Source organism: Mytilus californianus, unplaced genomic scaffold (assembly GCF_021869535.1).
Source record: "Mytilus californianus isolate M0D057914Y unplaced genomic scaffold, xbMytCali1.0.p SCAF_3, whole genome shotgun sequence".
NCBI lineage: Eukaryota > Metazoa > Mollusca > Bivalvia > Mytilida > Mytilidae > Mytilus > Mytilus californianus.
Window position 1 is genome coordinate 5,000,645 of NW_026262679.1, and position 144,179 is coordinate 5,144,823.

A 144,179-nucleotide genomic window follows, 5' to 3' on the forward strand; every position below is an offset into this window, starting at 1 on the left:
TTGGATTGTGATCAAATTTTTTACATAAGATAGGTTTCTGACACAAAATAAATGTGGTCAAAGATCTTAAAAATTTGAAATCTTTTAATGGGACATTTAATTTACCTAGTATTGTCTGATATCTAAAATCTAAGAACATGGTTAGATTCAGCATATAAAAAACACCAAAAATTTAATTTTAGTTGAAATCAAACAAAGTTTAATTTTGGACCCTTCAAACCTTAATATGGACTAATTTGAAAACAAGGCCCAAAATAAAAAAATCTAAATGCACAATAAGATTCAGCATATCATAGAGCAGCAATAATTCAGTTTTTGATGAAATCAAACAAAGTTTAATTTTTGACCCTTTGGACCTCAATGTAGACCAATTTAAAAATGGAACCAAATATATAAAACATTAATACAAGGTTAGAACCCCCAAAAATTAAAGACTTAATTTAATCCCATTAAAATTGATTAAAAGATTGTATTTATTTTCAACTGAAGATTTCTTGCTACTGCGTAATACTGTGCTATTGCACAATTGTTATATATAATAATTTACACACCCTGTTTGGTGTGTATCTCCTGCCATATCAGTATTTGTTGCTTTTATATATAAATCAGAAATAATCAATGTGAAAATGGAAAATTTTGGGAAAAAAAACCCCAAAAATTATAACATTCCCCCCCCAAAAAAAAATGTATAATTTCAGAGAGTTCCATAAACTTTAACAGCTGTTATTGTCTGGAAACTAGAAAAATGCTTATTTTTGGCCCCTTTTTTCTAAACGTTTAGGGCAATTACCCCCAAACTCAATCCAAGCCTTCCCTTTGTGGTATAGAACCTTGTAGTACAATTTCAGAGAGATCCATACACTTAAACACAAGTTATTGTCTGGAAACTAGAAACATGCTTGTTTTTGGCCCCTTGTTTTGCCCCTTATTCCTGAACGTTTAGGGCAATTACTCCCAAACTCAATCCAAGCCTTCCCTTTGTGGTACAATTTCAGAGAGATCCATACACTTGCGCACAAGTTATTGTCCGGAAACAACAATAAACTGCTTCGCTGACACAGAATAAATGTAGTCAAAGAACTTGAAATTGGTTGTATGATTTGAATTTATATTCAATTGAAGATTTCTTGCTGTTGTGCAATACACTGTGCTGTTGCGCAATACTTAGTAAATCTGTTTTCAGACTATATACCAAGAATTAGCAAAATAAATTGTGACCCGCAATTTTTTTCTTTGGAAAATTTACTATTTCTTAAATCTTGAGGAAAAAAAAATATTCCCCCCCCCCTCCAAAAAAAAAATATTTGAAGAGAATTTTCTTTTGAGGAAAAGAAATTGCCCCCCTCCCCTCCTTTTCCAAAAAAATTAATTTTTGAAGAAATTTTCTTTTTGTAAAATGTGGTACAAATTAAGAGACATCCATACACTTAAACACAAGTTATTGTCTGAAAACTAGAAAAATGCTTGTTTTAGACCCTTTTAGACCCCTAATTCCTGAACGGTTTGGGCAATCACCCCCAAAATGAATCCCAACCTTCTACTTGTGGTATTGAACCTTGTGGTACAATTTCAGAGCAATCAAAATACTTATACAGAAGTTATTGTCCTGAAACTAGAAATATGCTTGTTTTGGCCCCTTTTTGGCCCCTAATTCCTAAACGGTTGGGACCATCACCCCCAAAAACAATCCCAACCTTCCTTTTGTGGTATTGAACCTTTCATTTGATTTCATAGAGATCCATACACTTAAACTTAAGTTATTGTCCAGAACCCAAATGTCTTCGGACGACGCTGACGCCGACGACTAAGACGACGTGATACCAATATACGACTGCCAAAATTTTTTGCGGTCGTATAAAATTCTTGTTTTTGGCCCCTTATTCCTAAACTGTTGGTACCATAACCCCCAAAATCAATCCCAACCTTCCTTTTGTGGTATTGAAATTTCTGGTAAAATTTCATAGAGATCCATTCACTTAAACTCAAGTTATTGTCCGGAAACCAAATGTGTCTTCGGACAGCGACATAGACGACATGATAGCATTATATGAACGCAAATTTTTTGCAGTCGTATAAAAAGATATTAGTTACATGGTTAAGAATTCCGAGTCGAGGTCGAGTGAACCCTGTCTGACAGACATGTAGACTTTTCTTATCCTATTACTCATAAGAAGTGAGTATTGAACAAGACAAATAACTAAGCTTTTTTTTTCAACAGCCACTGAACCAAGAAAATGAGGTCAAGGACAATGGACATTTGAGAGGGAAACTTCGTAATGTAAAGTTTCTGCATGAAGCATTCAGGTCTGTTACCTTCTGAAATATAAAGCTATATACAAATAGTTTTCGTCGATGACGGACTGGAATCCCCGTCTCGCATTCTGTGACTTTCCTTGCAAGCAAGACAAAAACTTAATGTTGACCAATGAACCATGATACAAGGTAAAGGTTAGATAAACCTTGTCAAACAGACATGTACACTATACAGTCATTCCTTACTCCAATAAAATGCTCCGCTGGGGCGCAGCTTGATACGACCGCAGAGGTCGAACCCTGAACAGTTGGGGCAAGTATGGACACAACATTCAAGCTTGATACAGCACTGAATTTGGATTGTAATTAAATATTTGACACAGCATAGGTTTCTCACACAGAATGAAAGTGGTCCAAGAACTTAAAAATTTTTAATTTACCTATTCAAACCATATCATTATTATTTGCTTTTATATATAAATCAGAAATAACCAATTTAAAATGGAAAATTTTAAAGAAAAAAAAGGAAACCCCCCCTCCCCCCCCCCAATTTTTTGAACCCCCTTATGATTCATCACCCCCAAACTCAATCCCAGCTTTCCCTTTGTGGTATGGTACCTTGAAGTACAATTTCAGAGAGATCCATACACTTGAACACAAGTTATTGTCTGGAAACTAGAAAAATGCTTGTTTTTTGGCCCCTTTTTGGCCCCAAATTCCTAAACTTTTAGGGCAATTACCCCCAAACTCAAACCCAGCTTTCCCTTTGTGATATGGAACCTTGCAGTACAATTCCATAAAGATCCATACACTTACAAGTTATTGTCCTGAAACTAGAAAAATGCTTGTTTTTTTGCCCTTTTATGGCCCCCAATTACTAAAATTTTGAGGGAATTACCCCCAAAATCAATCCCAGCCTTCCCTTTGTGGTATGGTACCTTGCAGAACAATTTCAGAGAGATCCATACATTTGAACACAAGTTATTGTCTGGAAACTAGAAAAATGATTATTTTTGGTCCCTTTTTGGCCCCTTATTCCTAAACATTTTGGGCAATTACCCCCAAAATCAATTCCAGCTTTCCCTTTGTGATATGGAACCTTGTAGTACAATTTCATAAAGATCCATACACTTACACACAACTTATTGTCTGGAAACTAGAAAAATGCTTATTTTTGGCCCCTTATTCCTAAAACTTTTTGGGCAATTACCCCCAAAATCAATTCCAGCATTCCCTTTGTGATATGGAACCTTGTGGTACAATGTCAGAGAGATCCATACACTTATACACAAGTTATTGTCATGAAACTAGAAAAATGCGTTTTTTGCCCCTTTTTGGCCCCTAATTCCTAAAATTTGGAGGCAATTACCCCCAAAATCAATCCCAGCATTCCCTTTGTGATATGGAACCTTGTGGTATAATGTCAGAGAGATCCATACACTTACACACAAGTTATGTCTGGAAGTTACAAAAATGCTTATTTTTGGCCCCTTTTTGGCCCCTAATTCCTTAACTGTAGGTACCATAAGCCCCAAAATCAATCCCCACCTTCCTTTTGTGGTATTGAACCTTATGGTTAAATTTCATTGAGATCCATTCACTTAAACTAAAGTTAGAGTGCGAAAACTAATGTGTCTTCGGACGACAAGGACGACGTCATACCAATATACGACCACAAAAATTTTTTTGCGGTCGTATAAAAACCTATTGCTTAAAGTATCTGAGAAACAGACCAATGAACCATGAAAAAGATATCAATGTCAGATTAACCCTGCTCAACAGACGTATACACCTTACAAGCTTTCCATACCCCTTAAATAAAGTACTGCTTAAAGTAACTGAGAAAAGGACCTAATCACAAAAACCTTACCTTATTAATCACTTTTTAATGAAATGAGGTCAAGGTCAGGTGATACATGTCTGATGTACATGTATACTGCCTGACTTACATGTAAACCTTGATTCCTGATTATCCTATTTTCTCATAAGCAAGAAAGTCACTTGACTAAAAACTATAGCGTTGTTTACAATTAGTTGCTGAACCATGAGAATGAGATCAAGGACAAAACATCAAAACATAAGGCATCTTTATACAAAGTATGAAGGAATAAAACCAGTAATTCATAACCACATGGTTTTCTATGTTGAATTCTGCAATTTCAAGCAGTCATTACTATTTCGTCTCAAGTCTAAATAAAGTGACAGTCAACTATACCTTATCCTGACTTGTGCATGATAAATTGATAATACCTTTAATTGAATTTAAGATCGCACTGGTTCTCAAAAGTTTAGAAGTACAAAAGCAGATTCTTCTAATCTGAGCAATGCGAAAAATATGCTCTCCTATTTCAGTTTTATACATGTTTTTTATTATTTAAAGGAAACTTTCAACAAGGGTTCTACAGTGATCCCAAGTCTATATAGGCTTTCAATTGATACCAAAATTAGCAAAATATTATACCTTTTTACAAAGTTACAGCTATGCATAGGAACTATTTTGTGTAAAATGTGTACTACTTTCTAAGATATTCTTTCTGGCCTAGCCCAAATTAGTGTTTCTCTACCTGAAGCTTCCAGGTCTTCTACCTTCTGAAATTCAAAGCTAAACACAAGTACATAACACAGAATTAGACTGTTGTTGCAGGTAATGCAAAAACTAGTTTTCAGACCTGTGAAAAAGAACTATACAGTTAGAAGATAAATTATTTTAATTATTAAATATATATTGTCTACAATTCTGTAACCATTTTATGATATTTACAAACAAGTTACATACAATGTTGTCACATTCTCTCTGACTGAACAAACAACAACAAAAATCACATACCTAACATAATACTGATAATATGACAATCTTCATAAACTAAATAAAACGTATGAACAGAACAATGTTCTTTTGTAAGTTTAGCTAGCAATCTTCAAGTTTTAACTGCCAAAAAAAATCTGTATATCTGACAATTATAATACCCCTTGTTTATCTAAAAACTGTAAAAACATAAGGCTTATAAATGTAAGATAAAACTTTCACAATTACCAAGAATGCCTATCATCATGATGCTTTTGTCCATAAATGGTAAAACATCTAAAGAGGCAAGACTGTTAACATAAGTTTAAATCTGATAAACAGTTTTTCAAAGATTCAGGCTGGGAGAATATGACAAAGAAATAAATTGAATAAATATGACTTTGAAGCTACTTAATTTTTCAATGACAGTAAAAACCAAAAGATGTGTAGTTATATAAAGAATTCAAAATTTGCTGATGAAATTCTTGAAAAAATTATTAAGAATTGTGTTCTTAATTTATATTTGTCTTTTTTTCAGTTGCACAACCTGACAAAGACCAAATCATTAAACCATCAACTTTTATATATATTTAATGATAACGATGCAAATAATTTAAATTGCCAAACTGCTACTTTTAAAAAATTAAAAACACATTAAAAGAAAAGAGTATTCAATATTGAAATTTATAAAAAGAAATAAATAAGGAAAAAGTTCAGATTTGGCACATAAAACAGACTACACAGAAAAATGTGCTTACATTGATGAAGGCACAGCAATAAAACATATCACAGATTAAGAATGTATAAAAATATGTAACATCAAAAAATAAATACCATAAATTATACAGATACACTGGCATAACAAGGAGGACAACATAAAATGTAAAGTTTTAAAATTCTGAATGCATCCATTCTAAGATTTGTATATGAAATGCAATAAGATCTATTTATAATATTTGTCAACATTTGTTTGATACAATGTTGTTGGTACTAATGTTAAAACAAATATCAATTCAGTCTAAAGTCAAATTATGACTGAAATGAAACTGTCAGCACTGTCTTATATTAAAGGCACAAATTTTAAATACACATGTATTATGATAAAATTGAAAGAAAAAAACACTTACTTCAGATATAAATGAATTATTACTTAACTTTGTTTAGATACCAAAAAAAATTTGTTGTTTTACAATAAATACAAAATACCCTACTCTGTAAATATAAGGTCGACTATCAAATATTCACTTTACGATTGAATCAACATGGAAAACAAAGATTTATTTGTTTCATTTCCAGTCATAGTTTCCCAATATTTAAATAAAAGGGGTAACATTGACTATTTAAGGACAACTGTGGTCTCATTTACCAAAACTATGTTTTCAGACTTAAATGAAATTACTTTAGATAAGAACTTTTAAGAACTTTACTGAAAAATTCTATTAACTGTTGACACAAAGATATGTCTTGCCTGTTTGTGATTTTGATAATATTAGGCAAATCAAATGTTGAAATTCAACACTTTAACATGTAAACTATGCAAAAGTTTCAAAATCAATGAACCATAACTGAGGGGGCAGGGTCATATTATCTTCATGGAAATGAGATTTGCTAATGCCTATACAACTATATATCAAATATAATTGGCTTACCAATAGTATTTCCCTTAAACAGACCTATTTACAAACTTAAACATGTAAAATATGCATGACTGAGGAGGAATTATTTCCTTGGAAATGAGATGTGCAAATGCTTATACAACTGTTACATCTCAAATATTATTGACCTTCAATTAGCGGTTTCTTATCACAAACTTTAACAAAATGTTGACACTACCTTTGCTGGAAACAGCAGGTCTAAGTCTAGCATTTACAACTTCATTGAGGAGATACTAAAAAATGCTGAAAGTGTTGTCCAACCTGCATAGTGTACACAAAGGTACAAAAATTTGTGAAAGAAAGCTTTTTCTGTAATGATTCATAATACCCAAAACCTGATCACTTGCAAAGATAAAATGAAAAATGTCAATTCAAAAATAAAATAAAACTAATGCTCAACATTTTAAACTTCTGAAGTAATGACAAAACTCTGACCAATAATTATAGGTGAAATGTCTGCAACAAAATTCAATATGAAAATATATCTTATAAATAGAAATGACAAAAATAAAGATTTGTGTATCAATATCACATAGTTTACCCTATCACAGAAAATTCAGAAAATATGGACGGAATAATTGGTCTGATTGCACACTTTTTGTCCAGACTGTCAGGACAAGTGCCTACCTACTTACACTGTTTAGACAATGTGCTGAATTTGACATGCAGATGAAGCCCTTAGTGATTTCTTAACCTTCAATAAATATACCTTACAGTACTAATATCAATTCTGTATCTTGTTGTAATATTTGTAACATATTCTTTTTTTCTTTGTTTACAATTATTCCTTCTATTAAACTTGTAATTTATAGTGCTTCCCTATAAAAATAATTTTTGTAAGGGTCAATGCCATAGTTCAGCAAATTGTCTAACTTTTTCTCTGCACCCAGAAATACACTTAAATATCAACAATATATCAGAGAGTCTGTTCTGGATAGGTAACTGGGTCTGATGCAGGCATGCCATATATATACATAGGTGTAATGGCTTTAACAGTTTGTATTCTGTCAGCTGAGTACCGTAGCGTGGTTCTCTCTCAGTTCTATTTGACGTATGCGGAGATTATTAGATGCTCCTCTAATACGTTGTGATTTGGTAGACCTGAGAGAGGCAGAATTCTGGCCTTCTGATATAGATTGTTGAGATCCTATACGACTTATGTTACTTCCAGGGGTGGCTGATCCAGGATGTCCAAGATCAGGTCTCTGTACTACGGGGGCAGGGGCCGAGACCACTGATAGACCCGGCGGACCATTATTGGGTGCGACTCTTGGTAGGTCTGAAAGCAAAGAACAGACATATTACAAAATTATCATTATATTTTATCACAGACTGACATTTAACAAGACTTCTAGTGAAGATGCAAATTATACTTTTAATGGAAAAAAGTTTTATTGCTTGATATAATTAAATAAAACATTAACATACAAACATCTCTGAAATTACAGGCAAAATATGAAACAGCATTACAAACTTTCAACCATCATAATTTATACTTGAATAAATACATTTAAATCAATGAAGGATTTTATTATTGATAGCCATCATACATATACATATAGTGCAACAACAATATATATATAAATATAAATTGTAAATCCTGAAGCTAAATAAAACTTCTTACAACCTTTATATTAGGTCTTTTTTTCCCCCTTTTAATAAGTAGAAAATTGTTATTATGAGAATTAAATCGGTCAATATTGAATTATAACTGTAGAAATATATACAGCTCCAAGATGGAACTCATAAAAAAGAAGACATTGTCCTTATCACTGGATAGCAAGAAATTTCAAAAATAGAAAAATTCTTTTTCCTAGTTGTAAGTAAATGATTGTAAGTAAACTAATACTCTATAAAACATTTAGGATACAATGTAAATACATCTAGTTTAGCACAGGGCTTCCAAAATTATTTTTAGCCAGCCGGACATTTCATATATTATCCCGATTTTAATCCCTTAAGACTAAATAAATAAAAGGCAATTATGGTAATCAGTTGCCGAGTTGGCCTTCCCAATGATTAACATTAACAAAAAACGATATTAAACTTTCTTTGATTCAAATTCGAAGTTCTGACGTAAACTGTTAAATTGGAAGTGCATCATTCGTAGTGTGCAACATCAGCGTACTTATATTATCTGCTTAGACTCTTCATTTGTGCAAAATAATGTTGTCTAAAACTCTACTTTCGTTTTTAAATCTAAACCGGATGTTATCTTGACAATGGTAAAACATGGACCAGCGACGGATACGTAAATTCCGTGTACGTTTGCAAAGCATGAATGAGTGTAAGTAGCTCTTTCTACGTTATTTCTTCAAGAAAATATTCGAAATAAACGTGAGATAAAGGTATCAATGACAATTTAAGCATTTTTTGGAGAAATTAGGATGCATAATTAAATTTCACACCTGCGCACATGCGCACACGTGTACTAGTTCAAACAGATACATGTCTCTGGTTCAAACAACGTAGTTATGACGATTTTTCATTTTCACCTTTTTAATTTTTTCATCAAATCATATTTGTAAACGTATTTCTGATAATTTAAATCTTTTTGACTAAATTAATTAGATGCAAACCGCTGAAATGTAAGAAAATAACTTTGAATAGACCGATCAATGTCCGGTTCAAAATAGTTTACCTGTCACCTGAACAGGTAATTTCAGCTGTTCGACAACTAATTAGCCTTGATTAAAATGAGAAGGTTTTAAAGTAGGGGTTGTTTTGATAGTACTTAATGATCATGTCACTTTTATTACCGGAAATGTGTGGCTGTTAAAGGCAAAAGGTTGGGTAAAAAAAATCGCGAATTATGTTAAAATGACCGTCTCTTAAGCCTTGAAAACTAAAAAATAGATGTCCGTTTCATGCTTTGCCCAGCCGGACTTTTACCGGACTTTATACAAATGTCCGGAATATATGACCGTTTTGGAAGCCTTGGTTTAGCACAATAATAGCATATTAAAGAGCATTCAAACAAACCAATAGCAGTTAAAGGATTAATATATTATTGTATAGGTTATCGTTAGGCAGTGCAACGACAACCCACACATCCACCATGACATAATGAAAAGAGGAAGGATGCTGTGAAATTAACCGGGCAGGAATTTTGTGTACTTACTTACGCTCGGTAACTCCAAGGGTTTTGATGTGTTATTATCTGTGGCATGCCAAAAACTAATTAGAATTGACTAAATACATTCTAAGTACAACTAACATAATCTATCAGCTTATATGTTGCTCTTTTCAAAAAGCATGAATGGTCAGGAAGTTACCTTATAAATTTCATATGGGAATATCATTTAATATCAACCACTTTATAGGTACAGAAAAACAAGTAGAAAACTAATCATTTATTTGAAGTTATCAATCAAATTATTTTCCTTTTTTGTCTCTTCTTTCAAGAATCTTTCTGTCTTCTTCTATGATTAAACAAAAATTACTTCATCCTAGCTTTGATTAATTTAGAAAAATTTACATTTTAGCAGAATCCTTTTATTCATGCAGTTCTTGGACATACTGTAAGGAAGTTTGCTCTATCAGTGACAGCATAAATAAAAGCAAAATATAAACATATATGAACATCTAACAAGAGAGCGAACATCTAAGGAATGGTGTATGGGGGACTCTAAGCCATAACAAACACATACCTAAATGATACTGCCAAAGTGGGTAGTTTGAGTTGTGTGCAATGTAACGCCAACCTAACAGTGAAATTGGTGGATTTAATAATAAATAATCACATCAAAAGAGAGATAAATATTACAATAACCCTTTTTTTCCTTATCAAATAGTTGGCAGACAGACAAGCCCTGGCCATCCGTAAAACTGAAAATGGGATAGAGAAAGATTTACAACATCTATAGACAGATCAAAGCTTAATTCACTGCTTTTATAAAATGCATTCAGTTATTAACTTATTCATATTTACTTTCAAGTTATAACAAATAAGGTATTATTTAGAATTAACATAATCTTATTCACCATAACACGTCCATTATGAAAAGAAAATTTCCGAAAAATTCAACTAGTTTATATACTATGTATGTGATGCACAGAAGAAAACTCTAGTGCAATGCACAGAACATTAGTAACAATCTCGTGAATACACAAAAGAAATTACTGTGTGACTAAATTGGATATAAAAGTTTGATTTTAATATTTGTTTGTGAGCCACACAGGATTGTTAACTTTTTGGATGACAGGTGAACAAGTTAAAAACCACAATAATTCTGTCTAAATAATACCTTATTTACATTAGAAAAGTATTCAACAATGGTCATGATTGACTTGAATTTGATGTTGCATCACTGATTTAGCTAGGAAAACAAGAAAAAACACATTAAACTGAATGACATTTTTATATAAAGTTGTGTTCATGGCTAAAACACCACAGAAATGATCTCATTAAATTATATTTAATTCTAATCTGTAACATGCAGAGTAAATCCCTCACTAAACAATTTAAAAATCTTGGCTGCAGTTTCTGCATCTAAACAGCAAAGCACCAGAAAAGATAAGTTTCTCATCTACAATCTAAATAAATCTCCAACCCTATCAGTGATCCTACCGTTTTATATGCACCCACTGTTATCCATAAGGAATATGCAAGATGACAAAAGATATTTGTTAATTTCTTATTCTATAACTATTTGTTTAAAAAAATTCTAATGGGCAAAGATAAAAGTTTATTTTTAATTTCTTAGTAATAAGATTATCACCTCCGACATATTTTGCTGAAAATAGCATGCAAGTTAACTGTAAGCCTTTTTGTACATGCTGTTATTCTCCACATCATCAATTATTTAGATGCTCTATCAGAGAAATATTTTGTTCATTAAATAGCATGTCATTGACTTAGCAATAGACAGACAGCCTCTGATAGAACAAGATTTCATCATGCTTTTTATTTTACACAACAATAAAACTCAACACACGTGGGACATACGATGAACGACAGATGGCTGATCGAACAGGATTTTCTGCCACCACAAAAAATCCTACAACTTAAAAATATTGAAGAATATCAGAGTGAATAACTTAAGTAGTTATCAATACTCATTATCTGTAAATCCTAATTATTACTTCTTAGTTTGATCAATATTCATACTTTTAAATACATTTACATTTTGTTTTTGGTACTGGACTTGAATTTCTTTTTCTAAACATGTTTATTGATTAGTTTTGATTTCCTAAAGTAAATACCTTTCCATATTCATTTGCTTAACACAAATGAAGATAGTAAATCTACTGTGTATTTAAACAGTAGAAACAACCCAATCCTATTGCATAATACATGTATATACCATTTACAGATTAAAAACAACTAATAATTAGGACTCTTTGTGAGCAATTCAGTACTTAAATTTCAAACTTCAAGAATCTGTCATCACTTATAATAAAACTCTGGTGACACCATCAATTTGTGTGTAACTTTATCCACCTTTAATTGTGTGTAATTTTATCCACCTAAATTTGTGTGAAATTGTGTCCACCTAAAGTTGTGTGTAATTTTATCCACCTAAATTTGTGCGTAATTTAATCCACCTTAAATTGTGTGTAAATTCATCCACCAATAGTGGAGTGTAATTTTATACACCTAAAGTTGTGTGTAATTTCATCAACCTATAACTGTGGGATTCCTCACCTCCATCTTTCCTCTGGCCCTGGGCACTTAATGTCCGTTTACTGTTTGGCGTTGCTACATCTGATCTCCAGTCAGAAGCGTAGCCATTCCTGGCCAATATTCTGTTTCTCTCAGCTTCTGTGTCTAAAAGGTGTGATAAATTGCTTCTGAACTCAGATTCTTGGATAACAAGGGCACCCGAGTTTGACCTTGGATTTCCTCCTAAAGGTTTCTTCACAAACTTATTTCTCTGAAATGTGCAGTAAAGAATTCTCAGTCAAAAAACTTGCTTTGTTTATATAAACTGTAGTATTATTTACCAATTTTAAGACATTACTTAATCTATAAACTAGATAACAATTTGTTGTTTTAAAACACACTGTGCCTAGATAAAGAAGTAGTAACTATGGGTTGAAATGAAGGCAGGGCTTTACAGTCAGTCAAGGTCGTTAAACACTCCCACAGTAGTAAAGTAGGGCTCAAAAAAGTAAAATTCAAATTATTTTGAATGGATTTTAAGTTTTCATTATTTTAAAAAAATGTCTTCCAGTAATATAATACAGATTAAAAACAACTTCTGCAATAATTGATTTTCATGTCTTGTGATCTCACCTGATATGATGGTACTGTCTTCTCATTCAGGTTACTTAGACTTCCTGCCTTGCCCTGCCACGTGGAAACTCGTCCAGAATTGTAGTTAGGCTGATTGATAGATGATATAGAATTATTGTCATTATTAGTGAGGGTATGCATGGAATTGGTAAGTGCAGATGATAAAGAATGATCGTGATGATGGTGGTTGTGTTGCCGGCGTGTTAAATCCGCTTCACGACCACTCTGAAAACAAAACAAAACTCCTCCCAGTTATGTTAATAAAAGTATAACCTGCCACCGTAAATATACCAAGCGTGCTCCAGCTTAAACATTTTAGTGCTTAAAGTGAAGAAAACAAGACAGAAACAAAAAGAAACAAAATCACAAATCCTGTTAAAATTGAAATCACACTTAATTCTTATCAAACAGAAAAAAGAAAACCATCAGCAGTTTTAAAACTTTTGATTATTTGAAGACATTCAAAATTTAAATGAAAACTTACTGTCTTGAGTCTAACAAATGAAAATTGTAAAAAAGTATACAAATTCAATGCCACAAAGCTTTTGTTAGAAAAAGGTTATTAAAAAAATGCAGAAAAACAAAACTTTATAAATTTACTATTTTTTTCCTCTATTTAGTTCCTTTGGTCATGCGGTAAATCTAAAATCATTCAACAAAAAATCATAGTTTATTGAACAAACTTAACAACTAGCTAAATATAAGCATTCAAAAACTGATGGCACATAATGTCTCCATCTTTGAAAAAAAAAGAGTTTCAGCAAAAACTCTATTAAAATTATATACTATCTCTGATGCTTGAATCTATTAGTAAGTACTTTATCTGTGTGAATATACAAATAAAAAAGAGACAGAAATCATGCAACGAAATGAACACACCTAAACATAATCAAGCACCTATCACCAAGATCATTTTTACAACAGACATCACTGGTAACTCCATATATAACAAAATCAAGTGAAAATTACCAGCATGATGTCTCTGCACCACCAGCTACCAAGGTGTGAATCTAAACCTAAATAAATATATAGCCACCATGAAGGCTGTATAGAGGATAACATAAATAATACGCTTACCATGGATGTATAGAGAGTATCTACATCCTACGTAATATAATATGCTACAAAGCAATGGAAAAGTACCATAGCAAGGTTTGATACAAGCTGTGCATATATGTCTTACTTCCTTTTATCATACATAACTTTACTCTCTGTCAGAAAGTTTTGTGAAAGAGAAAAATATAAAACTTGAAACAAAATATCTGACATAACCATAATAACTTGTATCTTGTATTTATAGGATTTCAATGAGTTTCAAAAAGAGAACCATTTTTAAAATCAATTTAACAACCCTCATATAAAATTAAAAGACACTATGAACTTGACGCTCCATATGCACATTTTAAAAATTTATGATGATGCTAATCACCAAATATTAGAAATCTAGAAGAATGAACGTTAAATATGATAGAAGGAAGTAAATCGTATATTTATAGCAAAGTACTACCAGTAGATATAAAGTTCTACCAGTAGATATAGCCGTTTTGTCAGTAAGTATTTTGTGCAGGCAAACATAAACATTAGTGTAAAAAGTTAAATAGCAAAAAATAAAGTTGTAGCATACGTCAAGTGTAGAACAAAACTTTGTCACAAGCAAACTTAGCAACTCTATGTTTTAATAAGTATAGCAACATATATCTTAGAATCTAATCAGTGACCTAGTGTCCGAGTCCCAACCTCAGTACATTGTATTCAGTATTTTCTTCCTATAAACAGTGACTTTATATTTGAAATGGAGCTTACTTTTCTTCCAACAGGTCAGTTACCAAAATATATTTCTGTACAGAAAGATATGATTATGGGTTACAATACAGTCATTAACAAACAGCATTGAAATCAATATCTAGGTTTTGTATGTTAAAAACCACAAAATAATCTAAGAGTTGATGTGATTTATCACTAAGAGAAACACAGCAATGCAGATAGAAAGAGGTTGACGGGAATTTACATTGTACAACTTTACTTTTCCCCATCTATTTTGTCATGAAAAATGGCAACTGCTATCAATTCATAAGCTGTGTCAGAATTATAAATTTCCTAATAAGCCACCATCTTAACATTATTGCCACTTTAAAAAAAATAGTTTCAAAGTGAAGGTGCCGGAAGTGGTTGCTTGGAGAAACCACCACAATTGCTTCGAAATCAAAAAGTCTTCAAGATTATTATTTTCAAGCTTTGTCAAATTGGTCCACTGTTTATGTGAAGATTATCAAAAAGTCGACTGACAAAGATGGATACAATGTGAAGCTGAAAGCTCATGTGAACCTTTGGGTCAATCAAGTTAACAACAAATGATGAAACAAAAATAAAAGTACAAACGGCTGAATAACAAATATATAATGTTCAAAATTTAAAGTATAATTTAATAAACCCAAGGAAATTAATGTTCTTAAAAAAAGGGGGTAAACTATAATGAAGGTCACATTTGGTAAAAGTCATTAAAAAAGGAATAAGTAAGGATGGAAATGATTAGAAGGTAACATTATTTGACTATATAAGTTGGTTAATACAAGACAAAAAAATAGTAGTATTATCAGGTTCAAAGTTAAAACAACAATAAGCAGATGTTTATTTGCTGTGAAAATTTGAGCCTATCAAAACAAATGTTAAAGGTAAGATATTTCACATCAACTCAGCCAATCACAACACTGGTTACAAACCTCCAAATCAAACAGCTCTTCATTTTCAATATCATCTTGAGTGAAGGGCTGGTGTGTTAAAACAACCTTTCTATCATTGGTGCTATAAGATAGACGCACCTGTGGAAACTGTCTGTTGGGATCTTCCCTTGCATGAAAGAACACGCTGCTATCGTAATTTGTTCCATATCTATTATGACCTGATCTACTTGCATTCTTTTCAGTCTTAGTGATGTTTTCATTGGCTAAAGCATGGTTATGTCCAAAGTAGCGATCCAGTAACTTTTTGTAATACTGACGATCTTTTATTCTGATGGGGGCTCGTTGCCCAGCAAGGCATGATTCATTTTGCCGATTGGCACAAAGCCATCTGTGATTGTCCTGTGCAAGTGCAGAGAGAGAAAGCTGGTAAGGAAGTGATACATGCTGCGTGATATCATATATCTAATATAAACACTGAATCCTTCTTTTACAAGAATTTGATCAATAAATTCATCCTAACCTTTAACTGTTTTACTGTATGAATGATATGACTTTAAGCTAACTGACTCCCAAAATGATCAGCGTGTATATTAGACAAAGGACAAAATGGACAGAAAATTCTTCAGTTTTGCTCTGACAATCTGCTCAATAAACTTTAATTTGACAATAATTTTGTTGTTACAAGTCAGATACAAGAATACTGAAGTATTTTCCTCCACATTGTTACCCTAAAACATATGCGTTTTAGGAGAACAATGAAAGGCAATTATTAATGTGCAAAAATGAAAAGTGCAAATAGTAAAATTTAAATCTATTCTATCTCTGTATATATTTACAAACTAAAAAAGATACCAACTACTTTGAAAGAAAATCTATCTCTAAACTGTCTTCTAAGCTTGCTTAATTTTACCTAAAAATTAAATGATTGAATCAGAGATTATATCGGACCTTTGCTGTAAGCATTTGTTTTATTTTAGTTTTTCCAAGAAAAAATTCGTCATATAAAAAATTGTTTATATCATGTGCAATTGGATGAGTGACTCCTCCAGCCAAGTGCACAATTTCATTAAGCTGCTAATGACCAGGTGTTTCAACAACAGATGATTGTTGGGCTTACCTTTAGAAATGACATCAAACTCATTTCACCATATGGAGGCTAGACAGAAATACACCAATGCAATTTGTTTAACAAAATTTTTGTTATGTTTGTATGATTTTCATAGTAAAATTTAAGAAATAATGTTTCATTACATCCTAATGTTTCTTGAAAAACAAATTGATAAATAAAATGATTGATTTCATTGATAATGTAATAGTGAAGTATTAATGATTTTAGTAAGTGCATTTTATCAGGAAGTCAGTTAATACATGGAAACATGTAAAATTAGTAAAGGGCTACTACATGTAACTTCACAAATATTTTTAGTAAACTGGGAGGAATTCGGCTAATTGCTTAAAAATATCTTGTCAGAATTCTTACAAAGTAATAGCGAATACCTTATCTTTTCTTAACAACTGACAAAACATTTAAATACATAGTCAAAACAAATTACATCATTTACGACAATAAGAATACTTTTCATATGACCTAAATGTCTAAGGGATGGGCACAACATCAAATATTTTACCTGTGTCTGAGGTCTAGAATTTTTTGTACAGGCTACCTGTTAAATATCACCCCATTTAAATAAAAAAAAACTCTACATAACAATAACATATTTAAAACATGAACAAAAAAATGTGTGTTTTGCAAGTGAAATGAAATCAAAATGTAAAAAAAAAATCGTAAATCAACTTAAAATCTTTCTATGAAGATCTAACTGTCAACTAAAGAAATATCATTGTAATATTTGCCACAAAAACATGCAAAGGTTTAAATAGATTTTTGCTTTAATATGCATAAATAAATCAAACTGATAAAGCATTCAGATGTTTCTTGAAGTTCTTTTATTTGAACTCAAAGTATAGAAAATAATTTTTCAATTTCTAAATTCAAAGTTTTTTTATCAATCTAAGATTACCAAGTTTACATTTTTTTTCTATTATATTGCCTCAAGCACATTTTCTTCACTTATCATTTTTAATACCTCATAATTGTGACAAAATTACCAAAGAAGAAAGACCTTTAATACAGATTCTAGTACTCACTTTTTTCATTTGTAAAACCTATACACAAGTCAATTCTATTACAGAAATGTTGTAAAATAAATATCCCTAAGTCTTTTTCATTTAGTATTTATAGGGATAAAAATCTGTTCTTAAAACTAAAATACAACACATAATATTTTCATACACTTCACAATGAATTTCTCTAGCCAGGCTTTATTTAACAAAAGTTGATTGCATCTGTTAACTATGTAGCTGATTAATATGTTTTACAAGCCATCCAACAAATTGGCTATAAGTAATAAAATTTCTCTGGCTTATAAATCTACCAAGTGTGAAGATAAACAACATGGTTTATAAACCTACTGAAGGTAGAGATAAAGGTCATGACCAAGAGTAGGGGTAAAGGTCATGACTTATAAACCTACCAAGAGTAGTAAACCTATCAATGGTAGAGGTTAAGGTCATGACTAAGTATCCTCCAAAGGTTAGAGGTAAAGGTCATGACTTATAAACTTACCAAGGGTGGAGGTAAAGGTCTTGAATCTGTCTTCATTACTCCCATAGTTCCTGGTGTACAATGGAGGAGACGATACACATGTTCCACTATGCCCAGACCTCTGACTAGGTTATCACGTTGTAACAAACCACTGATTCTCTCCAGTTCTTCTTCCTCTAAGATGTCCATTGGTTTACTGGTATCCAATGGCTCATCATTAAATCGTCGGTCAGACTCACTACCTATGGTCTATAATAACAATCAAATTATTACCTTTTGTACAGTTTAACATCATAATTTGTTGGTGGAAACAACCTCATCTTTTCAAAAAGTAATTTTTATTGTGGTTATTCTTAAAAATATCAGTCATATCTTAAAAATATCAGTCATATCTTGTGTTTTTTATGATGTTGTTATTCAAATTTCTTCCATTAGATATTCTTTTTTTCTTCATATAAATAAAGATATGATAACAACCTAAATCTTTCTCCTGTCAACTTCATGTGTTACTAATATGTATATAGTATATAAAAAACTTTCGGTTTAAACATATAAAAATTTGTAAGGGTTCTGCGGCACCCACTGTCTCACCTACTTTTGCTGTTGTCTATGTTTTCAGTGTGATAGGGGAGGTACATAATAGATTTATTTTACAAAAATGGGGAAAAAATTATTAAAAATCCAATTTCAATTTTCCAAGTTCGTATTTGAGCTCAAAATGCTACTTAAACATGAGAAACATGACAATAGATAGCCTCAGGTTGAGGGAACATGCATCCATTTCGAAATAAGTATCATAAAGTTGACCTCTAAAAGTATGGAGAGCCATTAGAGCCAAATAACGGTGGTCTGGGTTATCCCGTCATATGACGGGCTCAGCATGGTAAGGGTTAATAAACAACAAAAATTAAAATCAACTTGAAAGTGTTTTTGAGCAAATCCGTATATCTGGAGGCCTTGATAACCCATTCCGACCTAAAATGAGACGAAAAAACATACAAATTGAGGCTAAAACTGGAAAAAAATCGATTTCTACCACCAATGGCCTTAACACTTACCATGCTGAATTGTTTTCAGAAAAAGTCTAATTTTCGTTTATTTGCAAAAATATGCAAATTATATGCAAATGAGCTTTACCCTGCTGCTGAAGCATATTGATTTCTTTAAATCTAAGGTAGGGGATCACGGGGCGGGGTGGTTGGGGTGAGGAGGTGGGTGTGGGTGGGCGTTAATTTGCCCCAAAGTTGGTCATCAGGTGCAAAAAGCGTCATTTTTGACGATTTTTCGTCCTATTACTTGACCCCAAAGACCGAGGGATGCTGATATAGGTATCCATCTGTAGTCTGCATGTACAGTGGACCCCAGTAAACACATTAACCCCAACAGTTCTTAGGTTGGAGTGAAACTGATCTGGGAACACCAGTCTAAAGAAGGTCATTTGGACAAAAAATACGGAATTTCACGATTTCTTCCGATTTTGGACTTCAACTGGACCTGAAACCGGAAGTAGTCGTTTCCTCTGCGTATTTCAAAAATAATTATGATCAGTAGATATATGTCTGCGGGTTTACACTATTTTTGAAAGTTTTAGGCCTCTGAACTTCCTGTGTAAGACACAGAAGGGAAGCCCACCCCTCCAGAAAAACCAGTTTTATCCAATTTCAATTTTCCAAGTTCGTATTTGAGCTCAAAATGCTACTTAAACATGAGAAACATGACAATAGATAGCCTCAGGTTGAGGGAACATGCATCCATTTCGAAATAAGTATCATAAAGTTGACCTCTAAAAGTATGGAGAGCCATTAGAGCCAAATAACGGTGGTCTGGGTCAACCCGTCATATGACGGGCTCAGCATGGTAAGGGTTAAGAAAGTTATTAAAATTTTTAAAACTTTAACCACAGAGTGAATGTAATGTTAACTGGCAGAAAAACTAAGTCCATTTTTAAGTAAAATACAGATAAACAGGATTTTTTTTTTACAAAATTTACTTCTGGATACTATCTTATGATCATAAACAACTTCTGTCCAAGTTTGGTGGAAATCCAGGATAGTTTTAAGAAAGTTATTAAAATTTTAAAAACTTTAACCACAGAGTGAATGTAATGTTAACTGGCAGAAAAACTAAGTCCATTTATAAGTAAAATACGGAAAAACAGGATTTTCTTTTTTACAAAGTTTACTTCTGGATACTATCTTATGATCATAAACAAGCTTCTGTCCAAGTTTGGTTCCAGGATAGTTTAAGAAAGTTATTAAAATTTCAAAAACTTTAATATTTGTGGTAGCCGCCAACCACGACGCCCACGGAATGTAGGAACGCTATGTCTCGCTTTTGCAACAAAAGTTGCAGGCTCGACAAAAATGTTATTGTTTCTTTTTTTGTATAAATCAGGTTCTGATCTAATAATACCTCAGAACAACTATTCCTGGAACCTGAGAGTCTCCGAGAGGGCATGGTGGTTCGCTTTAGTGACCTTCGTCTCCTACTGTTTGGACTTTCTGGTCTAATGGATGACTGACTTTTCTTTCCCTTCAACATAGATTCCAATTTTTCTTTTTTTCTGGCGATTTCATCTCGCTGTTGCCTGTAATTAATATCATACATATTCTTTACAAGTCTGTATAGGACGAAAGCTATATCAAACAAATTACCAGACACATACATCAGTGTTTTTCTCTCTGTGATCCTTTTTATGGTCTTGTTCATCTAAAAAGTTTTGCATCTATCTAGGCTGGAATTTAGACACATAGATAAAAAAAAAACATAACATATCATCAAATTATACTAGTAATTTTATATCTTGGTTCTTTAAATTTCAGTCATATTCAGCCTTTAATTCCTTGATGATTATTTTATAATCAAGAGTGCAAACACTGAAATGTCTGTCCTGCATTACTGATTCTGACTAAATTTTATGTTGAAAGTCTTTAATACAGGTACAACAGAAAACTGAAAATGAACTCTGATTTATGAAATAAGGTGAAGGTCAGTTAACCCTGTCAGTCAGACATGTAATAGGTGACCTACTGCTTAAAGTATTTGATAAATTCACTAAAACTGAACATGAATATGAGGTCAAGGTCAGATGATCCGTCAGACCAACATAAACACATAAGATTCATTACATATACCAAATATAGTTGACCTATTGCTTGAAGTATCTGAGAAAAGAACTTGATCACTTAAACTGATTTTAACCAATCAACCTTGAGGTCAGGGTCAAAAGAATTCTATAAGTCAGACATGTACATCTAACAATCATTTTAAACTTAAAATTGATCACTGATTCATCAAGTAAGGTCAAGGTCAGGTGAAACCTACCCAACTGACATTTAGATCTTGAAATGATTTCTGATGCACGAGTCCTCTTAGGATGGATAATATTTTGTTTAACTGCTTACTTTAAAATTATAAATATCAAAAATTCCAAATGTAAAGGTCCATTTCAATTTGCCTAAACATTGGAACATGTGACTTTTATTTGAATGTAATTACAAATAGATACCTGGCCATTTCACTCCTGGCTTTGAAAGCTGCAGTTTCTTGGAACAAAGTGCCACTACTATGGAAGAATTTCTCGTATTTCTCTGATCCTGAATTTGGAAATATCCTTCTGAAGTTTCCCATATGATTGTTCTCATATCTCTCTAAATACTCTTGGTATTGTGTCTGGGCCATTTCTAATTCTTCTCTGTAAAATCAAGCAGAAATTAGTAAGTAAAATACAACCTTATCAATGTAGACAATTTCTGTTATTTCATCGATTATAATATTTCCCTTCTTTTAATCATTCTGAACAGCTCTACAAAAGATTTAGTTTCATAGCCTTGTGATGTGGAAAAATATCAGTTACCAATGATGCTGCAGTACTTAATTATGAAAACAGTTTAATTATAAAATCGAACTTTTAATCAAAGTTCCTTGCATACTTACTTAGATTCCTTCTTTGTCCCTCTTCCCATTAATCTGTCTTTAATTCTCTTTTTCTCCTCTTCTATGCATTTTCTTCTATCACAAGCACCAAAATTGACTAAATTTAAAGAGTCCATGACTAAAGCACCTTTAATTTCTCTATCCAGTTCTGAATCTGTATTAAAACTGGGAGAGTGATTGACCTGCAATGCAGAAATCATTATTTGTTATCATATCATAATATAGGTTTAATTCACAAACAAAAATATTGAAATCTTCTTTCTAAATGATTTATACTAAAAATATACATAATTTGGGCCGTGCCAGAAATAGTTGAATGGGATTGAGGAAGAAGGGTGGTTAAAAGGCAATAAACTTTGATAGGTAGAGGTTGATTATGAACATTTTATTTTGTTTGTAAACATCTTCATTGTGTCCACGTCACAGGTGGGGATTGCCTATGACATGTTGAACATAACCACAGCAGTGATTGGAAACAAGGGGGGATACATTCCAAGTCTCTTAAATTCAAACTAAAGTACAAATCATACGAAGAACAAAAATTGTGCAAATCATTTCTTGTTCATCTACAAATTTTCATACACTATGCATTATCACTGTCTTTTTCCTAAATTATTCTCTTTCTACTTTTCCCATCCTCTAGCTGCACAACTCCAACTTATGATGAAGGACAACGTCATATTGTTGTGCTACATTTTTTCCCCCATCCCTCCTTTTTTTCTCCCCCCCCTCCCCCACCCATACTTTCACACGTCACAACCCAATTTTTTTCAAAAACTTAATATATGATATGCAAACTTAGTAATCCAATAATTTTCTGAGTATTTAAATCTAAAGCAATATACTTTTATATTATATACCTCTAAGACTTGGGGTCTAAGCTTCCTGTCCAGCAGTATGTCAAATCCTAAGATTTCAAAACATGCGCTGCCTTTGACATGATTAGGAAAGCATGTGCGGTAGTTGTGTTTGAGTATAGAATGAGCAGAAATTAATGTTTTTATCACAACATCGTCTATTTCTGTCCACATCTTATCAATGTCATAGCCTTTGTCCTTCAAAAATCTATTTATTGTACTAATTCTCCTGAAATGAATATAAGTAAGACATTTTAATCTTATAATATGATAAAAATCAATTTAAAGTTGTTTCATAACATTAATTCATAAAATGTTTAAAACTTCATATATGTACAGAAATAGGACATAGCGGTGTTCATATTGTCAAGCTCCATCCAATCTCAGAAATCTTAAAAGGATTTAACAAAGCAAAATGTATCAAACTTTTTCAGATTCATTGACAATATGATATGTGGTGATCTATTTTGATGTTTTCTCTGTTAAACTGTTGACTATATTTCTAGACTTGTTGCGATTTAGAGTTTGTGTTTAAGTAAATGCTCTAGTCAATTGTTGAAGGTCATATGATAGGATCTTGATATTAATTTTGTTTATCTTGTGTTTTTGGGTGTTTGCATCATTGACTTTTACCACATATCTCTTTTTATTCATACTAATCTTAAAAATTGGTCCATACATGTGAAACTAATACTTATATCCTATAATAATCTAAATGACACACTAACCTTTTACTTCCAGCCTCATCATCCCTCACAAAGTCCTCACTATGTTTATTTATGGCATAATTTGTTAAATGCATGAAAACATTATCCTGAAAGAAAAAAGTAACGTGAATAACAAATCACTAGTTGACAAACAAAATTTATATGTGAAGAATCAAACAATGCAGTCAATAGCACCTGATAACATCCTAAGTTTTATGGGTGTTCTTATTGCCCATGGTTCATAACTCAACAAGTTGTTTTGAAAATATGTGAGAATGTCTCTAAGAGTAATTGCCTACTGGTCTTGTCTTTCTGGGATTGTCTCTGTTGTGCAGTAAACAGATGTATTTTCAACATTTTAGTTTTTCCTTGTGACATAGTTGCTTCAATACACCTGTAGTTTTAATGGTTTCATAGAGGATGTTTAATGAATTCCCCATAAAGATCAATTTACTGTTATTTGAGAAATTATAGAGATGGTTATATTATTGCGAAAAATAGCAATGGGATAGGTTTCACAAAAATAAAAACATGCAACAATTTCTGAATTTACTCTACCCACTACAGGGATAAACATGTAAATTTGTTATTATCATCACTTCAAAATGTTTAAGGACATTGTTGTGACTGTGACTTTGTCTACATGTCCGTAATTACGCAGTACAGTGTTGACGTTGTTTTCCCTTATTTTGACGTTGTATGATAGTGACGTGAGAGGGGAGAGGGTTGTTGACGAATGAACAAGATAGCTAAAATAGTTTGAACTGTCGGAGTGTATGCCGTGTGTTTTGTATTTTATGTAACGTCTGTATAATACATGCAGTGTGAATAAATCGTGACTGTTATTTTCTACAAAGATGGTGTTTAGTTATAAATTATGAACGCTCGGAATTCTACGTTTACAACATTGGTGGCAGCGAAAAGAAACGGATCTACGCAGACAGATGATTTATTTCTTTATACAGACGGGATGCTTTTAAAGAGGGGAGGAAATATGAATTTTAACACTGAAGGTACCGTAAACAAATTTTTAGACCGTACGATTTTGACCAAATGTATACTGTACGACAGAAGGACGATACGGCACTGGAATACTTTACAGTTATGGAAATTAAAATTCACCATTTTAAAAGTGATATTGGAATTGTAACAGATTCGACCATAGAATGTTCAGAGAAGTATCTAGTCGGCAAAAGTGGACGGAAATGGATCAAACATTTTTGTTCGGTGTTAGCATCAAGGATAAAGTAATAATCTAAGGTGCAAATTGGAAAGAAAGCAAAATTGTCTCGTTCAAGTATAATTATTTGTTGTTTTATGTGTCTATAAATTATATTTGTCAGCATTTCATTTTAATATTTAATAACCATGAGCCTGTGTGACTTACCAGAGTTTGACGGTACTGAACTTTTTGAAGGTTTCTGGATGAAATTTTCTATTTTAGCTGATAGTTTTAATTGGTCACCTAGTGATATGGCTTTCTATTTGGTTACTTCACTGAGAGGTAAAGCATTAGAATATGTATCGTATTTACCACGTGGAGATCTTTATAATGGATCTGTTTTGTATTCTGCATTGAAATGTAGATTTGGTGATATTGAGACGGCTCAGATTCGTAGAATGAAATTGAGAAATATAACTATGTTTGAACGTGAAAGTGTTCAAGAGTACGTATGTAGAATTGAGATAAATGTTCGAAAATCGTTCCCTGGTGTGAACGATGATTTATTAGTGAAGCTGATTACTGAGTATGCTATGTATGGATACCCTGATGGTGATATTGGATATAGAGTTCTGACTAAAGAACCGTCAACAGTCAGTGAACTTATCAAAGAAATATTGTGGCAGGAACATTGCAGACAAAATTTAAAGTTAGTAGTAAAATCGCGTTGCACCGGCGACAGTGACTTTGAGAAACATTCTGAAATAGGCACTACGCGTAATATTAATTTCACAGAGTATGATATTATGACGAAGAAAGTTTCCACAATTACTGACTTTGATATAAATGACAATAGTTTATATAACCAGAAATTGGAAGAAGACAGATGCACTGTTGGTAAATTAAATGTACGAAATAATTCTGTGTATCCGAGTGAACAGTCTGTTTATTGCATTGTTGAGTCATATGAATTGAAATATGAAGACATTTGTGACGTTTTTGAGGCAACTGAAGTTGCAGTTGCAAAAGTTTCGGACGAAGAGATAGCTACCTTGGAATTTCCGTGCGTTGAACAGCAGGCAGTGATTACTGGTGGAACAGACGTTGTTAGCGTTAGAAAGTTTGAATTGAAATGTCAGGTACTTAGTGACATTGTTGAAGCAACTGAAGTAGAAGTTGCACAAGTTTTGGAGCTAGAGAAAACTAATTTGGAACGTCCGAACGTTGAACAGCAGACAGTAATCACTGGTGCAGTAGAGGCAGTTAACGTCCGAAAATGGTAACCCTTTGAACAAAGTGACATTCTGTTTGATACGTCTAACAGTATTGATGCGATCAAAAATAAAGTACCTAGAGTTTCAACATATACTGGATTATCGACACCAGTATATAGAAAGGACTTTCCATGTAAAGAACGTGTATGTAAAAATGAGATCACCCAATTCAGAGATAGCAACGTCTATGAAAACAGTTATAAACATGATGTATGCTCCAGTGGATCGTCTATGTTACCTGAGATGAACTGGAAAACACGAAAACGCAATTTGTCTTGATTTATCTTTTATTTCGAGGACGAAATATTCTTGAAAAGAGGGAGTAGTGTTGTGACTGTGACTTTGTCTACATGTCCGTAATTACGCAGTACAGTGTTGACGTTGTTTTCCCGTATTTTGACGTTGTATGATAGTGACGTGAGAGGGGAGAGGGTTGTTGACGAATGAACAAGATAGCTAAAATAGTTTGAACTGTCGGAGTGTATGCCGTGTGTTTTGTATTTTATGTAACGTCTGTATAATACATGCAGTGTGAATAAATCGTGACTGTTATTTTCTACAAAGATGGTGTTTAGTTATAAATTATGAACGCTCGGAATTCTACGTTTACAACAGACATGAATCACTATTATCATCAGTCCAAACATTAACACAGACAAGGGGTTTGTACATATTTTTTTTTTTCAAAATAAGTTTTTGCCATAGTGGCCATCCTGATTTACCAAGTTAAATATTTTGTTTAGTTTTTCAAGTGTACCTGATATATCTTTTCTATAAAAAGGGTATTCATAATGTTTATAGCTGAAAAGTATCTGAAAGTATTCCGGGACAATGTCAGTTTAAGGTACATTCATGGTATTATTTCGCAGTGAAATTAATTAAAACTAGACATCATTGAGATGGGAGCCATCTCTGTGGGCCCCGCTGTAAATAACATGTAGAGCGGATACAATTTGTTAGGGACAGACAGACGGACAGACAGACAGATGGACGAACCTTTGACCTAGGAAGTTGTACATACATTATGACGCACCCTGTAGTGTTGGTTAATATACATGTCAAGTATAAACTTTGAAATCATAACGGTTCTAAAGATATAGAGCAGACATGATCTGTACCAGAGGACATGGGGTTGTCAACTGAAACCAAAGTTTTTTAACTTGACCTTTGACCTAGGAAGATGTACAAACATTACGACACACCCTCTGGTGTTGGTTAATATACATGTCAAGTATAAAGTATGAAATTATAACGTTTCTCTAGATATAGAGCGGGCACAATTTGTTATGGACGGACAGACAGACAGACTGATCACTATAGGGCGTCCCGCCTAGTGGCGGGGCCCTAATAAAATCATAAAAAATATTTATCAGATTTGTTAGCAAATTTTAGAACATGCATTACCCAAAGCAATTTTTGTGATCTAATAGATGAACACAAAATACATACCTATGTGAATATCCCTTTAGGTGATGGTTATACTTAACTTCAGTTCAAATTTGTGAAATTTTGCCATTTTATTGAACTTACTGTAATTTTGTGGCTGATTGACACATGAAAAGTAAATATTTAAAACCAAAAATGCAATGTTTGATCAAAGAACATTGATTCAATATATAAACTGGAAATTGTACCTTTTTCTTTTAGGAAATGCTCCCTTATTACTGCCTCATTTCACAAGACTAGGATTGTCAGTTTTCCTACCTAAGGTCGTGGTTCTCTCCGGGCACTCCGGCTTCCACCACCAATAAAAACTGACAGCCACAAACCGCACAATAGTGTTGAAAGTGGTGTTAAACACCAATCAATAAATCAATCAATATTTTATCACCTATTTTTGGTGGGGTTCATGTTGCTCAGACTGTTAGTGTTTTGTAGACTATTGTTTTCTTCTCTTTTTAATATTTGTATTCATGACTAGTTTTATTACATATATTGATTCATGTATGTCTTCTAAATAAAGATTTATTTTATTTAGTGGACATGGAAAGTTGATCACCATACTTACTATATTATTATGACTTGGTTCTACATATTTGTTTGTAGCAAATCTAGCTAAACCATCGTTAAACAGAAAAATTCTAAATGGATCACATGAGGTCACTAGCACATACAGTCTGAAGTCAAACTTGAAATTGTCAATCAGAAATGGCTGCAAAAAAAAAATGTGATTTACTACATAAAAAAATAAAGATATGTAACATCATAATTCTCATCACTACAAATTAAAGTACAAAAACCCTGAATACAAATCTTTTATTCTTTGAAGACAAATTTCTGTTTCTCTACATATGTAAAAGTTAAAATTAGCACCATACAAATAATCAAGCAGTTAAATATACAAAGACATACATAATATAAATGAATATGATATAAAAATTTAATAACCACAATATAAACAATAATCGCTGAGGCAGCATTAAAGTATTATCAAACAATCAAACATGTAAACTTTTAATATATGTTGTATTTCCAAATGAATAGGGAATATGAAAATTTGATTCTTTTTATTAAACTATTTCTAAAAAAATTGATGTGATATCGATCAGCTTTAATCAACAAATGTTTTGTTTTAATTAATTCGTTTGGATTTAAACTTTATAGAAAGAACCACAATGTGTCTGAATGTATTCATATCTTATTCCTAGGACTCTGTATTTCTTTGAGATACATTACTAACCTTTGATATACTAACCTTTGGCATATACTGTTGACAAATCATGTCTATTCCTTTGATATACTAACCTTTGGCATATACTGTTGACAAATCATGTCTATGCCTTTGATATACTAACCTTTGGCATATACTGTTGACAAATCATGTCTATTCCTTTGATATACTAACCTTTGGCATATACTGTTGACAAATCATGCCTATTCCTTTGATATACTAACCTTTGGCATGTACTGTTGACAAATCATGTCTATTCCTTTGATATACTAACCTTTGGCATGTACTGTTGACAAATCATGTCTATTCCTTTGATATACTAACCTTTGGCATGTACTGTTGACAAATCATGTGCTCATGTGGTTTGATTTCTTTAGGATTTTTTGTCACCCAGATTCCTTTCCCTTGACAGCCAGTCTCAGGTTTCAGTATATATGTCTTATTTTTCTTCTGTCTTGTGTAAGCTTGGAAATCTCCATAGCTGTTGAAATAGGTAAAATTTATTTCAAATCAGTCCATATAAACAAATGCAATTCTAATTATTAAAACATTTTAATTCTATGAAAATCAAAATGAATGGAAAAAGATTAAAATTAAATTTTCATTTGTTTTATTACTTCAACTGTTTATTGCAGTAAAGGAAGTGCTGGATAGTTCAAATAAAATTGTATACTTTCTGTAGTCTGAATAAACAAGAGTGCACACGCTGAAATGTCTCGCCTTCTTTACTTATCATTGATATTATGTTGATAGTCCTAAATATAAAGCTTTATTACAACTGTCACATAAACTTAACATTAACCAAGTAAACTAAACATTGACCAATGAACCATGAAAATGAGGTCAAGGTCAGATGAACCATGCTAGGCAGGCATGTACAGCTAACAATTCTTCCATACAACAAATATAGTTGACCTATTGCTTATAGTTTAAGAAAAACAGACCAAAACACAAAAACTTAACACTGAGCAATGAACCTTGAAAATGAGGTCAAGGTCAAATAAAACCTGCGTGACTGCCAAATAGATCATAAAATATTTCCATACACCAAATATAGCTGAACTATTGCATATAGTATTAGAAAAAAAGACCAAAACTCAAAAAACTTAACTTTGACCACTGAACCATGAAAATGAGGTCAAGGTCAGTTGACACCTGCCCGCTAGACATGTACACCTTACAACCATTCCATACACCAAATATAGTAGACCTATGGCATACAGTATAAGAAAAACAGACCAAAACACAAAAACTTAACTATAACCACTGAACCATGAAAATGAGGTCGAGGTCAGATGACACCTGCCAGTTGGACATGTACACCTTACAGTCCTTCCATACACCGAATATACTAGACCTATTGCTTATAGTATCTGAGATATGGACTTGACCACCAAAACTTAACCTTGTTCACTGATCCATGAAATGAGGTCGAGGTCAAGTGAAAACTGTCTGACGGGCATGAGGACCTTGCAAGGTACACACATACCAAATATAGTTATCCTATTACTTATAATGAGAGAGAATCTAACATTTCAAAAAATCTTAACTTTTTTTTCAAGTAGTCACTGAACCTTGAAAATGAGGTCAAGGACATTGGACATGTGACTGGCGGAAACTTCGTAACATGAGGCATCCATATACAAAGTATGAAGCATCCAGACCTTCCACCTTCTAAAATATAAAGCTTTTAAGAAGTTAGCTAACGCCGCCGCCGCCGTAGCCGCCGGATCACTATCCCTATGTCGAGCTTTCTGCGACAAAAGTCGCAGGCTCGACAAAAATGTTTTCTAAATTATGTTTTCTCATCATTACTATCATTTTTTAATATACTTTTTCACCGACATTTTATTTATCTCCCTTTGGTCAAAGGACAATATGACAGTTACAAATTGTGTTCACCCTTTTAGAACACATGTTACTCTCAGTTTTTCTAATAGTTTCATCAGGTTGACACCTAATCCTCATCAGTACCACAATTTCTTATAAGTTAACCATCTGAAATTCTATCAAAAGTTAGTCAACCTGAACCAGGACCTGTAAGTCACCATTAAACATGCATGAAAATCAGTAAATTAAAAACAAGTACAATTCAAATAACAGTTTCTTAGTCTAAAAGCTGCTAAAATAGAATAAAAACAAAATAAGAAGTTTGATGAAAGCTATGGCATTACTTACTCTGCAGGTAAGCACCAAGTTTTAGGGAATATGTTATATTCTTTTGGGTACATCTTGAGCATTCTGTTTAAGTTTCTGGCTAACATGTCTTTCCTGCATATCTCACTCATTCCAGGAAAATGATTTATTTTCTGAAAAATAATAAGAAAAGTTAATGCAAGTCTTAATTCTTCCACTAAACATTTTCTATAAAACAGGCAGAAATATATTTCATCTTTCTCAAATCAAGAACAAAGGTATAAAATTTCTAAAAATAGGAGGTATGGTTAGAGATGTTTTTGTTTAGTTCACCGAAAGCTGCAAAATAACTAAGTGAGAAAGAATGAATGCCAAACTAGGTTCTTCAATAAAACATTGATATTGAGTCTAATGTCCAACCCAAATGGAAAGACAGATAACTCAATAAAATGGTGAATTTGCCAAATATTGTGACCATTTGACTCAAAGATGCTAAAGAATAATATAAAACCTTTTGTCAATTTTTTTTTAGTGCAGATAGATTTTTCATACTGTTTATTTTCATACAAGTTTTGTAAGTTAACATGCTTTCTTCTGATGAAAAGCAATAATATTGTTCATTTTTTTTCAGTATCTATGACAATTCCAATATGAACTAGTAGGACAATACAAATTATCTAATATTGACCATTTCACAGGATTGCTTGCCAGATAAATAATTAATGATTTGATTTTTTATTTTTTGGTGTTTTAACGCCACTTTTAAGCAACGCTTTTGGGCTATTTCGTGGCGGCCAGTTTTTATTGGTGGAGGAAGCGGGAGTGCATGGAGAAAACCACCGACCTTCGATAGGAAAACTGACAATCCTAGTCAATTAATATCGGGGTCGAGTGCACCTGCACGAGCGGGGTTCGAACTCACAACCTCAGTGTTGACTGGCTAGTGATTACAGTAGTAACTACTTAGACCACTCGGCCACTGAGGCCCCGCAAAATAATTAATGAAGAGGTACATTATTGAACAGAATGTTATACACTTTGATCCATCTAATACTGAAGGAGTCATAAAAATCATATAGGGTTGTAAAAGCGTTGATCATGTGCACATTTGCGGAACAAAATGCTCTTTTACACCCCAATAAAATTATAAAAAGAAGCATTCCATTCTTAATTGAATTTCCTTATTTGAACTTTGTAACAATTTAAAGACATATAGATTTAGGTGACATGCTTTCTCTGCTATTTACCTGTTAAATGTAGCAATGATTAAAGGGAGTCATGATTAAAACCTAACCTTACTTAGGATTAACTATTATATCTGATAAATATATAATTAATCGGTTAACATTAAATTTATCCATTAAAGTGATTCAATAACAATTTAAATTATTCTAATTGACCAATTCAGCCAGCCCTGAAGCAGAATAACACTATTATATAGGCAATTAACAATTCCTTACCCAATATAATGCATAAGCTGTAATGTTTAAGTCAAAATAAATTTGTTTGAAATTTAATATAAATATTGAAGGAAGCAAGATTATATTTTAAAGCCATATTCAAAATTGCAACATTATAAAATATTTGAAGAGCATTACAAAACTTGAAAATGATCTGCTATTAGGAAGGCACTCTATAAAAGTTCTTTTGCCGCGATATAGCCTTTTTGTGCTGATGCGGGGAGTTTTAGTTTTATGTAAAGTAAATGTCCTACGATTCTGTTTTATTTGTATGAAAGTTTGGTCTGTGACAAGAGTGGCTACCCATCTCATTCATACATATTTTTCACTAGAATATTACCTGATATTTTTTCATCTCCATAACTCTTTCCAGGGCCACAGAATAATCAGTCCAGTATAATGTCCATTCGTCATCATCAGATACTTCCTTGAATCCAAACCGCTTGGAGTTCTTTCGTACTGTAAACATAGACAAACATGGTGATCAACAAAAAATAAGACCAATGATAACAAGTCTTGTTTTCTTAATTTTGGTCAACCTATGTGCCACTCTTGTCCACTGTTGTTTCTATGGGTTTGTTTTGTCTATTCACAACTCAATTTATTAAGATCTTTGGTTGTATTTGTTAAATACTTCCTCATATTAGGTAGACTGAGAGTGATTTAGAGCTTCCCATACGGTTTGGACACTTGTCCAGCAGTTCAGACTATATAGTGACCTCTTAATGGTTTACTTTTACAAATTGTGACTTGGATGGAGAGTTGTCTCATTGGCACTCATACCACATCTTCTTATATCTATCTTAGATTTTTCCTGAACTTATGTATTTGGGTTGCAGTCTCATGAATATTATTTCCAATATGTATTTTCATTCATATCTGTTGTATCATGTAAAAAACTTTGCACTTGTACAATAAAATGCTCCGCTGGGCGCAGCTTGATACGACCGCAGAGGTCGAACCCCGAACAGTTGGGGCAAGTATGGACACAACATTCAAGCTTGATACAGCACTGAATTTGGATTGTGATTAAATATTTGACACAGCATAGGTTTCTGACACAGAATGAATGTGGTCTAAGAACTTAAATTTTTTTAATTTACCCATTCAAACCATATCATTATTATTTGCTTTTATATATAAATCAGAAATAAACAATTTAAAATGGAAAATTTTAAAGAAAAAAAAAGGAAAAAAAAGCCCTCCCCCAAATTTTTTGAACCCCCTTATGATTCATCACCCCCAAACTCAATCCCAGCCTTCCCTTTGTGGTATGGTACCTTGCAGTACAATTTCAGAGAGATCCATACACTTGAACACAAGTTATTGTCTGGAAACTAGAAAAATGCTTGTTTTTAGGCCCCTTTTTGGCCCCTAATTCCTAAAATTTTGAGGCAATTACCCCCAAAATCAATCACAGCCTTCCCTTTGTGGTATGGTACCTTGCAGTACAATTTCAGAGAGATCCATACACTTGAACACAAGTCATTGTGTGGAAACTAGAAAAATGTTTATTTTTGGCCCCTTTTTGGCGCTTTATTCCTTAACATTTTGGGCAATTACCCCCAAAATCAATTCCAGCTTTCCCTTTGTGATATGGAACCTTGTAGTACAATTTCAGAAAGATCCATACACTTACACACAAGTTATTATCATGAAACTAGAAAAATGCTTGTTTTTTGCCCCTTTTTTAGCCCCTAATTCCTAAAATTTTGAGGCAATTACCACCAAAATCAAGCCCAGCATTCCCTTTGTGATATGGAACCTTGTGGTTCAATGTCAGAGAGATCCATACACTAACACACAAGTTATGTCTGGAAGTTACAAAAATGCTTATTTTTGGCCCCTAATTCCTTAACTGTTGGTACCATAACCCCCAAAATCAATCCCCACCTTCCTTTTGTGGTATTGAACCTTATGGTATAATTTCATAGAGATCCATTCACTTAAACTAAAGTTACAGTGCGAAAACCAATGTGTCTTCGGACGACGACGACGCCAACGTCATACCAATATACGACCGCACAATTTTTTGCGGTCGTATAAAAAGGGCTTAGTAAAAGATATTGTCAGTAAGTTGACTACTGAAAACTGAAAATTGAACAATTATTATCTCTGCTTCTATGATTTAAATTCTGACAAGAAGTAACAATCTAATTAATCATAAAAACCTGTTTTAGTTAAAGTCTGACGATGGGTATATTATATTTTATTATTTCACCTGATCTTGTATTCTAAACCCCAAATTTAAGGATAGGCTTGGTCTAAATAATGATGTCAAAAAAGAAAATTTTGATATTTCAGGCAAAATTATGCACAATTTGTAAATTTTATATAAAATTTTTAATCATTTTTCCATATGTATATAATATAATTCCATGTACATCTTTAATAACTGACATTTTCAATTTTCACAATTCCCAAAGTTTTATCTTTCAAAAATCTTTGACATCATTGTAAGTTGACAATTTTGTTCACAATTTGGCAAAATGTTAACGTACTTACCGACATCATACTTGCAATTTGTGAGACAAATATAGTAGATTCTGAAATAAAACAAGATATATTACTTTAGTAACGTAAATAGGCTAATAAAAAATGTGGTGGCTTTGTTAGGATGTATCGATAATTGGAAAGAGTTATACAACCTGCAAATATCAGTCAAGGTAAGCTCCTTTGATTAACCCTTTCATCCCCGATAATGCCTTAAGGCATTGCCAGCCCATACCCACTTTGCCTCAAGGCATCGCTTCCCTTTTTGGTATTTTTAAAATGACTTTCGCAACGAAATGACAGGGCGTATAAACGAGAAAATTTAACCAGTCATGGGGCGTATTATGAAATTTGTTTCTATGATTTGTTTTGTTTTAAAAAAGGAAAAAACAGTTGAAACTTTGTTCAAGGTGGGGGAAATTAATGGCTTCCTCTGTTGAGCAAATGGGTTTAACAGCCGTTTATTTCAATGTGTTACTTTACAACAAGGGTTTTCTCCACTAAAAATTACAAATATTTTTTCCATGACCTCATTTGCATATCAATGCGGATATTTGAGGGGCATTTAATGGAATATTATTTCATTGAAAGTTGTTGTTTTCTGATTCGGATGCTCTAACCTTTTCGTTGCTTCATTATTTCTTCAAATTGTGCCTCCAAGCGACCACGGCAAACATTTTATTGTCCAAAAATGGGATTGCATGCATGTGTTTTGGTTTATTTCTATCTAATAAATAAATTGACCTTTAAAGACGGCTTTCAGTTGACTTATAAAAATTGGGATTCCATTTCTTACATCATATCATGTGAGATGTCATGTGCTAAAGGTAGAAGAAATTTGCACGTTTTTGCAGCTATGAACACTAAATATAATTTAAAGACTGAGAGAATTGTTCTCGGTGAATGGGACAAGGTATAGAATGCTTCTAACTGTATTTCTCCAAATAGATAAGACCGCACAAGTCTTTGAACTTGCATTCCCAAGTATGCAGATCACTAGGCCAGTCACAACAAGCTGATCAAAATAAATACACAAGCTAAAAAAATACATATATATATTTAATGTCCAGTCCTGTTACTTGGTTATATTTTGGAATAAAATGGAAAAGTAGTTGAAATTAAATTATAAAGATTGCGGTCATACTGAGACTACTATATATAAGACTACTATAGTAGTCTCAGCCATAGACAAGAATAATATTACAATTTTAATGTAAATGGAAAGTTTGTTTTAAATTTAAAAGTAAGACATAAAAAGGAAATAACTCATTAATATCTAATAAATATATCATAAAGCTTCAGGGAAAGCAATATTTTTTAAAAATTTATTTACCCCAAGAAAAACAATATATCCTAGCAGAGACCTATTATGTCTCTGGCCCTAGCTAATCTTGGCTATAAATCTTTACATTTAAACATTTTAAGAGTAATGTGACTACTATATAATTCTGAACTATAAAGTGACATATAATCATATTATTTGACACTTATAATACTAATTTATATGGTTTGAAAGTGAAAATAAGTTAATTTTTAAGTCTGTTTGTAAGATTATTTTAACAAATGTCCAATTCAGTTCCATGACTTACTCGCCTTATACTAAAAATTATACTCTGTAAATAACATTGCCATCCAACAACAGTCCTGATTAAGGACAGGCACTTTAACATGTAGCAGGGTTAAAATAGTTTTGAGGGTACTCAAGCCTTCCTCCATTTTTCTAATTTCTTTTTTAATTGACTACTGTTTTTACTAGTGATATTGCAAATGACTTATCATAGTAAAAATGCAATTACTGAAAAAACTGTTTAAATATCTATAAAGATCAAATAAGTAAGCTAACAGGAACATAACTTTATAAATCTGTTACATGAAGTAGTAAACTAACTATTAAGCCCCTTTATAATTTTTTACATTGTTACATTACATTGAAATATTTTGTTTAACAGTTAATAATACAAGGCACTTATCACATTTAATAAATACAATATCTAGGTAGCTTTGTGTATTTTCTATTCACCTGTGATAGGTTCTTTTTTAAATTAAATGGATATTGTTATTATATTTGACAAGTTAATAACATTTGATAAAGAACGGTAACATTGTTACACCAAAACAATATACTATTGATCTACTACAATCAAACAGTATTATCAGGTCTGCTATTTAAAGCATCACGGTCAATATCGTGAATTCCTTTTAACTGTAACAATGACGGCAACGATTGGGACATACACTGAAGGATGTAATAGCAATTAACGCTGAGCTTTGATATGTATCATAATAAAGTAAAATAAGAAATTTTAAATAATATTCATAATGAAAAACGCAGCAATGACCTTTCACAAATTAAGACCATATACTTTATCCCCTTTTAAATAGATTAAATAAATGCTTGAAAGCTTTCATTGTAGTTTACCGTTACTAAGTATATTAAACCAATCTATTTGAACATAGGCCATTGAAAAGTCAGTTTAAATCATTTTTTCGTATCTTACTTGTATTCTGTGAATAAATATAAAACAAAATGACCACATTCAGCTCAGATATCATAAGAAAACATAATAATAATTACTGGTTATTCTTTCATTCAACAAAATGTCCTGTTCAAGTTTAGTTCTTTCATGTTTTAGTCTTATGTTATGAAAATTAATTTTGTGGTTAATTATGGTATATTTCTCATTATATGTGGACCAAGAAGATATGAAAATTTAATTACAAAACCATTGAACTTCTGAACGTATGTAAGGAGACTCCTTTGATGTAGCATGCAACAGTGTGCTATGGGCAAATGAGTGCAGATTAAGACTGCCTTCCAAATTTGGTTGTATTTTTTTTCAATGGAATATTGCAACCATTAATATAAATCAACCTTGAGAAATTATTTCTAGCTCACTTATCATGAGACCTCCTAGTTCTCTTCAAGTAATTGTATGTTGATATTAAAATAATCGTTTCAAGTATAAAATGTCTAATGGATATGTTGATCAATGCAAACTAAATTACCATAAATAGATATCAGAATTACAATTTATTGAACAGTATTTATAGTGTCTACTCTCAGAATATGCTTCACAGCATATTATAGTTACCTTTATAGATTTGTGACATGTAAATGGAATGCTCTTATTCAACCTATCTCAATTTCCTTTTTCCCTTTGTGTATCACGTTAATTTCGTCCAAATAGATTTGTATTTTATATTTATTATGAAAGTTAAATAGTCATTTTGAATTTATGTGAATATAATATTTAAAGAATTTATGTCTTTCTAAAAACTGAAACTATCCATATTAACTTTGTACATGTTGAATGTGGCTTTCTTCAAATTTCTTTGATGAAAATTCGAAGAGTTTTAAAGACTTATCTTGTTTTTATTAGTGACCTTAGAAATAACATTAAACATGATGTATTTACAGTCATCCAAAGTACAATTAATAAGTGTGTGCTTGTTGAAAAAGTAAACAAATTTTACCCAACACTCTAAATAATTAGGTATTTAAAAGTTACTCTAGGGTGGCAGGTATAATATTTTAAATTTCTGCTTCTAGCATTCTTTAATACAATATTGTTTACTACGGTTGGGTGGTATTACTTACATCTGTGTTCTGGTATTATTTAGTTAAGGGCTTTTTTGTACAGATTTTTATTATTAATTCATCTATGCAACTTTTTGTTATTCCATTGAACAGAATTATAGGGGAGGGTGGTGAGGGCTTATAAAACTTTAAACCTGTCACATGATTGTCTGCCTGTCACATGATTGTCTGCCTGTCCCATGTCATCTTCAGTTTGTCAGTTGTTGTCTTCACCATTAATATATATATGCATCATCATCATATTTTTTTTGAAGAAATTTTATTTTGATGGCGGATGTTTGAGAATTTATGAAGCTAGACATATTGTATCCATATAAGACAATTCAAGTGATGAAAATTGTAATTTTTCTTCTAGCTGTCTGTTGGTTTTTGTTTTTATTAAGGTATTTGGGTTGCTGTCATATTGAGAAATATCCACACTGCTTCAGGTGTTTACACATTACTAGCACTATTGAAAGAAATATCAATAGTCTTGATTCCAACAAAGTTAATCACAAGCAAAACAATATACCAGTCAGCTTTTCATTCCTTCTTTTGAAAAAGTTTTCCATGCTATATTTGTTATTCAAGAGTAAGTTAAGGTATAACAACTATCTTAAATAAATCAAGGAAGACTGCAGACAGGACTGGTAACCGTAAATCTTCATAAAATTCTAGAGATGAAAAAAAAAGTCAGCAGAAAGGTACATGTAGGTTTCTGAGGCTATCACTTACTTCTTTCGTTTCTTTTTCTTTTTCACTTTTTTATCTAATTCTTTTTTTTCTTCTTCCAGTTTTTTATCTACCTCGGTTTCTGTGTCTGCTTGCGTACTAATTCCTGTGTCTACTGAAAAACAAAACATACTTAATCTTTATTTCTCCGCCTCAGTTTAATAGCAAACAAAGAACATTTGATTGAGTTTTATTTCTTTTACGTCCAGTGTCGAATATTGAAGCATATTCATGATGAGAACAGTTTAATAATTTAATCAAATTGGTAGGTTCTGTAAAGTTTCTTGACAAGTGAAGGTCAGGACATTTGGCTGTCACTAGAAAAACTGGGTAATTTCAACAGGGACTAATTATTCTTCCTGCAGGCCACCAAGGGACCCTAAGAATTGTTGTAAGAGTTCTATAACATGAATGACACTGGGCATCAGATTTAAAATTTAACAGACAAAGGTGTGTAGTTATACATCCTACACAGCCAAACTGACGACTACTATTAGAATGGTTCATTACTGTCAGAAAGAAGAAGTTCAGGAAACCATAGGTATATACTAGAGTCACCAATTATAAAAGCCTTCAACAAAATTTTTTGAAAAATGTGTATTTATATGAAACATATAGCAAAAAAAGAAAGGTGACAAATACTTTTGGCCATGCACTGTAGCGAAAACCAAAAAAAGAAGATCTGAAGGATGAAAGGTCTGTTAACTTTTACGCCTGAATACTGAATGATTTCCTATTGTTCAGTAGGCATGTATGTTGTATTACAGAAATATTGATTTGAAGGGGATGTGCCCATTCCAAAGGCATTTTAACCTAAGTATTGCAATAGAAAACAACATGTTTATTCCATGTTACAATGTACAATGAACAGATGATTACAATGCATTATTTATGACAGTAATTCCCCTCCCTCATATTATCCTCAATCTTATCCATGTTTAATTCTGTTGCACAACTACTTAGTGTATGCTATAAATTGTTGATAAGGATCCTAACAATGGTTATAAGGTCTACACCTGAATTGTCTTATACTAAATCAAATAAACATGCAAACTTCAGGTAAAATATTACTGTTGACATGCGATTACATACAACATCAGATATTTGATCAAAGAATTCAGTTAATAAATGACTCCTCTGCCAATAATTTGTTAAAAAGCATGACCAAGCATTTAATATTATATAAAATAAGTAATCCTGTAAGCTTAGTAGTTGTAATCCTTTCTATATACATCATATCATAAGTACGAATTACCTGCCATATATTTTGGGGTCTATAGGTGACAAATTCTAGTCTCACTGACATAGTTGGATTCAAATATGAAATACAGGGCAGGGGCAGGGGCAGATCAAGCCATTTATAAAAGGGGGGGTTCCTAACCCAGGATAAAGGGGGGGTTTCAACTTTATGTCCCCATTCAAATGCATTGATCGTCAAAAAAAAGGGGGGTTCCAACTATATGTCCCCATTCAAATGCATTGATCGTCAAAAATAAGGGGGGGGGGGAGGGTTCCAACCTCTTTCAACTTTTGATAAATTAAGCTTTATACAAAGAGCTACTGCCGCCAGATTAGCTAGCATGCCTTTGTCTCATTGTACAACATTTGTCACAGGAGAGACAACAATAATATCTGATGGCTTGTCTCACTGCACAACATTTGTCACAGGAGAAACAACAATATCTGATGGATTGTCTCATTGTACAACATTTTTCACAGGAGAGACAACAATATCTGATGGCTTGTCATTGTACAACATTTTTCACAGGAGAGACAACAATTATATCTGATGGCTTGTCTCATTGTACAATATTTGTCACAGGAGAGACAACAATATCTGATGGCTTGTCTCATAGTACAACATTTGTCACAGGAGAGACAACAATATCTGATGGCTTTCTGGCCATGCATAGTCTACTGTTTGAATCTTAAATGATTTTAATTAGTAATGTAGGTTGCACTTCTGTAAATATTGACCATGCAATTTCCCATAGGAATTCCTTTTACGGCTAAAAAAGCCCCACTTTTACTATGAAGTTTCCTAAAAAAATATATCCTAGAATGGGAAGTTCATATCATATGCACTACCATTTTTTTTTTTCAAAGGTCAAAACATAGAGCTGTGTGGCATATTTTCAACATGAATATGCCTCGAACTTCTAAGAATTTAAACTTATACTAAAATTCTGTACTACCCCTCCCTTCACTTTGGGTCTTTGTCAGAATTTAATTTGGACGCTATCCATGTGTATCTATACTGGTAACATTCCCAAGTAATGACCATATGAGATGAAACACAGAGATCATATCTGGGAACCAGGAGGTAAACAAAACAAAAGATCTATGTATATTATATATCTCCCCAAAAGAGGCGTGGTTTGTGAAACAGCTGTATACTGTAAATTCAGGAATTTTTGCAATGTTTTTCTAAATGCAAAAAAGCAACAGTATCAGTAATTGCATTAATAAGATTTCACAGTTTTGCAAGTTGTTAAGGATTGGCATTAAAAAATGAACCCATTACTATCTGACTCAAAAGTACTTGATAACATAACTATGTTTTTGTTAGCAAAACTTTAAAATAATAAAACATTTATCAATGATTTTCTTCTAAGGTCTTAACAATGTTAAAATATATGTTGCCAAAAAAGTTTATGATCTTCAATAAATGCATTTTATGGCAACATATAACTGAAGTTTTGTAGGAGTCCATTATGATTTCAAGGTGATTATTAATTCATCATTTCCCTATAAAAGTTTGGTAACAATTTTCCCTTTACAAGAATTTTCAGAATCTAGTTTGTTGTTGTTGTTGATTCTATCTTTATTTGCTATTTTCAGTAACAGTAGCCATGTTGGTTGACAGAAATGTTGAACATTTAACAACTAGAGGTTTAGTTCTAATTGATATATAGTTTTCAGGACAAAATCTTTTTTATTAGCAAATTGTGAGAAATGGACAGACGACAGATGGCAAATGACAAACATGAGCTAAAAATGTGGAAAATTAGGTCACTCAAGCCCCTTTCAGCATATTCTCTACCTGTACAAAAATTAATGAATGGCTTACCGATAGTCATGGTAATCATTAAATCCTAATTTGAACAAGCTTTCATTTTCACAAAACAACCACATTTACCCATTTTCAAACTCTCAAAACATAAATTGATAAGGTACTTTTCTACCACTTTGTGTATAAATTCATATCAATATTTAACAATATAGTATAATACTGCATACAAAGGGAACATTAGTTTATTCTATTATGTTAAACTGTCTTAAGTAAATACAACAGAAAGAAATCAATGGCAGATTATGATTAAAGTTTGTTTAATATTTCAATATGAAGCTGAACCAAGCATGATTAGTTTCATGTTGTATCTAAATTAAAATTCAATTCTAATTTCAATTTCAATTTTAATAAGACACAATAAAAGAATTATGATCACACAAACAAATATTGTGGATTTTTAATATAGTACCACTTGGTACAAGCTAGTAATGTGAACTAGAAACACAGTCAAGTTCTTTACAAAATTTAAGAGCCTTTCAAATTATTGCTACAAAGTGCAAAACAATTTCAGAATGATTACACTTAAAATCTTGAAATAAGTTTAAATGATAATTTTCAATGTTAGTGCAGTCATAATAAATTTGAGTGAGAAATCCAATAAATCTCCTACATTTAAAACTTGTCAAACAGGATATATGTGTGATGATTTCCCTTGTTCATTCATTATGGGACCATGTTATGTCAGCTTATTACGTAAAACACTTTTTGACCTAAATGAGCCAAATTTGTGTATAGATGACTTTCGAATTCGTGCACTTTCCCGTACATTTCCTAACAATGCTTATGTTATTACGTGTCGTCACAGTAAGAAGTACTAAGAATCGATTGTTCTATGACGTAATTTATGCTGATTGACATCAGGTCAACCGGTGTGACTCATTCATAAAAAACAACTCTAGATTGGTGTATAGTGTAATGTACAAACAACTGAATTACAAATATATTAGCAAGCACAGCCATCTTAAATAAAGTAAGTTCATATAGCAACATGTGTACAACAAAACACCCCTCCATATTGGTTTCTTATCAATGTTAATGATCAGACACCATAAAGAGTTTAGACACTTGTTTTAGGAGCATATATCCTCCAATTCAGGGGAGGTAACATTATGTTTTCCAACAGCACAACAGTGGTCACAATGATAAAGCTATGGGAGGGAGACATCACATACTTATTTGTCACCTTGGAACGATGTTCTCTTTGCAATAGTATTCTGAGGCTCAAGACATCTTTTTCCATGGAAAACATATATTAAGTGTACTAAACAAAGTCTCTCTTTACTATTTTTGATAGTCTGTTTAATTCATGCCAAACTTTCTAGGCTTGGGGCAATGTAGAGCTGACATATTGTTTAGACAGCTGTCTATTTTTGATAAATGTATGTTCACCTATATACATGTATACAATGTATGTTTTGTTTTTTCATGTTATTGGGTACTGTCTGATTAAGGTATACCCAACATCTCTTTATTCATACAAAAGGCAATTATCTATTTGCTTATTTATAAGTGAATAACTTACTGTCAGCTTCCCCTTCATCCTCCTCATCTTCTGGACCCTGTTGTATGAGGATAGAAGCTCCATCCATCAAGGATAGGGTCGGTTGTCCCCCGCCATTATCATATCCTGAATCTTCCCCCTCTTCTCCATCGCTGTCATCACTGGAACTACTGCTACTATCATCATCAGCTCCCCGTGCAGTGGTTTCTCCATCGGAGAGGTAGTCCTCTGAATCCTTGTTGCTCATTCTGACTGACTTAGACAGCAGATGTTAACCTGTGATCACATAAAAAAAGAAATTCTATTACATCAAATTAGAAATGTGTTGTTTGATTAAATAAGGCTATTTCTGATGACATCTGGTAGTTTTTTTTTTACCAGGGATTAGTTTCAAAGTCTTGGCCTTACAAATTCAAAGAATCCATATTTGTACAAATAAACCTCAGTATTGATAAATATAAAAATAAGGAGATGAGGTATGATTGCCAATGAGACAACTGTCCACCAAAGTTCAAATAAAGTAGATGTAAGCGATTATAGGCAACCGTACAGCCTTCAACAATGAGAAAAACCCACACCGTGTAGTATGCTATAATAGGCCCAGACATGAAAAATATGAAACAATTCAATTGAGAAAACTAACAGCCTAATTTATAACAAAACAATTAACGAAAAACAAATATGACAGACATGAACCAACAACAACCACTGAACTACAGGCTCCTGACTTGGGAGAGGCACAATAAGAATGTGGCGGGGTTAAACATGTTTGTGAGCGCTGAAACCTCCCCCTAAGTTCTTTTTTATCATTGGAAAGTATTCAAACCACTCTAGTCTACATTTGTATCATGATCATATCCAATTATTCTGATTACATATATATTCACAAATGTAACTTCATATCATAAATTGTTTAAAATATTCATGAGAATCACTCAAATGATCTTAATCATAAATCCTAATTTGTTTTCTTATAAAATAATAAAACATCCTATAAACTATGAAGGCCTGTAGACACTCTGAAACCTAAAGTTCACCAGAGATAAAATAATAAAACATCCTATAAACTATGAAGCCTGTAGACACTCTGAAACCTGAAGTTCACCAGAGATAAAATAATAAAACATACTATAAACTATGAAGGTCTGTAGACACTCTGAAACCTGAAGTTCACCAGAGATAAAATAATAAAACATCCTATAAACTATGAAGCCTGTAGACACTCTGAAACCTGAAGTTCACCAGAGATAAAATAATAAAACATCCTATAAACTATGAAGGCCCGTAGACACTCTGAAACCTGAAGTTCACCAGAGATAAAATAATAAAACATCCTATAAACTATGAAGGCCCGTAGACACTCTGAAACCTGAAGTTCACCAGAGATAAAATAATAAAACATCCTATAAACTATGAAGGCCTGTAGACACTCTGAAACCTGAAGTTCACCAGAGATAAAATAATAAAAATACATGTATGAAGAAAGAGCTAATCTTTACTTATCTCTAGATACCTTTTTCTATAAAATAAATCTTTTAAAAATTTATGTGAACTTGTATACATACTGCATCTGTCTAAACATACTTGTACATTTTTAACAGAGTAAGAGTATCAGTTATATATATTTATAGAAATTGGAATACAATATGTTGCATCACTGAATATGGTGATCTGAACTAACTGTCAATTAGATCAATGAAAACATGGCAAAATTCTCAAATAGTCACTGACAGGTGATGGGAGACCAAGAATAGATAAAAAAAAAAAAAGCCATGGAAAGGCTATAACCTTTCAGAAAATACTATGCTGACAGAATCCAAGGATTTACTCTTACAATAAATTTTCAATAGCAAGTCAGGGAATACATGTAGTTTGGAATGTACAAAACTGTATTGGAAGTGTTAATGTGTACATGCATGATCAAAACAGAATGTAAAGCAATATCTAGTATACACTGACATGACTAAATTTACAATAAAATCTTTGTAATGTTTTATTCCTCATTAATCTTGAACTCAATTTTTCGGGAATATAATTGTTTAAAATAATACACATACCAAAGTTTTCTCTTTACTTCCTTCAAAACTTAACAAATAGGAAATATAATTATCACCTTTAATTTACACTTTCACACAAATATTTTGTCACTTTAAATTCACAAAAGACGGATTTCTAAAACTAAATAGTAAATAAACCATTCAAATGGTCTTTTATCGATTTTTCCCATTAAGTAAAACAATAAGACAGAATTAAACTAAATGTGATACTGTGATAAATGGGATTTTTTTTTAAAGGTTATAAATTTTACACATGTAAAATTCTGTTTCAGTGGATTCAAAGAATTAACAAAATCACCAAAGTCAATAAAAAAATATAGATATATATTCAGCTATTTTTTTTTAGGAAAAGGGACAACCAATGTATACTGGTCCTATGAGTATAGAATTAATGTCACTTAAACTTTTCCAGTCTCGTATTAGGGATGGGCATCTGTTTGACTTGTTTATACACAATGATGTATGATGGAAACGAATGTATTATCCAGTCTTCAAACAGTGCAAAACACATGAACCTAGCCAATTGCTTAAATGTAAAATATGTCATCGTCTTAAATCTGGCTAAAATGTTTGACACTCGACGTAAGAAAGCAACTGTAAGTTTCTTAAGTAGTCTACAGGGAGATGGAAATCTATATGAATTATTTGCCAGCCATCAGATCTTGGATTCATCTGAGTTAACAGTATGTCAGTACTTTGATATTCGATTGAAAATATTCAAAAATTGACTGGCTCAAACATGTCAGCTGGATGTCTGTGAACTAGAGTTAATGTTGATTGATTTGTAAAGTTGTGTATTTGAGGTTCTCTGGGCCATTTGTTTGTTAGTTGTCTTTGTTTGTTAGTCTGTTTTCCAGAACATAGAGGTTTTGGTGGTTGGTATTGTCTATTGCACTGGTAATTATCTTAAGTTATTCCTGGTATCCTTCTTATGAATCATTTTTCTTTTAACATTCTCAACAGGCCTAACTTAAAGATTTGTCACTATATATGTCATTATATGATGGTAGTAGCCAATTTATATGTCATGATGTTTTGTGGTGTCATGTCATGTCCAAGTTAAAATGACCAACAACCTTAACCAAAAAGATATATTGTAACAAAATGTCTTATACATAGATGTTGATAACAACCCTAAATTATATGGTACTGATGCCTTATCCTAACCAAACTTGTAACAAGATGGAAAAAGAAACTAATTACAAAATGTACGAGAAGCATCAATAAAACCTTTGATAAAAGTTAAGGACTCTAGTCTAGTATGGACTCTTAATATACCCGGTACATGTATTTCATACTTTTCTTGCAATCATAAATAAAACCTACTCATATCAAATAAATGACAACTCTATACAAAATGAAATATTCAAGTCAAAGACCTAAAGTGTTTATTTGGTTAAGTTAAGATTAATACTCTTATGCCAGTTATGGTAAACACCACCTATCTCTCTAATTGTGTTTGTCCATCAAAATTATCAATATCACCTCTATATTTCTACTATTAATACTTAATTTATGATCATTTGATATGACATGTCATGAAAGAAAAGTTATCGTTGACAAAACTTTCCAATCCCTGTTCAACATGAAATTAGGTTTACCTACTTATTCATTATAATATACTTAGGCATGGAATGTGGTTGACAATACAGTGTCAACCTATCTTAAAAAATTATATCAAAAAAAACTTCTGTTTGATTCAGACAAAAATTTGATTTCTTCTCAAATCATGATGCATTAACTTTTTTTTTGCATTCTTCAGGCAATTGTTTCTTTTTGATTCCATCTAGATGCAAGTTGAATAAAATGACAACTGTTGGTCAAATATGCCAAGAAATGATATTAATTGACATTTTTACAGTTACTTTGCCAGGTTATATATTTTTTTTTAAATTGGAAATAAAACAAATATAATTTTGAATCGTTTATGTATTGTTTTATCAAACTTACTAATGATAAAAGTCATTAATATATGGCACTGATGTGAGAAACCTTTTTTCACAAATAAATCAAAATTTACCAACAACTATCTAAAATTTTCACAGCATATACATGGATGCCATTCAGGATAAAATTTACCAAAAACATATGATGAAAGCAAAATTTTATTTTTATCTTATGTTTTTTGAACCTTTATTTTCTGCATGCAGAATAGTATGATCTGTGAAATACATTATGTATAATAATAATGTTAGTATTACCGTCTAATAACATAGGTTTTCATCTGACATCATCAGATATAATTCTCATAAGATTGTGTTAATTGGAAAATGAACAAATGGCAAATTAAAGAAATATTTTGGGAAATTTGTTGATAATTTGATTTGTACACAAATAAGATGTAGTATGATAGCCAATGAGAATCTTTAAACAGATACTCTTTTAATTCAATTACTGAAAATTGAAAAATATGAATATGAACTAATAATGATATATTTATAAAATTTTCTCCCACTAAATTCTAAGAGTTACCTGTTTTGACTAATGAAAAGCATTTTTTCACTATTTCTCAGTTATCTAAAGAGCATAAAACATTATCCAGGAACCATGATTATTTTATGATCACCAATCTTACAAATATTTAATCCCAAAGTTATAAATTCACTGATCTACCATGATATTATCCAAAGAGAAAATAAAACACTTCAACAGTATATGATATACTTTAAATATGGTTTTCTGGCTACTTCTTCAAACCTTAAAGAACTTCAAATATTGATATCTGTTAATGTGATGTTTATATTGACTTTTCTGTTGATAAAAATGGTCTAAAGAAAATTGACTTATTATATTCACAGACTATACACAGAGGAATTGACAAGTTCAGTTTTACAAATACCATCCAAGTTGTACTATAGGTCTTTATACATTTATGTGTTAACATTATTGATCATTTCCCAGCCTTTTATTGTTCCACCATACAGATCTTAAATAAAGACATTTTACCGTGTTCTTTTCACCAAGAGATTATTATATTCACGGCACAATGATCACTATATATATATCGTGTATTAAATTGGAAAAATTCCAGCATGAACAAAAATAATATGTAAAGACAATAAGATATTTAAACTGAACAGAATTAGTTTTGTTAATTTATATTCAATAAAAAGATTTAACTTTTAGAATGAGAGGTCGATCAAACACAAATGAGTCAAAACCTAATTGTATATTTTTTGTGAAACCTTAGAGAGTCAACAATTATAAGCAAAAACCATGTACAAAATAGGTCTTTAATAAACTTTTCTAATTGAATATAACAATTGCCATGAAATATAAGCTACCAAAAAACAGTACTTTCTTCTTGTTTATGGATATCTGATATGCTTTTAAATATGTATATACATAGTTAACTAGGTGAAATTATGGTCAGTGGGCCATACTAATTTTCAGGGATGACATCCATGTTTCCTAAAAGAGATTCATCATCTTGACATCTATTTTTTAACGGAAAACTCAATACTAAAATTTACGATAAAAGAGATAATTTTTCATTTCCTATTGTTAATAATCCATTTTTAGATGGTGACCTTCCCTTGGCACCATCCTATGGCTATGGCGTTTATATATTTTTACTTATTCGATTCGCTTGTGTATGTAACAATGTGTTTGATTTCAATGAAAGAAATCTTTGTATTACTGAAAAATTATTACACAAGTGTTTTGGCAAACTTGTCAAAACATTCACTAAATTTTATCATCGGTACAAGGTCATCATTCGTAAATATAAATCAACATGCAGACATCTTATACGTTCAGGTATTTCACATCCAATCTTTTACGGTAATATTCTATAAAAAGCACAAAAATGTCGTCATTCACCTCAAAAGCTAACCAAACCTTTAAACAGACTTATTCAGAAGTGATATAGTTACAATACTGTTGTCAAGTCATTATAGATGGCATTTTTTGGAAATAATATTGATTCACTCATAGGGTCTTTGCATCAGAAATAAACACATTTATTCTAAAACCAATTGTTAGCATGATATGGGTTATGTTCTTATCGCATATTTTATGGTGGTATGATACTAAACCCCTAACGGGAGGGATTGTGCTTGATTTTCATATGAAGAAGACATAATCTTTCAGTCAGACTCAGAGGTCTGGAGCTGGCACGTCAGTAACTGCTAGTAGTCCTTTGTTAATTTATTTTGATTATTGTCATTTTGATTAGTTTCTTCTGTTACCTATTCTAACATCAGACTCAGACTTCTTTTGAACTGAATTTTACTGTGTGTATTGCTGTGTGTTTGTATATTCCACATTGGCTAGAGGTATAGGGGGAGGGTTGAGATCTCACAAAACAGTTTAACCCTGCCGCAATTTAGTAAATGTTTTGACTAGTTTGTGATATCGAAAACCATGGTGTAATAATTTTTCAGTAATACAGAGGTTTCTTCCATTAAAATCAAATACATTGTTACATACACGAGCGAATCAAACAAGTTGAGATATATAAACACCATAAGATGGTGACAAGGGAACGTCTACATGCATAGCTAACCTTTATTGCTGCTTTAATATGAGGTAGGTGTTACCTGTGAAAAACATTGAATTTGTATAAAAAGCTATGCAAAACAGCTTTATTTTTTTCAAAAATCATTTATAAAATAATTTTGAAACTAATTACAAAGGATATATCAATTAATTTTACTCAATGTAATGACATCACAAAAATCATATGAAAATAACCAGTTACATACATGTATATACATATTAAATGGAAATATGGTACATGTAGATACCACATATATCATAATCATGGTCTTTATGTATATGATTGATGCTTGAACAATAAAATAACTGGGTTTACAAAATGGTTTACCAAAAATTTATGAATTTCTCGCATAAATTCTGTTGAAAGGAGAGCTGAAATACAAACCGTTCCTGATGTTGGTCATGCTATGAGACATTTTACTTATGATGTCATTTCTTATCTTATTAAATTATCATATATTATAATTTTATGGTAGCTGTACATGGAAGCAAAGAAGATAGGCACATCAGCATGTTATTAATCTGCTTAGTGCATTTATAAAAATCTCCATTATAAATCAGGTGAGTATGCTCTGAAAATTGAAATTGTTTTGCAATATTCCTATCTCATACAAGAGTGCACACACTGAATGTCTTGCCTGCTTTACTATTCATAATCAATGTTATGTTGATAGTCGTAAAGATATGTTTTACTACAGGTATCATATAAACTTAACATTATCAATGATACATGAAAATGAGGTCAAGGTCATATAAACCAAGCCAGGCAGCCTTTTATAGCTGACTATGCGGTATTGGTTTTGCTCATTGTTGAAGCCTGAACGTTGACCTATAGTTGTTAATTTCTGTGTCATTTGGTCTCTTGTGGAGAGTTGTCTCATTGACAATTAGACCACATCTTCTTATTTTTATATGTACACCTTACAATCATTTCATACATCAAATATACTTGACACAATTGTTTATACATGTAGTATCTTCAAAACAGACTTATCAAGGAACACTTATATAATTAACCTTGACCAATGAACCATGAAATGAGGTCAGGGTTAGATGAACCCTGCCAGATAGACATTTTAGTCTTAGATACATGATTTTTTTTAAAAGTTGTTATTGGCTTTGAACTAGCTGTCAGTAACTGTGAGTACTCTCAGAACTGTACTTTTGTTTCTTTTTGGTTGTGAGGGATGTATAAATTCCCTGCCACGTCAAAGGTTTGTTTTTGTTAGATGTTTTTTCTGCTTGGTATTGATCTAATGAGTTAAGCCTTTTTCAACTGATTTTCATAGTTTGTTCAAATGTTGTGCCGTTACACCACTGTCCTAGGTTAGGGGAGGTTTGTGTTTAACCCAGCAACATGCTCTTTGTCCCTGTCCCAAGTCAGGAGCCTTGGCCTACTTTGATTTGTCCAACTTGGGTTGACTAGAGTTATAAAATCAGAGCTAATGTGCATGTGTGCAGCCTTCCCAAATCAAAGTGAAAACTCTACTAGAGTTGACTCGCAAAGTGGAAGATATGAGTATATAACAGCGGTGTTGTTAATTTTCATTTTATGTTTACATTTATAACATTAATATATCAAAGAACAAGTAAGGGGAATGAATTATCGTAATTAATTCAAAGTACCGAAATTATGTCTTTTTCTGTTCTTTTGATAAACATCACTGACAGTATTTATGTTCTGGACAATATAAGTACTTACGCATATGGTCGGACCAAATGAGTATTTACTCGTTTTAGATATTAACGAACAGGACCATATGAGTATTTAGACCATATAGGTATTTTTCGAATATATTCTAAATGGACTTTTTTCTTTTTCCCCCCGTTATTTAGATAATTTAATTTTTTAATTCTTTTAAATTTTACCTTTTTTCACTTAATTGAAGTGTGTTTGTTCCTATTCATACAATCTTACAATAACAGTAGTTCATACATAAAAACAAAAAGGGACAGCACATTTAAACTACTGTGATAAATAGGAGCATGAACACATTAAAGATCATTAAATAGTTAAAAATAATTTAAGATATTAAAACAGATATTTACTAAAATTAAATTAAAACATCAAAATAAAGGAAATACCCCAAGTACCTGTGATTTAATATTAACAGTTGACTTCTTGTTAAAAGGTACATTTAAATATTTCTTGAAGTTATATTCCAAAGTCAAAATCGACAGATATTGTGTTTTGTAAGGACAAGTAGAAAATTACCATGTAAAAATGCTTAAACTTAAATTTTAATTTGAGTAAAATTATCTTTATTTCATTAATCATGTAACAATGGTTGCCATTTGATGTAATAAGTCACAATTAAAAACTCTTAATTAATGACACCTTGAAGGTTTGTACATTAGGCAACGTCCATCGTATAAAACACCCCGACAATACGCGTATGGTCGAACCATATGGTCATGACCATTTGCGTATGGTCCAAATACTCAAATGGTCCGGAAAATCTTCACATGAAAAATATTTGTTAATGCCAAAATCCAACCAAAATATAAATTTCAATTATTTTTTTAAACAGGCCTTTTCTTTGGCTGTATTTTGTATAATACTCTTTTTTGCTGTTCTTGTTGGTAAGCATTTTGTAACTCTTCAAACCTGCCTCAACCCAGGGTTGATAGAGAGTTAACTCGGGTAGGTTCAAATGGTCAAACTCGGGGGGTTTCTATTGAAAATCCACAAACTCTACTAACCAGAGTTAGACGAATAGAAGTAGGCCCTGTTGTTATATTTGTTTTTTTCGTAAATTGTTTTGTTATAAATTAGGCTGAAAATTTTCTCAATTAAATTGTTTCATATTTTTCAAGTCTGGGTCTTTTACACGTCATGTAGCTGACTATACTGTCATGGTATTTCTCATTGTTGAAGGCTATATGGTTGCCTCTAATTGCTTACATCCACTTCATTACAACTTTGGTTAATAGTTGTCTCATTGACAATTATACCACATCTCTTTATTTTACATGTACACTAAAGATGACCTATTACTTGTAGTATCTTAAAAAAAAATTACCTTAATACCGAAACTTAACATTGACCAATAAACAATGAAAATGAGGTTAAGGACAGATGAATCATCAAAGATGATACCTGCAAGACAGATATGTACATATCACAATCTGTCCATACACCAAATATAGTTGACCTATTGCTTAAGGTATAAGAAAAACAGATCAAAACACAAAAACTTAGCATTGACCAATGATTGAATGAACCGTAAAAATGAGGTCAAGGTCATATAAAATCTGTCAGACTGACATGTACCCCTTACAATCATTCCATACACCACATATAGTTGACCTAATGCTTTTAGTATACATATATATGAGAAACGACCTAATCATCTAACTTTAACCTTGATCAATGATCCATGAAATGAGGTCGAGGTCAGGTGAACCCTGACATGTATCCTATTAGTCATAACAAGTAACAAATTCACATGACAAACAGCTATTTTTTTTCAAGTTGTCGCTGAACCATGAGGGCAAGAACAATGGACATTTGATAGACGGAAACTTTGTAACATAAGGTATCTGCATACAAGGTATGAATCATCCTGGTCTTCTACATTTTAAATACATGTATAAAGATTTATACTAATAGTTTACGCTGGCGCCGCTGGATAGTAATCCCTATGTCTCCAATACTTGTGACTTTTGTTGCAGGCAAGACAAAACAATTTGTAAGGGGTTCAGCGTAACTCTGTGTCTTGTCTACGATTGCTGTTGTCAGTGTAAAAGTGTAATGTTGACTTAAAAAGTGAGTCCGTTTAATGATAAAATACAGAATTAAAAAAAAAAATGAAGCGTTTTCTTTAGATGCTATTTCTTGATCTTGAAGATTAGCTTCTGTCTAAGTTTCATAACAATCCATGAAGGTTTATCATGTCAAAAACATTTAATCCAAGACTGTCTGTAAATGTTAACTGTAATCAAGAGTGCATACGCTGAAATGTCTCGCCTGCTTTACTGACCATTGATTTTATGCTGAAAGTCTTAAAGATAAAGGTTTTACTAAAAGCATAACAGAAACAACATTTTTCAAGATCTACGACAATGAGGTCAAGGTCAGATAAATCGTGTCAGACAGACATATACACCATACAATTTTTTTATACACCAAATATAGTTGACCTATTGCGTATGCTAATTGAAAAACAGACTAAAACACAATAAAATGCTTCGCTGGGGCACAGCTTGATACGACCGCAGAGGTCGAACCCTGAACAGTTGGGGCAAGTATGGACACAACATTCAAGCTTGATACAGCTCTGAATTTGGATTGTTATTAAATATTTGACACAGCATAGGTTTCTGACACAGAAAGAATGTGGTCTGAGAACTTGATTTTTTTTAATTTACCTATTATGGTCCAATGTCCAAAATCAAAATACATGGTTAGATTCAGCATATCAAAGAACCCCATATATTCAATTTTTGTTAAAATCAAACAAAGTTTAATTTTGGACCCCAACTTGGACAAACTTGAAAACTGGGCCCATAATCAAAAATCTAAACACATGTTTAGATTCAGCATATCAAAGAACCCCAAGAATTCAATTTTTGCTAAAATCAAACTAAGTTTAATTTTGGACCCTTTGGACCTTAATGTAGACCAATTTGAAAAACGGGACTTAAAATTAAAAATCTAAATACACGGTTAGATTTGGAATATCAAAGAACCCCAATAATTCAATTTTTGATGAAATCAAACAAAGTTTAATTTTGGACCCTTTTGACCTCAATATGAACCAATTTGATAGCGGGGCCCACAAATAAAAAATCTAAATTCATGGTTAGATTCAGCATATCAAAGAACCCCATATACTCAATTTTTGTTGAAATCAAACAAAGTTTAATTTCGGACCCCAACTTGGACCAACTTGAAAACTGGGCCCATAATCAAAAATCTAAACACATGTTTAGATTCAGCATATCAAAGAACCCCAAGAATTCAATTTTTGTTAAAATCAAACTAAGTTTAATTTTGGACCCTTTGGACCTCAATGAAGATCAATTTAAAAAACGGGACCCAAATTAAAAATCTAAAAACACGGTTAGATTTGGCATATCAAAGAACCCCAATAATTCAATTTTTGATGAAATCAAACAAAGTTTAATTTTGGACCCTTTTGACCTCAATAGGAACCAATTTGATAGCGGGGCCCACAAATAAAAATCTAAATACATGGTTAGATTCAGCATATCAAAGAACCTCATATATTCAATTTTTGTTGAAATCAAACAAAGTTTAATTTTGGACCCCAATTTGGACCAACTTGAAAACTGGGCCCATAATCAAAAATCTAAATACATGTTTAGATTCAGCATATCAAAGAACCCCACATATTCAATTTTTGTTGAAATCAAACAAAGTTTAAATACTGGACCCTATCTTGGACCAACTTGAAAACTGGGCCCATAATCAAAAATCTAAACACATGTTTAGATTCAGCATATCAAAGAACCCCAAGAATTCAATTTTTGTTAAAATCAAACTAAGTTTAATTTTGGACCCTTTGGACCTCAATGAAGATCAATTTAAAAAACGGGACCCAAATTAAAAATCTAAAAACACGGTTAGATTTGGCATATCAAAGAACCCCAATAATTCAATTTTTGATGAAATCAAACAAAGTTTAATTTTGGACCCTTTTGACCTCAATAGGAACCAATTTGATAGCGGGGCCCACAAATAAAAATCTAAATACATGGTTAGATTCAGCATATCAAAGAACCTCATATATTCAATTTTTGTTGAAATCAAACAAAGTTTAATTTTGGACCCCAATTTGGACCAACTTGAAAACTGGGCCCATAATCAAAAATCTAAATACATGTTTAGATTCAGCATATCAAAGAACCCCACATATTCAATTTTTGTTGAAATCAAACAAAGTTTAAATACTGGACCCTATCTTGGACCAACTTGAAAACTGGGCCCATAATCAAAAATCTAAACACATGTTTAGATTCAGCATATCAAAGAACCCCAAGAATTCAATTTTTGCTAAAATCAAACTAAGTTTAATTTTGGACCCTTTGGACCTTAATGTAGACCAATTTGAATAAAATGCTTCGCTGGGCGCAGCTTGATACGACCGCAGAGGTCGAACCCTGAACAGTTGGGGCAAGTATGGACACAACATTCAAGCTTGATACAGCTCTGAATTTGGATTGTGATTAAATATTTGACACAGCATAGGTTTCTGACACAGAAAGAATGTGGTCTAAGAACTTCAATTTTTTTAATTTACCTATTATGGTCCAATGTCCAAAATCAAAATACATGGTTAGATTCAGCATATCAAAGAACCCCATATATTCAATTTTTGTTGAAATCAAACAAAGTTTAATTTTGGACCCCAACTTGGACAAACTTGAAAACTGGTCCCATAATCAAAAATCTAAACACATGTTTAGATTCACCATATCAAAGTACCCGAAGAATTCAATTTTTGTTAAAATCAAACTAAGTTTAATTTTGGACCCTTTGGACCTTAATGTAGACAAATTTAAAAAATGGGACCCTAAATTAAAAATCTAAAAACACAGTTAGATTTGGCATATCAAAGAACCCCAATAATTCAATTTTTGATGAAATCAAACAAAGTTTAATTTTGGACCCTTTTGACCTCAATATGAACCAATTTGATAGCGGGCCCACAAATAAAAAATCTAAATACATGGTAAGATTCAGCATATCAAAGAACCCCATATATTCAATTTTTGTTGAAATCAAACAAAGTTTAATTTTGGACCCCAATTTGGACCATCTTGAAAACTGGGCCAAAAATCTAAAATCTAAATACATGTTTAGATTCAGCATATCAAAGAACCCCATATATTCAATTTTTGTTGAAATCAAACAAAGTTTAATTTTGGACCCCAACTTGGACCAACTTGAAAACTGGTCCCATAATCAAAACTCTAAACACATGTTTAGATTCAGCATATCAAAGAACCCCAAAAATTCAATTTTTGTTAAAATCAAACTAAGTTTAATTTTGGACCCTTTGGACCTTAATGTAGACCAATTTAAAAAACAGGACCCAAAATTAAAAATCTGAATACACGGTTAGATTTGGCATATCAAAGAACCCCAATAATTCAATTTTTGATGAAATCAAACAAAGTTTAATTTTGGACCCTTTTGACCTCAATATGAACCAATTTGATAGCGGGCCCACAAATAAAAAATCTAATTACATGGTAAGATTCAGCATATCAAAGAACCCCATATATTCAATTTTTGTTGAAATCAAACAAAGTTTTATTTTGGGCCCCAATTTGGACCAACTTGAAAACTGGGCCAAAAATCTAAAATCTAAATACATGTTTAGATTCAGCATATCAAAGAACCCCATATATTCAATTTTTGTTGAAATCAAACAAAGTTTAATTTTGGACCCCAACTTGGACCAACTTGAAAACTGGGCCCATAATCAAAAATCTAAACACATGTTTAGATTCAGCATATCAAAGAACCCTAAGAATTCAATTTTTGTTAAAATCAAACTAAGTTTAATTTTGGACCCTTTGGACCTTAATGTAGACAAATTTAAAAAACGGGACCCAAAATTAAAAATCTAAATACACGGTTAGATTCGGCATATCAAAGAACCCCAATAATTCAATTTTTGATGAAATCAAACAAAGTTTAATTTTGGACCCTTTGGACCTCAATGTGGACCAATTTAAAAACGGGGCCCAAAATCCAAAAACTTAATACACGGTTAGATTCAGCATATCAAAGAACCCCAAGAATTCAAGAATAAAACCCCATTGAAATTGATCAAGAAATAAGCAATTTATACGAAGTATCTTCTTTTGCACAATACTGTGCAATTGAATATTTCTTGCTATTGCGCAATACTGTACAATTGACAATTTCTTGCTATTGCGCAATATTGTGCTATTGGATATTTCTTGCTATTGCGCAATACTGTTAAATTGAAGATTTCTTGCTATTGCGCAATACTGTGCAATTGAAGATTTCTTGCTATTGTGCAATACTGTGCAATTGAAAATTTCTTGCTATTGCACAATACTTATTATATAATAATTTACACATCCTGTTTGGTGTGTATCTCCTACCATATCATTATTATTTGCTTTTAAATATAAATCAGAAATAACCCAACTTAAAATGGAAAATTTTAAAAGAAAAAAAAAAGGAAAAAAAGAAAAAAAAAGAAAAAAAAAAATCCCCCCCCCCAAATTTTTTGAACCCCCTTATGATTCATCACCCCCAAACTCAATCCCAGCCTTCCCTTTGTGGTATGGTACCTTGCAGTACAATTTCAGAGAGATCCATACACTTGAACACAAGTTATTGTCTGGAAACTAGAAAAATGCTTATTTTTGGCCCCTTTTTGGCCCCCAATTCCTAAACGTTTCGGGCAATTACCCCCAAACTCAATTCCAGCTTTCCCTTTGTGATATGGAACCTTGTAGTACAATTTCAGAAATATCCAAACACTTACACACAAGTTATTGTCATGAAACTAGAAAAATGCTTGTTTTTTGCCCCTTTTTTGGCCCCTAATTCCTAAAATTTTGAGGCAATTACCCCCAAAATCAATTACAGCCTTCCCTTTGTGATATGGAACCTTGTGGTACAATGTCAGAGAGATCCATACACTTACACACAAGTTATTGTCTGAAAGTTACAAAAATGCTTATTTTTGGCCCCTTTTTGGCCCCTAATTCCTTAACTGTTGGTACCATAACCCCCAAAATCAATCCCAACCTTCCTTTTGTGGTATTGAACCTTATGGTGAAATTTCATGGAGATCCATTCACTTAAACTAAAGTTAGAGTGCGAAAACCAATGTGTCTTCGGACGACGCCGGACGACGACGACGACGACGCCAACGTCATACCAATATACGACCAAAAAATTTTTAATTTTTGCGGTCGTATAAAAACGGGACTTAAAATTAAAAATCTAAATACACGGTTAGATTTGGAATATCAAAGAACCCCAATAATTCAATTTTTGATGAAATCAAACAAAGTTTAATTTTGGACCCTTTTGACCTCAATATGAACCAATTTGATAGCGGGGCCCACAAATAAAAAATCTAAATTCATGGTTAGATTCAGCATATCAAAGAACCCCATATACTCAATTTTTGTTGAAATCAAACAAAGTTTAATTTCGGACCCCAACTTGGACCAACTTGAAAACTGGGCCCATAATCAAAAATCTAAACACATGTTTAGATTCAGCATATCAAAGAACCCCAAGAATTCAATTTTTGTTAAAATCAAACTAAGTTTAATTTTGGACCCTTTGGACCTCAATGAAGATCAATTTAAAAAACGGGACCCAAATTAAAAATCTAAAAACACGGTTAGATTTGGCATATCAAAGAACCCCAATAATTCAATTTTTGATGAAATCAAACAAAGTTTAATTTTGGACCCTTTTGACCTCAATAGGAACCAATTTGATAGCGGGGCCCACAAATAAAAATCTAAATACATGGTTAGATTCAGCATATCAAAGAACCTCATATATTCAATTTTTGTTGAAATCAAACAAAGTTTAATTTTGGACCCCAATTTGGACCAACTTGAAAACTGGGCCCATAATCAAAAATCTAAATACATGTTTAGATTCAGCATATCAAAGAACCCCACATATTCAATTTTTGTTGAAATCAAACAAAGTTTAAATACTGGACCCTATCTTGGACCAACTTGAAAACTGGGCCCATAATCAAAAATCTAAACACATGTTTAGATTCAGCATATCAAAGAACCCCAAGAATTCAATTTTTGTTAAAATCAAACTAAGTTTAATTTTGGACCCTTTGGACCTCAATGAAGATCAATTTAAAAAACGGGACCCAAATTAAAAATCTAAAAACACGGTTAGATTTGGCATATCAAAGAACCCCAATAATTCAATTTTTGATGAAATCAAACAAAGTTTAATTTTGGACCCTTTTGACCTCAATAGGAACCAATTTGATAGCGGGGCCCACAAATAAAAATCTAAATACATGGTTAGATTCAGCATATCAAAGAACCTCATATATTCAATTTTTGTTGAAATCAAACAAAGTTTAATTTTGGACCCCAATTTGGACCAACTTGAAAACTGGGCCCATAATCAAAAATCTAAATACATGTTTAGATTCAGCATATCAAAGAACCCCACATATTCAATTTTTGTTGAAATCAAACAAAGTTTAAATACTGGACCCTATCTTGGACCAACTTGAAAACTGGGCCCATAATCAAAAATCTAAACACATGTTTAGATTCAGCATATCAAAGAACCCCAAGAATTCAATTTTTGTTAAAATCAAACTAAGTTTAATTTTGGACCCTTTGGACCTCAATGAAGATCAATTTAAAAAACGGGACCCAAATTAAAAATCTAAAAACACGGTTAGATTTGGCATATCAAAGAACCCCAATAATTCAATTTTTGATGAAATCAAACAAAGTTTAATTTTGGACCCTTTTGACCTCAATAGGAACCAATTTGATAGCGGGGCCCACAAATAAAAATCTAAATACATGGTTAGATTCAGCATATCAAAGAACCTCATATATTCAATTTTTGTTGAAATCAAACAAAGTTTAATTTTGGACCCCAATTTGGACCAACTTGAAAACTGGGCCCATAATCAAAAATCTAAATACATGTTTAGATTCAGCATATCAAAGAACCCCACATATTCAATTTTTGTTGAAATCAAACAAAGTTTAAATACTGGACCCTATCTTGGACCAACTTGAAAACTGGGCCCATAATCAAAAATCTAAACACATGTTTAGATTCAGCATATCAAAGAACCCCAAAAATTCAATTTTTGTTGAAATCAAACTAAGTTTAATTTTGGACCCTTTGGACCTTAATGTAGACCAATTTGATAACAGGGTCCACAAATAAAAAATCTAAATACATGGTTAGATTCAGCATATCAAAGAACCCCATATATTCAATTTTTGTTGAAATCAAACAAAGTTTAATTTTGGACCCCAATTTGGACCAACTTGAAAACTGGGCCAAAAATCAAAAATCTAAATACATGTTTAGATTCAGCATATCAAAGAACCTCATATATTCAATTTTTGCTAAAATCAAACAAAGTTTAATTTTGGACCCTTTGGACCTTAATGTAGACCAATTTGAAAACTGGACCCAAAATTAAAAATCTAAATACACTGTCAGATTCGGCATAACAAATAAATAAATGTGGTCAAAGATTTTACAAATCTAATGCGCCATACTGTGCAATTAAAGATTACTTCTTGAAATTTTTCAATATTTGAAATTTGAAAAAAAAATAATATTTGAAGAACAATTCTTTTTAATTTCTGAAATCTGAAATGAGAAAAAATTGACCCCCCACAATTTCTTTTTATCCCCCCGCCCTTTTTTCCCCAAAAAAAATTCTTTCCCTCAAGATATAGTCATAATTTCAATTCAAATTTCCAATGGAGTTGGCAACCATAATTACCCATTTAAATTTACCATAGTGCTAACTTAATCTATTTTATAATAGAATTAAAAATATAGTGTCAAATCTTTCATATGGATTTTTTTGTAAAAAAAAAAAGATGCAACATTTGCAGATATTTTTACTGGTCTTCCTTTATAAATATGCATTTCTTTAAACATAATTTTAAAGCAGTGTAAGGGAAGTAACCAAAACATTGTATTTGGATTACCTCCCTTACACTGTTTTAAATTATCTTTATTGTTCATTAACCATTACTTTATACATAATTTAAAAGCAGTGTAAGGGAGATAATTTCAATGATGTATTTGATTTATCTCCCTTACACTGCTTTAAATTATGTTTTGTACTAAAGTATTTGTCCATTAACCAGGACAACCTTGTTTTTCCCCCTTTTTTGCCCCTAATTCCTAAACGGTTTGAGCCATAACCCCCCAAAGCAAATCCTAACCATCCCTTTGTGGTATGGAAACTTGTAGTATAATTTCAGAGAGATCCATACACCATTCCACAGTTATTGTCTGGAAACTAGAAAATGCTTATTTTTGGCCCCTAATTCCTTAACGGTTGGTACCATAACCCCCAAAATCAATCCCAACCTTCCTTTTGTGGTATTTAACCTTATGGTCAAATTTCAAAAAGATCCATTCACTTAAACTAAAGTTAGAGTGCGAAAACCAATGTGTCTTCGGACGACGACGACGAGGACGACGACGTCAATGTCATACCAATATACGACCACAAATTTTTTTTGCGGTCGTATAAAAACTTTACATTGACCAATGAACAATGAAAATGAGGTCAAGGTCAGATTATACTAGCAAGACAGTCATGTGAACCTTACAATCATTCCATACACCAAATAAAGTTGACCTATTGCTTATAGTACTTGAAAAAACAACCAAAACACAAAAACTTTACATTGACCAATGACCAATGAACCATGAAAATGAGGTCAAGGTCAAATCAAAATACCTGCCAGACAGACATGTATCCCTTACAATCATTTCATACACCAAATATAGTTGACCTATTCCTTATACATTTGTAGTACTTGAAAAACAGACCAGAACACAAAAACTTAACATTGACCAATGAACAATGAAAATGAGGTCAAGGTCATATGATACCTGGCTGACAGACATATACCCCTTACAATCATTCCATACACCAAATATAGTTGACCTATTGCTTATAGTACTTGAAAAACAGAGCAAAACATAAAAACTTAACATTGACCAATGAACCATGAAAATGAGGTCAAGGACAGATGATACCTGCCTGACAGACATGTACCCTTACAAATTTACAATCATTCCATACACCAAATATAGTTGACCTACCGGTATTCAATCCAATTGCTTATAGTACTCGAAAAACAGACCAAAACACAAAAACTTATTATTTAAAAATGAACCATGAAAATTAGGTCAAGGCCAGATGAAACCTGCCAGACTGACATGTACCCATTTCAATCATTCCATACACCAAATATAGTTGACCTACTGCTTATAGTATTTGAGAAACGTACCTAATCACGTAACTTTAACCTTGATCACTGATCCATGAAATGAGGTCAAGGTCAGGTGAACTCTGTCTGACAGACATGAAAACCTTGCAAGGAATCCATATAACAAATATAGTTATCCTATTACTCATAATAAGTCGCTGAACCATGAAAATGAGGTCAAGGACAATGGACATATGACTGATGGAAATTTAACATAAGGTATCTGCATACAAATTATGAAACATCCAGGTCTTCTACCTTCTGAAATATAAAATTTTATACAAATAGTTCACGCCGCCAGATAGTAATACCTATGTCTGCATACTTCGTCTTTTCTCGCAGGCAATACAAAAACTAAGTCCATCTATCGGAAAAATACTGAAATTACATTTTCAAAAGTTTGCTTCAGACATTATCTTTTTTCATAAAAAAGCATCTGCCAAGTTTCATAAAATTCTATGAAGTTTTGACAAAGTAATTGATGTGTAACAAACTTTAACCCCAGACTGTATTTACTGGTTAACTGTAAAAAAAAACTAAGAGTTTTAAGTCCATTTATCAGTAAAATACGGAAAAATGAAAATAAGTATTTTCAAAATTTTGCTCTGGATAGTATATTGGGCATAAACAAGGCCTCTGTCCAAATTTCATAAAATTCCATGAATATTCGACAAAGTTATTGATGACTGAAAAACTTTAACCTCAGACTGAATAGATCTGAATGTCAACTGTAAAAAAAACTAATTCCATTTATCAGTAAAATACGGAAAAATGAAAATAGATATTTTCAAAATTTTGCTCTGGATACTGTATTTTGGTAACAAACAAGCCTCTGTCCAAATTTCATAAAATTCCTTGAAGGTTTGACAAAGTTATTGATGTATAAAAAACTTTTACCACAGACTGAACCTAAATGTTAACGCCGTGGACGACGGAATCTAGGATCGCTATGTCTCACTTTCACAAGATAAATTTCGTATACTTGACAAAAACCACAGAAGTTGCCTTTCTAGATTTTTCCTTAATTGTCATTTGTAACAATTCAAATGTCAAGTTTGCATGGTTCTTTTTTGTCAAGCTAAGGATATCCACAATTCAGCTGTCCTGTTTACCTAGTTAACGTCAAAAGTTTTTTCCTGTCAGAAGGAGAGTTGTTTTTCTCTATATTGGTAATTTTTTAAGACTTAAAAAAGGGGATCTTTTTTGCCACTACCAAACACCCCTGTAGTAGTTGTGTCAAATTCAATTCAGAAGTCATGACCTGGAATCTACGATTTGCAGGATCAACAAGAAGAAGTTTTGTACCCATTTATTTCAAAAGTTGAATACTGATTTCTGGAGGACAAAAGTTAAAAAATGAAATGGTTCTAATGACTTAAAATTGCAAATTCCACAGTAATAGACCATGCATTTATATTTGAATAATTTCGATTCTGAATATAAACTGAATGTATTAATTTGATAGTAAATTTCAAAATGAATTCAGAATTACGATACAAAATTTCTTCAGATAATCAAGTTGCAGTTAATATTCGACTATTTACTTTTAAACTACTAAAGCTTAAGTTATTCATTATGATCGATAATTGTTGTTATTGGCATGAAATTATGTTCTGTTTTGGGATTAAAGGAGACATGACACGATGTTTTTCTAATTTTTTTTTATTATTAAATTAATAAATATTAGTCTTAAAACATGTTTTGTACAATTTTGCTGTTCAAAACCTGATAAATCAGCATTTTTCTGGTCAAAGAATCCAGCGCTTGTCATTAAGAATGATTTTTAATTGGATAACGATCACTTATCCTGCTTATGTCAGTGATTACAAGCTGGGAAAATGTCTCTCAACTGGACGATGTCGATACACTATGGACGGTATTGACAGCACTTTTCCCGATTACTGACAAACTATAATGACATTGTTTGTGGAAAAATAACCAAGAAAAGGATATTAATTCTTCATGCGAAGAGTCCAAAAACGATGAATTTTCAGACAATACTGATCGGATTGTTACCATACATATTTGGTTTGTCTGATGAATAAATTTAATAGACCGCTTTCTGCATTTTTTTCATTTAAATAAAACTACTTTTTAATCATGATTGAAAATATAAATTTCTAATTATTGATGATCAAATTGTTCTTTTTTTTCTCTCTGTTACGGTAATGTTATAATTATGTGTGCGCCAGAAGCAGAAAAAAACAATAGTAAAAGCCAAATTAGGCGTTCGCAAAGTGTCCGTTTTTATTTATTTATTTTTTCTATTACATATAGAGACTTTTAATAGGTATAAATTATCACCAAAAGTTATGCTTATAATTTTTTGGGTTGGAAACCATACATCACACGAAGGATTTGTATAGTGAAAAATCCTTTATCACACTATTTCTGCATTAGGGTATTCAATTAACAATGTTATTACTTTCCCCCTTTTATGTAAACAATTCAATATTTTATTTACGTCTCACCTAATGTATAAAATTACACAATACAAAACATTTATTGGAGGCTGTTGTTTTAGTGATTAAATGTTGACAACTATAGCATACTTGACCAGGTGAAAGGTAAGAAGGCACCTGTAGTGTGATTTAGTCACATGTTATGTTATTTACCTTTTAAAATCATACATTTCTAAGAAAAACTATCTTATGTTGAAATAATTAATATAGTTACACTACACTTCTAAAGTATGCTATTCCATCCAGACCCTTATAAATCTAACTTTAAATTTAAGGAATTACACAAAGTAAATTCAAATTCACTTATTTCCACCCCTCTCTTCCAAATATCATTTAGCAATCAATTTGTTTATTGCTACCGGCAAAACGCTGGAGTCCAGGAAAATATTCGCAACACATAATGTTCTTTTTCAAAATATTTTTTCTAAAAGGGGTCATTTGAATAAATGTTAGATTTTCAATCGGACTGAGAGGAAAATGTATACCTGTAACGTACTTCAGTCTTCAAGAACATGAGTTGTGTATTAGCTGTACTTGGCTTTGATCAAGCTAACAGTATTTGTGTGTTGTCTCCAGTGTTTTAACGTTAGGGGTTTCTATACTTAGTACCGATCTTTTGCGTTAGACTGATTTTTATAGTTCTTATGTACTGCTGTAAGACTACTGTCACACGTTGGGATGGGGAGAGGGTACCGTAGGCGCTCACAAACATATACCACTGACACATTTTGAATGTGCCTGTCTTAAATCAGGAGCATATAGATCAGTGGTTGTCGTTGATTCATGTCTGTCAATTTTTGTCTACGGAAATTATTTTGTTATAAATAAGTTAGTTTTCTCGTTAAAATTGTTTCACATTTTCACGTTGAGAACTTTTATAGCCGAATATACGGTATGGGGTATTCTCATTATTGGAGGCCGTACGGTAAACGACACTTTCTTCATTTATTATAAAGTTTCCATTTTAAAAAGAAATGTTTTTCATCATCTGAATCTTTACCAACTAAATAGTTGTCAATGATTATATTCGATGTTCAATATAATAAAATTGAGAATGGAAATAGGGAATGTGTCAGAAAAAGAATGTAAAAGACTTATGATTCACATTCTCGTATAATTTCCTTGTTTGCTTTTTATGCTTTTTGTCTAACAATTTCTTATGGAGTTATAGACTTGCAAGCATACAAGAATATTACTTTTCCATCTCAAGAAGTCAATTAAAAAATGCATCTGTTATAAACCTTTTTATATCTGCATATTCTTAAAAGCAATAAAAATAAGATATATATATACAGGTTGTCTATTAGTTATCAACACGGGTTAGGGTATTTAATTGGTGGTGCATAGGGTATTGTATGGTCGTACTACAGGTATTCATTAATCATATATATGATCAGGTAGTTGTACCTGTTTTACTGTACACAACAATAATATATTCCAATCTCACCTGTGCCCTCGGCAAAACCAACATCCAGGATGTACACAAAGAGCTTATGAAGTAATATTGCGTAATCACTATATGTCTTATCAATCCCCCATGTGGAGTGACACCTGAAATTGCGAAACTCAATCATCTGTACCGTACACCTGTGACCTATGATGAACTCATGGCATGGCACCCGAGACCCCAACTCTGGATTCCTTATGAAAGTGGGCGGAAAGAAGTGTAGTTTGGGCTTGTAAAAAAAGTCCCATTTTTTACACCTTCTAAGTCTGTGTGTCATTCAAAAAACAGAAAATATCATATCAATATTCTTTTTAATTATACTGTTGAATCCATCGGCATCACACATAATCATTGTTTATCACTGTCATGCGTTTTGTTGGATAATAATCGAAACTAAATTTGTGCTGTACCCATATGTCAATATGAATGAATGTAACCACTGACGTAGTAGCCTCGTTCTGAGTGACTTCCGGGATGGAAATATGCATATTTGACAGGTTGATAAATCGTTGCATTTAAATCTCATTAAAATACATATTTTCCTAAATAGTTGACACTTATATTGCTATCGATGTATTTTGGGGGAAAGTTAAGTATAAATAAAAATTTTGAAACACAAATTAAAAATCGTGTCATGTCTCCTTTAATAGCATAACCTTGTACTCGTTTAAATAGGGGGATGCTGAATGCGAAAAATCAATAAAAGCATGTGTTCGACTTGTTAAACTTTTTTCTTCGTAATTGAATTTAAATATTATTTTTAAATCTAAATTTTCATTAGCATTTGCTGAAAAGTTATAAAATATTGCAATTAATCGTCTCTGTCATGTCTGTTGATCAAGTGTTCTTCTGTCTGATGTCTTGAACTACCTGCACAAGTCGTTAGCCATATATCCCTCAGTAATAAGGACTCTTTGGATTATAATACAAATTTTACAATAGGGGTTATGCAATTACATGCAATTGATTAAAATTGCTAACAAAAATGGCAGTTGCTAGCGAAACGAAAACAAATTTTGTCTACACCTTTCAATAGACCTTATCGCTATTTTGGGATCTGTGCCACTTGACCCGACAGGAACTATTGACATCATACAACAATCACCTTTCCTTTGAGGCGTCAAACATTATCTACTATGACGTCAAATTTTACAGGAACTTCTGTAATGTCCAGTAATGTCGGACAAATTCGGTGTAGTGTAGTTATCTAAAAATGACGGGATCATTTGACAATGGCAGAAGATAATACAACAATGGCTGTGCACCATCATAAAACAGGTCATGGAGATCCCTGGATTGGAAGATCAAGTAAAATGTGTATAGAAGACTTTCAAATTTGTGCACTATCCCGTAAATTTCCCACGTCACAATGCTTATGCTATTTCGTCACAGTTAGAACTGATTGTTTGGTGACGTCATTTACGCTGATTGACCCCGGGTCAACCAGTGTAACTCATTCATAAAAAAACAATTCAAGTTTGGTGTATAGACTTTATCGCTATTTGGAAATCTGCGCTGCTTGACCCAAGAATCTGCGCCAGTTGAACTATTGACGTCATACAACAATCACTTTTCCATTGTGGCGTCAGTTATTTTCTTCTATGAAGTCAAATTTCTACGTGAACCTTTGTCCAGTAATGGGGGACAAATAGCTATAAGGTGTATTTGACAAATAAGAGATATGGTGTGACTTCAACTTGCTTTCAACCCCATATTCTAATTTTTACCCCCAGATTAGTACCAGCTTTTATTTTGATTCCAAAATCTGGAAATTAACAAAAATGGAGACAAATACAGAGATTTTGATAAAGATCCTTACCACCTTTACTCATACCATTTGTCAACCTTTTTGCACTACAACTACAAGTAACACTAACAACGATCTGAACTTGCAGAGACACAGAGGACTCTCTTTCATAAAGCAAAAACGATCAGCGTGGTCTGTTTATCCAACGTAAATTGCAATTATTTGTCATGTATATACAAGACAGTTATATATTATATTAAAGCTAGCTACTGAATACTGTACTGACTACTGTAATTTGTAAATAGAGACTCGAGTGGAGTTTTCAAAACGTAAACACCTCAACAATAAAAGTTTGCAAGTGCATAAACTGCTCGACGGTTAAAAGTGAGACAAGGGCAACACTGGCGTTCAACTAAAATGCGATATGAATGGAAGTTACCTGGAGGTAGATAGAAAGACATAACTTTATCTGATTTCCCATACACTATCCTCCATGTTGTTTAAAAATGGTGGAGGTAAAGCACTCCCATTGCAATTTTCTCCTTCCGCACTATTTTTTAACCATTTTATTGACCAAAGTTTGGGAAATGATGGGCATTTTTGTGACACTTCATAGTTTTAAAATTATTTTATTATCTGAACATAGTTTGTTCCTTTTTTCGCGCGAGAAAACCATTTAATATATCGAGAAAGCGTATTGATATACGTTGCTGAGTAACCCCACAATAATAAAGGGACAACTTGGTTGTACATATGAAATACACCGGAGAGGAATCGCCAACATAATTAAGTTAGAATAGAATATAATATGTTGTTTTATTGCATCTTATTTAGAGGGAAGCATATATAAACTAAATTCATGGTAATTTTGTGTGGAGAGGACAAGAACACACAAAAGGGGAAAATAAGTTAAAGAATTAAAAGAAAATCTAAATACAAAAACAAAAACAGGTAAATGGATCCGTGCCCCAAGCGCCTGCGATATTAACTTCAATTATAAATTTTTTATTTTATTTTGTTTCGAAGCATATAAGAATCCTAAGCGCACATTGCAAATTAAATTCGACTTAGGCTTAGGTTTCGATAAAATCTTATTGAAAACGTCCATGCAAGTTTGGCAGTGTGGTCCGAATTGTTAAAATTCAAGTCACATTTCGCTGGACTCATGTTAAGGTTATCAACTCGCCATGATTGTGAATGGTCGTGGGTTATACGATAAGATGAAATAAGATAAGATGATTTTGATTCGGAATATACAAAACAATAAAATAAACGCTTTATTATGCCAGTGTCTGAATATATAAATCAAATCAAATAAAACTAAATAATTTAAAACTTTCATGATCATTACAGGAATGATGTCAGTTGACATTTACAAAATACAAAAATATTATAAAAGATCGAACTATATCACTTTATTTTCAAACGAATATATGTCTGTTAGATTCTAAAATGATAAAACTCCTTTTAATGAGTGGGGGGATTCCCTATTATTAGTGGGGTCGAGTTAGTAAGCTAATGAGGAAATTGAATTCATCTTCAATTCTATTCCCGTACTGCAGACAAATCATCTGTTGTAAATCTGTTGTAAATGTGTTCAGTACTATATCTGCCAACCGCCTTTATGAGTAATTTGCCATCATTAATTCTAATATATACTACTAGTTGTTGTGATGCCCTGCTACATATCGTACAAATAACTCAGCTGATAATAAATGTCGATTCCTAAAAGTTTAGCAAAAGTATCACATGTCCAATCGGAATTCTGAATACGTATTATTGGATTTTAACATAGGTTGTCTAATCAACTGCCAAAATCTGAAATTAATCAGGATTTGCATGCATTCTATTTATATTAAACTATTCAATGAATCCATTTGATTCAGCTTCCAAAGTTAGCATTAATGCATCAAAACCAGGATAACAATTAAAAGGCACAGTTTTATCGTCTGCATAATTATATAGGGAATAGGGAGTTATGTCTTACGAATGATAATCATATATCGTTAATGAAAACATTAGTAATCGAATGATCCCAGAATTGAACCCTGTGTTACACTTTACTTGGTGTTAGTCCTGCTGTTCAGAACGCTGCTTATTTTTAGCTGATGTGTCTGTTTAAAAAAAAGATTTAAGGAGATCAACTGATTTGAAGAATCACTATATGCACTATTTGGTCAATCACATCAGACATAGACTTCAATGTTCATATCTACTGTTTCTCCGACAAACACGCGACATTTAGAAGAAAGAATACAAAGACTGGTTCGAGTCGAAGTCAGAATAATCTATGCGTTAAGGTAGGTAGACTTTTCATTATGCAGTCTATTACCTCGGTGAGCAAGCACATTAAAACAGTCAAGTACCATTGAAAGCTTGGCTCATCAATATGTAATCATCTTGTATAAGCATGTAATGTATTTTGCTGGACTATAGATATCCGCCATTCAATCAGCATCGTAAAATCTTTAAATATGTGTATATAATAATGGAATATAGTGACTTCGGTTTTCTAAGATCTTTAATCGGCTAAGAAACCACGCGATAGTCGTCATTCGAAAAGTACATAATTTCATAGAACAAGCATCAATTATATATTCTGGTCGAGAACCAGTTACCGTCAGAAATTCATAGTTTTTCTCAAATAATTTTGTACAGGAACTCTTTGGGGAAATACTCTTTTAACATTCATAGGGTTACCAAAAGTTAGGTTTAACACCATAGACTCCGATTTTTCTTATAAACTACGAAAAAAATTGGCTTACTACTATGCCGAATTTTGCGGAAAATTTCATCTAAGGATAGAATTAACATCTAATCGGGACACTAATTACGTATTTTCTAACGTGTAACAAAAAGAGAAAAAAGGTACGTTAACGGAACTAAACACATCACCATTCTGACCTTTAATTTTGAAATTTTGGAAGGTCTTCCTCCTCTTCAGAATATGAAATTTTTTGTCACTTGAAATCAACTACTTACACTATATTGAAGAGACGTACAGACTTCAATTTTGATTTTTTTTAATCTCAATCAAAAGGTACTTTTTACAAATGAAGTAAACATATGTGAAGATATCAGTAGTAGGTTGTTTTTACGCAACGCCGCCTCCGTTCTTGAATTAAACGGCAAGTGACGGTAACTGGTAACTAACGGTATAACTGGTCCTCAACCAGTATATATTTTACAAGGCCCGGGTAATTAATGATCTTCTAAGTTTCACATTATTTTAAATTTTATAGTATATATGTATTAAGAAGTCACCATGACCAGAGTAATATATACATGTATATATGTCTCTGCCATGACCTTCAAATATTTCGATCTATTAGAAAATAAAAATTTAAGAATTTTACAACTTAATTTATTTTCACTGTATACCACTGAATCACAATAAAGAGTTTCATATGGGGAAAGGGTTGGGGGCTTCATTTCAGTAGTCTTTGACTTTTAAAGACTTTTTCTCTATTCTTTATTCTGTACCCCTTAACCACTATTCTCTATTGTGTACCCCTTAACCACTATTCTCTATCCTTTATTCTGTACTCATTAACTACTATTCTCTATCCTTTATTCTTTACCCCTTAACCACTATTATCTATTCTGTACCCCTTAACCACTATTCTTTATTCTGTACCCCTTAACCACTATTCTTTATTCTTTATTCTTTACCCCTTAACCACTATTATCTATTCTTTACCCCTTAACCACTATTCTCTATTCTGTACCCCTTAACCAATCTATTCTTTATTCTGTACCCCTTAACTACTATTCTCTATCCTTTATTCTGTACCCCTTAACCACTATTCTTTATTCTGTACCCCTTAACCACTATTTTCTATTCTTTATTATGTACCTCTTAACCACTATTCTTTATTCTTTACCCCTTAACCACTATTCTCTATTCTTTATTCTGTACCCCTTAACCACTATTCTCTATTCTTTAAAATTTAGCACGCACCCATTATTCTTTATTCTTTATTTTTTTGCCCATAATTCCCTATTCTCAAGGATTTATATCCGTATAGTAAAAATCTCACTAGTAATTTAGTACTAAGACTTTTTCTCTATTCTTTATTCTGTACCCCTTAACCACTATTCTCTATTGTGTACCCCTTAACCACTATTCTCTATCCTTTATTCTGTACTCATTAACTACTATTCTCTATCCTTTATTCTTTACCCCTTAACCACTATTATCTATTCTGTACCCCTTAACCACTATTCTTTATTCTGTACCCCTTAACCACTATTCTTTATTCTTTATTCTTTACACCTTAACCACTATTATCTATTCTTTACCCCTTAACCACTATTCTCTATTCTGTACCCCTTAACCAATCTATTCTTTATTCTGTACCCCTTAACTACTATTCTCTATCCTTTATTCTGTACCCCTTAACCACTATTCTTTATTCTGTACCCCTTAACCACTATTTTCTATTCTTTATTATGTATCTCTTAACCACTATTCTTTATTCTTTACCCCTTAACCACTATTATCTATTCTGTACCCCTTAACCAATCTATTCTTTATTCTGTACCCCTTAACTACTATTCTCTATCCTTTATTCTGTACCCCTTAACCACTATTCTCTATTCTTTATTCTGTACCCCTTAACCACTATTCTCTATTCTTTAAAATTTAGCACGCACCCATTATTCTTTATTCTTATTTTTTTGCCCATAATTCCCTATTCTCAAGGATTTATATCCGTATAGTAAAAATCTCACTAGTACTATTCTTTGCTATTTAAAACCCCATCCAGACCCTCATAATAAGCCTACCATGATAAAGTTGAATGTAGAAGTATATACCAAGAGCTGATTTGTTTTCAATGTTGATAAATTGCAGTTATATTTTTTCACAAGGGGAACTTCCGGTCAGGATTTTTCCATTTTCTCTAAAAATAATCTAAATCAACTTAAATAAGTGTACTAGTTTATAAATGGACTGTAGAAATCATATAAAGGGTTTTGACTGGTTTGCGTGCTTTTGGAGATATTTGAGTTCAAAGTGTAAAATTTGACTTCTGCATTTCTATTCTTAGAGGGAAGGCTCCAGTGTGTTTGAGTGATTGGGTCAATCTCAAGGACTCAAATTATATAATTTTTGGTATAGTAACATCCTGGACATACCACAGATAAAAACTAGTACATACGGTAAGAGATCATTCAGATATGCAGCCGCTTCACTCTGGAACAGCTTGCTCTTTGAAAACCATCTCAGGACTAAACATAGTTTTTCTTATTTTAAGAGTTTGCTTCAGTTCTGGAATGATTCAAACTGCCGTTGCTCAGCCTGCAGATAGTTAAAATCTGCTTATGTTTGCTTCTTGTTCACACTGTCAAATCTGTGCAATGTTATTTAAGTGGAGACTCAGAGATCCGATTGCCACATGGGATCTATGTTCAGCTCACCATATTTTCCAAAGTTCATAAATATGTGGTCTGGCTTCGCTTAATATATATTTATTTTTCACTTGCTGCAAACGCTTTCTTTACAGTTTAATACTTATGCTTCATCTTTATTGAGTTTTTATCTATAACACAAATCTTTAATTTCAATGAGATTTTTCATTATGTTTAAAGTGGCTCATACATGTACTTTTATTTTTTTAGTGCTAAATGAATTTCTTTGTTTATAAATATCAAGTTTTTATCACATTTTTTATTAATATTCTCAAATAGAAATTTTACTAAAGTTTTCGACGGGGTTGTATACTTTTTCATGAATTTTAGTTCAAGGAGGCAAAATCTGATTGGCACATTCACGCTTAATAAGGCTTCCAGTCATCTTTTTAGTAAAAATGCATTTCTTAATTAATATCAATTTTAATTCAAGTTATAGAATATTTTATAAGCTTTTAAATCCGTTCTAATTATTAATTTATATTGAGCCGTTCCAGAGAAATAACTTAAATTATGTAAATTTTACCCTGTTCTTTTTTATAACTTCCGTGTTTTAGATCTTCCCCTCACCGGATATGCCGAAAAATCCAAATCAAGTGACAACATTCCTTACAACCTGCTTCCTGTCAACAGTAAACTATAAGCTATAAGCTATAAGAAGAAATGGCTGGAAGATTACCCAGTGCCAGTGGCAGTAGACCTAGAACAGGTTCATGAAATAATCAAGCGAACACATGCAACCGCCATACTTTTTTGTTCCCTCAATGATTTGTTTTATTTCGGGAACATCACTCTTTGAAAAATGGGGGGATGGAATGATGGTTTTCCCAAAAGGACTCTATCAATATTGTTGTGGATCTCATGTAGTTGACAATCACAGTACTTACTTTTGATTAAGGCACTGGCTACGGTTACCCGAAAAAAGTAACAATAAGAAATAATTATTGTTACTTCCAAGACTAATTGCCAAAATGTACTTCCGGAGAGGGATCCAATAAAAGTATTTACACTTTTGGTATTTAGCTGAATTTTGTCTCCGAATGACCTTAGATCTGTCTCTGAATAACCTTCTGACGTCAAACAACAATCACTTTTTGATTATGACGTCAAATTTTTTAGTCTTTAGAAGTGTCAACTTGACACTATAATCTCTCTGTACTTTCGATCACTCTGGTAATTTTATGTCACTTTTGTATAAAACTCATTAGTACATTTGTATTTATGATGTGGCACTGCAGAGAAAAATAAATAAATAAATAAATAATTAAATAATTAAGTGAATAAATAATTAACCCTTATAAAACCTTAACTATCTATTTTGTGAACCTTCCAGTATCTTTAATAAAGACCCCTAACAAATGTTGAATATCTTCTATGTGATGTTTGTAATTTTCATTTTCTGTTGTTGCTAATAATACTTCTGATTCAAGTGTTAGTTTTGATGTTATGAAGTAGAGCGCTCTAGCCTCCTCATAATTTTCACAATACAGTAGATAATGGTCAACTGTTTCTATTTGTCCACAGCTGCATTTGTCGATGAGTGCTGGGCATATCATTGATTTGTAAGAGTTTAAATTACAATATCCTGTTCTTAAACTAGTGGTTATCCGATATATTTCAGTTGACGGTTTGTCTTTTGGAATTGTATTTTTTACATTTTGTTGAAAGGAATAATATCTTCTTCCTTTATCACTGGTGTCCCATCGGTTTTGCCATTTTAACATTACACTGTCTTTTGCTCCTTTTTGTATATCTTGTTTTGTAAAAATTGGAATGCTTTGTATTTTTTCTGCCTCCTGTGCTGCTTTTTTAGCTAGTTGGTCTGCTAGTTCATTGCCTTGTATATCAGCGTGTCCAGGGGTCCATTCAATGGAAACAATGATTCCTTCAGATTTTAGTGCCAATATACCGATTTTAATATCATGAATAGTTTTGCCGTAATTATCTGATTTCCAATTTAAAGTTAAAATTCCAATTGCTGATTGGCTGTCTGAGAAAATTTTGATGGATTCAGTGTTTTTTCTGTTGTTTGGAATTATTAGAAAATCTATTACCAGCTTGATAGCTACTAATTCCCCTAATAAAATAGATCCTCTATTGGAAACTGGCTGTGTTAACTCCACAAGTTCTGTGCTTTTTGATATTAAAATAGCTGCCCCAGCCCCGCATGGACCTGGGTTTCCTTTGCAGGAGCCATCAGTGAAAGCTAATGTTGTATTCTTTTTTAGTTGATGTATTTTTTCCAAAATAATAGTCTTTCCCTGAAATGCTTGTTCCTCTGATCTAGACTTTGAACTTCCGAGATTTTTCCAATACTCTGGTGGTGATTTTGAGGCTGCTAACCCTCGGAATTCAAATTGAGACTCTATACAATCAGAATCAATCTCTGTTGACCTCTTCATGTCTTCAGACTGTAATACCATTCTTCCAATTGGTGAGATTATTTTTTCAGGTTCATTTATATTTTTCCAATCTTCAAAAATTTGTTTAATAGGGATAGTGATTTTATATGATTTTATTTTTGCAATTTGTCTTATACCGGCTTCTTCTCTTTTAAGGTCCAGTGGAAGTATTCCTGCTACTTCTTCTAAGGCTTCTATACTAGCTGTAGTTGGTTGGTTGAGACATAAGGCTAATCCTTTTCTTTGAATAGCATTTAATTTATTTATATGCGTGTTGTTGTTGATTTGCCATACACTGCTAGCATATAACATTGTAGACAGCACTATACTTTCATGACTTTGATATATTTGTATTAAAATTTTTGTAGATACCTTTGCTATTCCCTTGATGTTTCTGATTATCCCTAAGGACTTTTGTGCTTTTTGTTCAACAGTGTCTATGTGTTTATTGAAATCACATTTTTCATCTAAAGTAAGGCCTAAAATTTTGGGGTTTGGATTGTATTTTAATTCCTTTCCTTGTAACATTATCTTGATGTCCTCCTTTGTCATACCATTTCTGGAAAATACACAAAATTCTGTTTTTTCTATACTGAGGTTTATTCTCCATTTTGTTGACCATTCATGGATAGAGTTAATATCTTTTTGTAACTCCTTCACTAATTCATGTTTGTCTTTGCCTGTTTTCCAGATTGTCCCATCATCAGCAAATTTACATTTGTTAGAGGAAATTTAAGCAAAAATATCAACAATAAAGATGTTGAAAAGTAAGGGGGATATAACTGAGCCTTGTGGAAGCCCAATTTGAGTTTTACACCATTGTCCCTGATGCTTGTTTATATTACATCTTGCTTCTCTGTCTTTTAAAAAATTCTCTATCCATTTCCAAATTTTACCTTTAATTCACCTTTAAATTATGATGTCAAATTTTACGGGAACTTGTGTATAATATATATAGCAATACACTAACCAAAAAAACAATTGAAAAATTATTGAACACAAAACCAATAAAAAGGGTGCGAACAATAAAAAAATTATCTCGGAATTAACAATAATAGTAACCTTAGCCAGTGCCTTTAATTAAACTGTCAAGGGTCAAGAAATATCATTTAGCATAAGAAAGGGTAGATGTGATTACTTATCCCTGTGTCGGCTACTCTTACCCAATTGGGTTACAGTACACAACATTCAATTTCGATTTTATGAATGAATTACCCGGGTTGACCTGGGGTCATTTGGGGAAAAAATGCGTCGTAGGACATTGTGACGTTAAGATATTTGCTTTTTGACATAAATTTTTCCAAGAAAAAGCACCAATTAGAAGATCATGTAATCGTTCATACATGTACACTTTATTACTTATAATGGAACAATTTTGAATTCAAATTTTTAATTAGAATAAACATGATAAAGTCATCTGTTCTTAGCTATAGGAAACAAATTGACTAGAAAGAATGAATATCTCTCACATTCACATTGGAGAATATTATTTGAAATCATACATACAGTTAGGAGGAATACTTGTACAAGAGTGGTGAAAGATACCAAAGGGACATTCAAAGTCATAAGATGAAAATAAACTGAAACCATGGCAGAAAAATAAAAAGACTAAAAGACAAACAACAGCATACAAAACACACCAATTCATGTTTATTTACATATCAGAAGATGCAATTAATATTAATACTTGTATCAGTAAATTTGTAAGATGTTTGTTTTATTCTCAAGTTTTGGGATGTCTTTATATGCCTAAAAAAAAATTCTGGATTGCTTATTGTACCAAGCAGGGGGGGGGGGGGGGGACATGGAAATATCGGGCATCCGTCCGTGTGTCTGTCCGTCCGGTCTTGTTAACGCTCTCACAGGTACAATTCTTGCCAGATTTTTATAAAACTTATACTATATGTTAATATCAGCAATATCACGGACAAGTTCTATAATGGTGGCCGATTGACTTTTTTTAAAAGAGTTATGGCCCTTGGAAATATTAAATTTATGGAAAATGCCTCGTTAGCACTCTCAAGGGTACAATTCTTGCCAGATTTTTATAAAACTTATACTATAGGTTAATATCAGCAATATCTCGGACAAGTTCTATAATGGTGGCCGATTGACTTTTTTTAAACAGTTATGCCCCTTGGAAATATTAAATTTAAGGAAAATGGCCTTGTTAGCGCTCTCACTGGTACAATTCTTGCCAGATTATTATAAAACTTATACTATAGGTTAATATCAGCAATATCTCAGACAAGTTCTATAATGGTGGCTGATCGACTTTTTTTGAAAGAGTTATGCCCCTTGGAAATATTAAATTTATTGAAAATGGCCCCGTTAGCGCTCTCAAGGGTACAATACTTGCCAGATTTTTACAGGGGATGACCTAGAGGGCATTCTGGTGTAATGTTGCCACAGACATTTCTACCCACGTGACTTACGTTTTTGACTGATAACCGAACGTATTTCGTATAAATACGCGGATATTATCGAGTGCAAAATAACATTCCTTATCGCTTGTTATAAATTCATTTCTTCAATGAATACTCATGAAAATATTATTTAAGAACATAAATAAATAATATGAAAATGTTTTGTCGTGAGAAATATATATATTTAAGTAAAAAATCATTAATATCTATGCACACGTACTGAAAAATTGTGTTTGCTGTTTATATCTCTTATCCCTTGTTATATATTAATTTCATCAATACATATTCATTAGCGGGAGAAATATGAATGCCTTCTCAAATCAAACCTATTAGAAAAACTAATTATTACAGAAGAGTGTCCACCATGCACATGCACTGCACTATCATTAGAATAGAATGATGGTATAAATGATGAAAATTTGCCGGTAGAGTTATTAAGATGATCTGCTTTATATATAACTGTACAAATATTAATATAATATATAACAACAAACCAGATTATACTGATAACAAATGATTGTCCCATGATTATATCACTACAATATAATAATTATTACGGTGAGGTTGAATTCTCTGTCATTTAGAAAAAAATAATAAATCTATGTACCTTAACCTAACTTTCAGGTATAGAGATATTTTATTTTTTCTGAGACAAGTGCCTGTGACTATCCACCAGAACTTGCGGTCATCCGATGTTCAGTACTTCAGTACTTTGATTATAAAACTTATACTATAGGTTAATATCAGCAATATCTCGGACCAGTTCTATAATGGTGACTGATAGCCCTTTTTTAAAAGAGTAATGCCCCTTGGAAATATTAAATTTATGGAAAATGGCCTCGTGAGCGCTCTCACAGGTACAATTCTTGCCAGATTTTTATTAAACTTATACTATTGGTTAATATCAGCGATATACATCGGACAAGTTCTATAATGGTGGACGATCGACTTTTTTAAAAGAGTTGTGCCCCTTGGAAATGTTAAATATATGCAGCGCGGGGGACATTGGAACTCTGTTCTTTTATTATTTTTAGATTAGAGTTCAAACTCTCATTAAAATAAAAGTTTTGTAAACACACTTATTGCATTAATCATTTACTTGTGGATACAATTAAATGAAAAAAAAACTGAATAGATGATACAAATCTATTTTCTTATGAAATATTGTTAAGTGAAATATGAGAACTAAAAAAATATAATAAGTGTATAGTGGAAATCAACAATTTATTTGTATATATAGTTTAGATTGACTTTAATGAGAAGAGTGTATAATTGGAATTATGACAGTCAGGGGCATTACTTATACAAGCGTTTGTTATCTTATACTTTTTACTTGTACATGTATGTAAAAAATAGGAAGTCCCTTAGCTCAGACATTCAGATTTTTTAAAAGACATATTTTCTTCTTTTCTTGAATTTTTCATGGTTGCATCACTCTAATAGAGTGTTTAATTGTCTTTCATTTATAGTTGTCTTTACTATTCCTAAAAGTATAACTTCATGGATAATGAAAATCTTGTTTGTCTCTTATCATCAAAATACAGGTCATTTACAGGCCTCCATGGAGCAATTTTTGAAGCCTTGCACAGTTGCTTAACATCTATGTGAGGTAGATTTCATTGTTTAGTACTTGAGATAAAAGGTTGAAATCTGATTAAAAAAATATTTGTTGCCTTAAAAAATTGTTTAGGCATTTTTTGACCTTCCAAAGCTTGAGATTTTAAACTTTTTGCAGAAGATTCTATTCAAATCTGAAAAAGATAAAGCCATCAAAAACTGAATTTGTCAAAGTTGTGTTCTCTTCAGTAATTTGTCAGGTGAGCAATGGGTGGTAGATTCTTCTGGTTACGTATATAAACATAGTGAACAGTAGAAACACAATCATGAATATTAACATACATTGTATTAGTTTGAATCATGTGTTCAGCTTACTACTAGTTTCAATCTTACTACTTGATTTCTGTAGGTCTACATGTCATATATAAATACACATATTTAATTCCTTTATTTAATCATTTCAGGTGCTAGACCAGTGGGAACAGCTATCCAAGGAGGTACTGCTACCCGCCTGACAACAGCAATGAATCCTGGAACAGCTAGACCAGGAACCAAAGGGGGACAGGTGGCTGGAGGAGGGGCCTTACAGTCTCAGTTAAAGGTTGAAGACAGGCCAATGACCCAACAAGGATTAGGAGGAATGAAAACTGGAGTCAAAGGTCAAGGCCGAACTGTCAAGGATAGAACTTACTTTCTTGGATTAATCAGGAGTAAAATAAATGAACTGAATGGTGAAAATACCAAATTGAATAAGGAGATAGAGAATAATTCAGAAGAAAATTCTGCTTTTCTGACATATGAGAAGAGAGCAGAAGTATTAGCATCAGAAATTAGAGATTTACAGGGAGAACTTGGTGACTATAACACACTTGTAGATAAATTGACCACAGATGAAGACATACAGGATGTAGAAATGGATTTACAAGATCTGAAAAATTCCAACGAAAGGGAGGCTAGAAAAATCGAAGAGCTGTTTGAAATAAAAAAGCAAAAAGAAGACCAGATCAGACAAATAGAGCAGGAATTGGACCAAGAAAAAAGAATGGCGGATAATATAGTTAATGACATGAATCCAAAAATGAGAAAAAAGTATTTTGAGCTTAAAGATGTCAATGAACATATGTTGAAACAGTTGGAAAGAGGTCAACAGGAACTAGATGTACTTAATTCTAAGATTGAAAATTCAAACGAGGAACTATCATTCTCCCAAGTTAAACAAGAAGCTGTTCGTCTTTATGAACAATTGAATGACCTTGAAATGAAGAGGGATGCATTAGTCCAAGAAACTAAGAATCAATCGTCTCCGGCAGAAGAGAGAGAAAAGTTACTTAAACAGGTCAAAGAGGATAACCAGGAAATAGCAAGCTTGGAAAGACAAACAAATGATCTGAAAGAGAAAATAGAACAGGTTCAAGAGGAAATCAGACAATTAGATATTGATATAGAGGAAAATCAAGGGGAGAGAAATCAAAAGTACAAAGAATTAAAGAAAAGGGAAGAAACAATCGACGAGTTCCTTAATTCATTTGAAGAATCTAAACACCAGGAACATCAAAGGGTGACACAGCTGGAACAGAATACTATAGCAATACTGGAACATATGAGTAGAAATATGGGTAGATTTTCGGCTCTACCATCCCCAGCAGAACTCAGTACTATGAAAGAAGATTTAGCTTTTAAGGCAGGAGAAATGAAAAAATCAGAAAATACAACCTTGGGGCTTGCTGCAGAAAGTGACAAGTTGCAAGTGGACTTACAGAAAGTTGAACAGTTGGAAGATAAAATTACAACAGAATTAGTTATGTTAAGAGAAAAGAATTCAACAATGGAAAAAGATTTAGAAACTTATTCAGATTTAGACAAGTTGAGGGATATATCAGAGAAGAAGAGAAAGAGACTCCAAGAGGATAGAATTTCACTGCAAAGACGCAAAGAAAACTTTAAAAAGGTCATGCAGCAGTTGACCTCTAAATACGAAGGTATGAAAACATCATTAGAAGATAATGAAACATACATGCAGCTTGGCAATTTAGAGAGGAAGTGGCAACATCATGAACAAAATAACTTTGTTATGAAAGAATTCATTGCTGCTAAAACAATGGAATGTGATTTCAGACCAATAAACAGACGCGTGTTCAATGCTATTCAGGATTTCAACCAACAGTTACAAAGTCAAATGGCAGGAAACCCCAGCATGTGATCTAACTTATTTTTTTAAGTTACATTGCTGTTATGTTAAATTTCTTATTATTAGAAAAAGTACAAGAACAAACTGATAATTTATGACTTTCTTTCTTAATGTTATTTCTTCAAAATTGTAATTTTCAGTCAGTCGTATATTGAAAGCTAGAAAAATCATATGAACTAAGTTAAGTGTTTTTGAAATATTAAATACTGTTTCTACACATAAGAAGTACCGTTATATATCTACCTTTTTAATCTCTCTCTACTGTAAGTTGAATTTTAAGGCTTTATTTTAAGTTCAAGAAGGTTCTGGAGATAAACATGGGTAAAAATCTATCCTAAAGTAAGATTATTAAAAACTTGTCGATAATTATAAAGACCAAAGGATTACAAATATGAATGAAATGAAATCGGGATCAATTGTGAAAAAAACAAAATCCAGGCAATATGTGGTGTCTAAAAATTGATATCTAGAGGTTACATATATCTTTGTCTAGAGGTTACATATATCTTTGTCAATACACTTGTTCTGTAACAAGCACTAACTCACAAAATCTCAATCACAATAGTAAATTGAAAATTCAGCAATTAGCAAGCCACTGAAATGCAGATTATGGAGAGGGGGGGGGGGCTGGTGGTACAGACCCCCTTTTATGCAACATATAAGGTTAATGCATAGACTTTTTACAAGTTAACTATTTGTATAAAGCTTTATATTTTAGATGATAGAAGATCTGGAAAATTCATACCTTGAACACAGATACCTTGTGTTCTGAAGTTTCTGTCTGTCATATGTCCACTGCCCTTGACCTCATTTTCATGGTTAAGCAAATACTTAAAAAACTCTAGCTTTTTTTATCACCAGAATTTCTAGCTAATTATATATATGATATTAACTATATTTGGTATACAAGACCCTTGGAAGGTCTTAGGTCTACATGTCTGGCAGGTTTAACTATTTATGGTTATGTTTTCTTGGGTCAAATCCATATCTAAGATACTATGAGCAATAGGTCAACTATATGTATGAATTTGAAATAAATGTAAGGTGTAAATGTCAGTGTGGCATGGTTCTTCTGACTTTGATATAATTTGTGCATTGGTCAATGTTAAGTTTTGGTGGTTAGGTCCAAATTTCAGATACTATAATCAATGTGTCAATTTTACTTGACTTCTTGATTGACTAAGCCGTACATGTCAGTTTGGTAGGGTTCATCCGACCTTGATCTCATATTCATGATTCATTAGTCAATGTTAAGTTTCTGGGTTAGGTCCATAAACCATAAGCAAAAGGTCAACTATTTTTGGTGTATTTAATGATTGTTAGTTGTAAATGTCTGTCTGTCAAGGCTCTTCTGATTATGACCTCATATTCATGGTTCATTGGTCAATGTTTAGTTTTTGTGGTTAGGTCTTTTTCTCAGATATAATAGGTCAACTAGATTTGGTGTATGGAATGATTGAACATGTACATGTCTGTCAAGCAAAGTTCATCTTAATTTGCCCCCATTTCTACGGTTCATTGATAATATCAACTTTATATGACACATGTAGTAAAAGTGTATCTTTAAACTTACAACATAAGCATGAGGAATTGCAAATGAATATCCTTTTTGTCTCGCCTTGGACGAAAGTCGCAGAATGCGAGACATAGGGATTACAATCTGGCGGCAGGGACAGCGTATACTATTTGTATAAAGCTTTATATTTCAGAAGCTAGAAGACCTGAATGCTTCATACCAAGTATGCAGATACCTTATGTGACGAAATTTCTGTGTCTTATGTCCATTGTCCTTAACCTCATTTTCATGGTTCAGTGACTTCTTGAAAACAACTTATAGTTTTTTTGTCTTGTGAAATACTCACTTATGTGTAATAGACTAATAGGATAACTTTATTTGGTATATGGTTTCTTGTAAGGTCTGCATATCTGTCAGACAGGGTTCACCTTACCTCAACATCATTTTATTGATCATTGATCAAGGTTTAGTTTACATGGTCAAGTCCATATCTCCGATACTACACGCAATAGGTCAACTATATTTGGTGTATACAATGTTAAGTTTTTATGGTTTTGTCAGTTTATCAGATACTATGAGCAGTAGTTCAATTAAATATGGTGTATGTTCTTCTAGCAGTGGATATTCAAATTGCATTATCTGGCCAAGTAAAACAGGCACATTTTGGCTTTTTTTTTTATTTACACACAATTCTGCATTCTCCAGATGCTTACAAACTTTCAGAAAATACGTGAGATCTTTCATTTACCTACCTGTTAACTTAATGTCGAAGGCTCAATCAATTTATTTCATGCAGTTTGGTGTTTCATGTATTAGGAAAAGTCAGTGAATGGTAGAAAATGCAAATGTACCAAAAAATCAGATCCAAATCGGCAGGCTTTAGAATAGAATAAATCCAGAGGAGTATAATAAAAAAAAAATTTAAATCCAAGGGATGCAATTCTGGTAAAATTTGGTCAACTAGAACGAATGCAACTGGATCTGTTGGTCATTATTATACATTAATACTTGTATACCAGAAATCAACCCATGATCGGCTAGCATTACCAAAATGGTGTGTTCATAACATCCTTGAAAAGTCAAAAGGCAGTAATTAAGCCAAAACTCTGTCAAACAGAACAAAACAAGAACTTGGTCTATAGGCCATCACTATACACCTGTGTACCAAATATCATCTAATCTGCAGACAGTCTAAAAAAAGTTCAGACAAGTACAATTTCAGAAATTTTCTTTTCATATGACAAATGTTGGTAAACTTTCCTGGATAGGATGGCTCACTTGGCTAAAAATCAGATTAATATCTGCATGATGAGGAGAATTATTTGATTCCAGAAGGTAGGACATGGGTACTACTAAATGGCAGGGGTACAAAATAATCCATGATAAAATTGTGTTTAACACACAATTTTTTTTTAAAACCTTTTTTAAAACCTATTTAACTTTATATTTACTATAGGAGAGGCATAAAGATATCAAAGGGATATTCAAACTCAAAGTCGAAAATAAACTAAAAAAACAAAACACAACACAACATAGAATACTAAAGACACGAACCCCATCATGACTCACATCTAGAAATTGACTAAACTTTATGACAATAGAGATATTTCAGCTTCCCAATTGTGAACTTTCCATTTCTATATAGCAAAAATTCATAACCAGTATATTTCAGTAGAAAGTACCTATAATAGGACTAATGTCATATCTTCAAATTCTGTAACTATTTATAGTTTTTGGTTAATGTTGCTATATAGAAATGGAAAGTTCACAATTGGGAAGCTGAAATATCTCTATTGTCATAAAGTTTAGTTCTCAACTGACCCTCATTGTCAATATATGAGGCACACTATACTGTATCTGTTCTATTCTTTATTTCAAGTTCTATGGAATAGATGCATTCATCATAGTCACCAAACTTTAAATTATTCAGTGAGAGAACATCATCTATATAGTGGAAAGTGAAGTTAAAGGATAAAGCTAGCTTCATTTCATTCTGCCTAAGAAGCTTCTGTATGATGTCAGCCTTATATGAATAAAGGAACAAGTCGGCAAGAAGAGGAGCACAGTTGATTTTTTTTTATTTTATAAAAATATATATTTGTCTAAAAAATAGAAACATGCATGTATATCTGTAAAACATAAAACAAATCATTAACAAAGTTAAAGCAAAATTTAACAGTCACAAGAGTTCAAAAAATGTTATCAAATCTATGTATCTAACACTACCTAAATATCTGAAAGAGAAAACACTCATTATACTAATAATCCCAACAAAATGTTTAATATGCAAAACATGGAAAAATAGACTTTTGATTTTCATTCTTATGCTGTAGTTAATACTGAAATATTTCTCTATAACAACATGCAACACTTGATTTAATACACTATGATTGCCTTTAGGTTTGTAGTTTCTATTATCAAGCATTTTGTCAGGTAATAAACAACAAAATTTGCTGAAGATCTCAAGTTTTACATTGTTTCATGTATATCCACCTCATAATTGCTCATTTCCTATTTTCCTAATTTCCTCTATCCACAATAACTTCATATGATATGCACTTTTCTTTGAAGAGAATTAAGTTCTACTACACTGTCCAAGGCAATGAACATTACTATCCACTCCTACATATTAATTATTTAGTTTGAAAATAAACATGTTGGAGACAAACTTCATTTAAGTTTGGCAGTACATGTATGATTAAAAAATGCAAAAACCTTAGATATTTTATACAATGGTATTCATTTGTATAGTTGGATCATTGATGTTTGAGTTAACATCATTTGGTTACAAAATTAATTTGTTCACAGAATTAAAAATGTTTTAACTTTTTGCACAAATATCTATGCTATCAAATTAGATAATTTATAAACAATCCATGCAAATTAAGATACAGAAAAAAATAATTTGTTCTTGTGAGTACAGAAGTTTTAATAAAAAATACTTTTAAAAGATCACAGGAATTATGTTTCAAAATCGGGTATAGTGCTCTCTCCAACAGAAAACAAAGAGGACAATCAGGAAAAAGGCCTAATTTACAATCAATAAATAAAAGTCAAATAAAATAACTAGAGTTATCTCCCATTCTTTACTTGAGAAATTCACATAAACAACCAATAAAATGGTCTAAAGCATGAAAAGTGAACAATTCTATATTATGTAAATAAATGTTTAAAAAACTGTTCATATATATACTATCACAGTCAAAATCAAATCATTATGACATACAACAAAACATCAATGTCAAAATTAAAACTAGCTGTTCAATAAATACAAATACTTATTTATCCTGGATCAAGCTGTTTTACCTTTAACATATGTTTCACCAATTTACAAAAAAATATTATAATGTACATGAATAAATATATTTACTCTAAAAAATAAAGCTCTTCTATAATATTTAATTGTTCTGGATAGGAGGGTCTTCATGTAACTAAAACTCATACAATTCAATTTTATACTTTCTCAAAGCATGTATTAAGTGTACATGTATTTGGCAGCTTTTACTTACAAATAATATAATGTAGGTCTTTGATTCTGGTCATATTTCCAATGTTCTTAAGGATATTTAAAGAAAATATTCTATTTTTGGCAAGAACAAAAATTAGGCTTCTTCAAAGTTTGCAAAGGTTATGGATGGTGATGGTCAATTAATATTACTGGCCGGGAAAAAAATACTGGACAAAAAATAAAAAATAAAAATAATTTGCATTGAGATGCAACGTCTATAACAATGAGCCAAAACCGTTGGAAACCAGATACAACATTATTGTTTTGCTGGTACTACTGTTAAGGGCATACATACAGTTTTGATCCCACGGTGAAGTTTTGATGAGTTTGCATACAAGCTATTTTTCACCTAGTCAATTCAAATATGTAATAAAAAATATATCTTCATGTGCTACTTTTAGAGATAAATGGGGTTGAAACTTTGGACATTTACTGGAAATTTTGGTTTCCTGGACATTTCTATCCTTTGGAAAGACATATCTAACTTTTTTGTTTCAAAAGATAAATGCAAGCGGATTTTTGTAAAAACATTTGGAATATCTTTTCTACATAAGTTGGCTTTGGACTTTTGTAACAATTCTTTGGAAGTAATAAATTTTTATCATATTTTCACTATTTTATTAAAAAATGGCATTTTTTTATGTATATTGATCTACTTAAAAAAAAACTTCATCGGTGAAATGTTCATAAAAATTGGCACAAGTAATCTTCACACATAATTAAATCAAATTTCATTTTTAAAAAGAGATGTCCATTAACTAGTTTTCAAGTTAAATCAGTCTGAATAATAAAAATCAGTCTGAATAATTTTCTGAATAATAAAAATCAGTCTGAATAATAAAAATCAGTCAGAAATTTCATCTTTTCCTGATATGTTACAGTATGACATAGCGAAAAATAACATTTTACTTTAGGGACGTCATTACCTCCCCTGTAACTGTATCGTATGCCCTTAAAGCATGAAATCATTAACAACATTTTGTTAAACAATAATATTATATACATGTAAATCATTATTGAAAACAAATGGAATTGTATAGAGATTAAATTAAAACTTTGATATGAGAAGAATGTTCATTCAGTCTGGTATATATCAATATTTTCTCTATGTCAAATCTGCAGAAAATTCCAGAATCTAGTATAAACACTATTTGCATTAAAATAGCAGAATAAAATTTGATCTTCCATACAATTCATTGTGTATTTCATTGTGTAGTTTGACTGGTAAAATTGTAACTTTACACTTAAAGAACATTATGCGTAGTTATTTACAAAAACTTCATTTGTAGCCTTGTCCAAAAGTCTGGATTTTGTACTTTACAACTACAAATTAATCTGAGTTATTCCCCTTCTATGGTATGTAGTTGTTTGTAGCAGTAAATTAAGACATATTTTACTGTTTTTTTGCACTTGTAATATTAGGTCTTACAATATGAATTATGTAATACTTGTATATCTACATTTCCAATGTTATTTGAACAAATTATATTATATAGCTAAAATATATATAATATCACCTCTATCTTCCAGTAAAGCATTATTACTTCCTGGGAAAGGAACTACTTTTATCTTCATCAAGGCAATTTTTCTGTTTTAAAAAAATCTAAATAAATGTTGTAGGAAGGGCTATGACTGACAAAATCATAGAGGTGTAATGGTATTTATTTTGATATTTCAGGAAAGATTCCTTACATACCAGTATTTGTATTCTTCACCATTTTGATATTAACATCATTTGAGTCCTATTTAAAGATTAGACAGAAAAGGGAAAAAATACTGAAATGAACAATATTTTATTTTCTTTTGAACTTATTTTATGTTGATTTTTCTGGGCAAAAAATGATAGCAGATATTCGGTTGTTATATATGTCAAGACATACTGTATACATGTATATACATGTACAGAAAATTACTATAATTCAGCGCATTTAGGTGAATCATTAATACACATTAATAGATTTTGATTGATTGAGGCTGGTTAACAGCCTGTGTCATGTAAAATATAGACTTGGGTAATAAACAAATAAATAAACTGTGAACACAGAGATATGTCTAGCCTTATTGTAATCTTGATAATGCAAATGTTGAAATTAAAATAGCAATACTTTAACATGTAAGTTATGCAAATATTCAAAGTCAATGAACCATGACTGAAGGTACATGGCTAAACAATCTCCATGGAAATGAAATTTGCCAATGCTAATACAACTGCATACCAAATACCATTGACCAATCATAAGTCGTTCCCTTTAAACAAACCTAAACACAAACATTAACTTATAAACTATGTAAAAGTTTCAAAGTCAATAAACCATGATGAGGGGTGGGGCTATATAATCTCCATGAAAACAAGACTTGCAAATGTCAATAAATTTGCATACCAAATATCATTAACTTAACATTAGCAGTTCATCTTAAACTGATTTAATCACAAACTAATACATGCTAACTAAGCAAAAGTTTCAAAATCAGTAGACCATGACTGGGGGGCGAGGCCAAATATTCTCCATGGAAATGGGATGTGCTAATGCTTATACAACTGCATACCAATTAACATTGGCCTACCACTAATGGTTCCCCTTGAACTGACCTAATCACAAACTAATACATGTAAACTAAGAAAAAGTTTCAAAGTCAATAGACCATGACTGAGGGGGCAGAGCCAAATAATCTCCATGGAAATAAGATATGCCAATGCTTATACAACTGCATACCAAATATCATTGAACTACCACTAGTGGATCACCATAAACTAGACCTAATCTCAACCTTATACATTGTTGATGCTGCCGCCACAGGAAACAGCATACCTATGTCTCGCTTTTTGACTCTGTCAAGGCTAGACAAAATTGAATGAAGTCAATACTGATAGATAACACTGATAGTGAAAGACAATTACATCACTGATATACTCTACTTAAATGGCAATTGTGGTTGTTGAGTTCTACATTGTCATGCATTAGTCAATAACTGAAATAAAACCTGGCTAAAAATGCCTAACTCTGTCCTTCTATAGTGAGTGCTCAAACGTTTTAGAATGAAACAGCAGTTGTTGATTATTCACTTGGCACATGGTACCATGATGAACAGATTTATCCTTAAAGAAGCTTGTTAATTTCTGGATGGTCTCTGCTAAGTTTTTCTAAAGCTTTGTCAAATTTCATCAGATCTTCTAAAGACTTCAATCCAAGTTTTTCTTCCAAACATTTGTAGAAAAAATCTGGAGCCTTTAAATAAAAAAAAGAGTTCATTGAAAATACATGAAAAATTGTAACAGAGAATGAATATCTACTTTATTAATCTGTTTTTATGTGATGAGGTAATAAAACTTTAACAAAAGGGGTTTGATGTTTTTACTTATGATTGTTGGCTTGTCTGCTCTTTCTTTCAACTATATTTTCCAGTTTTGTTGATTTGTTTATTCATTGAAATACATATATCAAACATTTTTTATGCATACAAAATTAAACATTAACATTTTCAGGTTTTATTTAAATATTTAACAGGAATTAAAAAGGCTACATCAAATCTGTTGACATGCTTGAGATAAATGATTGATTGATGTTTGTTTCATGTCCAGTGGCAAATATTTCATACATGTTGAGGACAAGAATAAATTAACAATAAATATAATAGGTAGGTCCTGTACTAGAGGCAGTCCAGGATGAAGGTAAGGTAAATTTGGATTGTCATTGGAAAATGAGGATATATTGGATAGGCACAGAAATTTTGCCTTGCAACAGGTACCATATTTTTATTCCACAGTCACCCTTGGGATGTGATTCAGATAGAGACATTATAGAGAGTAAGAAGGAATAATAACATGTACTAAAATATGTTGAAAAATAAATGTTGTATATCAAAACTAATGAAAATGACTAGGTAACAATTCTCTTGTGCCAAGGAAACTTGTGTTCAATAAGTGAAACAAACATTATTGTGTCTACAAAGTGACAACAATGATAGAAATGTAATACTTAACAGTTAAATTCATATTTAGAAAGTATACTTTTGACTGACCTGTTGGCAAAACTTTACTAATTACAGGTCATAGATTTTTCTTTTTTTTTCTATTTTTTTTGTTGTTGTTTTGTTTACTTGTCTGCTGACCTTATTTTTCTATCAAAAATAAATTTTATAAAAGATTGGGACAACAGAATTTCAGGTTTGAAAAAAAAACCTCCTAATTGGCAAAAAGTTAGCAGGATCAAAAACTTTACGAGGGAAGACTTCTTTTATTACAATAAATTCATTAAATGTCATATCAATGAGGCAGTTGGTAGCATTGTGTCCAGGGAACTGCCAAAAGAATTGAAAATAGACCTGATTCGTTCAAGGGTAGTGAAGTCCATGTACAACAATTCCACCTAATAGGAGATTTTATGTGAGTTAATATTGCCATGTGAAGAAAGTTTTATACAGCAGTTTAAAAATCTACAAAATTAGTACTAACTTAACTACATGGCTTAATGTACCCATCTTTTAACTCATTCGCCCTCAAGAGATTTCTGGAAAATCAGGCATTTTCAAAAATTTGCAATCATATGCAAATTATATGCAAATTAGCAGACTCTTGATGCTGTAACTGGTGCTCATCTATTAAACTATGTATTGAGATTTGGGGGGCAGATGGCATGGGTGGGGGGTGAGGTGGGAGGTGGAATATTTTCTCATGGGTTTGAACCCACCCCTACTGAAAAATGTTAATTTTCCGGCGGATGGCATGGGTGGGGGTGGGATTGGAGGTGGAATATTTTCTTGTGGGTTTGAACCCACCCCCACTGAAAAATGTTAATTTTCTGTCTATTTTCCGATTTTAAAACGACCTTGAGAGGTGAACATTGACCAGACTGTTTTTCTTTGTCATTCAAGTATTACCCTATAGTTACAGCAGTCCATTCATGCTAACTGGGAGTATATTGGACTTGAGTGTCTTGCTGGGGAATTATTATTGTCAAGTCAGGTCTGCCTAAATGTCCGTTTTTACAAAACGGTGACCTAGATTTTACAGACTAGATTCCTATTGGCCATATTATACCTCGTTGTGTTCCTGTACCACCTCTGCATGCATTTATGATAATAGTTTATACCTACAGTCACTACCAGTTACGTAGTGGCCATCAAAAGATGACCACCTCCACCTGATTTTGGCTACTTTTCACGTTTTTCAGATTTTGAATTCTTAAACCGCTTTCAAAGTGCCATATTTTCATGAACAGATATCTGAGAAGAGTTTATGGACCATGAACTGCTTGGTTGAAGTCCCTGCTATCATGACAGTTCAGCTGGGGCAGTTCAAAAAAGGTATGGAGGGTCATACGGGCTATCAAAGAATGGTTGTCGCCATCACGCCTACAGGCGGGATTGGGGCTAAAGGGTTAATAGTTAGTTCAATAGTAGAATACCTAGTTTATAATAATATAATAATAATAATAAATACTTTATTTAAAGAGTCTGTACATTTTATATAGCTTACCCCTCTAAATAATTTATACTGTACATTTTATATAGCTTACCCCTCTAAATAATTTATACCATAATTTTATATAGCTTACCACTCTTGATAATTTATACCGTACATTTTATATAGCTAACCACTCTAAATAATTTATACTAAAATTGAGAATGGAAATGGGGAATATGTCAAAGAGACAACAACCCGGCCAAAGAGCAGATAACAGCCGAAGGCCACCATTGTTTCTTCAACGCAGGGAGAAAATCCCGCACCCGGAAGTGGTCCTCAGCTGGCCCCTAAATAAAAATGTGTACTAGTTCAGTGAAAATGGACGTCATACTAAACTCCAAAACATATAAATGAACTAAAATTAAAAAACATACAAGACTAACAAAGGCCAGAGGCTCCTGACTTGGGACAGGCGCAAAAATGCGGCGGAGTTAAACATGTTTTGTGAGATCTCAACCCTCCCCCTATACCTCTAGCCAATGTAGAATAAAGAAAACACAGCGATATGCACAGTAAAACTCAGTTTAAAAGAAGTCTGAGTCCGATGTCAGAATAGGTAACTAAGCAAAATGACAACGATACATAAATTAACAAAGGACTACTAGCAGTTACTGATATACCAGCTTCAGACCTCAATTAAAACTGATTGAAAGATTATGTCTTCATCCTATGAAAATCAAGTACAATCCCTCCCGTTAGGGGTTTAGTATCATGCCATCATAAAACATATGAGAAGAACATAACCCGTATCATGCCAACAATTGGTTTTAGAATAAATGTGTTTATTTCTGATGCAAAGACCCTATGAGTGAATCAATATTAATACCAAAATATGACAACAGTATTGTAACTATATCCCTTCTGAATAAGTCTGTTTAAAGAATGGTTAGCTTTTGAGGTGAATGCCGACATTTTTGTGATTTGTAAAGAATATTACTATAAAAAATTGGATGAGAAATACCTGAACTTATGAGATGTCTGCATGTTAATTTATATTTCCGAATGATGTCCTTGTACCGATGATAAAATTTAGTAAATGTTTTGACTAATTTGTGATATCGAAAACCCTGGTGTAATTTTTTTTTATAGTAATACAGAAATTTCTTTCGTAAAAATCAAATACGTTGTTACATACACAAGCGAATCGAACAAGTTGCGATATATAAACATCATAAGATGGTGACAAGGGAACGTCACCATCTAAAAATGGATAATTAACAATAGGAAATGAAAAATCATCTCTTTTGTCATAAATTTTGGTATTAAGCTTCCCGTTAAAGATATAGATATCAAGATCCAGGAAAGGGCAGTGTTCATTGTTAGTATTAGCTTTATTTAAGGTCATCTTGGCAGGATAAATCTCTTTAGTGTACATACTGAAGTCGTCATTATTGAGAGCCAATATATCATCTAAATATCTAAAAGTGTTATAAAATTTTTGAATTAGATGTTGTTTCGATGGGTCTTTGTTGATTTTAGTCATAAATTGTAACTCATAATAATACAGAAACAGGTCCGCAATAAGTGGTGCACAGTTAGTCCCCATGGGAATTCCAATAACTTGACGATATAAGGAATCTCCATAGCGAACAAAAATTTTATCTAGTAAAAATTCAGGGGCAGTTATAGTATCAAAGCAGGTCCAATTGACAAAGTTCTTTTATTTGTTGTTACTAAAAAATGACCTAAAAGAGTTTGAACATATATATTCGCATTCTAACTTTTTAAATGCCCATTTAATCAGGTGTGTGAATTTATTCTTAATAAGATTATGAGGCAAAGTTGTATACTGGGTAGAAAAATCAAAACTTTGAACAGATTGGAAATCACCACTATAAGCATGCAATTTATCAAGTACTTCCAACGAATTTTTGACACTCCAAAAGTAATTAATTCCACTATTTTCAAAGGCCTTATTTGAACAATTTATTACCAGGTTTTTGATTGTACCAAGTGTACTAGTAAGTAGAATAGATAGTTTAGTAGTGGAACAATGGCTTGAAGACGAAATAAATCTATATTTGTAAGGAGTTTTGTATGTTGGTGAATTCGTGATTTCCTTTTTCAGAACCTCAATGTAAAATTTACGTCAAACAATAATGATATTGTTAGCAGACTTATCAGCCGGGACAAAAACAAATTCCTTGGCAAGTTCTTTTAGCTTATGTTTGATACGAGAAATAGGGCTATTATGGTTGTTGTTAGGAGTATACTGTACATTTTATATAGCTTACCCCTTTAAATAATTTATACCATACATTTTATATAGCTTACCCTTCTAAAATAATTTATACCGTACATTTTATATAGCTTACACTTCTTAATAATTTATACCATACACTTTATATAGCTTACCCTTCAAAATAATTTATACCATACATTTTATATAGCTTACCCCTCCAAATAATTCATACCGTACATTTTATATAGCTTAACCTTCCAAATAATTCATACCGTACATTTTATATAGCTTACCCCTCCAAATAATTCATACCGTACATTTTATATAGCTTACCCTTCAAAATCATTTATTAAGACATTTCATATATCTTACCCTTCTAAATAATTTATACAAGAATCCAATTTGTTCACCTGTCAGTGAGTGAAGGCTAGAAAACCTAAGAAATAAAACATATGATAATAATTAGTAGCCATTTATGTTATAATATTGCACATTTACAATGGTATATAATAGCTACAGTTATTATACCTCAGTTATCATTTTTTTATATGAAGTAAGTACCCAATATTTTCACTATTTTTCAAATTGCAAGTGTTGAAGTATTTGACCGGTCAATAGTTTCCAACTATTTGCCCTTGATGAAACTATTTGACCGCAAGCGTCATTACATTTCGCAGAATTTCCACTGCAGCTACGGGTTTTTAACAATTCATTTGGGACTATCGGAATTCATCTCAATTATAAAAGCCTATTTCTGAGTCGTTAGAACACACACCAAGTCGCATCAGATGACAGGATCATAGTTCATGCAGTCAGGGCGTTTTGCGTTGCTTTCCGATGGAGATCTGGAAGGATTAATTAAGGACAAGGATGCCAAAAACACAAAAATCAGTCGTCCAAACTGCTAAAGTAATGACAGATCAAATGAATTCACTGAAATTTTTGTTCTGTTGTTGAATTTATTCTGTTGTTTTGAAAATAATAAAGCTTTAAACTTACAATTGCCTGCTTGTTATTGGAATGCATATTTACAATCAGATAATTGTCATTGGAATGGTAAGTTTATTGTTACCTCGGATTCAACTATTGCCCTCAGCTACTTCAGATCCATGAAAATTATAAAGAGTTACCGGTACTTTCATTTTTCAGAAGTATTTTCATTGGCTGATTCAAAGGGAAGTACACCTCGTCTGGGTGAAAATAAATAATCTGGCTGCCTTAAAGTTGGAAATGAATATTCTGACCTCACCAAATTTGCCAGGCCCCTCTACCTTAGAATCAAATGATCATTCCCTTACAAAGAAACTTACGCTTCTAATTGATTTTGTTTTAACCAGTTTTCTAAGTCCTGTTTTGTCCAGCTTAATACACCTATTTCTCTTGTCACATCCTCATAGTCGTTCACTACTTGATTCACTAAATCCTTCATTATTGCAGGCTGTCTTTTCTGTAATTAATTAAATTCTTGAAAACATTTTATTTAACAGTTTATTTGCTTTATAAAAGAATATTATCATGTACATCAGTAAACTCATGACTACATAACTATATAAATATATATCAGTCTAAAGAAAACAACCAACCCCAGCATATCAGTATCCTTGCACAAAAGTTTAGACATATATATGTAGGACTTTGAACAGTGATGGTTCTCTGAACCACAATAATACTCCGAACCATGATGGTCACACTGAAGTGCAATGGTTTGATGCTGGAGTACAATGGTGGCATTGTGATGCTGGAGTACAATGGTGGCATTGTGATGCTATCTTGTTGATAACTATGCCAAAGTGTGTTGGTGGTTGGTAATGCTTAAGTGAAGTGGGTTACATAAACTTTATTTTAAATGTTTTTCATGTCACATGTCTATGTAGAAGTAAATTTGTTTATTAGAAGCAACTTTTCAGATTTTTAAGTAAATCATTGAGAGTATAACCCATTTAATATCGAAACAGTCATGATCAATAGTTATTGCATTTCCAGTCATGACTGTAACCAATTGCTGTAAGGTTGTAGTTTACTTTGTAAATAGGCTTGGACAAAAATAACCCAACATTCATCCAATCGTTCAAGACGCTACATAGAAAGGTTATTTTCCATTAAAACCAGTACAAATTTCAATGACTGAAACCATGGTAGTTGTTTTAAATGCAATATAATAAGGGACTAATAAACTTATCACTATAGGTGGTTATTACTGCAGCTGGAGAAAATATGGAAAATTTGGTAAGGACACAGAATTTATCCTTTTATAGCTGCACTATTATGCATATTTAACATGAGAACAAGTGAATAAGGGGCTTATAAATTTTAATTACTATCGGAAAAGAGGAGTGATTAGTATAGTGGGGAAATTTAGCCTTCTGTAACAGATCTATGTATTTTTAAAATCTACATAAGATTTGTTTGTGTACGCAAGATTGGAGCATAGTATTCTCTTAATAGATATGGGTACGCAGACAGACTCTCCATTTTATAACATGTAAAGTATTTTCTTACTATTTCCACCTCCATTCAAAAAATCTGCCCCTTATTCAATATGGCTACAATAACCGTGAAGTGGGATATTACATGATGAAAATTATACCTTTTGTAACAACTGTCCTTCTAGTTCACCTCTCAATTCCAGAAACTTTTTTTCAAAATCATATTTGCCACTAAAATCATAGAATTTCTTAGATCCAATAAGGATACCAAGCCAGCCGTCAGGTCTGTATCTGTTTTGTAATAAAACAGGAATTATCATTTTGTCTCGAGCAAAAGCATACTCTGCCTCTACAAAACAAAAAGTTCTTTACATGATAAATCAGCACTTTTTTTACATGTTAAATATACAATCTGCTTTACATGTTAAATTGGCAAGCTTCTTTACATATTAAATTAGCATACTATTTTACATGTTAAATCGGCATGCTACTTTACATAATAGATTGGAAAACTACTTTACATATTAAATGGGTATGCTACTTTACATATGAAATTGGCATGCTACTTTACATATTAAAGGAGCCTGTTGTTCAGTGGTTGTCGTTTGTTGGTGTGGTTCATAGGTGTTTCTCGTTTCTTGTTTTGTATATAAATTAGACCATTGGTTTTCCTGTTTGAATTGTTTAACACTAGTCATTTTGGGGCCTTTATAGCTTGCTGTTTGGTGTGAGGTAAGGCTCTCTGTTGAAGGCGGTACTTTGACCTATAATTGTTAACTTTTATACATCGAGACTTGGAGAGTTGTCTCATTGGCACTCATATCACACCTTCTTATCTATATAAATAGGCATGCTACTTTACATATTAAATAGGCTTGCTACTTTACATATTAAATCGACATGCTACTTTACAAAGTTAAATCAACATACTACTTACATGTTAAATAGGCATGCTACTTTACAAGTTAAATCAGCATGCTACTTTACATATTAAATAGACAAGCTACTTAACATGTAAAATCGGCATGTACATATTAAAAAGGCATGCTTCTTAACATATTCAATAGGCATGCTACTTTACATGTGAAATCTGAATGCCACTTTACATGTTAAATGAGCATGCTCCTTTACATGTTAAATTGGCATGCTACTTTACATAGTAAGTAGGCATGCTACTTTACATGTTAAACAGGCATGATACTTTACAAAGTTAAATCAGCATGCTACTTTACATGTTAAATGGGCATGCTACTTAACATATGAAATAGGTATGCTCCTTTACATGTTAAATCAGCATGCTACTTTACATATTAAATAGACATGCTACTTTACATGTTAAATCAGCATACTTCTTTTCATATCAAATGAAATGCTACTTAACATATTAAATCGGCATGCTACTTACATGTTAAATCAGCATAAGACTTAACATGTTAAATCAGCAAGTTTTATTTTTTTTGTCATAATTCCATATATGCCCCTTAGTTTTACCTCTTTATATTATTAAAAATTGTACATTTGATTAGAATGGTATTCAAGTTTTAGTTTAACATAAATATCTTATTTTTGCAATAGTTATGAATAAACTGATAAGAAAAATAAATATAATCTACTGCTCTCTCAAATAAATGATTTTCTTAAGGATGTACACCTCTGAGGAGACAAAAATTTTTAATATTAAACTTTTTTTTCTTAACCTGATTTTTGGGTTTATATGACTGTAAGAAAGTAATTGATGAAGAATAAATGGTGAATGTGTCCATGGGACACGAAGATGCCCAGCTTGCATATTATGTTGTAAAGGGACATAACAGGAAGGTCTGTAAAAGTGACGCCACCAATATTCGAACTTGATCTGTGTTTTGTGGTAATTAGCATTGTGCATAAGTTTCATAACATTTGATTGAGGCAAACTAAGGTTAGAGAACGGAAATGAAAAATTCAGCAATATTTCCATTTGTAGAGAGACATAACTCTAAAACGGTAAAAGTGACACCACCAAAATTCAAACTTGATTTGTATTTTGTGGTAATAAGCATTGTGTATAGGTTTCATAACATTTGGTTGAGGCAAACTGAAGTTAGAGAAAGGAAATGAAAAATTCAGCAATATTTCCATTTGTAAAGGGGCATAACTCTAGAACGGTAAAAGTGACGCCACCAAATTTCAAACTTGGTCTGTGTTTTAAGGTAATAAGCATTGTGTATAACATTCATAAGGCAAACTAAAGTTAGAGAACGGAAACTAAAGATTTAGCAATTTTTCCATTTGGAAAGGGGCATAACTCTAGAACGGTAAAAGTGACACCACCAAAATTCAAATTTGATCTGTGTTTTGTGGTTATTAGCATTGTGTATAAGTTTCATATTATTTGGTTGCGGCAAACTAAAGTTAGAGAACGGAAATCAATTATGGGACGTGCGTACTGACGTACAGACGGACAAGGGTAAAACTTAATGCCCCCTCCGCTATGGCGGGGGCATAAAAAATCATATGGTGGTGCACTTCTTTTTTTGCTACGGCCATTTGAAAAAACCCATTTTTTATGAATTTCTCATTTTTCATCAATTTTTACACATTTTTGGGCTATTATCATGAAAAAATGACAACTTCATAATTAAACTTATTTTCATACTTTCACTAAAAAAGAAGTGGGCCAAATCTGAATAAGTTTGACTAAAAAAAACTAAAGGTTGGTGTTAATATTAGAAAGTTTCATAAAATTTTGTTGCTTTTTTTCGTGTCAAATTGACCATGCTGTCAATTTGTAAATTTGGGATTTTTCGTTTTTTTTTAGAACAAAAAGCATATTATTTCAACTTATTTATTATAAATGATTGAAAAAATACATATCTTAGAATTTCGAAAAGAAAAAACTGATATGGGAATGGGATGTACATATCTTTGGTAAAATCATTTCTTTGTACCCTCACCTATTTTCTCAACATTTTGTCTGATGACACTTACCAGATTGGTTATAAAATTTGACAATTTTATTACTCAAAAACTACTTATTGTAAGTACACATTTTTTCACAGAGTTTAGTTTGATTATAATGTTTTTATAATCATTGATATTTTCCACTTGTATTACATATTTTGGAAATAATTCCAGAACGAGATTTTAACGAGACTGAAACATCAGAAGAATACATCCTTAATAATCCTGAGTAATGACTCTTAGATTACAATTAAATATTTAAATAATTTAGGCAAAGCAAAGGTTGACAAGGCTTTTTTTCTAGAGGTAACAATCTATAACAAAGGATCTAAAAAATTTTTCACACAATTTCGTTTTTTTTTCAAACCATCAAATGCATACCAAAAGTCACAGACTTTTATATTATTGAGCTTTGTTTTGCCAGTTTTCATCGGTTAATACAAGAGGGTGACATTAAAAAAATTGTCATCCACTTAGTCATGTGTTAGATTTTCTGAGAAAGTCATATTCAAAATTACTTGACAACAAAAGTATTTTTTATTAAATGACAGAAATTTTTCTTGCAAACCTGTTCTGCAGTTTTTACTGTCCTTGTATTTTTCTGAGTAACAAATTAACACCACTGATGCCTTTTCTATAGCTGAAGCCATCATCTGAAGCATAGAACCTTCCATGAAATCTACATCTATCCATACAGGGAAATTGTTTTGTCTTAACTTGTCCTTTATCTGTAAAGCAATGTTATGTATTAAGTTATTTATCCTTACTTATTACAAATGAGTTTCAATCAAGAAAGTCTCCATAACTGTGTGAGACAAGAAATTCAAAATGTATGAAAATATATACACATTAATATCACTATTCCATACTGACATATATCTATCTTTTCATTGATCCAGATCGAGAGCAACCCCATAATCCATACAGAAAATGATAACAAAGTCTTATAAGTTGCACATATGATTCCCATAAGATGCCAGTAATAATTGTAAACAAATTAAATTGCTTTTATGTGCAGTTTGATAGTTCATATGAGTTAAAAAAAACTATAATAATGCTCATATGAGCAATTTCAAACCTTATATAAGCTTTCTATCATTTTTAGTTTTATGTAAAATTTTGGACTTGGGAAAACTTCTTCCATTTATCTTTTGTTTTGGTTATATTTGTTTGTTTATTTACAGTTTCTCTCTATCTGCTATAGGGTTTAAAAAAAAAATCATTATTCAAGGGCAATAATATTATGTCCTACAAGAAGTGGACTGACAATTTGGAGTTGTTGATCTATGTGTTGATTGTGTCTTGCTGATTATTTTAGCTGTTTACAGTTTCTCTCTATCTTTTAGAGTATTTGCCAAAAGCTCAAAAGGAGATAAAAATCATCATCTAATGGCAATTACTGCTATAAGTAGTTGACTGACAATGTCGGCCATATTGACATATTTGATAATCTAGCCTGCTGATCAATTTTGCTTTTTAAAGGGTCTATCTATCTATTATAGTTTTAAAGAAAATAGACAAAAACACAAAAAATTGGTAAAAAAGGTCATTTATAGGCAATAACTGCTATAAGGAGTTGACTAACAATTTTTGCCATGTTGACCTATTTGTAGATCTTGCTAATCATTTTTACTATTTAGATTTTTATTTATCTATAATAGTTTTCAAGACAATAATGCAACAAATTGGTAAAAATTGTCCTTTAAGGGCGATAACTCCAGTAAGGAGTTGACCAATGTTTATGGCAAAATTCACTTATTTGTAAATCTTGCTGATAATTATTTGCTATTTGAAGTTTCTCTCTATCAAGATATTTGACTAAACTTTGGTAAAAATTGCCATTTTAGGGCAATAACTCATGTGAATAGTCGAATGAAGATTAGAGCCATGTTTACTTATTTGTAGATCTAGTCTTGCTGGTCATTTATGCTAATTAAAGTTTCTATCTATCTATTATACTTGTGAAGATAATAGGTAAAAACTAAAAAAAAGGGAAAAAATTGTCATTTAAGGGCAATAACTCAGATAAGAAGTTGTCTGGTAGTTTTGATGTAAATGAATAGTAGGCAGAGTCTGGCAGACCTCAATATTCTGAACAGTTCTGCTTCTGTCAAATGATTCTTTATCTATAGCAGTTTTTAAGATAATAAACAAAACTTTGTTTTTACCCGTCATGTTTATTTTTAGCAATGTCTGCCATGTAGATTTGCAGGTTGGATCATCAGACACATTGTTTAAACTTAATACCCTGATGATGATTGTGGCCAAGATGGTTCCAATTGTCCCAGTAGGTCAGAGTAGAAGATTTTGGTAAAAGTAAACAAACAATGACGAACAATGACAACTATGGACTACAGACTACAAATGATGAGAATAGCTCACTTGACCTGAAGTTTAGATTTCTGGTTACTCCACTGGTAACTTATCATAACATGTTCTATATCAGGATAAAGGGAGATAACTGACCTGAAGTTAGTTTTCTGGGTACTCCATTGGTAACTTATCATAACATGTTCTTGTTCAGGATAATTGAAAATAACTGACCTAAAGTATAGTTTTCTGGTTACTCCACTGGTAACTTATCATAACACGTTCTATATCAGGATAAAGGGAGATAACTGACCTGAAGTATAGTTTTCTGGTTACTCCAGATGTAACTTATAATATATTCTTGTTCAGGGTAAAGGGAGATAACTGACCTAAAGTATAGTTTTCTGGTTACTCCACTAATAACTTACCATAATATGTATTCTTGTTCAGGATAAGGGGAGATAACTGACCTGAAGTATAGTTTTCTGGTTACTCCACTGGTAACTTATCATAATATGTTCTTGTTCAGGGTGTTCCAGCTTAGATTTAGAATCATCAACTGATTTCATCAGATTTTTCTCATCTAATTAATGAAGTAAAAACATTATTTCAACAGACGAACTCAACAGCAGCGGTATATATTTAGTAAACAAGACTTGTGTCCAGTCAATATTTATTATTTGTATAAATTCTAAAAATAAAAATTGAAAGTAATTTTCAAGATCTTTTTAAGCCAGATATTTATCCATCAACAAGATCTATAACACAGTTTAAAAAAAACATAATTTAAGACAAAGAAGGGGAGATAATTCATTTTTTATGTGACCGTCCCAAGTAAATCCGTGGTTGTCATTTGCTGTTGTCATATTTACTTTCGTTTATTGTTCTGTCATAAATCAGGTCACTGGTTTTCTTGTTAAAATTGTTTAACATTTTGTTATGTTGTGGCTGACTTCACAGCTGACTATACAGTAATGGTTTTGGTCATTGATGAAAGCTGTATGGTGACCTATAGTTGCTTACATCTATCCTTTGGTGAATATATCTCTCATTATCAATCATACCATACCTCCTTATTTTTATAATATAGAAATAATGTTTTGTTATTGTATACCGGGTATATGCATGTTTCATTGTGTTTAAGTCACTAATGACAAAGGTATTTTAAGAGATTTACAATATTAAGAACTGACTACACGTCAGAAAGATAACTCACTGTCAGGATTGATAACAAACATAGAAAGTTAACTCACTGTCAGAATTGATAACAAACAAAGAAAGATAACTCACTGTCAGGATTGATAACAAACATAGAAAGATATCTCACTGTCAGGATTGATAACAAACATAAAAAGATAACTCACTGTCAGGATTGATAACAAACATAGAAAAATAACTCACTGTCAGGATTGATAACAAACATAGAAAGTTAACTCACTGTCAGAATTGATAACAAACAAAGAAAGATAACTCACTGTCAGGATTGATAACAAACAAAAAAAGATAACTCACTGTCAGGATTGATAACAAACATAGAAAGATAACTCACTGTCAGGATTGATAACAAACATAGAAAGATTACTCACTGTCAGGATTGATAACAAACATAGAAAGATAACTCACTATCAGGATTGATGACAAACAATGCTCTTCCTGCTGAATTAGCTATATCTTGATTATCATGTTTTTGCAAACTCTCTAATTTTGACATCAGATCTTTATCTTTCTGAATTAAAAAAATAAAAATCATAAACATTGAAAACTGCAATCACAAATATATTGCTATATTACATTATCTTTGAGAATGAAAAAGATCATTGAGCATGTTAATTTCCGAGAGTTTCAATTGTAACAGCAGGGAAATAAAATTTATATAATGTACTACTTAGCATACTAAGTCAACTTTATATGCCTGCATGAACTACTTAAAGGATACTAATCAAGTGAATATTCTTGCTGAAACCAGTCAAAAATAAAATTTCTTGTAAATTTATTTGTATATACAAAAATTTGGAATTAAAATTATACCTCATAAAAAGTGATTTTTCCCTTACATGTCAAATTAATTAAAAGTCTAAATGAATGTCAACAGTTTCAGGTGCAGATCCAGCCATTTTTAAAAGAGGGGGTTCCAACACATGCTAGTCAAATAAAAAGGGGGGTGGGTTACAACCATATATCCCCATACAAAAGCATTAGTTGTCAAACAAAAAAGGGGGTCCCAACCCGGAACACATCCCTGGATCCATCACTGCATTTTTACAAATGTCAGGTCTTATTCTAAACAATCAAAGAATGTAGTTTTAAAACAACACTTCAGAATCTTTAAAAAAAAAAAAAGATGACTTTGACAAATTGACATCATTAAACTGTTCCTACTAAAACATATATTCACAAGTAAGTCTGATTCAAATACTTACAGCCAAAATCTTTTTGTTCTTTTCAACAAAAGATAACTCCCATACCGCCCTGACTGCAGCTAACTGTTCTTGTTCGGCTTTATTTTGCATAATGGATTTCTTCAGAAGAGGATAAGTATCTTTCTTTTCCATTATCTTTAATTTATTCTCATCATTTTTAGCTAGACCAGCGAGTCCTTCAACTAGTTCATGAACACTGAAACCAGAGTAACGTCTGTCCTTGTCTTTCATGGCTAGTTTGATCATCTCCAGTAGGAAATCAAACAACGACAGATCCGCAGTTAAAAACCTATTCTGATCTTCATTTACCATGTAGGACAATGCCAACAAGGTGGTTAATTTCACAACTAGAAATAAATGAATAATCATATATATATCATATCAATAAATAATGAAAAAAATGTATGTAAATTTTAAAATATATATTAACACATGAAATGATTTATAAAATATCTTCTGAGCACAAGTTTCTTCATGAGGTACAAAATAATTCAGTTTTTGAATATTGAAAATTGAAGTTCTGGGTATATCTTTAATCCTAAATGATACTGGATTGAAAACTTATATCCTAACAAACTAAATATATAAATACTGCACTCCAGCTGAATAAATCTAATAATATAGCAGCCATTATTGTCCACTTTTAGACTTAACTATATTGGTACAAAATGAGATGATTTTAAGTTTATACTTTTCAACTACAAACTTTCTTTTTTAGAGGGTGATGTGCCTCTTGCGACATAGTGTGTACATTTCACAACTTGTACAGTTTGCCAGACTTTAGTTCTAATGAATCTGACTTTTAAGTTTCGTTGTTATTAATATATATACATTGTTCTTTGGACTTGAGGAATGGAGTAAGAACGTCCACCATGTGGATATAAACTGGTTCGGAGTTGTCCTTTTTGATGACCTCTACTTTGAAATTTGACTTTTGTACTCCAGCTCGTCCACAGTTTGTTGTTATGGCTACAGCTGAATTAAAGGAGAATTCTTCTGCTGACTGAAATAGAAAGTACCATGGATAACCACTGAATTGCTTTTACAATACAAACATAAAAAAAAAGATAATAGAAATTCTAATATGACGTCCTTCAAACGCTTGGAGTACACACCTGTGGTAAAATTCAAATATATTCATATGTCAGCTGTTCCAATCCTACTCCCACTTCGTATGCTTTTTATGAATGATTTACCTCGCGTCAGATGGTGTAAATGACGTCATTGAACGATGACGTAAGAATGCAAGGTTTTTACGAGATCTGAAAGTCGTCAAAACATGAAAACATACATAAACGATGGTAAGAATTTGTATAATGTCCATATCTTCTTAAATGAAAGTAAGATAGTCAAATAAATTCATCCAAATCTGTCTAAGTATGTTATTGTGTATCGTTTAAGAATGTCACTTATTCAATTTTCTTCGTCGTTTACGTCAATATTAATATTGTGTTCAATTACAGGAACAGCACACATTTCCCTTCACATAGAGCGCTTCGATCCAAAAGAATTGCTGTCTTTGTCCTATTAGAATAGAAATAATTCATGGGGGCTTATATTGATTTTACCGCGGGTTGATCCTTTATGCTGATATTTTACCCCTCACTGTCACGTTGTAAAATTTTAGCATAAAGGGCCAACCCGTGGTAAAATCACGATAAATTCAAGCCCCCATGAATTATTTCTTAAATACCCAAAAAATTGTACATCACAGAAAATTACACTTTTAATTATCATTTTGTTTATGGCGACAACCAATATGTCGACAAAAATTGGTATCCATGAAAATAAATGAATCCTAAGTATTTTAAATATCTATGCATATTTAGTATGTTGCAATATTTTACAACAGAAGCTACAAGCAGGCACTCATCATGGTGGTTGTGTTAAAAAAGTTTATAAACATATTCTTAAACTTACCAAATTTTCCAGTCCTTCTTTAAAAGTAATTTTCAAGTCCTTGACTATAGATTGAAAAAAATCTGTATTTTGAGCAATAGACATTCCAAAGTCTTTACTGGTATCAGAGAAGTTCCATAGTATTGATCTTATATCTACAATAGCTATATAATATTGTTGTTCACCATCATCATCATCAAGACTTGGAGAAATACCTTCATGTATATCATGCTCCTCTAAAATTTTATCATATAATTCTACTAATGGCTTCACAAAACTAAAAATAAAAAAGAATAACACTTATTTTAAACAAATGAGGTATCCACCACAGGGAAAATATTTATGAATTACTGGGGTAAAAAGTGGGGACAAACTTGTTGAGGCAATTCAAGATAATGAGTTTTGGTTTATACTGAGAGTAAAGATTTTGTATTATTACCAAACACAGCAGCTTTTCTAAATGGCATACAATGTACCTGTTTTACTTTTGAAAGTTAGGAACTCTTATTATGGAATGAAAGGAGATATTGTGTGACCACCTTTTTCAGACATTATTTCAGGGTTCTCACTAAGGAATTTTTTAAGTGAGTCCAGCTAGAACTTATCAAATCAATTTTTCGCCATGACTAGTCCAACAGCATAGAAGAAGAATTTTTACTGCTTTATAATTTATCATTTCAGTCTCCATGGCAAAATAGAACAATGAAATGACATCAATTCAAACAATTTTTAAACTTTCACTATAAAATATGTGTGCTCTGAGATACATAATACCAACTTTTTACAATCTTGATCAATCTTTGAACCCTGATTAGTTAATTATAACTATTATCTTATCTGAGATATTTACACAACAAGTTATATATACTTGTTATATTTTGTATAGTACAATAAAGGGTAAATCTAATCGAGTCCAACTGAACAAAAATTGAACAGTTCAGAATGCCCCATTAATACTTTGCTGAATTGGTATCTTAATGAAAGATGATCTATTTAAAATTGTGTTGCTAGAACATAACTTTACTTTATAGTTTCCTGAAATTTAACATTTTACTGACATTTCTACCCAACGGAAAGTGGATGATCCAATCTATTTTTTTCTATTATAAACGCATCACTTTCTTCTTGATTCTCAAAGCATCTCTGCCATGTCCAAAGGCTAGAAACAATTTCAAAATTACACAATAAAGTCTAACTGTACATTAACAAGTATAAGATAAAGAGGTAACAGAAGCTTACAACCTGTGTACATAAAAACCTGTGTACATAAAAACCTGAAACCTGTGTACATAAAAACCTGTGTACATAAAAAGGATGATTTATACACTCTTATACATACAAAGATTAGCTGTATAAATGTGGTATTTCTAACAATATTGGATGTATTTTATATCAGTAACTTACCCAATTTTAGCTAGATGATCCCCCATTAATAATCTGCCCTCATCCTTCGTCTGTTTATTGAAAGGTTCAATGATCTTTTCTGTTAACATTTTATGTAATTCTTCATACTCATCATCCACACACTCATCTTTATTGAGGATTTTTTCTATGTACACACGAACATTGATGAAATCTGTCAAGAATTCCTTTATTTCAGGATTTCTCTTCAATCGTTCATCATCTCCCATCTGTTTCAGGACAGAAATTGTCCTTTTAGGAGGAGCTTTACCAGGAGTTATTCTATCCATTTTTGGTGCAGTATCTAACTTTTCCTTTTTCTCTGTATCTTGGTCAAATTTTACTTTCTTATCTACATGAGGCTTTTGCAGTACTATTGCAGGATTTTGTTGTAAATCTGACGGATGGAGTGTTTCTATGACAGCTGAATGTGGAATATGTTTATACTCTGGCTCTGAGCTACATGCAGCACCCATATGGGAAATTGTCCATATGATCTGTAATAGGAAATTAAGGCATGATCAAGGAAAAAAAGTGCAAAGAAAATCTGTTTGAGAAGAAGGTATAAGCACCATAGGATCTTATATTGAGTCTTTACATTTAGCATACTGTGGATTCATTTGTTTTTCGTGGATACCAATTTTCATGGATTGAGGAAAACATACTTTCATGGATATTTGATTTTGAGGTTTTACCAAGTATGCATAATAAAAATCTATATATATCTATATAAAATTTGTAACACGTTGAACATTTAAATTTGTAGTTTACATATACATACTAAATCAATGGAAATTGGTATTCCACGAATATTTTTTGATCCACAGTAAAAACAAATTAATCTAGATACACTATATATAGAACATATGGGTTATTCAAGGAGCACCCAATATTTAGCTTTAATGGGAGGCAAATGAGTTATTCAAAGAGCACCATATACCCATGGGATCTTTTCATGGGTCATTGTTAAGTTCAAGTTTAACTTATGAACTATTACAAACTTGCTTTCAGGAATTGTGATTACTCTTGTGTTTTTTGTCTTTTTGTTAGTTTTTTTGTGTGCTTAATGCCAATCTAATGAGTCAAGCCTTTTTCAACTGATTTTTTTAGTTTTCATATTCTTATATTGTGCTAATACACCACTGTCCCACAATAGGGGAGGGTTGATTGCTCAGAAACATGTTCAATTGCAACCTGCCAGATTCTTTGCATGCCTGTCCTAAATCAGAAACCTGTAATTAATTATTCGTTTTTTATTTGTTTTTAGCATAAATCAGACCTTTGGTGTTCTCTTTTGAATTGTTTAACATTCCGTCATTCTAGGGCCTTTTTAGAGATTTCTATACAGTATGGGTTTTGCTCATTGTTGAAGGTCATACTGTGCCCAGTAATGTTATACAACCTCATTCTTTTGATTGTGTAACAGGAGGGGGTCAGTGACGAAACCTCCCGGGACGTGTAGTGGCTAGTACTTCGTCCCTATTCGATCCTCGGGATACCTGATATCAGATTTTGGCTGAACAGAGACATAATTCAATAGAACTAAACATTTTATTTACAAATGAACAAAAATCAAGTAAAACATAATAAATAAATAAGAACAGTATTTCAAAAGTTAAGTTAAAAAATGAAATGTAATGAAATAGTAAAAGCTTGCAAACTAAATGGAAAAGAAAAGTATTTCAAGTCAAATGAATTCAAATAAAATAGTTGTTCAAAAACTTAGTTTAAAAGAAAATGCAATTTTACTGGTATACATTTAATATTGTATCAAAATAATGCCAATGTAGTTGCTGAAAATAAACTCAGTGGAAACAATGAGGGGCCTGATGGGTTATTTTCGTTCTTCGTGATCGGCGCATTTTTGCTATCGTGATCTGTTTTTCTACATTTTTATTTTTTTTTTATATTTTTGTGATCCGTGATCATGGAAATTTATTTTCTGTGAATCATGATTGACAAAAAAATCAACTCGTGAATTGTGATGAGACCCCCCCATCAGGCCCCTCAAACAATGGTTCCTGCGAGCTATATATACAGAAAGGTGGTAAGATATAAATAATAGATATGGTGTTGAAGAAATATTGAACAAATGAATATCTGTCAAATATATAAAGTGATATTAAATTTGAAAACTTTTATAGTTAAATTAATAAAGCTACTTTGTGTTTAGCCTGTCTAGATCCAATTAAACACAAAAAAAACATTTAATTAAGCAAATACTAATTTGAAACAATTAAAGGGAGACTATCAAATCACATCCATTACAATTGATTGATAGTGTTGAACACCATAATCAGTAGATTGGTTATATTGTGGTGGTCAATTTGTATTCGTAGATGCTAGGTGGCACCAAGAGAGAACTATATTGACCTTCTGCAGGAAAACTGGCAATCCTAGTCATTTAAGATCAGAGTCGAGCGCACCTTCCAAACAAGTGGAGGTCGACTTATAATAACACAAAATTCTCCATATGTTATTCAAATGTTTAAAAGTCTGTCCCATCTAGGAATGGTTTAAAAGGTCTTTTGACATAAATATTTATAGTGACAAATGACAACTTTGGTCACTGTCCCCTAAATGGGTCCCTAATACACCCACATACTGGTGTTTATGATGTATGACACCTATATTGAAATTAGGGGATCAAACTAACCCTGAATCATATATACAAGAAACAGAATTTAATCTCGGCTATCATTGTTTATGACAACTCTTAACTATTTGTAAATTTATAGTAGAGGTCGGTCAATTTAAAATGTATCAAATCGTATCTGGTGCATTGACGTATATGTATCTAAGGATGTACTAAAAATATATGTGGTACTATCCTTGAGTGAAATATCTTTGAATATGTGTAGGAGCTGCGCTAACGAGGTACGTGGCACTATGTGTGCATGACAGTGTGTAACAAATATAAATGTCCAAGTTTGATAATCTCGTGCCTGGAACATAACCGAATCGTGTGCACCTTATTTTGAGCCACAAAGAATGTAGAGGTTCAAGTAATAAACTTAAGATTTCCAAATGGTACATTTCTAAATATAAAGTAATGCAAGATAAAAAAATGAAGCAAACTCAGCTCCTGACCGGAAATGGTAAAAACCATAAATAAAGCATAAAATAAAAAAAAAAGGGAGAGATCACAAAAGGAAGGCATGGTAAGTGATTTATTTGGCCCCCAATATCAAGTCCATTATGTCAAAACCAAAAGTACTTTAAGTTAATGAATAAAAGTGTGAGAAAGTAAAATAGAACGATTTGTAGAACTTTGCTATTGAAACGCAATGGCCAGGCATGCATAGGATGTCTTTTTTTCTGTGTTGCATTTGGTAATTTTTACTGTCTTCGTGCCATTGCCCCATATCTATTGTTTTTTCACATGCCTATGTTAGCCTAATGATAGAAACCCCCCGCCCCCTTTTCGCAAAACACCACCTTTGCCAATCAAGTAAAACTATAATTGTTTTAGCTATATGTTTTCATGAAATAAAGAGACTAAAGAGTTTTGATTTGCAACATAGACTTAAACTCTGGACCAAATATTGTGTTTTGTTGTATATAGATATAAGAAGATGTGGTATGAGTGCCAATGAGACAACTCTCCATCCAAGTCAAAATTTATAAATATATATCTCCAGATACGCTAACGTCAACGTATCTGATATAAGTAGATACGTTTTAAATTGACTGACCTCTATTTAGATGCATGCATTTGCTATTTCCCATTGGTGTATGATATTTGGTTGTCTCTAATGAATTTATTTTATCTACACTTGGAAATCTTATTTTTCTTGTCATGCAAATGATACAATGTATAATAACTAACTTGAAGCTATTGTTTGAGGTTATCTATTAGTATCCATTATATGCACATTTTAGTTAACAAGTACTGTAAATTCAGAAATTATTGCGTGCATTTATTATTGCGATTTTGTCATTTTAGACTTAAATGCGATTTTAATTTTTACGAGTTTGAGAAAAATCCTGTTTAGTTCATATAAAATATTTCAAAATGCGAGTTTAAATTATTGCGTTTACAACTCTGTCGCATTTGTCGCAATAATAAAAACTTCGCAATAATTTCTGAATTTACAGTATTGACTGGTTTTTGTTTCATTGACATATTACTCAACATTTCTTTTTGTTCCTATTAGTACTGGTACCTTGTCATATAAGATCAACTACCTTGTCATATATTAGTACTACCTTGTCATATATTAGTACTACCTTGTCATATATTAGTACTACCTTGTCATATAAGATCAACTACAAGCTACAATATTTAGCTGGTAAGTGGTACTCCCTTTCAATGGAAACCTCAATCAGCTGTTTTCAAACCAAATTAGCCACAGTTTTATACCCCAAGTTACATGTTTACTTGACTACAAATGACCAATAAAATCAGCCAATCAAATAAAAGGAAAGTACACCAAAGATTCTTTAGAGCCTCACCTTGATCTATGTGCATCTACTACAATGGCCACTTTCAAATATTGTAGACTAGAATACAATCCATGACTAAATCTTTTTTTTTGTTGATCTTGTATTGCTGATAATTTTTTTCTGTTTACAGTTTCTCTCTATCTACTATAGTTTCACCAAAAATTTACAAAAGGGGTTAAAAAAATATATCATTTAACGGCAATAACTCCTACAAGGAGTTGACTGACAATTTAAGCCTTCATGACAAATTTGTAGTTCTAGCCCTGCTTAACATTTTCACTTGTAAAGTTTCTCTCTATCTTTTATAGTTTTAAAGATAATAGGCATAAACACACAAAAATTCTAAAAATCTTCATTTGAGGGCAATAACGCCTGTAAGAAATCGACTGACAATTTCAACCATGTGGAATTATTTGCTGATCATATTTGCATTTTCAAAGTTTCTCTCTATCTATTACAATTTTCAAGATAACTCCTATACCGACTTGTATGACAATTTTGGTCAAATTAGACTGTATGTAGAAATTGACAAAAATATTTTTGACCATGTTAAATTTTCTCTGTCTATATAACAGTTTTTAAATTAATAGACAATACTTGCATTTTTACCCCTCTGTTCTATTTTTTATCCTTTGCAGCCATGTTGGTTGCCTGGCAGAACATCAGACATATTTTCAAACTAGGTACCTCAAAGATGGTTGTGGCAAAGTTTGGTTCAATTAGGTCTAGTAATTCCTTAGGTGAAGATTTTTGCAAAAGTTAATGGACGATAGATGAACAATGACAACCAACCAATGCAAAGTCATTGCAAAAGCTCTCACTTGACCTATGGGATAGGTGAGCAAAATAAATGACATAAAAGTATTTTTTTCCTATGAACAATTCTTATTTTCTGTAATAACATTTTGCAACTAAAGTACTAAATTTCTGATTTTTGTGCCAGTTGAATGATTTCTTTTTCCAGAGTTACTTCCCCTATCAATGCTAGTGAACTCAATTTTATCTAAAATATATGTACATTAATTTGGATAAAAGGATTAAGCAATGAAATTTAAGGATTGAAGTATTGCTGAAATAATATTTATTTTGTCTTCAAAAGTTTTAGATTGCATTTCCAAATAAAAAGTGAGATGCATTGGCAGAACAAGGGGAGTTCTGGGGGTTGGAACCCCCCTTTTTTTTAATTTTTGTATCTTTTTTTTTTTTTTTTTTTTTTTTATTATGTGAACGTTTCATGGGGTTTACGGGGGTTGGAACCTCCCCCCCCCCCCTTTTTCAAAATGCATGAGATTTGAAAATTAATTCAAAAAATTGCAAAGGGAGATAATTTTTTATAGCTCAATTCAGCTATTAAATGTAGTCAGAAATAGATATTTTAGGCAAAGCACATACATAGTTCTGTTTCTAGACTACATATCTACCAAAATAGTATTGTAATAAATATTAACATTTTTCTTTTCTCAATGCTTCATGTTTGTATTGTTTTCTGTCTATCGTTTGTTATTTGTATGGTTTTCTTTAGTAACAATCCTAATGTTTGGATTTTAAGCTAACAAAATTCTTATCCTTAGTCTTATTCTTAACCCTCAATATTTATTAACGAAACAGTTAAATTCAAAAACATTTCCATAAATAATAGTCTATGTAAAATATTTCCCCCCCCGGGCCCCCCCCAAAAAAAATTTAATCTACCTACCAATTTTTTTCTGCTGGCAGTTACAAGTTTACATTTCTTTTGGCAGTAGCTTTAAATAAACTGAAGATATATATATGCAAAACTTGATAAAAGGAGATGTGGTGTATAATGAAATAAACTGGAATCTGCTTGTATTTAGTGCTATGCTAATAAGAATAAGTCTAAGAACAAAGTGTAGTTGACAAGTCAAGAACTAGCCAGGGGCGGATTCAGGCTGAGGCGTGCCCCCCCCTAAAATTTGCAAAGCATGGGTTGTCCTCAGCTTAAAAGAAGAATATTTCGATAATTTAACCTCAAATTTTAAGTTTAAAATTTAAGTTTGTGCCTCCCTAACCTAAAATCCTGGATCAGCCCCTGCTAGCTTATCAATGAAGCAGAAAGTTAACGACACACACAACATCAAACAATCAGTTTTCAAAAAGACAAGTGTCTAAACAATCAGGGACAGTCTTTACTAACTTTATAGACTGTCCCTGAAACAATACAATAAAAAATTAGTTGCAACACACTGAACACGGAAAGGTTATGGCTAATTATATATTTGGGATATTTGGATAACTTTTCAGTCGCAAAGTATCTAGCCACAACGCCCAGTCTGAATGTTTTAGCTTATTTAAACACCCGTCCAAATCAACTTACAGTTAAATTGTCAGTCGTATATTATAAACTACTTCCTTGTTTGTATCCAATGACGCTCCATGCATGTGATATATTATACCCGGAAGCTTCTATACTAATACACCAAACCACGTCAGGATGTTTTTCTGAAACAAATACATTTTTTCTGTATTTCTATGACCAAGATAGACTAAAACCTGGGACTATTACAGGAAATTCTATTAGTCCCACTTTAAACAAAATGACAAGGATATCGCATGTAACAAAAAGCTGGAAAGCTCTTTAAAGAGGGTGGTAAAGGGTTATTTTCGTGCAACGTGTTTTGCCATTTTTATTTCACGTGCAGCCGTGAAGAAGGTTCGTTATTAGCCGTGTTTCGTGAAATCGATAAAAACATCAACGTGCAAGACATTTTTAATTGCTCGTTCATCGTGGAATGGCAATTTTATTTCGCGTTCTTCCGTGCAGATACCCCCCCCCTTTTTTTTTTACCTTTACGCCCCTCTTTAAAATGTTGATAAAAAAACTATGAAGATTGCCGTGACATTATATCACCAAACATATGTGACCTGCTTTGCTTTGATCAGAGCCTAATACAATTGTATTATATATCTCTGTTTTCATACACTCCCAACCTAAATTGGTGGTTTCATCGGTTCTTAATTTGATATGTAAAGCTTGCATCGATTTTTTTAACAACCTTCAGGGTGTCTGGGGAATAGAAATATGGTCATGTAGTTCTGCAACAACTCCTTTGGGGGTCCGTAGGTGTCCTGTTGGCAAGACAGAATGTCTGTCCCTATCCAATATACCCTCATTTTCCCGTGGTAGTCCAAAATTGACATTTATATAACCAAACACAATTGACATTCTTTCATTCATCTTCAACCTAAATTCTTTAAACAAAATAATCGGGTGGTTTCATCGGTTCTTAATTTGATATGCAAAGCTTGTATCTTTTCAACAACCCTCACTGGGTGACTACGGAATAGAAATATGGTCACATGGGTCTGAAACAACTCCTTGAGGGGCACGTAGGTGCCTTTTTGAAGGCAAAATTCTGTCCCTATCTAATATACCCTTATTTTCCAGTGGCAATCCAATTTTCCCCGACCTTCATCCCGTACGGCCTCTATTACACGACATAACTATTGTATTTATTTTTAATTTGCAAGTTCTCGCCCTGAACATTGTATGAAATGCCTTTCATGCAGTGATACTGGATGCCAGACAAAAGCCCCTCCCCGAGAGTTCAACAAAAAGAAAGAGTATATTCATTGTAATTAAAGTGTTATTTTTATTTAATTGATTGATCAGTTCATAATGTATGTGTTTTTTTTTCTTTTTACCTTGTTCTTGTGCTTTACGCTACAATAACATTCGTTAGAGCTAAAGGGATGGATTTGTCGGAGGCGGGGGTAATCTACCACGAATGCCCGGATTTGGACATCTTAAGTCGTAAACATGACACAGAGTCCCAAAAATGCATTCTCGATATAAACATCGAAACGGCCATTTTCTTTAAATTTAATGTTATTCGAAACATTAAGGATTTATTACCCCAAGATATAAAGACCGTAGTCGGATTTTGGCGCCATCTTCTGGAAATTTTGATTTTTGAATGCTCTTCATATTCGTAATTGGTTTGGCCTTCCAACAGTTTGACTCCAGTCTTATGTAAACGAAAGACATTGTGGCGTACCTACTTATAAGCCTGGTATTTGTTATTAAATTTTACCCGTCCTATTAGTATACGCTATGGTTCTTTTACTGTCAATACACGAAAGGAAATCATGTTTAAGTAAACTTTAGAAAAAGAAGACTTTTCAAGTATCAGTGTACAAATTTAAACAATAGGATTGTTAGTAAATAACAAAAATAAACAATACAAGCATGTAACACTGACCCCCAAAAATCAAGTTTTTAATTCGTTACAACATTGCCTCCTTCCAAATTAGCTTTTAAGATTATTATATTTAGACTGACAGAGAAATAGAAGGATGACGAATTAGGCTATTCTTTTAGAACATTTTCGTTATGAAAGTTACCATCGGCTGTCCCAACCTTTTGCTTCGAGTGTTTCAGATAAATTAATCAAAATAAACATAAAAAACAACGTTTACAAAAACGTATCTCCATTGCAATATTGTTAGTCAAGAAAATCTAAAATTACGGAACAATATATTTGTTTTGCAATCGTATCATCTTGACAATTTGGACATTTTTATGGTTAACCTTGCATTCCAACGTACAACACAGAATATAAACAGTGGTAACATCCGTAAATCAGGGAAAATGTTCTGTTTAATTTATCTCCAGATAAAAACTTAACGAACCTCAGCATCTCTGTCAACGTTCATTTCTACAACGAAATAAAATTAATGCAATAAACAACCTGTAAATGTGTCATTTGATAAACAGTTTGGTCAAATATCACCAGCAAAGAGGGAATTTCAAGGAGGACTGCACTTTTTGTGACAGAAATCAGACAACTTTGTCGCAGCAAATGTTTACTTTTTCACGTAAACATAATGGGTATTATAAGTATTCTATGGATAATCGAACTTCTTTGAATACACTTAACGTAATTTAATATATATATGGATCCCCCAAGCTCACCTCAATCAAAAACTTTGGAGAAAAAAACAATAAATTATCATTCCGTGTAAAGTGGGACAAGAGTATTTTGCAACTGTAGGTTATGGTCAAATTACCCCAAAATAGAAAGTTGGGAATACCGTAAATTCATATGCAGTCACAACGCATCTTTCTTGGCATACTGCAAAGCCTTGCCGTTATGGAAACTTTAAATCTCAGAAATCATTGGAATGGCTCTAACGAACAATTCTGCAGTTTTACTAAGGATTACACTTTAGTCTGGAGCAAAAGTGAAACGTATTCAAATAAAAGAGTCACGAATCCAGTTCCTGACTGTTTCCATGTGAAAGATATCGATGAAGTTAGTTCTGGTGCGCTTGAAGAATTTAGATTAAATGGCAAAGAATGTGATTTAGATGAATTTGACCGTTACCAAATGCAGGATCGAATAATACGTAATCCAGTACAACATATTATTCAACCTACCATACCCAGGAAAAATAGGAAGAAAATAAAGACTTTCTGTGTGTTTTGTAAGAACAATAAGGAATCGTCTCCAGTTTATAACAGTCATGTCCTGAAAGACCCTAATGGAAAAGTATTATGTCCAGTTCTTAGGAAGTACACTTGTCCGGTGTGTGGTTCTAATGGAGATAACGCTCACACTGTCAAGTATTGTCCTCAGAATCATACTTTTGGAAATTACTTGAACAAAATGATCGTGAAATCTTTCAAGAATTATTGATGCCTGTATGTGGACTAAGAAACACACTCGGTCTTAACCGATGGTAATCTGTAACTGTTAACTTTTGTAATTGATTTTATCTTTTGTATTAAAATTTATCATTATATGTTATAATAAAATTAGTATCATATATCAGAGGAAGTACATTCGGTTATCTCAGTCTTAACTTACACCTACTAGTATCTATAGTCTTTACAAATTTTACGAGTCTACAGTGAACTGTCATGCTTTTCAGCTTAAGCTCACGTGATTAGAAATATGAGTTAAATGAGATGTGCAGTACACGTCAATGAGACAGCAACTCAACAACACAAATAATCAAAAGAAATCTAGTAATATTAGTCTATACAGTCTAATCATTTTACCCTCTATGCGAACAACGGTATATACATGTATTTATTTTTGGTTTGTGCTCCTTCATCCTGAACTTGAATGCTTAGACTTTTTGCCGTCCTGTTTTTCACTTGAACATTTCTTGTGTCTTCTCTCGGGCTCGCAGATTCACTGTTTCAAAGCCAATAACTCTTATCATTGTATACTTTAGACCATTTAGAGATTCCAAACAACCCAACAAAGAAAAGCTGACATTTTATATGTGTTTCGACTTGCAAATCAAGATTTGAAAAGAAAACGGTGTACAAGTACAAGAACCAAAATACCAGCCGGGTATGAATAAAAAAGTAACGATTTTTTTTCTTCGTCATAAAGGACACATTTGACAGATTACTGGTATACGATTTCAATTTTTATACGACCGCAAAAATTTGCGGCCGTATAATGGTATGGCCATGTCGTCGTCGTCGTCGTCGTCCGAAGACATTGGGTTCCCGGACAATAATTTGAGTATAAGTGTATGGATCTCTGTGAAATTGTACCATAAGGTTCCATGACACAAAATGGAGGTTGGGGTAGGTTTTGATGGTTATGGCCCTAACCGTTATAGAATTTTGGACAAAAAAGGTGCCATAAGCAAAAAATTTTTCTGGTTTCCGGACAATAACTTGAGTATAAGTGTATGGACTATAATAAGTAAAAGTCCAATTTAAAAATTTTCAGTTCTTTGACCACATTCATTTTGTGTCACATTGAATTTGGGGGATATGGCAGTATCCGCTTATGAGTTAGGGACCAAAAAAAAGGGATCAAAACAAGCAACTTTTTAATCTTTTTGTTTGAATTGCTTATTTCTGACCAGTTTCAATAGAATTTACTTAATCTTGAAATATTGGGGTTCTTTGATATGCTACATCGTACCGTTAATTTAGAATTTTGATATTGGGCCGTGTTTTCAAGTGGGTCCATTAGATTTTGGATATTGGACCATAATAAGTAATAGTCCAATTTCATTTTTTTCAGTTCTTTGACCACATTCATTTTGTGTCAGAAACCTATGCTGTGTCAAATATTTAATCACAATCCAAATTCAGAGCTGTATCAAGCTTGGATGTAGTGTTGATACTTGCCAAAATTGTTTCAGAGTTCGACCTCTGCTGTTGTATCAAGCTAAGCTAAGCTAAATCAATTAATTACCAAACGATTATAGTCATGAATAATATGTGACCGTATACTTGGTACTTTCACCAGCCTCGGTCTCCAAATACGTTCAAAACGGTCACCGACCTCAGCTGGAGTGCATGGTATTTAAAAGAAAATTCTTTATTTAAAGACGATAACTCATTTAACAATAACATATTAATTTTCCATGAGGCCTTCAAAAACTATTAATACACAAACAAATAAACACAAACGAACAAAATGCATCTGATAAAAAAATTAACTACAGATTAAGTAGCTTAAATCAAGTGTTGAATAAGCACATACATGCATTCAATGGGAAAACATACATTTGAATCAGGTATATATATATTCATTATGTCAAGTTAAGAAATAGTTTAAACATTTGATCTTATATATATTGATGTATATAAATTATGTTTTCTTGATATTATTTAGCAAATTGTTCCAGGTAATAATAAGACCAGAATATTTAATGTTGTTATCAGAATTAGCCGTCTTGCAGTTCGTGAAGAAATCCTGACCATGCATGCAGAGCGATTATAAAGATCAGTACATGCAGCAAATCTATTACGTAGATAATCAGGTGCTAGCCCATTCATACGTTTAAACATCATGACAGCTTAAAAATATCATATCCTCGTAAAAATAGTCATCCATGCAAGCTCTTTTAACATTAAAGTTGAATGAAGATCAAAAGAAACACTTAAAATTAATTTTGCAGCAGGTTTTTGGAGCTTATGGACCCTTTCAAGATTACAATTTGTGGTAACAAGATTTTGTTTATCTCGCTTTGGCTGTTGAGTTCTCGGAGTTTAGTTGATACTGTCGTGGCTGTTCCTTTGGCTGTTGAGTTCTCGGAGTCTAGTTGATACTGTCTTGGCTGTTGAGTTCTCGGAGTCTAGTTGATACTGTCGTGGCTGTTCCTTTGGCTGTTGAGTTCTCGGAGTCTAGTTGATACTGTCTTGGCTGTTCCTTTGGCTGTTGAGTTCTCGGAGTCTAGTTGATACTGCCTTGGCTGTTCCTTTGGCTGTTGAGTTCTCGGAGCCTAGTTGATACTGCTTTGGCTGTTCCTTTGGATGTTGAGTTCTGGGAGGCTAGTTGATACTGTCTTGGCTGTTTCTTTGGCTGTTGAGTTCTCTGAGTCTAGTTGATACTGTCTTGGCTGTTCCTTTGGCTGTTGAGTTCTCGGAGTCTAGTTGATACTGTCTTGGCTGTTCCTTTGGATGTTGAGAACTCGGAGTCTAGTTGATACTGTCTTGGCTGTTCCTTTGGCTGTTGAGTTCTCGGAGTCTAGTTGATACTGCATTGGCTGTTCCTTTGGCTGTTGAGTTCTCAGAGTCTAGTTGATACTGTCTTGGTTGTTTCTTTGGCTGTTGAGTTCTCGGAGTCTAGTTAATACTGTCGTGGCTGTTCCTTTGGATGATGTGTTTTTAACTAAGGCCTCATACTGTACAACAATAGTCAACTATTGATATAATATATTGCTATTGTAAAAAAAAGAATTAGACACTTTATGTTAAATAATGTTTCAACCTTTTTAACAGGTAAATTATGCTTGAAACAATTTCACAAATTTTATCAATTTGATTTGGCCATGATAGATTTTTATCAATATAAATTCCAAGAAGTTTTTCAACTTCTACATTATCCTGGGAACAGTATATCTATATATATGTTCCTGCATTATCTAAAGAGATACTATCTTGATAGAACACTGACATGAACAGTGTGCACGTATTCTACAATATGTGCATGTGTTCATAAATTATACACTTTTTACATCAAATGCGAACAATGTAATTTAGGGGCCTCGGTTGTGGTCTACATAGTCTAACTGTAAGAGATAAATTTGTCCTGGTAAAATATGTCCGGGCGGACACATATTACTAGTATAAAAAGTCCATGGTTACAGAATTTACTAGTATTTTTAGTCCGATGTTAGTAATTTATGTCCCCAGACTAATTTTCCTAGGAATTCAAGTCCATGTCATTAATATTCCTAGGTAAAAACGTCCATGTCCTTTTTTTTTATAGGAAAAATATTAATGAATCAAATCATTTACATTTAAACAATATTGGAAATTTAAATATTAAGTTTTAATATAATTGTTTAAGAGTTGTGTATTTATATTTTTAATAAAATTCATGTCCCCAGACTAATTTTCCTAGGAAATCATGTCCATGTCATTAATATTCCTAGGTAAAAACGTCCATTCCGTTTATTTTGAAAGTTAAATTTAAATGTTATGTTTTAATATTGTTTTAGAGTTGTGTTTTAATATTTTAATAAAATAAATGTCCCCAGACTAATTTTCCTAGGACGTCATGTCCATGTCATTAACATGCCTAGGTTATAACGTCCGGTCATGTCCTTTATTTTAATAGGAAAAATTAATGAAACTTTCCAATCTTAACTAAGAAAATATGTTGTTTTTTTATTTTCAATAATTTTTAAAATATAATAAAAATTACTAGAAAAACAAGTTTAAGGACAATTTTTCCTAGGAAAATAAGTGCCAGACATATTTTACTAGCTATGGACTTATTTTCCTAGAAAATTTGTCCTTGGACTTAAATTCCTAGTAAAATAATGGTCATGGACTTGATTAACTAGGAAAAAAAGTCTGGCGGACAAATTTTACTACCGGACCAAAATTACTGTTACATAACTTCTATATCACTAGCAAGTCAACACTGAGGTTGTGAGTTTGATTCACGCATGTGTTTAGTTTAAAAGATATCTTTTTAAGCTACTGTGATTTGACTGTTAGTGTTGCACTCCACCTATTGCAATTGATTCAAAATTCTGTCCAAATTGCAATTTGTTTTATAAAACCAAACTGTTCAACTGGTCAGAAATTTGAACAAACTGCTGTAGAAAACCACAGTCAAGCCGTGAAAGTGCAAGGTGATAAGATAAAGCATACTTACAATCCTATAAGACTTTAATTCCACATAAATGTTATTATGAACAATTAGTCACACAGTTTGTATAGACATTTTATTATTATTGGCATGCTAAAGGTGATGGGTAGTAATTTTGAATTGCTATAAAAATGTCCAAACTGAGCTTTCATACAATTTTTCTTTCGAAAAGTCTTCTTTATTCAAAGAATTAGACATCATTTGAATTAAAACATCTTACATTCAGAAAAATATATGTGAAATTACAATACGTTGTTAATAAGTTTCCAAGGGAGATAACCTAAAACATTATTCTTTTGAATACAGTAGACTTTTCGAAAGAAAAATTGATTATCTCCCATCGAAAATTACAAATTGCAATTTGGTCAGAATTTTGAATAAGTTGCAATAGGTTGAGAGCAACACTTACAGTCAAGTCACAGTAACACCTTGCACTTTCACGACTTGACTGGTTTTCTACAGCAGTTTGTTCAAATTTCTGACCAGTTGAACAGTTTGGTTTTATAAAACAAATTGCAATTTGGTCAGAATTTTGAATAAGTTGCAATAGGTTGAGAGCAACACTTACAGTCAAGTCACAGTAATAAGATATCTTATTAACTTCAAATCAAATAAGATATATCATATAGAATACAAGATATCTTATATACTTTACTTACTTTTTTACTTTCCAAGATATCTTGAAATTGAATAAATATGAAATACTTAGGGGTAGAAAAACCTTGTTTCGAATAATTCAACAATATATATATATATATATATATATATATATATACGGTACATTTAGAGGAAATTAACATATCAATCATATTTCATGTCAAAACAAAAGTTCTGACTACTGGGCTGGTAATACCCTCGGCCGGGACGAAACGTCACCAGCAGTGGCATCGACCCAGTTGTCGTAAAAATCAAATTAACCATGCTTATAATTTTGTACGGCAGACGCGCGACTCGTCTACATAGGACTCATCAGTGGAACTCGAATGAAAAACAAATTTGAAGTTGTAGAGCTTTAAAAACCGAAAATTTCGAAAAGTTGTGACAAACACGGTTGATACAGTATATACATGGGGGTAGAAAACCTTACTGCTTCGTATATTTCAATATTTCATAATACTGTTAATTTACAGAAAATGAACATATCAATGATATTTCATGTCAGCATAAAGGTGCTGAATACTGGACTGGTGATATCCTCGGGGACGAAACGTCCACCAACAGCGGTATCGACCCAGTGGTTAAATGTATCAGACTCACTTTCATAAACTTTTATCGCATTAAAAGAGGGAAGAAAGATACCAGAGGGACAGTCAAACTCATAGATCGAAAACATACTGACAACGCCATGACCAAAAATAAAAAGACAAACAGACAAATAATAGTACAGATGACACAACATAGAAAACTAAAGACTAAGCAACACGAACCCCACCAAAAACTGGGGGTGATCTCAGGTGTTCCGGAAGGGTAAGCAGATCCTGCTCCACATGTGGCACCCGTCGTGTTGCTTATGTTATTACAAATCCGGTAAATAGTCTAATTCGGTAGGTCACATTCATGAAAAGGGAAGGGTATTGTAGTTACAACATAAGGAACATATCCGATATCATCTTTGAAACGATTATTCCATAACGGTCAACCAACTCGTGATGGCGTCCGTAAAATTTACGAAGGGATGATTTCAACTTTACCATTTGGAACTCTTGGTTTAATAGCTTCCTTGTAAGCAGCAATCCTCTATCAAGGAAATCATGATAGGAAATACAAGCCCGGGAATATCGTATCAATTGGAAGATATATACTCAGTGTGCCAGGCATGGGGTAATGCAATTGTAATGCATGGTAATGCATTACATTTTTCCAAGTAATTGCATATAATGTGTAATGCAGCAATTTTTGCATTACATGTAATTGTAATATAATGCATTACTTTAGCAAAAAGTTGTGTAATTTCATGCATTACATTGCATTACATGGCATTACTTTTTTCACATACTTCATCTTTAAGAAATTGTTGGAGATTTAACTAAAGCAGAATTTAAGATTTCTTGATTAACTAAGAATATATTAATTATTTGAATACATTCTTTATTTCATTTTATTTCATACATTTTCCTGCATAAAAAGATTGATATTTGAAAAGCATTACTATATTGTTGTCATAAGATCAAAGAATACATTGTCTTAATTAAATAAAAGATTATTGAAGTTTGTTATAAAACACTAATAAGTTTGTTTTACAAACAATATTTTCATTAATTGGACAATTGTTCATTAATTAAGCTCTATATTTATTATATAATTAGGAAAGAAATTCTCAGTAATTAAATATTTTGATTGAAATTAAAAAAAAAACGAAAAAATATATTTGTAAAAGTAAAGTCAACATTAAGTTTAAATAATTAAAAATGTAATAGCCGAATAAAATAGTCTGTTTACATGTATACTTAAATTCAATGCATGGAGCAGTTACTGCATATGCTAGAATCTTTTGTGACTTCGTGTTGTTTTTCAAAATGTTTGATTTTTCTATTCACCCAATGATAAAATTTACAATTGTAATGTAATGCATTACTTTGATAAATGAATGTAATTGTAATTGTAATTGTAATTCAATGCATGGTTTTGTCAAAGTAATTGTAATATAATGCATTACATTGCTATGTAATTCGCCCCTTGCCTGCAGTATGCAGGCGCTGCTGGAATGTTGCTACATAGAAATGGAAAGTTCACAATTGGGAAGCTGAAATCATCTCTTTTGTCGTAAAGTTTTGTTTTCAACCGACCCTCATTGTCAATTTCTAGATGAAAGTCAAGATATGAGGCAGACTTAACTGTATCTGTAGTATCCTTTATTTCTAGTTCGATGGGATAGATTCGTTCAACATAGTCACCAAATTTTGTATTATTTAGTGAGAAACTAAATTTGGTTCCAACGTATTTTGTATGCAGTTCTGAATGCGACAATTCTCACAACAGTAGAACAATTCTGGAATTATATGACGTCACAAATATTCATACTAGGTACCAAGTTAGATGTAAAGACGTAGCTAATTGTGTATGAAATTGCAGTGAATAAGTTAATAAATAGTTTTTTTTAAAATAGAAAACATCATTTTAACAAGAAACGGCATAGGTTCTGCTTTTATAGAATAAATCATACATGCCAATCCTCTCAAACATATACGTTGTTATGTAATCTGTAAGGAACCGGGTCGTTTCACTATAAATCCCGTTAGATTCGTGAAACGCTTTCTGATTTTTTTATTCGAGCGTCACCGTTGAGTCTTTTGTATACGAAACGCGCGTCTGGCGTACAAAATTTTAATCCTGGTATCAGTGATGAGTTAATTTACAACCACTGGGTCGATGCCGCTGCCGGTGGAGGTCTTTCCCCGAGAGTATGACAAGCCAAGTAGTCAGCACTTCTGTGTTGTCATGAATTATCATTGATATGGTCATAATTATAAATTAACTGTTTTTTAAAACTTTGAATTTTTCGAAATAATAAGGATTTTCTACACACGGAATAGATTACTTTAGCTGTATTTGACAAAACTTTTCGGAATTTTAGATCCTCAATGCTCTTCAACTTCGTACTTTATTTAATTCGTGCGTCACTGATGAGTCTTTTGTAGACGAAACGCGCGCCTTGCGTACAAAATTACATGCCTGTTACCTTTGATGAGTTTATTTGCCTAAACACACATGTCGTACTTAATGGTACTAGATAGAGATAGGAATCTCGATCAAGCTGTTGCAAATCATTTATACTAGTATAACAATCCATGTCACATTAACTCTATTATCTCAGGTACTTATAATGAAAAAACAATCATCATCAAACTTTCACTTCAATTAAATTCTGTTCATCAAAATTTAGTTTGTCTGTTTGTATGTAATCTGCGCTGTGGAAGTAAGTATACAACCTTTAATATTCCCTTTGGTATCTGTCGTCTCTCTTTTAACATTTTTAAATTTGATTCTAGAGGGTTAATCACCGGAAGGTTGGGACAGGGGAACCCTTTCAATATTTTATTTAGACCCTTAAAGATAATTTACTGCATTCTTAGAGGTGCAAATAGCATACAACTGTTTAATCGCTAGTACCTTTGTAGTTATGACTGTGCAATTGCCCTCCCTTCCTCAGCCCAGTCGAGTAGCATAAGGCTGGGTCAGGGGAACATCCAGTCACTTTCTCTAATAAAACTCCGAAATGGATTTCACGGCATTTTGTGTATTTCACTCAAGCATTGAATTTTGGAGACTTTTCTGTTATAAGAATTCTCGAGTGGATAACTCTAAATTTAGTTTGCTTCAGAAAGATATGTTAATTGGCTTTTCATTTGTTTGCAGCGATCTATGTATCTCAATAAAAGGTTATCAGATAACTATTCTACGAACGGACGACCCAATCCACTCCGTATTCAACTCCAATTCTCAGGATTGTATTATTGCATGAAATTGAACTGAATTTCAAAACTAAATCTGGGTTTTTCAGATGAAAAGTTCCATTTAGATATCAAAAATAAGACTGATGGCCCTTAAATTTATTCACAGAAAATTTTTACTCCTATAAACATGCAAAATATTAATTTATAACTAAAACATAATTCAACATGTTAATAATCCACAAAAAGGTATTAAATACTTCTTTTATTCCCCGGTTAAAACATTTTTAACAAAGATAACATCGACAGATAAAATGATACCAGTTTACATTAAGTGTGATCTTGCCAAGAACTGCTATTTCTGATAGTATGACAATACAATTATAACACGGTTAGGAACCACAGACGTGATGACAAAACGTTTCTATTCTCTTCTAAATATTTATTATTATAATGATTGTAAATATTACAAATCGTATCACTTTTCGATCACCAAACTTTTGAGGTAGGTAGATAATCGTTAAGTAACTTCATTCAAGAAAACGTCACGTGATATGCACATACGCCAATTGTTTTGTTAATTATTAGAATGTAACAGAAGTATATGGCAGACTATAAAAATATTTTAATTAATAGAATTAAATGGGTGTTGATTGCAATCAAACAAGTGATAAGTATATCCGCCCCGGAAAACAGAAACTAGATATGAATATTTTGTACAGTTGTCAGTACAATAATATGTATAGCCTATAAGTTAGTTGTGGTTTACCATGGACCCAACTCAAAAGACCGCGCTTACAAAATGCAATCTTTATATAAAGAAAAATTTGACCAATATAGATCGTATTCTTGACATTCTATTAAAAGAGGGATGTTTGCTGTGGGACGAAAGAATACAGTTTGGCAGCGAAAAATCTTCAGATGACAAATGCCAGAATCTTCTGGAAATATTGGTCAGACGAGGTGGGATATGCTATAAAACATTCTTAGATTCACTGAAGACAACTGGTAATGAACATATTGCGAAAGAAATTGAAGATGCTCTTTCCTTTCGTAAAGGTAACAATATTATACTTGAGATTATCAAGAATAAAAAAAAAAAAAATTTTTTCATAGAGTAAACTGGTTCCTTTTGGAAAATAATTTTTAAAAAGATTAAAAAAATCGATCAATCTTTATATTTCAGATGGAAAAAAACTATAGAACTAAATGATATTAGGTCAGCAAACTTATTGCTTCCGTTTTCTAATATAAGCATCTGCCTGGTTTAGTTGTAACATAAAAATTTTCCAGAAGATGTCTTATAAATAAGGGGCCTCGGTGGCCGAGTGGTTTAAGTAGTTACTACTGTAATCACTAGCCAGTCAACACTGAGGTTGTGAGTTCGAACCCCGCTCGTGCGGATGCACTCGACTCCAATCTTAATTGACTAGTATTGTCAGTTTTCCTATCGAAGGTCTGTGGTTTTCTCTGGGCACTCCGGCTTCCTCCACCAATAAAAACTGGCCGCCACGAAATAGCCCAAAAGCGGTGCTTAAAAGTGGCGTTAAAACACCATAAATCAAATCAAATCATATAAAATATCCTCTTTTTTTGACAAAGCTGATTTCTGATTTATTTTATACAATACCTGTATCAAAATCGACATTTCTATACTGGTTGACTGAATATATCTTTATTTGATGGTGCTGTAATACAACTCCATGGAGGTAACATCAGATTCCAAATTAGCATTTCATAATAATATTTATTCAAAAATAAATAGCCACAAATTAGTGCATATTACAAATTTACTTTCAGGTGACGACAAACAAATGTCAGAATCAGATACCGATGACGAGAAGGACAAAACAATAACGGATCTTAGAGTACGTATTGATGAGCTGACATTAGAACTCGAGGATAAAAACGACAAACTTAAGCTTCTTAGAGACCAACAGCGTAGAGCTTTAGATGATCTCAGAAAACAGAGAGAGAAAAATAGTGAAAAAGATTTGACAATAAAAAGTTTAGAAAGGAAAAATCATGACTTAGAAAAAGAGATAAACAAATTGAAAATCACTATTGAAAATATTCAGAAACAACTTAGGCGGGTCGAGGAAGAAAAGAAAAAGACTGCTAATGAGCAGTTAAGGGCTATTCAAAATCTGGAAAGAAAACAAGATGCTACTCAAAAAACATGCGAGAAGTTATGTGAAAATTTTACCGCTTTTGCAAGAGACTTTTCAAAGAATTTTCCTTTGCAAGCTGAAGTTAAAGTTCCGAATCAAAAAGCTCAAGCCATAAAAGACATTCAAGACGAAGTTCAAAAACCGTCACCACCAAAGAAGTTTAATAACCGACAGAGACGACGGGGATTGGCTACCTGTAACTTTAGCGATGCTGCGGACTGGAGAACAACGCGAACACCTCGATGATCTGAATTAAGTTCGCGTAAAAACTGACATCGTTTGGGGTTTTTGCTCGTTGGTTTGCCATCTCATTGACTTTTACTCCGCATCTCCTTGCTCTCATATATTTTCATTTATTGAATTCTAATTTGCATCGATAAAACTAAGTAGTGTTTTTCATTTGAGATGATCATTAATTATTGTCTTGCTATTTAAATGGAGATGATGATTGGTGAATATTTAAGAAATAAAAAAAAAAAAAATGTATCCATCGCTTCCATTTATTAAGGAATGGATTTTTGGTAAATAATCTTAGAAATTTACAAAAACTAAAAACAAAGGAAGGTCGCGTCATCAGGCTCCAACGGCTAAAAGAACAAGCTTAGAAATAGAGATGAGTAAGTTTCAGAATAATTTAACAGAAGGTTAAATTGGATTAATTGTTCTTATATCTTGAAAACCACAATAGTTAGAGAAAATCTGACGGAGGAAAAATGGACCAGAATGTCAAGATTTTCCTACTTTATTTTCACCAAAATTACCTTATGACTCCCAAAGGTGTTAATGCCGCGCAAAGACGATTTTTTGCGAATTTTCATGTGTTTGACATTTAGCTAAAAAACTATAATAGATAGATATAGAAACTATAAATTGCTAAAATTTTCAGAAATGCGCCGTGAAAGATTAACGATACCATTGGATGAGTCCTTAAGGAATTATCGCACTTGAATGACGAGTTTGACTAATTTTGTTTTTTAACAAAGATATTTTCCTCTGAAGCCACAAAACCAATTACAATATTTGACAGTTGTTTTCCATTCGTTTGATGTGTTTGGTCTTTTGATTTTGCCATTTGATAAAGGACTTTCCGTTTTGAATTTTCGTTGGAGCTCGGTATTTTTGTTATTTTACTGTTTGATGTGACTATGTATCAAGTATAAAGTTTGTGTTTTTTATTCTGGTCAGTCAACAAATATGACCACCATGGCTAAACATAGAACATAAGGGTAAAATGTACAATATATGCATTGTCTTTTCTAATGATATCTTGAAAACTATAATGGATAGAGAAAATCAGACAAGGGCAAAAATCCCAGAATGTCGAGATCTACCTACTTCTTTTGTTCACTTAAATTATCAGATGACTCCCTATGCGCCTTTAAATTGAGATTTGTTTTGGCTACTTTTAATGCTTTTGTCTGTTATCTCTGAAAATCAGCGTAAATAGTAAAAATGATCAGCAATACAAAATCTACAAGAATGACAAACGACCAAAACCATTTGGTGACTCCTTAGATAGTAACTCTCCTTAAACGACGATTTTTGACAAAATTTATTTTTTTGTCTATTATCTTGAAAGTTAAATAGATAGGTTGCAACTGTCTGAATGACTAAGCTTGGCGGATTTTTATTGGATGATTGGCTTTCATATTTGTGGTTTATCTACAAGATCTCGCGCATCAGTGTTTTTGCATTTGATAATCTTCTCAGATAGACTGGACTGAATGAAACTAAACTTGGAAGAATTTTTCATTGGATGATTGGTGTCCATATTTAAGGTTTTAGTGACGATATTTGAAATTCAACATTGCCGCCATCGTTTGAAATTGAACCCTACACGTGAAGACATTTTTATAACATGTTTTTTTTTAAACGATTTTGAATTTGATTGTACATTTAACCATATACAACTATCATACCAGTGGGAGGTTTAAGTTTCGGGAAATACCTGTACTAAGTAAGGAATATGACAGCTCTTGTCCAGTCGTGCCGTTGATTGATATAGTCGAGCATTTGGCTTTGTCAGTTTTTATGGACTTCCCCTATTTGAATTTACCTTGGAGCTAAGTATTTTTGTTATCATTTTTTGATATGTTCAGATTGTGGTTCTGCATATCTGTGATATTGATGGGGATCTCAGATTCAAAATGGCTGCTATCACTGATTTTCCACATCAGTGATAAAGCATTTGATCATCTTCTTCCCTGAAACAACTGAACTAAATGAACAGAAACTTTGCATTATTGTTCACTTGATGACTCACTTTCAGTTGATGTGTTTCCCTCAGTTTTGGTTTGTGACCCGGATTTGATTCAGTTAATTCGATTAATGACTATTGAACAGCGGTATACTACTATTGCCTTTTTTATTCATATATATGAATTTGGAGCCAATCGGACATTTTTCTTATCAGAAACTTTAAAAAATTCGAAAAGGCTACCAGTAAAGCATTATCGGAAATTCAGACAATTTGGTTGATTCTTTTTCTAAAGATTATTGAAGGACACATTTCATTATTTTTGTAATGAAATACTTTTATATAATTTTGAATCAGCATGTTTAAAAAAACGTACATGTGGTCTTCGACGGATTTGTTTGCGATAATCTGAAATAAATTTGGGAATGTCGTTAACTGATAAGTAGTTTTGAATATTTATTTTGTACTTTGCATTATCTATTACTAGTAATGCAAACTAACATTATAATTACCCTGTACCACTTTAGAATCTAAGATGTCCTATAGGAGGAAGTTGCTAACCTTGAATAATATTTTATTTCTATAACGTTGTTATATACAAACGACAGACTGGTAATTGATTGCGCATTTTTTTCGAAAGGAAGGTGTTCACCTTTCAAATCTTCTAGTGAATAATTGCTTATCCCAATATACCGATTCATAAGTTATAATGGTTTGATTAGAGTTTCAAATAATTTAAACTTTGATTATATTTCAGAAAAATAAAAGTCTAATATCTGAGATCACTCCCGGCTTTTGTTGGAGTTCGTGTTGTTTAGTTTTTAGTTTTCTATGTTGTGTTTTGTATACTGTTGTTTGTCCTTTTGTGTTTTTCGTTTTTTGCCCGGGCGTTGTCGGTTTATTTTCGACGTAAATATGAGTTTGAATGTCATTTGGTATCTTTCGCCTCTCTTTTTTAGACTTGTAGACTTGTCGGTTGAATGTCGAGTTTTAGTTGAAAATATTACAGACTGCTTTGAAAATTCTCTTATTTTGGAGTATTTTAGCTTGTTCGAATTGTTTTACATTTGTTATGGTGAGGCACTAACTTCTACGTCATTAGGTCTCTGGTGGAAAGGTGTCTCATTGGCCATCATACAACATTATTTTTATATACCAAACTATCTGATAAATCACAATAAACCCTGAAATATTAGTATTTCGTTGAGACTTTTAACGTTGGGTTTAGTCAGAGTATGTTCAGGTGGATAAAATCCTTTTGTACATTTAGAACACATTTGATTATTTCACAGAATATGTTGTCTAAATAACCTCAGGCATTGTTAAAATATCAGCCGGATGGTGTTTTGTTGGGTATGAAATTTACCCATAGCTGATATTTCTAACAGAAAAGGTATACAGTTAGAATGAGAGATCACATTTAATCCTAACCGGAATATCAATCACCTGGCCGTAAAATCAACTTCCTAACCTCAACCAAATGTCGAGCATAAGAAAACCTGAGGAAGTTCCGGGTTGTGTTTTCAAATGTCGTCGAAGCGGAGTAACAAAGAGGTAGGATTCAAAATCCCTTTTCCAAATGAAAGCTTTGAAACCCTTTATTTAGAATTATTTTTAAAGAATGTCACGAAAAGTTAACGAAACGATGATTACCAAGCATTTGTCTATCTTTCAATTCAACGGTCAGAATAATTTATGTCATTTCGTTCATTAAATTGACATTGCGTTACATTCTATGGTTTGATTTTAAAGGGGCATTAGCTGTCAAATTCATGTTCACCGATTTGACTCAAATTCTCATATTTGATTTATAACATACTAAAACGTAGATCTAAATTATAAAAAGTCCAAAATTAACAATTTACTATGCATGGGCTCGATAATATGTATCAGCATTTCGTGTGTATTTTAGTCTAGACTCCATCTAATTTACCATCGAGGTGACTTCCGAAGACTGCCGACGGTCATATAATCCGATATAAAAATAAATATAGATATGAATAGATAGCGAACACGTGCAATTAGATTTTTCTAGGTCTGTTTGATTTCATATTAAAGATTAAAAATATATGTTAATCATCATTTTAAAGGGGCACTAGCTATGAGATACATAAAAAAATTAAACTATGACTTTTTTTGTTCATTCATTAATGAAAGTGAAATAGTGAAATAATAATTCGTTATTAGCAGCCAGTATGGTTCAATTTGGTCAAAATAAGCTAAGAAACATAGATGATGAATTATTCACTTGCAAGTGAATAATTCGACCTCCTTGAATCCGTACTTATGTGAACTTCAATTTAACCCCTTAGCTAGAGATGGATTATGCATGATTGATGCGTGTTAGGCTATCAAAAGAAAAGAATGCCAACATTGAATGTGAAACAAAGGTAAATCATTTGATTGACTGATTCGATCCTCAAAAAATCATTCTTATACAGGTAAAATCGAAAATTAACTTATTTTTTTAACCTTAAAATTGAAATCAAACAAACATAGAAAAATCCATTTTCACGAGGTCCATATATTTATTTATATTTATGTTTATAATTATAACGTGTTATGTGACCGTCGGTTATTTTCGGGGTCATCTCGATAGTTAATTAGATGGCATCTAGACTAAAATACACACGAAACGAAGCTACATATTATCGAGCCCATGCCCTGTGAATTGTTTATTTTAGACTTTTTTATAATTTGGATAAATGTTTTACATTGTTATAAATCTAATATGAGAATTTAAGTCAAATCGGTGAACATGAATTTGACAGTTAGTGCCCCTTTAACCTGTATAAGAATGAGTTTTTGTGGATCGAATCAGTCAATCAAATGGTTTACCCTTGTTTCACTTTCAGTGTTGACATTCTTTTCCTTTTAATAACTGAACACGCCTAATTCATGCGTAACCCATCTCTAGCTAAGGGGTTAAACTGAAGGTCACATGAATACGGATTCAATGAGGTCGAATCATTCACTTGCAAGTGAATAATTCATCGGCGATGTTTCTTAGCTTATTTTGACAAAATTGAAGCAAACTGGCTGCTAAAAGCGAATTATTATTTCACTTTTTCACTTTCATTAATGATTGAACAAAAAAAAAAAATCACATGATATTTTTTTTATTTCTCGTAGCTGATGTCCCTTTAAAGAAAGGGTTAAGAGCCTATGGAATAGATTTTTATAAGTCTTATGTATCTCTGTATTTCTCAATTTCAAATCCACTCGATGATCGCAACTAGAAACTACCACAGGGTTTTTTTGAGATTAGGGAAATTTCAAGGCGTGTTTAAGGTCAAGTAACAGTACATGGGCTATGTCACAGATTTTGGTAAAATTTTGCATACAACTTTGGTTCGTTGAACTATAACTGACAATCGAAAAGATAATACATTTATCTCTTTCATTGTCTGAATTATAACTGACTGAATTATTTCAAAATAGGTTAACATTTGTATAGAAAGCACAAAAAATAAGCGAAAACGTTCTTAACTTTGTCTTAAAATCAACAAAGCAGCAATTTCATAGATTTTTCTTAAAAAGCTGTATTTTTTTGATACATAAATTTCCTTTTTAATGATATAAAATAATCATGTGGTCACCTACTTCGTTTTTGGTGTATCAACCAATCAGAAACCTAGTTGGTATTTAAAAACGTAAAAAATGGACCAATCAGGAATATGACAGTTGTTGTCCATTCGTTTGATGTTTTTTGTCATTTGATTTTGCCATGTGATTAGGGACTTTCCGATTGAATTTTCCTCGGAGTTCAGTATTTTTGTGATTTTACTTTTTACGGCCATCAGCGCGATGACGTTACGGTTATTTCGACGTTTTGTGGTATTAATTAACCTATACTACTTTGAATGATGTAAACCGTTAAACGAAGTCGGTAATCCTTTTGTTTTCTACGTCATTAAAACGGAAATTTATGTACAAACAACATATAGTTTTTTTACGAAAAATCTATGGATTTGAAATTGGAGATTTGAGGTTTTTTAAGACAAATTTTAAAACGTTTTTCGCCGATTTTTATGTGCTTTCTAAACAAATATTCAAGTTTAAACATTTCTTTCTTTCGAACTGTTAGAAATACAAGTTAAGGGATTACCCTTTTATATGCATGGTATCTTTGGTACGTTTTGTGTTTTTTATGTACATGAAGTGAATTTTAAAAGGCCTTTACAAATTTTTGCTATTCCGTAATATACTGAAACTTTACATTTAAAACTTCTTTTCTTCTCGAATGACTTGCAGATGACATGTGCTATAATTAAGATTTAAATACCTAATTAAGATAAAACAAGCTATTACTTCATTGTGTCTAATCTAATAAATATTATATGTGCGGGTTTATTACCATATTAACAGCGGTTGGTGCCCACGCTTTTGAATAATGGAATCAATCTATAAAACAGCACTTTCAAAATCAAATCTTTTTATAAAGAAAAATATCACAAACATTGGTGAAGTCATGGACAATTTACTTAAAGATGACAGTCTGACTTGGGACGAAAGGAGTAAAATAGGACTAGAAAAGGACAGCGATGAACAGTGTCAAATTCTCCTAGAAATATTGATAAGAAGAGGTGGAAACAACTATAATAATTTTTTGGATGCTCTGTCTCTTTCTGGAAACAACCATATTGTAGAAGAAATTGAAAAGGCAGCAAAGAAAATTGGTAAGAAGACTGTTTTATATGATATACTATATACTTAAATATGTAAAATAAACCCAGGAGTCTGGTAGAATTCTATTGAATACGATCGTAACGTTTATAATTTTGCAAGTATAACTTTTATTTACGTCTGGATTTTCGATTGATTCCAACTGAAACAGCTAAATGCTCAAATTATATGTTACCGTTAAACCAAGATATTAGATTATTTTAATTTTATGTTTACAGCCAACAGTGATAGAAAGTTTCTGTCGACAGAAAATCTCTTCGAGGAGAAGAAAAAAGGTATGGATGACGCAAAATTACGAGTTATTGAATTAGAAGAAAAGTTAAATAATAAAAAAGAGAAGCTGTCAACAGTGCATGACCAGCAAATTAGAGCACTGGAAGATCTAAAAAAGTTGAAAGAAAAGGCCAATAATCAAGGAGGAGAAATACGAATATTGGAAATGAAGAACCAGGATATGGAAAGGGAAATCAGTAGACTAAAACAAACTATTGACTATTTACAGAAACAAATTACACTGAAAGATGGTGCGTTAAAGAGGGTAATGGAAGAAAAAAGAAAACTAGAAACTGAACATACAAGAGCTATACAAAATTTAGAAAGAAAACAGGATCAAACACAGAAAACGTGTGAAAAACTATCGGAAAATGTTGTAGCACTCACAAAGGCTGTCGTTTCCTTACAAACCGAAATAAAAACTCATCATCCAAAGGAGCAGCCAAGACAGTATCAACTAGATATTTCAAATGAGACACCGAGAACTCAACAGCCAAAACGAGATAAACAAAATCTTGTTAATAAAAGCCTTCGATCATTGCCACATAAGATATCAACCTGTAATTTTGGAGAGGCAGCAGCATGGAAACAGAAGAAGTCAAACCGGTGAATCTAGAAATAAAAACAAATATCCATTTAATGTATCTACTTGTATATTTGTCGGCTTTGACTATTTTCTGCGGTGGGGATTGGGAGAAGGTCGGACGAAAAACTGCGTTTTGATTTATCGTTTGTTGTGAAGGGAGATTGAATTTTTGTAAATCACGAATTCATTATTAAAACAAATGAAATTATTTTGATTGGATTTTCCAAAACCTAATTTACAATCAAGTATGCCATCTATATGTTGTCATAATTTATTTTTATGTTTTAGATTTAAACACCTGCTCATTGTTTTAAATTGTCATATCATTAACGGTAAACCCCCTGATTAACTTTTTAGGTAAAATAATTATTGCATATTAAGCGGCATATGAAATTGAACGATACATGCACTTTTTTCAATTATTATCTTAACTATTTTTGATAATTACTATAAAGCTTTGTGAACTTTGATGAATTAGTATTTTATAATTAATAGAAATATGAACTGATACGTCAACCGAAAATTTCCAGACAAAATACCAATATTAATAAAAGATATATGGGTATAAATAAATCCTCTCATTTTAATTTAATCACAGGAAAAGTACTTCTCTGTAATACAACAGGTAACAAAAACGGAGGCAAATCTTAATGTAATGTTGTTTATAGATCCTGCCCGTAGATTATAGACGAACGATGTAGCGTATTGGTTCTTTGAATAAACTTATTCTTTAATTAAAGGGGCATTAGCTACGAGATATATATAAAAAAATAAAATATGATTTCTGTTGTTCAATTATTAATGAAAGTGATATAGCTTTAAGCAGCAATTTGCTTCAATTTTGTCAAAATAAGCTAAAAAAAAATAAATCGCTGATGAATTATTCACTTGCAAGTGAATAATTCGACCTCATTGAATCCGTATTCATGTGACCTCCAATTTAACCCCTTAGCTGGAGATGGGTTACGCGTGTATTGAGCTATTAAAAGGAAAAAGAATGTCAACATTAAAAGTGAAACAAGAATGAACCATTTGGTTGACTGATTCTATCGACAAAAATTCATTCTTATACAGGAAAAAACGATGATAAACACACTTTTTAACCTACAGTATGAAATCAAACAGACATAGAAAAATCCAATTGCACGTGGTCGCTATCTGTTTATATTTATATTTATGTTTATATCGGATTATATGACCGTTGGCAGTCTTCGGAGGTCATCTCGATGGTTAATTAGATGACGTCTAGACAAAAATACACACGGAATGTTGATACATATTATCGAGTCCATGCATTGTTAATTGTTTATTTTAGCCTTTTTTAATTTGGATATACGTTTTAGTATGTTATAAATCAAATATGAGCATTTGAGTCAAATCGGTGAACATGAATTTGACAGCTAATGCCCCTTTAAGGATATGATTTTAGCACTGTAGTTAGGTCTTTGAATATTGTCTTTATCGGTAATAAAACATAACTAGATATATATTGTTACACAAAAGTGGCGAAAAACACCTAAGGAACATTCAAACTCATAAGTCGAAAATAAACGGACAACGCCATGGCAAAAAAAAACGAAATCGACATAAAGACAAACAACAGTATACCAAATACAACATTTATGAACCCTTACGGTCCTGCATCCTGTCAATGCTTATATACTTTTTTATCTTATGTATTTTTTAAATATATATTGACATTGCACGAGTTCATGCTTCTCTCGGACTATTTATTACGTCTTTGTTCTAAATACGTCGGATGTATACTTATCAATAGTTTAGTCTAGGATAACTCGGTTTATTCAAAATAACATTAACGGTACCAATTTTTCTGCACCAGATGCGCATTTCGACAATGAATGTCTCTTCAGTGACGATCGAGGAAAAGTATTTGAAAATCTAAAGCTTATTAAAAAAATGAAGAGCTATGAACCAAAAAGGTCCCAAAAAAAGTATAGCCAAATCTGGGCAAGGAATCAGAGCTTTGCATGAGGGAGATATATTCCTTAATTTGAAATAATTTCTAAAATTTTGTAATAACAAATTTTAATAACAGAAAATCCGTATGTTCATGCCAGTTCCAAAATACTGGCTCCTGGGCTGGTGATACCCTCGGGGACTAACAGTCCACCAGCAGATATATCGACCCAGTGGAAGTAATAACATTAACAAAAGTAAACATTGGCATTATACAATGCAAGTCATTTGAACTTGGGTGGATAGTCTCATTGGCAATCAAATCACAACTTCTTATTTTAGATATTGACTAGCTTTCAAGAACTGCAATTTCTCTATGTTAGATTCTTTATTTGTGTCTTTGATGATTTTTATTGTGACTCGTACCGATCTTATGAGTCAAGCCCTTCTTAACTGAGTTTTACATTTTGTTATTTTGTGGTGCTGTTACACCACACTGCGCCAGGTAAAGAGAGGGGTGAGCGCCCAGTCCAATTCGTTATATGCCTGTCCCAAGTCAGGAGGTTGTAATGCAGTTGTTGCCGTTGATCGGTGTCTATCATATTTGATTTTCGTTTATTTTTTGTACACAACTCAGGCCGTTGGTTTTCTTCTTTGAATTATCGAGTTAAAATTTGTTGTGTCGGTTTTTTTTATAAGTCAATCTACGGTATGAGTTTTCCTTATTGGTGAAGGACATAAAAATACCTATAGTTGCTTCCATCTAAGTCATTTGGTTTCTGGTGGATAGTTGATTCATTAGCAATCTTACCAGATCTTCTAATTTGTCTAATTTGTATAATGACATACTCATTTGACATAATATGATAGAAGTGTTTATCATTTTTTTTCCCTCTTTCTCCCACTGTCCTGTCTGATGCAAAAATACAATCAAGATGTGTATAAAAATAGGAATAATACCAAGGGAACAAAAAAAACAATGAGAAAAACAACATTATATAAACAAAAGAAAAAAAAATGCCAACTGATAAACAACACTAAAAAAAGACTTAAACAACAAACTAAAGGATACTAGCCCCGACAAAAACTTGTATGAACGCAGGTGTTCCGGAAGTGTCAGCACTTCCTCCTCTTTCAGTGACACATGTCCCGTTTCTCTTTTTGAAAGCAGTTCATGAAATATTCCCGGCGGCGTGATGAGGTGTTCTGTTATACGGAATCGATGAAGTGTCTCTTGTTTAACCCTGAACCTAAATTACATTACCAACTGTATAAACCATTAATCGGTACACGCAAATACATTATCATTAGTGAAAATTCTTTAATATTTTAACTTTTTTTTTGCTTGTTTGATGTGTTTTTGCTCTTATCCACTCGATATTACAGTGGTTACCTATTTTGCAATTCTATTCTTATTTTCCCCAAAAAACGGATAAGATCGAATATTTAAATATCGTACATCTGCTTGTATCTGGCACGTTTTATGCACCATATTCCATTACATCAAACAAATTAGAACATGTATCAACTAAAAAATACTTAACTTTCCGTTCAAGTTCTGTTTATGGTTTGGGTACAAAACTTGGCAATCAAGAAATTTCTGATTTTCACTTCTCGGTAGGTAAATTTCGTCCAGTCCATTTCTGATTACTGATGACTGAAGTAGATGTCAGAGGCATGCCGGCTGTAGACTCGGAATGTAATGCATGAACTCAGGTTCCTAATATTTGTTTGTTTGGTGTTTTTTTTTTGCGATTTTTAATAACTTGGAAACATTTCAAATTCATCGGATTTCATGAACACGTTCACTGGTAAAATTAATTTAGTTTCGGCAGTTTATTATGGAAATACATTTATTGTTATTGTAGGAAACGGATTATTGTAAAACTGTTTTAACAGTAAAACAATGCAGCATGCTGACAAAATGCTTTGTTTGTTTTAAAAAGTGTACAGTATATTATAATGTGTAATCTTGAGATTGAGGAAGAAAGGACGACAACTCTGTCTGTATGGGAGAAACTCTGTCTGTATGGGAGATCGGGTAGTTATCCATGTTTTTGATACAGGCCCTCTATGGATAGGCTACCACGTGATATTTTATGTTTCAACGATCAAAGTTCATTTGTAAAATCCAATAGTAAAGAAATAAAGACTAGGTTGCAGTCAAAAAATCATTTATATGTTAGAACCTATTTGCCTTTTGACCAAACATATGTGTTTTTAATAATGCGATTGTTTATTAAATATCAAGTATAATGATAACACAATTATATAATTCATGCTTTGAGACGGCACCTGTACGTGTTGTGTATGTCATTTTAATACAGCGTGCTGTTATGCATTGTGACAATAAACCTGGGAATAGTTTATTAATATATAATGTCCCAGAATAAACTGATTATTTCTGAACGATTATCACGTGATATTTTGTATTTCAATCATAGCCTGGGAAAATGTCGGAAAGCATGAAGAAAATTAACAAAAAGATATTTCTGTTATAAATATTTATCTAAGGTCGGAAACACAGTGGTCGGAAAGCAGAAAGATGATTAACATTAGGATTTTTCTGTCAAAAATATTTAATTTCATTAAAAGATACTACCAGTCCAAGAGAATATTCATTAAAATTATTAAGTGTAAACTAATACTAAATTTATCCGTAATAGAATATAATTAAAAATGTTATATATACGTGTATTATGTCCCACAGGTTTGAACAGTGAATACATTTATGAAAATTATATACAACATATGAGCACCAATGACTGCGACAGGGATGCGTATGCATAAATTAGTATCTAAATTTTAAACGGTAGTGAATGAAAAATATACTTGCATGGTTTTAATTCACAAGGATTTTAAATCCTTGCGTCCCACAAAAAACGTAATTAATATTTTACAATAATTTAATTTTGGATGTAACGCGTCTTCTGATTGGCTGACGTTGTTTTGTTTATCAGCTCATAGACATAATTTTGTCATGTGATCGTGACGTCATCAACGTTTTTTCATGGTTTACTACCAGTATGGTTTAAAATGGAATTTAGAATTAAATTATAAGAAATGACTGTAATATTTTTTCTGTCTATTCGAAATAACATAAAAAATGTGGTGCACACTTTAAAATAACACGCTACGCGTGTTATTCAGTGTGCACCACATTTTTTATGTTATTTCTTCATAGACAGAAAAAATATTACAGTCATTCCTTAAATAATCATAAAAAAAATTAATTACTACGTTAATTGTTGTATAGAGTTTTAGTATGGATTTATAAGTCTCTGCTTATATTTTGTATAGCAATATATTAATATAATGGAAAGTTAGAGTTTTAGAAGAGATTGATTTGATAAATAAAATGTCCATCAGTGAATACTTGACGTTTGTGTTTATTTATATTATATTCTAAATTTTCGGAAAAGATTCATAAACAGGAATGTATGTAAATAATTAAATTTCAATTCTTTCTTGTTTTTTTGTTTTTAATAGTTCAACCTTTTAGCATCTAAATCTTTGCAATATGGTACGATTTTGAAAATTGTATTCATTGTGTTGACTAGTTATCCTACACGTATGGTTCATTTACATTACATATCACCCTGTTGACACGACACACTATCGGTTTGCGTTCACACAAATTCCGGATTAAATGGCAATGAATCCGTAGTCAAAACACTTGAGGTAGGTAGTTTGACATCCGAATTCAACTATTAAACAATAGATTTCAGCCAAGATTAATATATGTGATGATGCAAATGCGTATTCTTATCTAGAGTATCAGTGCGTATGCATTCTTTTTACTATTTCTTGCGCAAAAAAAAAAACACGCGCATGCATAAATATTAATTTCACTCGGGAATGTGAATTTTCGCTTTTCTTATCTAAATTCAAGACACAGCAGTAAGAGCTTGACATGTGACTTTCAAGCTTGGTCATCATTATTTAAGATATTCTGACCTCTAGCTGTTTCTCTTTTCTTTTTCTTTTTCTTTTTTTGAGTGACTGTCCTATTATAAACTTTGACATTTTCGAAATGCTAAGGATTTCCTACCCCAGGCATAGATTATCTTAGATGTATTCGACAAAACCTTAATGTCGAAATTTTGGGTCCTCAATTCCTTTCAACTTTGTACTTTATTTGGCCTTTTTAACTTTTTTTTTATTCCAACGTCACTGATGAGTCTTTTGTAGACTTAACTCGCGTCTGGCGTACAACGTTTTAATCCTGGTATCTTTTTATATCAACATATCTTTTTATATAAATTGGTTCTTTGGACAGTATGTTCATGTTTTCATAAAACTTCTGAAAATAAGATATTCTTCAAAACCAAGTTTTGCTGTAGAATAAAA

The 144,179-nt window shown here is 32.2% G+C and overlaps 5 protein-coding genes across 36 annotated transcripts; 3 read left to right on the forward strand and 2 right to left on the reverse strand.

Annotated features, from left to right (window-relative positions):
* Positions 1–4,943: 4,943 nt before the first annotated feature.
* LOC127732896 (tubulin polyglutamylase TTLL13-like) lies at positions 4,944–69,557 on the reverse strand. Of its 32 annotated transcripts, none has more exons than XM_052242073.1 (20): positions 69,451–69,557; positions 43,818–44,072; positions 39,226–39,337; positions 34,926–34,966; positions 32,761–32,879; positions 31,003–31,133; positions 29,149–29,305; positions 28,162–28,305; positions 23,739–23,824; positions 23,014–23,239; positions 22,154–22,335; positions 21,726–21,911; positions 20,630–20,804; positions 18,239–18,466; positions 15,652–16,011; positions 12,932–13,156; positions 12,341–12,569; positions 10,344–10,397; positions 9,815–9,853; positions 4,944–7,972 (listed from the first exon to the last, which is right to left on the reverse strand). In XM_052242073.1, exons 2-20 carry the CDS (start codon positions 44,041–44,043, stop codon positions 7,701–7,703), a joined length of 3,192 nt encoding a protein of 1,063 aa, XP_052098033.1. In that variant the 5' UTR covers positions 44,044–44,072; positions 69,451–69,557; the 3' UTR covers positions 4,944–7,700. The 32 variants fall into 32 exon arrangements, with proteins under 32 accessions (XP_052098033.1, XP_052098036.1, XP_052098034.1 ...); XM_052242076.1 differs by lacking the exon at positions 69,451–69,557 and adding an exon at positions 48,800–48,822; XM_052242074.1 differs by lacking the exon at positions 69,451–69,557 and adding an exon at positions 48,722–48,794.
* Positions 69,558–75,000: 5,443 nt separating this feature from the next.
* On the forward strand, positions 75,001–83,221 carry LOC127732909 (intraflagellar transport protein 74 homolog). The gene is made up of 2 exons (XM_052242120.1): positions 75,001–75,132; positions 81,273–83,221. Exons 1-2 carry the CDS (start codon positions 75,087–75,089, stop codon positions 83,006–83,008), a joined length of 1,782 nt encoding a protein of 593 aa, XP_052098080.1. The 5' UTR covers positions 75,001–75,086; the 3' UTR covers positions 83,009–83,221.
* A 3,352-nt stretch (positions 83,222–86,573) lies between these two features.
* Positions 86,574–115,951, reverse strand: LOC127732904 (uncharacterized). Its single transcript, XM_052242112.1, has 12 exons — positions 115,844–115,951; positions 109,066–109,559; positions 107,683–107,938; positions 106,594–106,765; positions 105,763–106,109; positions 104,966–105,068; positions 103,813–103,925; positions 101,601–101,760; positions 98,254–98,441; positions 96,977–97,113; positions 96,039–96,102; positions 86,574–91,247 (listed from the first exon to the last, which is right to left on the reverse strand). The coding sequence occupies exons 2-12, from the start codon at positions 109,536–109,538 to the stop codon at positions 91,119–91,121; spliced, it is 2,142 nt and encodes a 713-aa protein (XP_052098072.1). The 5' UTR covers positions 109,539–109,559; positions 115,844–115,951; the 3' UTR covers positions 86,574–91,118.
* Positions 115,952–128,628: 12,677 nt separating this feature from the next.
* On the forward strand, positions 128,629–130,654 carry LOC127732925 (uncharacterized). Its single transcript, XM_052242139.1, has 2 exons — positions 128,629–129,058; positions 129,800–130,654. Exons 1-2 carry the CDS (start codon positions 128,770–128,772, stop codon positions 130,414–130,416), a joined length of 906 nt encoding a protein of 301 aa, XP_052098099.1. The 5' UTR covers positions 128,629–128,769; the 3' UTR covers positions 130,417–130,654.
* A 6,014-nt stretch (positions 130,655–136,668) lies between these two features.
* Positions 136,669–138,382, forward strand: LOC127733862 (repetitive organellar protein-like). Its single transcript, XM_052243280.1, has 2 exons — positions 136,669–137,046; positions 137,272–138,382. The coding sequence occupies exons 1-2, from the start codon at positions 136,761–136,763 to the stop codon at positions 137,934–137,936; spliced, it is 951 nt and encodes a 316-aa protein (XP_052099240.1). The 5' UTR covers positions 136,669–136,760; the 3' UTR covers positions 137,937–138,382.
* Positions 138,383–144,179: the final 5,797 nt, after the last annotated feature.

What these genes read in the sequence shown, in the direction of transcription:
- LOC127732896 (XM_052242073.1), bottom strand. Translation starts at nt 44,043, where the DNA reads ATGAGCAACAAGGATTCAGAGGACTACCTCTCCGATGGAGAAACCACT. An exon ending in TGGAGATGAAAAAATATCAG is followed by an intron (nt 31,134 to 32,760) that starts GTAATATTCTAG and finishes ATTATTTTTCAG; the next exon opens with AAAATAAATCATTTTCCTGG. An exon ending in GACCTTTACCTCCACCCTTG is followed by an intron (nt 16,012 to 18,238) that starts GTAAGTTTATAA and finishes GCACTTGCACAG; the next exon opens with GACAATCACAGATGGCTTTG.
- LOC127732909 (XM_052242120.1), top strand. Translation starts at nt 75,087, where the DNA reads ATGGCTGGAAGATTACCCAGTGCCAGTGGCAGTAGACCTAGAACAG. An exon ending in TGGCAGTAGACCTAGAACAG is followed by an intron (nt 75,133 to 81,272) that starts GTTCATGAAATA and finishes TAATCATTTCAG; the next exon opens with GTGCTAGACCAGTGGGAACA.
- LOC127732925 (XM_052242139.1), top strand. Translation starts at nt 128,770, where the DNA reads ATGGACCCAACTCAAAAGACCGCGCTTACAAAATGCAATCTTTATATA. An exon ending in TGCTCTTTCCTTTCGTAAAG is followed by an intron (nt 129,059 to 129,799) that starts GTAACAATATTA and finishes ATTTACTTTCAG; the next exon opens with GTGACGACAAACAAATGTCA.
- LOC127732904 (XM_052242112.1), bottom strand. Translation starts at nt 109,538, where the DNA reads ATGGGTGCTGCATGTAGCTCAGAGCCAGAGTATAAACATATTCCACAT. An exon ending in ACCAGAAAACTATACTTCAG is followed by an intron (nt 101,761 to 103,812) that starts GTCAGTTATCTC and finishes ATTGCTTTACAG; the next exon opens with ATAAAGGACAAGTTAAGACA. An exon ending in CAGTAAAAACTGCAGAACAG is followed by an intron (nt 98,442 to 101,600) that starts GTTTGCAAGAAA and finishes TTTGTTTTGTAG; the next exon opens with AGGCAGAGTATGCTTTTGCT.
- LOC127733862 (XM_052243280.1), top strand. Translation starts at nt 136,761, where the DNA reads ATGGAATCAATCTATAAAACAGCACTTTCAAAATCAAATCTTTTTATA. An exon ending in AAAGGCAGCAAAGAAAATTG is followed by an intron (nt 137,047 to 137,271) that starts GTAAGAAGACTG and finishes TTATGTTTACAG; the next exon opens with CCAACAGTGATAGAAAGTTT.